Genomic DNA, 139467 nt, shown 5'->3' with positions numbered 1-139467 from the left:
AGTTTAAGGGCCCCCACCTCATTCTGTCTCTGTGACTCACCCCCCCCTTCTATCCAGCAGCTCCAATCCCAGCTTCAGGAAGGTTCAAGTGATATGGAGTTTAAGGGCCCCCTCCTCAGTCTCTTTGTCTCTGTGACTCACCCCCCTTCTATCCAGCAGCTCCAATCCCAGCTTCAGGAAGGTTCAAGTGATATGGAGTTTAAGGGGCCCCACCTCAGTCTCTTTGTCTCTGTGACTCACCCCCCTTCTATCCAGCAGCTCCAATCCCAGCTTCAGGAAGGTTCAAGTGATATGGAGGTGAAGGGCCCCCACCTCAGTCTCTTTGTCTCTGTGACTCACCCCCCTTCTATCCAGCAGCTCCAATCCCAGCTTCAGGAAGGTTCAAGTGATATGGAGTTTAAGGGCCCCCACCTCAGTCTCTTTGTCTCTGTGACTCACCCCCCTTCTATCCAGCAGCTCCAATCCCAGCTTCAGGAAGGTTCAAGTGATATGGAGTTTAAGGCCCCCACCTCAGTCTGTCTCTGTGACTCACCCCCCTTCTATCCAGCAGCTCCTATCCCAGCTTCAGGAAGGTTCAAGTGATATGGAATTTAAGGGCCCCCACCTCAGTCTCTTTGTCTCTGTGACTCACCCCCCTTCTATCCAGCAGCTCCAATCCCAGCTTCAGGAAGGTTCAAGTGATATGGAGTTTAAGGGCCCCCACCTCATTCTGTCTCTGTGACTCACCCCCCCTTCTATCCAGCAGCTCCAATCCCAGCTTCAGGAAGGTTCAAGTGATATGGAGTTTAAGGGCCCCCACCTCAGTCTGTCTCTGTGACTCACCCCCCTTCTATCCAGCAGCTCCAATCCCAGCTTCAGGAAGGTTCAAGTGATATGGAGTTTAAGGGCCCCCATCTCAGTCTCTTTGTCTCTGTGACTCACCCCCCTTCTATCCAGCAGCTCCAATCCCAGCTTCAGGAAGGTTCAAGTGATATGGAGTTTAAGGGCCCCTACCTCAGTCTGTTTGTCTCTGTGACTCACCCCCCTTCTATCCAGCAGCTCCAATCCCAGCTTCAGGAAGGTTCAAGTGATATGGAGTTTAAGGGCCCCCACCTCAGTCTGCCTCTGTGACTCACCCCCCCCTTCTATCCAGGAGCTCCAATCCCAGCTTCAGGAAGGTTCAAGTGATATGGAGTTTAAGGGCGCCCACCTCAGTCTGTCTCTGTGACTCACCCCCCTTCTATCCAGCAGCTCCAATCCCAGCTTCAGGAAGGTTCAAGTGATATGGAGTTTAAGGGCCCCCACCTCAGTCTCTTTGTCTCTGTGACTCACCCCCCTTCTATCCAGCAGCTCCAATCCCAGCTTCAGGAAGGTTCAAGTGATATGGAGTTTAAGGGCCCCCACCTCAGTCTGCCTCTGTGACTCACCCCCCCTTCTATCCAGCAGCTCCAATCCCAGCTTCAGGAAGGTTCAAGTGATATGGAGTTTAAGGGCCCCCACCTCAGTCTCTTTGTCTCTGTGACTCACCCCCCTACTATCCAGTAGCTCCAATCCCAGCTTCAGGAAGGTTCAAGTGATATGGAGTTTAAGGGCCCCCACCTCAGTCTGTCTCTGTGACTCACCCACCCCTTCTATCCAGCAGCTCCAATCCCAGCTTCAGGAAGGTTCAAGTGATATGGAGTTTAAGGTCCCCCACCTCAGTCTGTCTCTGTGACTCACCCCCCCTTCTATCCAGCAGCTCCAATCCCAGGTTCAGAAAGGTTAAAGTGATATGAAGTTTAAGGACCCCACCTCAGTCTCTTTGTCTCTGTGACTCACCCCCCTTCTATCCAGCAGCTCCAATCCCAGCTTCAGGAAGGTTCAAGTGATATGGAGATTAAGGGCCCCCACCTCAGTCTGTCTCTGTGACTCACCCCCCCTTCTATCCAGCAGTTCCAATCCCAGCTTCAGGAAGGTTCAAGTGATATGGAGTTTAAGGGCCCCCACCTCAGTCTGTCTCTGTGACTCACCCCCCCTTCTATCCAGCAGCTCCAATCCCAGCTTCAGGAAGGTTCAAGTGATGTGGAGTTTAAGGGCCCCCACCTCAGTCTCTTTGTCTCTGTGACTCACCCCCCTTCTATCCAGCAGCTCCAATCCCAGCTTCAGGAAGCTTCAAGTGATATGGAGGTGAAGGGCCCCCACCTCAGTCTCTTTGTCTCTGTGACTCACCCCCCTTCTATCCAGCAGCTCCAATCCCAGCTTCAGGAAGGTTCAAGTGATATGGAGTTTAAGGGCCCCCACCTCAGTCTGTCTCTGTGACTCACCCCCCCCTTCTATCCAGCAGCTCCAATCCCAGCTTCAGGAAGGTTCAAGTGATGTGGAGTTTAAGGGCCCCCACCTCAGTCTCTTTGTCTCTGTGACTCACCCCCCTTCTATCCAGCAGCTCCAATCCCAGCTTCAGGAAGCTTCAAGTGATATGGAGGTGAAGGGCCCCCACCTCAGTCTCTTTGTCTCTGTGACTCACCCCCCTTCTATCCAGCAGCTCCAATCCCAGCTTCAGGAAGGTTCAAGTGATATGGAGTTTAAGGGCCCCCACCTCAGTCTGTCTCTGTGACTCACCCCCCCCCCTTCTATCCAGCAGCTCCAATCCCAGCTTCAGGAAGGTTCAAGTGATATGGAGTTTAAGGGCCCCCTCCTCAGTCTCTTTGTCTCTGTGACTCACCCTCCTTCTATCCAGCAGCTCCAATCCCAGCTTCAGGAAGGTTAAAGTGATATAGAGTTTAAGGGCCCCCACCTCAGTCTCTTTGTCTCTGTGACTCACCCCCCCCCCTTCTATCCAGCAGCTCCAATCCCAGCTTCAGGAAGGTTCAAGTGATATGGAGTTTAAGGACCCCACCTCAGTCTCTTTGTCTCTGTGACTCACCCCCCTTCTATCCAGCAGCTCCAATCCCAGCTTCAGGAAGGTTCAAGTGATATGGAGTTTAAGGGCCCCCACCTCAGTCTCTTTGTCTCTGTGACTCACCCCCCTTCTATCCAGCAGCTCCAATCCCAGCTTCAGGAAGGTTCAAGTGATATGGAGTTTAAGGGCCCCCACCTCAGTCTCTTTGTCTCTGTGACTCACCCCCCCTTCTATCCAGCAGCTCCAATCCCAGCTTCAGGAAGGTTCAAGTGATATAGAGTTTAAGGGCCCCCACCTCAGTCTCTTTGTCTCTGTGACTCACCCCCCCCCCCCTTCTATCCAGCAGCTCCAATCCCAGCTTCAGGAAGGTTCAAGTGATATGGAGTTTAAGGGGCCCCACCTCAGTCTCTTTGTCTCTGTGACTCACCCCCCTTCTATCCAGCAGCTCCAATCCCAGCTTCAGGAAGGTTCAAGTGATATGGAGTTTAAGGGGCCCCACCTCAGTCTGTCTCTGTGACTCACCCACCCCTTCTATCCAGCAGCTCCAATCCCAGCTTCAGGAAGGTTCAAGTGATATGGAGTTTAAGGGCCCCTACCTCAGTCTGTTTGTCTCTGTGACTCACCCCCCTTCTATCCAGCAGCTCCAATCCCAGCTTCAGGAAGGTTCAAGTGATATGGAGTTTAAGGGCCCCCACCTCAGTCTGCCTCTGTGACTCACCCCCCCTTCTATCCAGGAGCTCCAATCCCAGCTTCAGGAAGGTTCAAGTGATATGGAGTTTAAGGGCGCCCACCTCAGTCTGTCTCTGTGACTCACCCCCCTTCTATCCAGCAGCTCCAATCCCAGCTTCAGGAAGGTTCAAGTGATATGGAGTTTAAGGGCCCCCACCTCAGTCTCTTTGTCTCTGTGACTCACCCCCCTTCTATCCAGCAGCTCCAATCCCAGCTTCAGGAAGGTTCAAGTGATATGGAGTTTAAGGGCCCCCACCTCAGTCTGCCTCTGTGACTCACCCCCCCTTCTATCCAGCAGCTCCAATCCCAGCTTCAGGAAGGTTCAAGTGATATGGAGTTTAAGGGCCCCCACCTCAGTCTCTTTGTCTCTGTGACTCACCCCCCTACTATCCAGTAGCTCCAATCCCAGCTTCAGGAAGGTTCAAGTGATATGGAGTTTAAGGGCCCCCACCTCAGTCTGTCTCTGTGACTCACCCACCCCTTCTATCCAGCAGCTCCAATCCCAGCTTCAGGAAGGTTCAAGTGATATGGAGTTTAAGGTCCCCCACCTCAGTCTGTCTCTGTGACTCACCCCCCCCCTTCTATCCAGCAGCTCCAATCCCAGGTTCAGAAAGGATAAAGTGATATGAAGTTTAAGGACCCCACCTCAGTCTCTTTGTCTCTGTGACTCACCCCCCTTCTATCCAGCAGCTCCAATCCCAGCTTCAGGAAGGTTCAAGTGATATGGAGATTAAGGGCCCCCACCTCAGTCTGTCTCTGTGACTCACCCCCCCTTCTATCCAGCAGTTCCAATCCCAGCTTCAGGAAGGTTCAAGTGATATGGAGTTTAAGGGCCCCCACCTCAGTCTGTCTCTGTGACTCACCCCCCCTTCTATCCAGCAGCTCCAATCCCAGCTTCAGGAAGGTTCAAGTGATGTGGAGTTTAAGGGCCCCCACCTCAGTCTCTTTGTCTCTGTGACTCACCCCCCTTCTATCCAGCAGCTCCAATCCCAGCTTCAGGAAGCTTCAAGTGATATGGAGGTGAAGGGCCCCCACCTCAGTCTCTTTGTCTCTGTGACTCACCCCCCTTCTATCCAGCAGCTCCAATCCCAGCTTCAGGAAGGTTCAAGTGATATGGAGTTTAAGGGCCCCCACCTCAGTCTGTCTCTGTGACTCACCCCCCCCCCCTTCTATCCAGCAGCTCCAATCCCAGCTTCAGGAAGGTTCAAGTGATATGGAGTTTAAGGGCCCCCTCCTCAGTCTCTTTGTCTCTGTGACTCACCCTCCTTCTATCCAGCAGCTCCAATCCCAGCTTCAGGAAGGTTAAAGTGATATAGAGTTTAAGGGCCCCCACCTCAGTCTCTTTGTCTCTGTGACTCACCCCCCCCCCTTCTATCCAGCAGCTCCAATCCCAGCTTCAGGAAGGTTCAAGTGATATGGAGTTTAAGGACCCCACCTCAGTCTCTTTGTCTCTGTGACTCACCCCCCTTCTATCCAGCAGCTCCAATCCCAGCTTCAGGAAGGTTCAAGTGATATGGAGTTTAAGGGCCCCCACCTCAGTCTCTTTGTCTCTGTGACTCACCCCCCCTTCTATCCAGCAGCTCCAATCCCAGCTTCAGGAAGGTTCAAGTGATATAGAGTTTAAGGGCCCCCACCTCAGTCTCTTTGTCTCTGTGACTCACCCCCCCCCCCTTCTATCCAGCAGCTCCAATCCCAGCTTCAGGAAGGTTCAAGTGATATGGAGTTTAAGGGGCCCCACCTCAGTCTCTTTGTCTCTGTGACTCACCCCCCTTCTATCCAGCAGCTCCAATCCCAGCTTCAGGAAGGTTCAAGTGATATGGAGTTTAAGGGGCCCCACCTCAGTCTCTTTGTCTCTGTGACTCACCCCCCTTCTATCCAGCAGCTCCAATCCCAGCTTCAGGAAGGTTCAAGTGATATGGAGGTGAAGGGCCCCTACTCAGTCTCTTTGACTCTGTGACTCACCCCCACTTCTATCCAGCAGCTCCAATCCCAGCTTCAGGAAGGTTCAAGTGATATGGAGGTGAAGGGCCCCCACCTCAGTCTCTTTGTCTCTGTGACTCACCCCCACTTCTATCCAGCAGCTCCAATCCCAGCTTCAGAAAGGTTCAAGTGATATGGAGTTTAAGGACCCCACCTCAGTCTCTTTGTCTCTGTGACTCACCCCCCTTCTATCCAGCAGCTCCAATCCCAGCCTCAGGAAGGTTCAAGTGATATGGAGTTTAAGGGCCCCCACCTCAGTCTGTCTCTGTGACTCACCCCCCCCCTTCTATCCAGCAGCTCCAATCCCAGCTTCAGGAAGGTTCAAGTGATATGGAGTTTAAGGGCCCCCACCTCAGTCTGTCTCTGTGACTCAAACCCCCCCCCCCCTTTCTATCCAGCAGCTCCAATCCCAGCTTCAGGAAGGTTCAAGTGATATGGAGTTTAAGGGCCCCCACCTCAGTCTCTTTGTCTCTGTGACTCACCCCCCTTCTATCCAGCAGCTCCAATCCCAGCTTCAGGAAGGTTCAAGTGATATGGAGGTGAAGGGCCCCCACCTCAGTATCTTTGTCTCTGTGACTCTCCCCCCTTCTATCCAGCAGCTCCAATCCCACCTTCAGGAAGGTTCAAGTGATATGGAGTTTAAGGACCCCCACCTCAGTCTCTTTGTCTCTGTGACTCACCCCCCTTCTATCCAGCAGCTCCAATCCCAGCTTCAGGAAGGTTCAAGTGATATGAAGTTTAAGGGCCCCCACCTCAGTCTCTTTGTCTCTGTGACTCACCCCCCTTCTATCCAGCAGCTCCAATCCCAGCTTCAGGAAGGTTCAAGTGATATGGTGGTGAAGCGCCCCCACCTCAGTCTGTCTCTGTGACTCACCCCCCCCCCTTCTATCCAGCAGCTCCAATCCCAGCTTCAGGAAGGTTCAAGTGATATGGAGTTTAAGGGCCGCCACCTCAGTCTCTTTGTCTCTATGACTCACCCCCCTTCTATCCAGCAGCTCCAATCCCAGCTTCAGGAAGGTTCAAGTGATATGGAGGTGAAGGGCCCCCACCTCAGTCTCTTTGTCTCTGTGACTCACCCCCCTTCTATCCAGCAGCTCCAATCCCAGCTTCAGGAAGGTTCAAGTGATATGGAGTTTAAGGGCCCCCACCTCAGTCTCTTTGTCTCTGTGACTCAACCCCCTTCTATCCAGCAGGTCCAATCCCAGCTTCACGAAGGTTCAAGTGATATGGAGTTTAAGGGCCCCCACCTCAGTCTCTTTGTCTCTGTGACTCACCCCCCTTCTATCCAGCACCTCCAATCCCAGCTTCAGGAAGGTTCAAGTGATATGGAGGTGAAGGGCCCCCACCTCAGTCTCTTTGTCTCTGTGACTCACCCCCCCTTCTATCCAGCAGCTCCAATCCGAGCTTCAGGAAGGTTCAAGTGATATGAAGTTTAAGGGCCCCCACCTCAGTCTCTTTGTCTCTGTGACTCACCCCCCTTCTATCCAGCAGCTCCAATCCCAGCTTCAGGAAGGTTCAAGTGATATGGAGGTGAAGCGCCCCCACCTCAGTCTGTCTTTGTGACTCACCCCCCCCTTCTATCCAGCAGCTCCAATCCCAGCTTCAGGAAGGTTCAAGTGATATGGAGTTTAAGGGCCCCCACCTCAGTCTCTTTGTCTCTATGACTCACCCCCCTTCTATCCAGCAGCTCCAATCCCAGCTTCAGGAAGGTTCAAGTGATATGGAGGTGAAGGGCCCCCACCTCAGTCTCTTTGTCTCTGTGACTCACCCCCCTTCTATCCAGCAGCTCCAATCCCAGCTTCAGGAAGGTTCAAGTGATATGGAGTTTAAGGGCCCCCACCTCAGTCTCTTTGTCTCTGTGACTCAACCCCCTTCTATCCAGCAGGTCCAATCCCAGCTTCAGGAAGGTTCAAGTGATATGGAGTTTAAGGGCCCCCACCTCAGTCTCTTTGTCTCTGTGACTCACCCCCCTTCTATCCAGCACCTCCAATCCCAGCTTCAGGAAGGTTCAAGTGATATGGAGGTGAAGGGCCCCCACCTCAGTCTCTTTGTCTCTGTGACTCACCCCCCCTTCTATCCAGCAGCTCCAATCCGAGCTTCAGGAAGGTTCAAGTCATATGGAGTTTAAGGGCCCCCACCTCAGTCTCTTTGTCTCTGTGACTCACCCCCCTTCTATCCAGCAGCTCCAATCCCAGCTTCAGGAAGGTTCAAGTCATATGGAGTTTAAGGGCCCCCACCTCAGTCTCTTTGTCTCTGTGACTCACCCCCACTTCTATCCAGCAGCTCCAATCCCAGCTTCAGGAAGGTTCAAGTGATATGGAGTTTAAGGGCCCCCACCTCAGTCTCTTTGTCTCTGTGACTCACCCCCCTTCTATCCAGCAGCTCCAATCCCAGCTTCAGGAAGGTTCAAGCGATATGGAGTTTAAGGCCCCCACCTCAGTCTGTCTCTGTGACTCACCCCCCTTCTATCCAGCAGCTCCTATCCCAGCTTCAGGAAGGTTCAAGTGATATGGAGTTTAAGGGCCCCCACCTGAGTCTCTTTGTCTCTGTGACTCACCCCCCTTCTATCCAGCAGCTCCAATCCCAGCTTCAGGAAGGTTCAAGTGATATGGAGTTTAAGGGCCCCCACCTCATTCTGTCTCTGTGACTCACCCCCCCCTTCTATCCAGCAGCTCCAATCCCAGCTTCAGGAAGGTTCAAGTGATATGGAGTTTAAGGGCCCCCACCTCAGTCTGTCTCTGTGACTCACCCCCCTTCTATCCAGCAGCTCCAATCCCAGCTTCAGGAAGGTTCAAGTGATATGGAGTTTAAGGGGCCCCACCTCAGTCTCTTTGTCTCTGTGACTCACCCCCCTTCTATCCAGCAGCTCCAATCCCAGCTTCAGGAAGGTTCAAGTGATATGGAGTTTAAGGACCCCACCTCAGTCTCTTTGTCTCTGTGACTCACCCCCCTTCTATCCAGCAGCTCCAATCCCAGCTTCAGGAAGGTTCAAGTGATATGGAGTTTAAGGGCCCCCACCTCAGTCTGTCTCTGTGACTCACCCCCCCTTCTATCCTGCAGCTCCAATCCCAGCTTCAGGAAGGTTCAAGTGATATGGAGTTTAAGGGGCCCCACCTCAGTCTGTCTCTGTGACTCACCCCCCTTCTATCCAGCAGCTCCAATCCCAGCTTCAGGAAGGTTCAAGTGATATGGAGTTTAAGGGCCACCACCTCAGTCTGTCTCTGTGACTCACCCCCCCTTCTATCCAGCAGCTCCAATCCCAGCTTCAGGAAGGTTCAAGTGATATGGAGTTTAAGGGCCCCCACCTCATTCTCTTTGTCTCTGTGACTCACCCCCCTTCTATCCAGCAGCTCCATTCCCAGCTTCCGGAAGGTTCAAGTGATATGGAGTTTAAGGGCCCCCACCTCAGTCTGTCTCTGTGACTCACCCCTCCCTTCTATCCAGCAGCTCCAATCCCAGCTTCAGGAAGGTTCAAGTGATGTGGAGTTTAAGGGCCCCCACCTCAGTCTCTTTGTCTCTGTGACTCACCCCCCTTCTATCCAGCAGCTCCAATCCCAGCTTCAGGAAGGTTCAAGTGATATGGAGGTGAAGGGCCCCCACCTCAGTCTCTTTGTCTCTGTGACTCACCCCCTTTCTATCCAGCAGCTCCAATCCCAGCTTCAGGAAGGTTCAAGTGATATGGAGTTTAAGGGCCCCCACCTCAGTCTGTCTCTGTGACTCACCCCCCCCTTCTATCCAGCAGCTCCAATCCCAGCTTCAGGAAGGTTCAAGTGATATGGAGTTTAAGGGCCCCCTCCTCAGTCTCTTTGTCTCTGTGACTCACCCCCCTTCTATCCAGCAGCTCCAATCCCAGCTTCAGGAAGGTTAAAGTGATATAGAGTTTAAGGGCCCCCACCTCAGTCTCTTTGTCTCTGTGACTCACCCCCCCTTCTATCCAGCAGCTCCAATCAGAGCTTCAGGAAGGTTCAAGTGATATGGAGTTTAAGGACCCCACCTCAGTCTCTTTGTCTCTGTGACTCACCCCCCTTCTATCCAGCAGCTCCAATCCCAGCTTCAGGAAGGTTCAAGTGATATGGAGTTTAAGGGCCCCCACCTCAGTCTCTTTGTCTCTGTGACTCACCCCCCCTTCTATCCAGCAGCTCCAATCCCAGCTTCAGGAAGGTTCAAGTGATATAGAGTTTAAGGGCCCCCACCTCAGTCTCTTTGTCTCTGTGACTCACCCCCCCCCCTTCTATCCAGCAGCTCCAATCCCAGCTTCAGGAAGGTTCAAGTGATATGGAGTTTAAGGGGCCCCACCTCAGTCTCTTTGTCTCTGTGACTCACCCCCCTTCTATCCAGCAGCTCCAATCCCAGCTTCAGGAAGGTTCAAGTGATATGGAGTTTAAGGGGCCCCACCTCAGTCTCTTTGTCTCTGTGACTCACCCCCCTTCTATCCAGCAGCTCCAATCCCAGCTTCAGGAAGGTTCAAGTGATATGGAGGTGAAGGGCCCCTACTCAGTCTCTTTGACTCTGTGACTCACCCCCACTTCTATCCAGCAGCTCCAATCCCAGCTTCAGGAAGGTTCAAGTGATATGGAGGTGAAGGGCCCCCACCTCAGTCTCTTTGTCTCTGTGACTCACCCCCACTTCTATCCAGCAGCTCCAATCCCAGCTTCAGAAAGGTTCAAGTGATATGGAGTTTAAGGACCCCACCTCAGTCTCTTTGTCTCTGTGACTCACCCCCCTTCTATCCAGCAGCTCCAATCCCAGCCTCAGGAAGGTTCAAGTGATATGGAGTTTAAGGGCCCCCACCTCAGTCTCTTTGTCTCTGTGACTCACCCCCCCCCCTTCTATCCAGCAGCTCCAATCCCAGCTTCAGGAAGGTTCAAGTGATATGGAGTTTAAGGGCCCCCACCTCAGTCTGTCTCTGTGACTCAAACCCCCCCCCTTTCTATCCAGCAGCTCCAATCCCAGCTTCAGGAAGGTTCAAGTGATATGGAGTTTAAGGGCCCCCACCTCAGTCTCTTTGTCTCTGTGACTCACCCCCCTTCTATCCAGCAGCTCCAATCCCAGCTTCAGGAAGGTTCAAGTGATATGGAGGTGAAGGGCCCCCACCTCAGTATCTTTGTCTCTGTGACTCTCCCCCCTTCTATCCAGCAGCTCCAATCCCAGCTTCAGGAAGGTTCAAGTGATATGGAGTTTAAGGGCCCCCACCTCAGTCTCTTTGTCTCTGTGACTCACCCCCCTTCTATCCAGCAGCTCCAATCCCAGCTTCAGGAAGGTTCAAGTGATATGAAGTTTAAGGGCCCCCACCTCAGTCTCTTTGTCTCTGTGACTCACCCCCCTTCTATCCAGCAGCTCCAATCCCAGCTTCAGGAAGGTTCAAGTGATATGGTGGTGAAGCGCCCCCACCTCAGTCTGTCTCTGTGACTCACCCCCCCCCCTTCTATCCAGCAGCTCCAATCCCAGCTTCAGGAAGGTTCAAGTGATATGGAGTTTAAGGGCCGCCACCTCAGTCTCTTTGTCTCTATGACTCACCCCCCTTCTATCCAGCAGCTCCAATCCCAGCTTCAGGAAGGTTCAAGTGATATGGAGTTTAAGGGCCCCCACCTCATTCTGTCTCTGTGACTCACCCCCCCTTCTATCCAGCAGCTCCAATCCCAGCTTCAGGAAGGTTCAAGTGATATGGAGTTTAAGGGCCCCCACCTCAGTCTGTCTCTGTGACTCACACCCCTTCTATCCAGCAGCTCCAATCCCAGCTTCAGGAAGGTTCAAGTGATATGGAGTTTAAGGGCCCCCACCTCAGTCTCTTTGTCTCTGTGACTCACCCCCCTTCTATCCAGCAGCTCCAATCCCAGGTTCAGGAAGGTTCAAGTGATATGGAGTTTAAGGACCCCACCTCAGTCTCTTTGTCTCTGTGACTCACCCCCCTTCTATCCAGCAGCTCCAATCCCAGCTTCAGGAAGGTTCAAGTGATATGGAGTTTAAGGGCCCCCACCTCAGTCTGTCTCTGTGACTCACCCCCCCTTCTATCCTGCAGCTCCAATCCCAGCTTCAGGAAGGTTCAAGTGATATGGAGTTTAAGGGGCCCCACCTCAGTCTGTCTCTGTGACTCACCCCCCTTCTATCCAGCAGCTCCAATCCCAGCTTCAGGAAGGTTCAAGTGATATGGAGTTTAAGGGGCCCCACCTCAGTCTGTCTCTGTGACTCACCCCCCTTCTATCCAGCAGCTCCAATCCCAGCTTCAGGAAGGTTCAAGTGATATGGAGTTTAAGGGCCCCCACCTCAGTCTCTTTGTCTCTGTGACTCACCCCCCTTCTATCCAGCAGCTCCAATCCCAGCTTCAGGAAGGTTCAAGTGATATGGAGTTTAAGGGCCCCCACCTCAGTCTGTCTCTGTGACTCACCCCCCCTTCTATCCTGCAGCTCCAATCCCAGCTTCAGGAAGGTTCAAGTGATATGGAGTTTAAGGGGCCCCACCTCAGTCTGTCTCTGTGACTCACCCCCCTTCTATCCAGCAGCTCCAATCCCAGCTTCAGGAAGGTTCAAGTGATATGGAGTTTAAGGGGCCCCACCTCAGTCTGTCTCTGTGACTCACCCCCCTTCTATCCAGCAGCTCCAATCCCAGCTTCAGGAAGGTTCAAGTGATATGGAGTTTAAGGGCCCCCACCTCAGTCTCTTTGTCTCTGTGACTCACCCCCCCTTCTATCCAGCAGCTCCAATCCCAGCTTCAGGAAGGTTCAAGTGATATGGAGTTTAAGGGCCCCCACCTCAGTCTCTTTGTCTCTGTGACTCACCCCCCTTCTATCCAGCAGCTCCAATCCCAGCTTCAGGAAGGTTCAAGTGATATGGAGGTTAAGGGCCCCCACCTCAGTCTCTTTGTCTCTGTGACTCACCCCCCTTCTATCCAGCAGCTCCAATCCCAGCTTCAGGAAGGTTCAAGTGATATGGAGTTTAAGGGCCCCCACCTCAGTCTCTTTGTCTCTGTGACTCACCCCCCTTCTATCCAGCAGCTCCAATCCCAGCTTCAGGAAGGTTCAAGTGATATGGAGTTTAAGGCCCCCACCTCAGTCTGTCTCTGTGACTCACCCCCCTTCTATCCAGCAGCTCCTATCCCAGCTTCAGGAAGGTTCAAGTGATATGGAGTTTAAGGGCCACCACCTCAGTCTGTCTCTGTGACTCACCCCCCCTTCTATCCAGCAGCTCCAATCCCAGCTTCAGGAAGGTTCAAGTGATATGGAGTTTAAGGGCCCCCACCTCATTCTCTTTGTCTCTGTGACTCACCCCCCTTCTATCCAGCAGCTCCATTCCCAGCTTCCGGAAGGTTCAAGTGATATGGAGTTTAAGGGCCCCCACCTCAGTCTGTCTCTGTGACTCACCCCTCCCTTCTATCCAGCAGCTCCAATCCCAGCTTCAGGAAGGTTCAAGTGATGTGGAGTTTAAGGGCCCCCACCTCAGTCTCTTTGTCTCTGTGACTCACCCCCCTTCTATCCAGCAGCTCCAATCCCAGCTTCAGGAAGGTTCAAGTGATATGGAGGTGAAGGGCCCCCACCTCAGTCTCTTTGTCTCTGTGACTCACCCCCTTTCTATCCAGCAGCTCCAATCCCAGCTTCAGGAAGGTTCAAGTGATATGGAGTTTAAGGGCCCCCACCTCAGTCTGTCTCTGTGACTCACCCCCCCCTTCTATCCAGCAGCTCCAATCCCAGCTTCAGGAAGGTTCAAGTGATATGGAGTTTAAGGGCCCCCTCCTCAGTCTCTTTGTCTCTGTGACTCACCCCCCTTCTATCCAGCAGCTCCAATCCCAGCTTCAGGAAGGTTAAAGTGATATAGAGTTTAAGGGCCCCCACCTCAGTCTCTTTGTCTCTGTGACTCACCCCCCCTTCTATCCAGCAGCTCCAATCAGAGCTTCAGGAAGGTTCAAGTGATATGGAGTTTAAGGACCCCACCTCAGTCTCTTTGTCTCTGTGACTCACCCCCCTTCTATCCAGCAGCTCCAATCCCAGCTTCAGGAAGGTTCAAGTGATATGGAGTTTAAGGGCCCCCACCTCAGTCTCTTTGTCTCTGTGACTCACCCCCCCTTCTATCCAGCAGCTCCAATCCCAGCTTCAGGAAGGTTCAAGTGATATGGAGTTTAAGGGCCCCCACCTCAGTCTCTTTGTCTCTGTGACTCACCCCCCCCCCTTCTATCCAGCAGCTCCAATCCCAGCTTCAGGAAGGTTCAAGTGATATGGAGTTTAAGGGGCCCCACCTCAGTCTCTTTGTCTCTGTGACTCACCCCCCTTCTATCCAGCAGCTCCAATCCCAGCTTCAGGAAGGTTCAAGTGATATGGAGGTGAAGGGCCCCCACCTCAGTCTCTTTGTCTCTGTGACTCATCCCCCTTCTATCCAGCAGCTCCAATCCCAGCTTCAGGAAGGTTCAAGTGATATGGAGTTTAAGGGCCCCCACCTCAGTCTCTTTGTCTCTGTGACTCACCCCCCTTCTATCCAGCAGCTCCAATCCCAGCTTCAGGAAGGTTCAAGTGATATGGAGTTTAAGGGCCCCCACCTCAGTCTCTTTGTCTCTGTGACTCACCCCCCTTCTATCCAGCAGCTCCAATCCCAGCTTCAGGAAGGTTCAAGTGATATGGAGTTTAAGGCCCCCACCTCAGTCTGTCTCTGTGACTCACCCCCCTTCTATCCAGCAGCTCCAATCCCAGCTTCAGGAAGGTTCAAGTGATATGGAGTTTAAGGGCCCCCACCTCAGTCTCTTTGTCTCTGTGACTCACCCCCCTTCTATCCAGCAGCTCCAATCCCAGCTTCAGGAAGGTTCAAGTGATATGGAGTTTAAGGACCCCACCTCAGTCTCTTTGTCTCTGTGACTCACCCCCCTTCTATCCAGCAGCTCCAATCCCAGCTTCAGGAAGGTTCAAGTGATATGGAGTTTAAGGGCCCCCACCTCAGTCTCTTTGTCTCTGTGACTCACCCCCCCTTCTATCCAGCAGCTCCAATCCCAGCTTCAGGAAGGTTCAAGTGATATGGAGTTTAAGGGCCCCCACCTCAGTCTCTTTGTCTCTGTGACTCACCCCCCTTCTATCCAGCAGCTCCAATCCCAGCTTCAGGAAGGTTCAAGTGATATGGAGGTTAAGGGCCCCCACCTCAGTCTCTTTGTCTCTGTGACTCACCCCCCTTCTATCCAGCAGCTCCAATCCCAGCTTCAGGAAGGTTCAAGTGATATGGAGTTTAAGGGCCCCCACCTCAGTCTCTTTGTCTCTGTGACTCACCCCCCTTCTATCCAGCAGCTCCAATCCCAGCTTCAGGAAGGTTCAAGTGATATGGAGTTTAAGGCCCCCACCTCAGTCTGTCTCTGTGACTCACCCCCCTTCTATCCAGCAGCTCCTATCCCAGCTTCAGGAAGGTTCAAGTGATATGGAGTTTAAGGGCCACCACCTCAGTCTGTCTCTGTGACTCACCCCCCCTTCTATCCAGCAGCTCCAATCCCAGCTTCAGGAAGGTTCAAGTGATATGGAGTTTAAGGGCCCCCACCTCATTCTCTTTGTCTCTGTGACTCACCCCCCTTCTATCCAGCAGCTCCATTCCCAGCTTCCGGAAGGTTCAAGTGATATGGAGTTTAAGGGCCCCCACCTCAGTCTGTCTCTGTGACTCACCCCTCCCTTCTATCCAGCAGCTCCAATCCCAGCTTCAGGAAGGTTCAAGTGATGTGGAGTTTAAGGGCCCCCACCTCAGTCTCTTTGTCTCTGTGACTCACCCCCCTTCTATCCAGCAGCTCCAATCCCAGCTTCAGGAAGGTTCAAGTGATATGGAGGTGAAGGGCCCCCACCTCAGTCTCTTTGTCTCTGTGACTCACCCCCTTTCTATCCAGCAGCTCCAATCCCAGCTTCAGGAAGGTTCAAGTGATATGGAGTTTAAGGGCCCCCACCTCAGTCTGTCTCTGTGACTCACCCCCCCCTTCTATCCAGCAGCTCCAATCCCAGCTTCAGGAAGGTTCAAGTGATATGGAGTTTAAGGGCCCCCTCCTCAGTCTCTTTGTCTCTGTGACTCACCCCCCTTCTATCCAGCAGCTCCAATCCCAGCTTCAGGAAGGTTAAAGTGATATAGAGTTTAAGGGCCCCCACCTCAGTCTCTTTGTCTCTGTGACTCACCCCCCCTTCTATCCAGCAGCTCCAATCAGAGCTTCAGGAAGGTTCAAGTGATATGGAGTTTAAGGACCCCACCTCAGTCTCTTTGTCTCTGTGACTCACCCCCCTTCTATCCAGCAGCTCCAATCCCAGCTTCAGGAAGGTTCAAGTGATATGGAGTTTAAGGGCCCCCACCTCAGTCTCTTTGTCTCTGTGACTCACCCCCCCTTCTATCCAGCAGCTCCAATCCCAGCTTCAGGAAGGTTCAAGTGATATGGAGTTTAAGGGCCCCCACCTCAGTCTCTTTGTCTCTGTGACTCACCCCCCCCTTCTATCCAGCAGCTCCAATCCCAGCTTCAGGAAGGTTCAAGTGATATGGAGTTTAAGGGGCCCCACCTCAGTCTCTTTGTCTCTGTGACTCACCCCCCTTCTATCCAGCAGCTCCAATCCCAGCTTCAGGAAGGTTCAAGTGATATGGAGGTGAAGGGCCCCCACCTCAGTCTCTTTGTCTCTGTGACTCATCCCCCTTCTATCCAGCAGCTCCAATCCCAGCTTCAGGAAGGTTCAAGTGATATGGAGTTTAAGGGCCCCCACCTCAGTCTCTTTGTCTCTGTGACTCACCCCCCTTCTATCCAGCAGCTCCAATCCCAGCTTCAGGAAGGTTCAAGTGATATGGAGTTTAAGGGCCCCCACCTCAGTCTCTTTGTCTCTGTGACTCACCCCCCTTCTATCCAGCAGCTCCAATCCCAGCTTCAGGAAGGTTCAAGTGATATGGAGTTTAAGGCCCCCACCTCAGTCTGTCTCTGTGACTCACCCCCCTTCTATCCAGCAGCTCCAATCCCAGCTTCAGGAAGGTTCAAGTGATATGGAGTTTAAGGGCCCCCACCTCAGTCTCTTTGTCTCTGTGACTCACCCCCCTTCTATCCAGCAGCTCCAATCCCAGCTTCAGGAAGGTTCAAGTGATATGGAGTTTAAGGACCCCACCTCAGTCTCTTTGTCTCTGTGACTCACCCCCCCTTCTATCCAGCAGCTCCAATCCCAGCTTCAGGAAGGTTCAAGTGATATGGAGTTTAAGGGCCCCCACCTCAGTCTGTCTCTGTGACTCACCCCCCCTTCTATCCTGCAGCTCCAATCCCAGCTTCAGGAAGGTTCAAGTGATATGGAGTTTAAGGGGCCCCACCTCAGTCTGTCTCTGTGACTCACCCCCCTTCTATCCAGCAGCTCCAATCCCAGCTTCAGGAAGGTTCAAGTGATATGGAGTTTAAGGGCCCCCACCTCAGTCTGTCTCTGTGACTCACCCCCCCTTCTATCCAGCAGCTCCAATCCCAGCTTCAGGAAGGTTCAAGTGATATGGAGTTTAAGGGCCCCCACCTCATTTTCTTTGTCTCTGTGACTCACCCCCCTTCTATCCAGCAGCTCCAATCCCAGCTTCAGGAAGGTTCAAGTGATATGGAGTTTAAGGGCCCCCACCTCAGTCTGTCTCTGTGACTCACCCCCCCCCTTCTATCCAGCAGCTCCAATCCCAGCTTCAGGAAGGTTCAAGTGATGTGGAGTTTAAGGGCCCCCACCTCAGTCTCTTTGTCTCTGTGACTCACCCCCCTTCTATCCAGCAGCTCCAATCCCAGCTTCAGGAAGGTTCAAGTGATATGGAGTTTAAGGGCCCCCACCTCATTCTGTCTCTGTGACTCACCCCCCCTTCTATCCAGCAGCTCCAATCCCAGCTTCAGGAAGGTTCAAGTGATATGGAGTTTAAGGGCCCCCACCTCAGTCTGTCTCTGTGACTCACACCCCTTCTATCCAGCAGCTCCAATCCCAGCTTCAGGAAGGTTCAAGTGATATGGAGTTTAAGGGCCCCCACCTCAGTCTCTTTGTCTCTGTGACTCACCCCCCTTCTATCCAGCAGCTCCAATCCCAGGTTCAGGAAGGTTCAAGTGATATGGAGTTTAAGGACCCCACCTCAGTCTCTTTGTCTCTGTGACTCACCCCCCTTCTATCCAGCAGCTCCAATCCCAGCTTCAGGAAGGTTCAAGTGATATGGAGTTTAAGGGCCCCCACCTCAGTCTGTCTCTGTGACTCACCCCCCCTTCTATCCTGCAGCTCCAATCCCAGCTTCAGGAAGGTTCAAGTGATATGGAGTTTAAGGGGCCCCACCTCAGTCTGTCTCTGTGACTCACCCCCCTTCTATCCAGCAGCTCCAATCCCAGCTTCAGGAAGGTTCAAGTGATATGGAGTTTAAGGGGCCCCACCTCAGTCTGTCTCTGTGACTCACCCCCCTTCTATCCAGCAGCTCCAATCCCAGCTTCAGGAAGGTTCAAGTGATATGGAGTTTAAGGGCCCCCACCTCAGTCTCTTTGTCTCTGTGACTCACCCCCCTTCTATCCAGCAGCTCCAATCCCAGCTTCAGGAAGGTTCAAGTGATATGGAGTTTAAGGGCCCCCACCTCAGTCTGTCTCTGTGACTCACCCCCCTTCTATCCTGCAGCTCCAATCCCAGCTTCAGGAAGGTTCAAGTGATATGGAGTTTAAGGGGCCCCACCTCAGTCTGTCTCTGTGACTCACCCCCCTTCTATCCAGCAGCTCCAATCCCAGCTTCAGGAAGGTTCAAGTGATATGGAGTTTAAGGGGCCCCACCTCAGTCTGTCTCTGTGACTCACCCCCCTTCTATCCAGCAGCTCCAATCCCAGCTTCAGGAAGGTTCAAGTGATATGGAGTTTAAGGGCCCCCACCTCAGTCTCTTTGTCTCTGTGACTCACCCCCCCTTCTATCCAGCAGCTCCAATCCCAGCTTCAGGAAGGTTCAAGTGATATGGAGTTTAAGGGCCCCCACCTCAGTCTCTTTGTCTCTGTGACTCACCCCCCTTCTATCCAGCAGCTCCAATCCCAGCTTCAGGAAGGTTCAAGTGATATGGAGGTTAAGGGCCCCCACCTCAGTCTCTTTGTCTCTGTGACTCACCCCCCTTCTATCCAGCAGCTCCAATCCCAGCTTCAGGAAGGTTCAAGTGATATGGAGTTTAAGGGCCCCCACCTCAGTCTCTTTGTCTCTGTGACTCACCCCCCTTCTATCCAGCAGCTCCAATCCCAGCTTCAGGAAGGTTCAAGTGATATGGAGTTTAAGGCCCCCACCTCAGTCTGTCTCTGTGACTCACCCCCCTTCTATCCAGCAGCTCCTATCCCAGCTTCAGGAAGGTTCAAGTGATATGGAGTTTAAGGGCCCCCACCTCAGTCTCTTTGTCTCTGTGACTCACCCCCCTTCTATCCAGCAGCTCCAATCCCAGCTTCAGGAAGGTTCAAGTGATATGGATTTTAAGGGCCCCCACCTCAGTCTGCCTCTGTGACTCACCCCCCCTTCTATCCAGGAGCTCCAATCCCAGCTTCAGGAAGGTTCAAGTGATATGGAGTTTAAGGGCGCCCACCTCAGTCTGTCTCTGTGACTCACCCCCCTTCTATCCAGCAGCTCCAATCCCAGCTTCAGGAAGGTTCAAGTGATATGGAGTTTAAGGGCCCCCACCTCAGTCTCTTTGTCTCTGTGACTCACCCCCCTTCTATCCAGCAGCTCCAATCCAAGCTTCAGGAAGGTTCAAGTGATATGGAGTTTAAGGGCCCCCACCTCAGTCTGCCTCTGTGACTCACCCCCCCTTCTATCCTGCAGCTCCAATCCCAGCTTCAGGAAGGTTCAAGTGATATGGAGTTTAAGGGCCCCCACCTCAGTCTGCCTCTGTGACTCACCCCCCCCTTCTATCCAGGAGCTCCAATCCCAGCTTCAGGAAGGTTCAAGTGATATGGAGTTTAAGGGCGCCCACCTCAGTCTGTCTCTGTGACTCACCCCCCTTCTATCCAGCAGCTCCAATCCCAGCTTCAGGAAGGTTCAAGTGATATGGAGTTTAAGGGCCCCCACCTCAGTCTGCCTCTGTGACTCACCCCCCCCTCTAACCTGCAGCTCCAATCCCAGCTTCAGGAAGGTTCAAGTGATATGGAGTTTAAGGGCCCCCACCTCAGTCTGCCTCTGTGACTCACCCCCCCCCCCCTTCTATCCAGGAGCTCCAATCCCAGCTTCAGGAAGGTTCAAGTGATATGGAGTTTAAGGGCGCCCACCTCAGTCTGTCTCTGTGACTCACCCCCCTTCTATCCAGCAGCTCCAATCCCAGCTTCAGGAAGGTTCAAGTGATATGGAGTTTAAGGGCCCCCACCTCAGTCTCTTTGTCTCTGTGACTCACCCCCCTTCTATCCAGCAGCTCCAATCCCAGCTTCAGGAAGGTTCAAGTGATATGGAGTTTAAGGGCCCCCACCTCAGTCTGCCTCTGTGACTCACCCCCCCTTCTATCCAGCAGCTCCAATCCCAGGTTCAGAAAGGTTAAAGTGATATGAAGTTTAAGGACCCCACCTCAGTCTCTTTGTCTCTGTGACTCACCCCCCTTCTATCCAGCAGCTCCAATCCCAGCTTCAGGAAGGTTCAAGTGATATGGAGTTTAAGGGCCCCCACCTCAGTCTGTCTCTGTGACTCACCCCCCCTTCTATCCAGCAGCTCCAATCCCAGCTTCAGGAAGGTTCAAGTGATGCGGAGTTTAAGGGCCCCCACCTCAGTCTCTTTGTCTCTGTGACTCACCCCCCTTCTATCCAGCAGCTCCAATCCCAGCTTCAGGAAGCTTCAAGTGATATTGAGGTGAAGGGCCCCCACCTCAGTCTCTTTGTCTCTGTGACTCACCCCCCTTCTATCCAGCAGCTCCAATCCCAGCTTCAGGAAGGTTCAAGTGATATGGAGTTTAAGGGCCCCCACCTCAGTCTGTCTCTGTGACTCACCCCCCCCTTCTATCCAGCAGCTCCAATCTCAGCTTCAGGAAGGTTCAAGTGATATGGAGTTTAAGGGCCCCCTCCTCAGTCTCTTTGTCTCTGTGACTCACCCCCCTTCTATCCAGCAGCTCCAATCCCAGCTTCAGGAAGGTTAAAGTGATATGGAGTTTAAGGGCCCCCACCTCAGTCTCTTTGTCTCTGTGACTCACCCCCCTTCTATCCAGCAGCTCCAATCCCAGCTTCAGGAAGGTTCAAGTGATATGGAGTTTAAGGGGCCCCACCTCAGTCTCTTTGTCTCTGTGACTCACCCCCCTTCTATCCAGCAGCTCCAATCCCAGCTTCAGGAAGGTTCAAGTGATATGGAGGTGAAGGGCCCCCACCTCAGTCTCTTTGTCTCTGTGACTCACCCCCCCTTCTATCCAGCAGCTCCAATCCCAGCTTCAGGAAGGTTCAAGTGATATGGAGTTTAAGGGCCCCCACCTCAGTCTCTTTGTCTCTGTGACTCACCCCCACTTCTATCCAGCAGCTCCAATCCCAGCTTCAGAAAGGTTCAAGTGATATGGAGTTTAAGGACCCCACCTCAGTCTCTTTGTCTCTGTGACTCACCCCCCTTCTATCCAGCAGCTCCAATCCCAGCCTCAGGAAGGTTCAAGTGATATGGAGTTTAAGGCCCCCACCTCAGTCTGTCTCTGTGACTCACCCCCCCTTCTATCCAGCAGCTCCAATCCCAGCTTCAGGAAGGTTCAAGTGATATGGAGTTTAAGGGCCCCCACCTCAGTCTGTCTCTGTGACTCACCCCCCCTTCTATCCAGCAGCTCCAATCCCAGCTTCAGGAAGGTTCAAGTGATATGGAGTTTAAGGGCCCCCACCTCAGTCTCTTTGTCTCTGTGACTCACCCCCCTTCTATCCAGCAGCTCCAATCCCAGCTTCAGGAAGGTTCAAGTGATATGGAGGTGAAGGGCCCCCACCTCAGTCTCTTTGTCTCTGTGACTCTCCCCCCTTCTATCCAGCAGCTCCAATCCCAGCTTCAGGAAGGTTCAAGTGATATGGAGTTTAAGGACCCCCACCTCAGTCTCTTTGTCTCTGTGACTCACCCCCCTTCTATCCAGCAGCTCCAATCCCAGCTTCAGGAAGGTTCAAGTGATATGAAGTTTAAGGGCCCCCACCTCAGTCTCTTTGTCTCTGTGACTCACCCCCCTTCTATCCAGCAGCTCCAATCCCAGCTTCAGGAAGTTTCAAGTGATATGGAGGTGAAGCGCCCCCACCTCAGTCTGTCTCTGTGACTCACCCCCCCTTCTATCCAGCAGCTCCAATCCCAGCTTCAGGAAGGTTCAAGTGATATGGAGTTTAAGGGCCCCCACCTCAGTCTCTTTGTCTCTATGACTCACCCCCCTTCTATCCAGCAGCTCCAATCCCAGCTTCAGGAAGGTTCAAGTGATATGGAGGTGAAGGGCCCCCACCTCAGTCTCTTTGTCTCTGTGACTCACCCCCCTTCTATCCAGCAGCTCCAATCCTAGCTTCAGGAAGGTTCAAGTGATATGGAGTTTAAGGGCCCCCACCTCAGTCTCTTTGTCTCTGTGATTCAACCCCCTTCTATCCAGCAGGTCCAATCCCAGCTTCAGGAAGGTTCAAGTGATATGGAGTTTAAGGACCCCCACCTCAGTCTCTTTGTCTCTGTGACTCACCCCCCTTCTATCCAGCAGCTCCAATCCCAGCTTCAGGAAGGTTCAAGTGATATGGAGTTTAAGGGCCCCCACCTCAGTCTCTTTGTCTCTGTGACTCACCCCCCTTCTATCCAGCAGCTCCAATCCCAGCTTCAGGAAGGTTCAAGTGATATGGAGGTGAAGGGCCCCCACCTCAGTCTCTTTGTCTCTGTGACTCACCCCCCCTTCTACCCAGCAGCTCCAATCCGAGCTTCAGGAAGGTTCAAGTCATATGGAGTTTAAGGGCCCCCACCTCAGTCTCTTTGTCTCTGTGACTCACCCCCCTTCTATCCAGCAGCTCCAATCCCAGCTTCAGGAAGGTTCAAGTGATATGGAGTTTAAGGGCCCCCACCTCAGTCTGTCTCTGTGACTCACCCCCCCTTCTATCCAGCAGCTCCAATCCCAGCTTCAGGAAGGTTCAAGTCATATGGAGTTTAAGGGCCCCCACCTCAGTCTCTTTGTCTCTGTGACTCACCCCCACTTCTATCCAGCAGCTCCAATCCCAGCTTCAGGAAGGTTCAAGTGATATGGAGTTTAAGGGCCCCCACCTCAGTCTCTTTGTCTCTGTGACTCACCCCCCCTTCTATCCAGCAGCTCCAATCCCAGCTTCAGGAAGGTTCAAGTGATATGGAGTTTAAGGCCCCCACCTCAGTCTGTCTCTGTGACTCACCCCCCTTCTATCCAGCAGCTCCTATCCCAGCTTCAGGAAGGTTCAAGTGATATGGAGTTTAAGGGCCCCCACCTCAGTCTCTTTGTCTCTGTGACTCACCCCCCTTCTATCCAGCAGCTCCAATCCCAGCTTCAGGAAGGTTCAAGTTATATGGAGTTTAAGGGCCCCCACCTCATTCTGTCTCTGTGACTCACCCCCCCCTTCTATCCAGCAGCTCCAATCCCAGCTTCAGGAAGGTTCAAGTGATATGGAGTTTAAGGGCCCCCACCTCAGTCTGTCTCTGTGACTCACCCCCCTTCTATCCAGCAGCTCCAATCCCAGCTTCAGGAAGGTTCAAGTGATATGGAGTTTAAGGGCCCCCACCTCAGTCTCTTTGTCTCTGTGACTCACCCCCCTTCTATCCAGCAGCTCCAATCCCAGCTTCAGGAAGCTTCAAGTGATATGGAGGTGAAGGGCCCCCACCTCAGTCTCTTTGTCTCTGTGACTCACCCCCCTTCTATCCAGCAGCTCCAATCCCAGCTTCAGGAAGGTTCAAGTGATATGGAGTTTAAGGGCCCCCACCTCAGTCTGTCTCTGTGACTCACCCCCCCCTTCTATCCAGCAGCTCCAATCCCAGCTTCAGGAAGGTTCAAGTGATATGGAGTTTAAGGGCCCCCTCCTCAGTCTCTTTGTCTCTGTGACTCACCCCCCTTCTATCCAGCAGCTCCAATCCCAGCTTCAGGAAGGTTAAAGTGATATGGAGTTTAAGGGCCCCCACCTCAGTCTCTTTGTCTCTGTGACTCACCCCGCTTCTATCCAGCAGCTCCAATCCCAGCTTCAGGAAGGTTCAAGTGATATGGAGTTTAAGGGGCCCCACCTCAGTCTCTTTGTCTCTGTGACTCACCCCCCTTCTATCCAGCAGCTCCAATCCCAGCTTCAGGAAGGTTCAAGTGATATGGAGGTGAAGGGCCCCCACCTCAGTCTCTTTGTCTCTGTGACTCACCCCCCTTCTATCCAGCAGCTCCAATCCCAGCTTCAGGAAGGTTCAAGTGATATGGAGGTGAAGGGCCCCCACCTCAGTCTCTTTGTCTCTGTGACTCACCCCCCCTTCTATCCAGCAGCTCCAATCCCAGCTTCAGGAAGGTTCAAGTGATATGGAGTTTAAGGGCCCCCACCTCAGTCTCTTTGTCTCTGTGACTCACCCCCACTTCTATCCAGCAGCTCCAATCCCAGCTTCAGAAAGGTTCAAGTGATATGGAGTTTAAGGACCCCACCTCAGTCTCTTTGTCTCTGTGACTCACCCCCCTTCTTTCCAGCAGCTCCAATCCCAGCCTCAGGAAGGTTCAAGTGATATGGAGTTTAAGGCCCCCACCTCAGTCTGTCTCTGTGACTCACCCCCCCTTCTATCCAGCAGCTCCAATCCCAGCTTCAGGAAGGTTCAAGTGATATGGAGTTTAAGGGCCCCCACCTCAGTCTGTCTCTGTGACTCACCCCCCCTTCTATCCAGCAGCTCCAATCCCAGCTTCAGGAAGGTTCAAGTGATATGGAGTTTAAGGGCCCCCACCTCAGTCTCTTTGTCTCTGTGACTCACCCCCCTTCTATCCAGCAGCTCCAATCCCAGCTTCAGGAAGGTTCAAGTGATATGGAGGTGAAGGGCCCCCACCTCAGTCTCTTTGTCTCTGTGACTCTCCCCCCTTCTATCCAGCAGCTCCAATCCCAGCTTCAGGAAGGTTCAAGTGATATGGAGTTTAAGGACCCCCACCTCAGTCTCTTTGTCTCTGTGACTCACCCCCCTTCTATCCAGCAGCTCCAATCCCAGCTTCAGGAAGGTTCAAGTGATATGAAGTTTAAGGGCCCCCACCTCAGTCTCTTTGTCTCTGTGACTCACCCCCCTTCTATCCAGCAGCTCCAATCCCAGCTTCAGGAAGTTTCAAGTGATATGGAGGTGAAGCGCCCCCACCTCAGTCTGTCTCTGTGACTCACCCCCCCTTCTATCCAGCAGCTCCAATCCCAGCTTCAGGAAGGTTCAAGTGATATGGAGTTTAAGGGCCCCCACCTCAGTCTCTTTGTCTCTATGACTCACCCCCCTTCTATCCAGCAGCTCCAATCCCAGCTTCAGGAAGGTTCAAGTGATATGGAGGTGAAGGGCCCCCACCTCAGTCTCTTTGTCTCTGTGACTCACCCCCCTTCTATCCAGCAGCTCCAATCCTAGCTTCAGGAAGGTTCAAGTGATATGGAGTTTAAGGGGCCCCACCTCAGTCTCTTTGTCTCTGTGATTCAACCCCCTTCTATCCAGCAGGTCCAATCCCAGCTTCAGGAAGGTTCAAGTGATATGGAGTTTAAGGACCCCCACCTCAGTCTCTTTGTCTCTGTGACTCACCCCCCTTCTATCCAGCAGCTCCAATCCCAGCTTCAGGAAGGTTCAAGTGATATGGAGTTTAAGGGCCCCCACCTCAGTCTCTTTGTCTCTGTGACTCACCCCCCTTCTATCCAGCAGCTCCAATCCCAGCTTCAGGAAGGTTCAAGTGATATGGAGGTGAAGGGCCCCCACCTCAGTCTCTTTGTCTCTGTGACTCACCCCCCCTTCTACCCAGCAGCTCCAATCCGAGCTTCAGGAAGGTTCAAGTCATATGGAGTTTAAGGGCCCCCACGTCAGTCTCTTTGTCTCTGTGACTCACCCCCCTTCTATCCAGCAGCTCCAATCCCAGCTTCAGGAAGGTTCAAGTGATATGGAGTTTAAGGGCCCCCACCTCAGTCTGTCTCTGTGACTCACCCCCCCTTCTATCCAGCAGCTCCAATCCCAGCTTCAGGAAGGTTCAAGTCATATGGAGTTTAAGGGCCCCCACCTCAGTCTCTTTGTCTCTGTGACTCACCCCCACTTCTATCCAGCAGCTCCAATCCCAGCTTCAGGAAGGTTCAAGTGATATGGAGTTTAAGGGCCCCCACCTCAGTCTCTTTGTCTCTGTGACTCACCCCCCTTCTATCCAGCAGCTCCAATCCCAGCTTCAGGAAGGTTCAAGTGATATGGAGTTTAAGGCCCCCACCTCAGTCTGTCTCTGTGACTCACCCCCCTTCTATCCAGCAGCTCCTATCCCAGCTTCAGGAAGGTTCAAGTGATATGGAGTTTAAGGGCCCCCACCTCAGTCTCTTTGTCTCTGTGACTCACCCCCCTTCTATCCAGCAGCTCCAATCCCAGCTTCATGAAGTTTCAAGTGATATGGAGTTTAAGGGCCCCCACCTCATTCTGTCTCTGTGACTCACCCCCCCCTTCTATCCAGCAGCTCCAATCCCAGCTTCAGGAAGGTTCAAGTGATATGGAGTTTAAGGGCCCCCACCTCAGTCTGTCTCTGTGACTCACCCCCCTTCTATCCAGCAGCTCCAATCCCAGCTTCAGGAAGGTTCAAGTGATATGGAGTTTAAGGGCCCCCACCTCAGTCTCTTTGTCTCTGTGACTCACCCCCCTTCTATCCAGCAGCTCCAATCCCAGCTTCAGGAAGGTTCAAGTGATATGGAGTTTAAGGACCCCACCTCAGTCTCTTTGTCTCTATGACTCACCCCCCTTCTATCCAGCAGCTCCAATCCCAGCTTCAGGAAGGTTCAAGTGATATGGAGGTGAAGGGCCCCCACCTCAGTCTCTTTGTCTCTGTGACTCACCCCCCTTCTATCCAGCAGCTCCAATCCTAGCTTCAGGAAGGTTCAAGTGATATGGAGTTTAAGGGCCCCCACCTCAGTCTCTTTGTCTCTGTGATTCAACCCCCTTCTATCCAGCAGGTCCAATCCCAGCTTCAGGAAGGTTCAAGTGATATGGAGTTTAAGGACCCCCACCTCAGTCTCTTTGTCTCTGTGACTCACCCCCCTTCTATCCAGCAGCTCCTATCCCAGCTTCAGGAAGGTTCAAGTGATATGGAGTTTAAGGGCCCCCACCTCATTCTGTCTCTGTGACTCACCCCCCCCTTCTATCCAGCAGCTCCAATCCCAGCTTCAGGAAGGTTCAAGTGATATGGAGTTTAAGGGCCCCCACCTCAGTCTGTCTCTGTGACTCACCCCCCTTCTATCCAGCAGCTCCAATCCCAGCTTCAGGAAGGTTCAAGTGATATGGAGTTTAAGGGCCCCCACCTCAGTCTCTTTGTCTCTGTGACTCACCCCCCTTCTATCCAGCAGCTCCAATCCCAGCTTCAGGAAGGTTCAAGTGATATGGAGTTTAAGGACCCCACCTCAGTCTCTTTGTCTCTATGACTCACCCCCCTTCTATCCAGCAGCTCCAATCCCAGCTTCAGGAAGGTTCAAGTGATATGGAGGTGAAGGGCCCCCACCTCAGTCTCTTTGTCTCTGTGACTCACCCCCCTTCTATCCAGCAGCTCCAATCCTAGCTTCAGGAAGGTTCAAGTGATATGGAGTTTAAGGGCCCCCACCTCAGTCTCTTTGTCTCTGTGATTCAACCCCCTTCTATCCAGCAGGTCCAATCCCAGCTTCAGGAAGGTTCAAGTGATATGGAGTTTAAGGACCCCCACCTCAGTCTCTTTGTCTCTGTGACTCACCCCCCTTCTATCCAGCAGCTCCTATCCCAGCTTCAGGAAGGTTCAAGTGATATGGAGTTTAAGGGCCCCCACCTCAGTCTCTTTGTCTCTGTGACTCACCCCCCTTCTATCCAGCAGCTCCAATCCCAGCTTCAGGAAGGTTCAAGTGATATGGAGTTTAAGGGCCCCCACCTCAGTCTCTTTGTCTCTGTGACTCACCCCCCTTCTATCCAGCAGCTCCAATCCCAGCTTCAGGAAGGTTCAAGTGATATGGAGTTTAAGGGCCCCCACCTCATTCTGTCTCTGTGACTCACCCCCCCTTCTATCCAGCAGCTCCAATCCCAGCTTCAGGAAGGTTCAAGTGATATGGAGTTTAAGGGCCCCCACCTCAGTCTGTCTCTGTGACTCACCCCCCTTCTATCCAGCATCTCCAATCCCAGCTTCAGGAAGGTTCAAGTGATATGGAGTTTAAGGGCCCCCACCTCAGTCTGTCTCTGTGACTCACCCCCCTTCTATCCAGCAGCTCCAATCCCAGCTTCAGGAAGGTTCAAGTGATATGGAGTTTAAGGGCCCCCACCTCAGTCTCTTTGTCTCTGTGACTCACCCCCCTTCTATCCAGCAGCTCCAATCCCAGCTTCAGGAAGGTTCAAGTGATATGGAGTTTAAGGGCCCCCACCTCAGTCTCTTTGTCTCTGTGATTCAACCCCCTTCTATCCAGCAGGTCCAATCCCAGCTTCAGGAAGGTTCAAGTGATATGGAGTTTAAGGACCCCCACCTCAGTCTCTTTGTCTCTGTGACTCACCCCCCTTCTATCCAGCAGCTCCAATCCCAGCTTCAGGAAGGTTCAAGTGATATGGAGTTTATGGGCCCCCACCTCAGTCTCTTTGTCTCTGTGACTCACCCCCCTTCTATCCAGCAGCTCCAATCCCAGCTTCAGGAAGGTTCAAGTGATATGGAGGTGAAGGGCCCCCACCTCAGTCTCTTTGTCTCTGTGACTCACCCCCCCTTCTACCCAGCAGCTCCCATCCGAGCTTCAGGAAGGTTCAAGTGATATGGAGTTTAAGGGCCCCCACCTCAGTCTCTTTCTCTCTGTGACTCACCCCCCTTCTATCCAGCAGCTCCAATCCCAGCTTCAGGAGGGTTCAAGTGATATGGAGTTTAAGGCCCCCACCTCAGTCTGTCTCTGTGACTCACCCCCCTTCTATCCAGCAGCTCCTATCCCAGCTTCAGGAAGGTTCAAGTGATATGGAGTTTAAGGGCCCCCACCTCAGTCTCTTTGTCTCTGTGACTCACCCCCCTTCTATCCAGCAGCTCCAATCCCAGCTTCAGGAAGGTTCAAGTGATATGGAGTTTAAGGGCCCCCACCTCATTCTGTCTCTGTGACTCACCCCCCCCTTCTATCCAGCAGCTCCAATCCCAGCTTCAGGAAGGTTCAAGTGATATGGAGTTTAAGGGCCCGCACCTCAGTCTGTCTCTGTGACTCACCCCCCTTCTATCCAGCAGCTCCAATCCCAGCTTCAGGAAGGTTCAAGTGATATGGAGTTTAAGGGCCCCCACCTCAGTCTCTTTATCTCTGTGACTCACCCCCCTTCTATCCAGCAGCTCCAATCCCAGCTTCAGGAAGGTTCAAGTGATATGGAGTTTAAGGACCCCACCTCAGTCTCTTTGTCTCTGTGACTCACCCCCCTTCTATCCAGCAGCTCCAATCCCAGCTTCAGGAAGGTTCAAGTGATATGGAGTTTAAGGGCCCCCACCTCAGTCTGTCTCTGTGACTCACCCCCCCTTCTATCCAGCAGCTCCAATCCCAGCTTCAGGAAGGTTCAAGTCATATGGAGTTTAAGGGCCCCCACCTCAGTCTCTTTGTCTCTGTGACTCACCCCCACTTCTATCCAGCAGCTCCAATCCCAGCTTCAGGAAGGTTCAAGTGATATGGAGTTTAAGGGCCCCCACCTCAGTCTCTTTGTCTCTGTGACTCACCCCCCTTCTATCCAGCAGCTCCAATCCCAGCTTCAGGAAGGTTCAAGTGATATGGAGTTTAAGGCCCCCACCTCAGTCTGTCTCTGTGACTCACCCCCCTTCTAACCAGCAGCTCCTATCCCAGCTTCAGGAAGGTTCAAGTGATATGGAGTTTAAGGGCCCCCACCTCAGTCTCTTTGTCTCTGTGACTCACCCCCCTTCTATCCAGCAGCTCCAATCCCAGCTTCAGGAAGGTTCAAGTGATATGGAGTTTAAGGGCCCCCACCTCATTCTGTCTCTGTGACTCACCCCCCCTTCTATCCAGCAGCTCCAATCCCAGCTTCAGGAAGGTTCAAGTGATATGTAGTTTAAGGGCCACCACCTCAGTCTGTCTCTGTGACTCACCCCCCTTCTATCCAGCAGCTCCAATCCCAGCTTCAGGAAGGTTCAAGTGATATGGAGTTTAAGGGCCCCCACCTCAGTCTCTTTGTCTCTGTGACTCACCCCCCTTCTATCCAGCAGCTCCAATCCCAGCTTCAGGAAGGTTCAAGTGATATGGAGTTTAAGGACCCCACCTCAGTCTCTTTGTCTCTGTGACTCACCCCCCTTCTATCCAGCAGCTCCAATCCCAGCTTCAGGAAGGTTCAAGTGATATGGAGTTTAAGGGCCCCCACCTCAGTCTGTCTCTGTGACTCACCCCCCCCTTCTATCCTGCAGCTCCAATCCCAGCTTCAGGAAGGTTCAAGTGATATGGAGTTTAAGGGGCCCCACCTCAGTCTGTCTCTGTGACTCACCCCCCTTCTATCCAGCAGCTCCAATCCCAGCTTCAGGAAGGTTCAAGTGATATGGAGTTTAAGGGCCCCCACCTCAGTCTGTCTCTGTGACTCACCCCCCCTTCTATCCAGCAGCTCCAATCCCAGCTTCAGGAAGGTTCAAGTGATATGGAGTTTAAGGGCCCCCACCTCATTCTCTTTGTCTCTGTGACTCACCCCCCTTCTATCCAGCAGCTCCAATCCCAGCTTCAGGAAGGTTCAAGTGATATGGAGTTTAAGGGCCCCCACCTCAGTCTGTCTCTGTGACTCACCCCCCCCTTCTATCCAGCAGCTCCAATCCCAGCTTCAGGAAGGTTCAAGTGATGTGGAGTTTAAGGGCCCCCACCTCAGTCTCTTTGTCTCTGTGACTCACCCCCCTTCTATCCAGCAGCTCCAATCCCAGCTTCACGAAGGTTCAAGTGATATGGAGGTGAAGGGCCCCCACCTCAGTCTCTTTGTCTCTGTGACTCACCCCCCTTCTATCCAGCAGCTCCAATCCCAGCTTCAGGAATGTTCAAGTGATATGGAGTTTAAGGGCCCCCACCTCAGTCTGTCTCTGTGACTCACCCCCCCCTTCTATCCAGCAGCTCCAATCCCAGCTTCAGGAAGGTTCAAGTGATATGGAGTTTAAGGGCCCCCTCCTCAGTCTCTTTGTCTCTGTGACTCACCCCCCTTCTATCCAGCAGCTCCAATCCCAGCTTCAGGAAGGTTAAAGTGATATAGAGTTTAAGGGCCCCCACCTCAGTCTCTTTGTCTCTGTGACTCACCCCCCCTTCTATCCAGCAGCTCCAATCCCAGCTTCAGGAAGGTTCAAGTGATATGGAGTTTAAGGACCCCACCTCAGTCTCTTTGTCTCTGTGATTCAACCCCCTTCTATCCAGCAGGTCCAATCCCAGCTTCAGGAAGGTTCAAGTGATATGGAGTTTAAGGGCCCCCACCTCAGTCTCTTTGTCTCTGTGACTCACCCCCCTTCTATCCAGCAGCTCCAATCCCAGCTTCAGGAAGGTTCAAGTGATATGGAGTTTAAGGGCCCCCACCTCAGTCTGCCTCTGTGACTCACCCCCCCTTCTATCCAGCAGCTCCAATCCCAGGTTCAGAAAGGTTAAAGTGATATGAAGTTTAAGGACCCCACCTCAGTCTCTTTGTCTCTGTGACTCACCCCCCTTCTATCCAGCAGCTCCAATCCCAGCTTCAGGAAGGTTCAAGTGATATGGAGTTTAAGGGCCCCCACCTCAGTCTGTCTCTGTGACTCACCCCCCCTTCTATCCAGCAGCTCCAATCCCAGCTTCAGGAAGGTTCAAGTGATGTGGAGTTTAAGGGCCCCCACCTCAGTCTCTTTGTCTCTGTGACTCACCCCCCTTCTATCCAGCAGCTCCAATCCCAGCTTCAGGAAGCTTCAAGTGATATTGAGGTGAAGGGCCCCCACCTCAGTCTCTTTGTCTCTGTGACTCACCCCCCTTCTATCCAGCAGCTCCAATCCCAGCTTCAGGAAGGTTCAAGTGATATGGAGTTTAAGGGCCCCCACCTCAGTCTGTCTCTGTGACTCACCCCCCCCTTCTATCCAGCAGCTCCAATCTCAGCTTCAGGAAGGTTCAAGTGATATGGAGTTTAAGGGCCCCCTCCTCAGTCTCTTTGTCTCTGTGACTCACCCCCCTTCTATCCAGCAGCTCCAATCCCAGCTTCAGGAAGGTTAAAGTGATATGGAGTTTAAGGGCCCCCACCTCAGTCTCTTTGTCTCTGTGACTCACCCCCCTTCTATCCAGCAGCTCCAATCCCAGCTTCAGGAAGGTTCAAGTGATATGGAGTTTAAGGGGCCCCACCTCAGTCTCTTTGTCTCTGTGACTCACCCCCCTTCTATCCAGCAGCTCCAATCCCAGCTTCAGGAAGGTTCAAGTGATATGGAGGTGAAGGGCCCCCACCTCAGTCTCTTTGTCTCTGTGACTCACCCCCCTTCTATCCAGCAGCTCCAATCCCAGCTTCAGGAAGGTTCAAGTGATATGGAGGTGAAGGGCCCCCACCACAGTCTCTTTGTCTCTGTGACTCACCCCCCCTTCTATCCAGCAGCTCCAATCCCAGCTTCAGGAAGGTTCAAGTGATATGGAGTTTAAGGGCCCCCACCTCAGTCTCTTTGTCTCTGTGACTCACCCCCACTTCTATCCAGCAGCTCCAATCCCAGCTTCAGAAAGGTTCAAGTGATATGGAGTTTAAGGACCCCACCTCAGTCTCTTTGTCTCTGTGACTCACCCCCCTTCTATCCAGCAGCTCCAATCCCAGCCTCAGGAAGGTTCAAGTGATATGGAGTTTAAGGCCCCCACCTCAGTCTGTCTCTGTGACTCACCCCCCCTTCTATCCAGCAGCTCCAATCCCAGCTTCAGGAAGGTTCAAGTGATATGGAGTTTAAGGGCCCCCACCTCAGTCTGTCTCTGTGACTCACCCCCCCTTCTATCCAGCAGCTCCAATCCCAGCTTCAGGAAGGTTCAAGTGATATGGAGTTTAAGGGCCCCCACCTCAGTCTCTTTGTCTCTGTGACTCACCCCCCTTCTATCCAGCAGCTCCAATCCCAGCTTCAGGAAGGTTCAAGTGATATGGAGGTGAAGGGCCCCCACCTCAGTCTCTTTGTCTCTGTGACTCTCCCCCCTTCTATCCAGCAGCTCCAATCCCAGCTTCAGGAAGGTTCAAGTGATATGGAGTTTAAGGACCCCCACCTCAGTCTCTTTGTCTCTGTGACTCACCCCCCTTCTATCCAGCAGCTCCAATCCCAGCTTCAGGAAGGTTCAAGTGATATGAAGTTTAAGGGCCCCCACCTCAGTCTCTTTGTCTCTGTGACTCACCCCCCTTCTATCCAGCAGCTCCAATCCCAGCTTCAGGAAGTTTCAAGTGATATGGAGGTGAAGCGCCCCCACCTCAGTCTGTCTCTGTGACTCACCCCCCCTTCTATCCAGCAGCTCCAATCCCAGCTTCAGGAAGGTTCAAGTGATATGGAGTTTAAGGGCCCCCACCTCAGTCTCTTTGTCTCTATGACTCACCCCCCTTCTATCCAGCAGCTCCAATCCCAGCTTCAGGAAGGTTCAAGTGATATGGAGGTGAAGGGCCCCCACCTCAGTCTCTTTGTCTCTGTGACTCACCCCCCTTCTATCCAGCAGCTCCAATCCTAGCTTCAGGAAGGTTCAAGTGATATGGAGTTTAAGGGCCCCCACCTCAGTCTCTTTGTCTCTGTGATTCAACCCCCTTCTATCCAGCAGGTCCAATCCCAGCTTCAGGAAGGTTCAAGTGATATGGAGTTTAAGGACCCCCACCTCAGTCTCTTTGTCTCTGTGACTCACCCCCCTTCTATCCAGCAGCTCCAATCCCAGCTTCAGGAAGGTTCAAGTGATATGGAGTTTAAGGGCCCCCACCTCAGTCTCTTTGTCTCTGTGACTCACCCCCCTTCTATCCAGCAGCTCCAATCCCAGCTTCAGGAAGGTTCAAGTGATATGGAGGTGAAGGGCCCCCACCTCAGTCTCTTTGTCTCTGTGACTCACCCCCCCTTCTACCCAGCAGCTCCAATCCGAGCTTCAGGAAGGTTCAAGTCATATGGAGTTTAAGGGCCCCCACCTCAGTCTCTTTGTCTCTGTGACTCACCCCCCTTCTATCCAGCAGCTCCAATCCCAGCTTCAGGAAGGTTCAAGTGATATGGAGTTTAAGGGCCCCCACCTCAGTCTGTCTCTGTGACTCACCCCCCCTTCTATCCAGCAGCTCCAATCCCAGCTTCAGGAAGGTTCAAGTCATATGGAGTTTAAGGGCCCCCACCTCAGTCTCTTTGTCTCTGTGACTCACCCCCACTTCTATCCAGCAGCTCCAATCCCAGCTTCAGGAAGGTTCAAGTGATATGGAGTTTAAGGGCCCCCACCTCAGTCTCTTTGTCTCTGTGACTCACCCCCCCTTCTATCCAGCAGCTCCAATCCCAGCTTCAGGAAGGTTCAAGTGATATGGAGTTTAAGGCCCCCACCTCAGTCTGTCTCTGTGACTCACCCCCCTTCTATCCAGCAGCTCCTATCCCAGCTTCAGGAAGGTTCAAGTGATATGGAGTTTAAGGGCCCCCACCTCAGTCTCTTTGTCTCTGTGACTCACCCCCCTTCTATCCAGCAGCTCCAATCCCAGCTTCAGGAAGGTTCAAGTGATATGGAGTTTAAGGGCCCCCACCTCATTCTGTCTCTGTGACTCACCCCCCCCTTCTATCCAGCAGCTCCAATCCCAGCTTCAGGAAGGTTCAAGTGATATGGAGTTTAAGGGCCCCCACCTCAGTCTGTCTCTGTGACTCACCCCCCTTCTATCCAGCAGCTCCAATCCCAGCTTCAGGAAGGTTCAAGTGATATGGAGTTTAAGGGCCCCCACCTCAGTCTCTTTGTCTCTGTGACTCACCCCCCTTCTATCCAGCAGCTCAAATCCCAGCTTCAGGAAGGTTCAAGTGATATGAAGTTTAAGGGCCCCCACCTCAGTCTCTTTGTCTCTGTGACTCACCCCCCTTCTATCCAGCAGCTCCAATCCCAGCTTCAGGAAGGTTCAAGTGATATGGAGTTTAAGGGCCCCCACCTCAGTCTGCCTCTGTGACTCACCCCCCCCCCCTTCTATCCAGGAGCTCCAATCCCAGCTTCAGGAAGGTTCAAGTGATATGGAGTTTAAGGGCGCCCACCTCAGTCTGTCTCTGTGACTCACCCCCCTTCTATCCAGCAGCTCCAATCCCAGCTTCAGGAAGGTTCAAGTGATATGGAGTTTAAGGACCCCACCTCAGTCTCTTTGTCTCTGTGACTCACCCCCCTTCTATCCAGCAGCTCCAATCCCAGCTTCAGGAAGGTTCAAGTGATATGGAGTTTAAGGGCCCCCACCTCAGTCTGTCTCTGTGACTCACCCCCCCTTCTATCCAGCAGCTCCAATCCCAGCTTCAGGAAGGTTCAAGTCATATGGAGTTTAAGGGCCCCCACCTCAGTCTCTTTGTCTCTGTGACTCACCCCCACTTCTATCCAGCAGCTCCAATCCCAGCTTCAGGAAGGTTCAAGTGATATGGAGTTTAAGGGCCCCCACCTCAGTCTCTTTGTCTCTGTGACTCACCCCCCTTCTATCCAGCAGCTCCAATCCCAGCTTCAGGAAGGTTCAAGTGATATGGAGTTTAAGGCCCCCACCTCAGTCTGTCTCTGTGACTCACCCCCCTTCTAACCAGCAGCTCCTATCCCAGCTTCAGGAAGGTTCAAGTGATATGGAGTTTAAGGGCCCCCACCTCAGTCTCTTTGTCTCTGTGACTCACCCCCCTTCTATCCAGCAGCTCCAATCCCAGCTTCAGGAAGGTTCAAGTGATATGGAGTTTAAGGGCCCCCACCTCATTCTGTCTCTGTGACTCACCCCCCCTTCTATCCAGCAGCTCCAATCCCAGCTTCAGGAAGGTTCAAGTGATATGTAGTTTAAGGGCCACCACCTCAGTCTGTCTCTGTGACTCACCCCCCTTCTATCCAGCAGCTCCAATCCCAGCTTCAGGAAGGTTCAAGTGATATGGAGTTTAAGGGCCCCCACCTCAGTCTCTTTGTCTCTGTGACTCACCCCCCTTCTATCCAGCAGCTCCAATCCCAGCTTCAGGAAGGTTCAAGTGATATGGAGTTTAAGGACCCCACCTCAGTCTCTTTGTCTCTGTGACTCACCCCCCTTCTATCCAGCAGCTCCAATCCCAGCTTCAGGAAGGTTCAAGTGATATGGAGTTTAAGGGCCCCCACCTCAGTCTGTCTCTGTGACTCACCCCCCCTTCTATCCTGCAGCTCCAATCCCAGCTTCAGGAAGGTTCAAGTGATATGGAGTTTAAGGGGCCCCACCTCAGTCTGTCTCTGTGACTCACCCCCCTTCTATCCAGCAGCTCCAATCCCAGCTTCAGGAAGGTTCAAGTGATATGGAGTTTAAGGGCCCCCACCTCAGTCTGTCTCTGTGACTCACCCCCCCTTCTATCCAGCAGCTCCAATCCCAGCTTCAGGAAGGTTCAAGTGATATGGAGTTTAAGGGCCCCCACCTCATTCTCTTTGTCTCTGTGACTCACCCCCCTTCTATCCAGCAGCTCCAATCCCAGCTTCAGGAAGGTTCAAGTGATATGGAGTTTAAGGGCCCCCACCTCAGTCTGTCTCTGTGACTCACCCCCCCCTTCTATCCAGCAGCTCCAATCCCAGCTTCAGGAAGGTTCAAGTGATGTGGAGTTTAAGGGCCCCCACCTCAGTCTCTTTGTCTCTGTGACTCACCCCCCTTCTATCCAGCAGCTCCAATCCCAGCTTCACGAAGGTTCAAGTGATATGGAGGTGAAGGGCCCCCACCTCAGTCTCTTTGTCTCTGTGACTCACCCCCCTTCTATCCAGCAGCTCCAATCCCAGCTTCAGGAATGTTCAAGTGATATGGAGTTTAAGGGCCCCCACCTCAGTCTGTCTCTGTGACTCACCCCCCCCTTCTATCCAGCAGCTCCAATCCCAGCTTCAGGAAGGTTCAAGTGATATGGAGTTTAAGGGCCCCCTCCTCAGTCTCTTTGTCTCTGTGACTCACCCCCCTTCTATCCAGCAGCTCCAATCCCAGCTTCAGGAAGGTTAAAGTGATATAGAGTTTAAGGGCCCCCACCTCAGTCTCTTTGTCTCTGTGACTCACCCCCCCTTCTATCCAGCAGCTCCAATCCCAGCTTCAGGAAGGTTCAAGTGATATGGAGTTTAAGGACCCCACCTCAGTCTCTTTGTCTCTGTGATTCAACCCCCTTCTATCCAGCAGGTCCAATCCCAGCTTCAGGAAGGTTCAAGTGATATGGAGTTTAAGGGCCCCCACCTCAGTCTCTTTGTCTCTGTGACTCACCCCCCTTCTATCCAGCAGCTCCAATCCCAGCTTCAGGAAGGTTCAAGTGATATGGAGTTTAAGGGCCCCCACCTCAGTCTGCCTCTGTGACTCACCCCCCCTTCTATCCAGCAGCTCCAATCCCAGGTTCAGAAAGGTTAAAGTGATATGAAGTTTAAGGACCCCACCTCAGTCTCTTTGTCTCTGTGACTCACCCCCCTTCTATCCAGCAGCTCCAATCCCAGCTTCAGGAAGGTTCAAGTGATATGGAGTTTAAGGGCCCCCACCTCAGTCTGTCTCTGTGACTCACCCCCCCTTCTATCCAGCAGCTCCAATCCCAGCTTCAGGAAGGTTCAAGTGATGTGGAGTTTAAGGGCCCCCACCTCAGTCTCTTTGTCTCTGTGACTCACCCCCCTTCTATCCAGCAGCTCCAATCCCAGCTTCAGGAAGCTTCAAGTGATATTGAGGTGAAGGGCCCCCACCTCAGTCTCTTTGTCTCTGTGACTCACCCCCCTTCTATCCAGCAGCTCCAATCCCAGCTTCAGGAAGGTTCAAGTGATATGGAGTTTAAGGGCCCCCACCTCAGTCTGTCTCTGTGACTCACCCCCCCCTTCTATCCAGCAGCTCCAATCTCAGCTTCAGGAAGGTTCAAGTGATATGGAGTTTAAGGGCCCCCTCCTCAGTCTCTTTGTCTCTGTGACTCACCCCCCTTCTATCCAGCAGCTCCAATCCCAGCTTCAGGAAGGTTAAAGTGATATGGAGTTTAAGGGCCCCCACCTCAGTCTCTTTGTCTCTGTGACTCACCCCCCTTCTATCCAGCAGCTCCAATCCCAGCTTCAGGAAGGTTCAAGTGATATGGAGTTTAAGGGGCCCCACCTCAGTCTCTTTGTCTCTGTGACTCACCCCCCTTCTATCCAGCAGCTCCAATCCCAGCTTCAGGAAGGTTCAAGTGATATGGAGGTGAAGGGCCCCCACCTCAGTCTCTTTGTCTCTGTGACTCACCCCCCTTCTATCCAGCAGCTCCAATCCCAGCTTCAGGAAGGTTCAAGTGATATGGAGGTGAAGGGCCCCCACCTCAGTCTCTTTGTCTCTGTGACTCACCCCCCCTTCTATCCAGCAGCTCCAATCCCAGCTTCAGGAAGGTTCAAGTGATATGGAGTTTAAGGGCCCCCACCTCAGTCTCTTTGTCTCTGTGACTCACCCCCACTTCTATCCAGCAGCTCCAATCCCAGCTTCAGAAAGGTTCAAGTGATATGGAGTTTAAGGACCCCACCTCAGTCTCTTTGTCTCTGTGACTCACCCCCCTTCTATCCAGCAGCTCCAATCCCAGCCTCAGGAAGGTTCAAGTGATATGGAGTTTAAGGCCCCCACCTCAGTCTGTCTCTGTGACTCACCCCCCCTTCTATCCAGCAGCTCCAATCCCAGCTTCAGGAAGGTTCAAGTGATATGGAGTTTAAGGGCCCCCACCTCAGTCTGTCTCTGTGACTCACCCCCCCTTCTATCCAGCAGCTCCAATCCCAGCTTCAGGAAGGTTCAAGTGATATGGAGTTTAAGGGCCCCCACCTCAGTCTCTTTGTCTCTGTGACTCACCCCCCTTCTATCCAGCAGCTCCAATCCCAGCTTCAGGAAGGTTCAAGTGATATGGAGGTGAAGGGCCCCCACCTCAGTCTCTTTGTCTCTGTGACTCTCCCCCCTTCTATCCAGCAGCTCCAATCCCAGCTTCAGGAAGGTTCAAGTGATATGGAGTTTAAGGACCCCCACCTCAGTCTCTTTGTCTCTGTGACTCACCCCCCTTCTATCCAGCAGCTCCAATCCCAGCTTCAGGAAGGTTCAAGTGATATGAAGTTTAAGGGCCCCCACCTCAGTCTCTTTGTCTCTGTGACTCACCCCCCTTCTATCCAGCAGCTCCAATCCCAGCTTCAGGAAGTTTCAAGTGATATGGAGGTGAAGCGCCCCCACCTCAGTCTGTCTCTGTGACTCACCCCCCCTTCTATCCAGCAGCTCCAATCCCAGCTTCAGGAAGGTTCAAGTGATATGGAGTTTAAGGGCCCCCACCTCAGTCTCTTTGTCTCTATGACTCACCCCCCTTCTATCCAGCAGCTCCAATCCCAGCTTCAGGAAGGTTCAAGTGATATGGAGGTGAAGGGCCCCCACCTCAGTCTCTTTGTCTCTGTGACTCACCCCCCTTCTATCCAGCAGCTCCAATCCTAGCTTCAGGAAGGTTCAAGTGATATGGAGTTTAAGGGCCCCCACCTCAGTCTCTTTGTCTCTGTGATTCAACCCCCTTCTATCCAGCAGGTCCAATCCCAGCTTCAGGAAGGTTCAAGTGATATGGAGTTTAAGGACCCCCACCTCAGTCTCTTTGTCTCTGTGACTCACCCCCCTTCTATCCAGCAGCTCCAATCCCAGCTTCAGGAAGGTTCAAGTGATATGGAGTTTAAGGGCCCCCACCTCAGTCTCTTTGTCTCTGTGACTCACCCCCCTTCTATCCAGCAGCTCCAATCCCAGCTTCAGGAAGGTTCAAGTGATATGGAGGTGAAGGGCCCCCACCTCAGTCTCTTTGTCTCTGTGACTCACCCCCCCTTCTACCCAGCAGCTCCAATCCGAGCTTCAGGAAGGTTCAAGTCATATGGAGTTTAAGGGCCCCCACCTCAGTCTCTTTGTCTCTGTGACTCACCCCCCTTCTATCCAGCAGCTCCAATCCCAGCTTCAGGAAGGTTCAAGTGATATGGAGTTTAAGGGCCCCCACCTCAGTCTGTCTCTGTGACTCACCCCCCCTTCTATCCAGCAGCTCCAATCCCAGCTTCAGGAAGGTTCAAGTCATATGGAGTTTAAGGGCCCCCACCTCAGTCTCTTTGTCTCTGTGACTCACCCCCACTTCTATCCAGCAGCTCCAATCCCAGCTTCAGGAAGGTTCAAGTGATATGGAGTTTAAGGGCCCCCACCTCAGTCTCTTTGTCTCTGTGACTCACCCCCCCTTCTATCCAGCAGCTCCAATCCCAGCTTCAGGAAGGTTCAAGTGATATGGAGTTTAAGGCCCCCACCTCAGTCTGTCTCTGTGACTCACCCCCCTTCTATCCAGCAGCTCCTATCCCAGCTTCAGGAAGGTTCAAGTGATATGGAGTTTAAGGGCCCCCACCTCAGTCTCTTTGTCTCTGTGACTCACCCCCCTTCTATCCAGCAGCTCCAATCCCAGCTTCAGGAAGGTTCAAGTGATATGGAGTTTAAGGGCCCCCACCTCATTCTGTCTCTGTGACTCACCCCCCCCTTCTATCCAGCAGCTCCAATCCCAGCTTCAGGAAGGTTCAAGTGATATGGAGTTTAAGGGCCCCCACCTCAGTCTGTCTCTGTGACTCACCCCCCTTCTATCCAGCAGCTCCAATCCCAGCTTCAGGAAGGTTCAAGTGATATGGAGTTTAAGGGCCCCCACCTCAGTCTCTTTGTCTCTGTGACTCACCCCCCTTCTATCCAGCAGCTCAAATCCCAGCTTCAGGAAGGTTCAAGTGATATGAAGTTTAAGGGCCCCCACCTCAGTCTCTTTGTCTCTGTGACTCACCCCCCTTCTATCCAGCAGCTCCAATCCCAGCTTCAGGAAGGTTCAAGTGATATGGAGTTTAAGGGCCCCCACCTCAGTCTGCCTCTGTGACTCACCCCCCCCCCTTCTATCCAGGAGCTCCAATCCCAGCTTCAGGAAGGTTCAAGTGATATGGAGTTTAAGGGCGCCCACCTCAGTCTGTCTCTGTGACTCACCCCCCTTCTATCCAGCAGCTCCAATCCCAGCTTCAGGAAGGTTCAAGTGATATGGAGTTTAAGGGCCCCCACCTCAGTCTCTTTGTCTCTGTGACTCACCCCCCTTCTATCCAGCAGCTCCAATCCCAGCTTCAGGAAGGTTCAAGTGATATGGAGTTTAAGGGCCCCCACCTCAGTCTGTCTCTGTGACTCACCCCCCCTTCTATCCAGCAGCTCCAATCCCAGCTTCAGGAAGGTTCAAGTGATGTGGAGTTTAAGGGCCCCCACCTCAGTCTCTTTGTCTCTGTGACTCACCCCCCTTCTATCCAGCAGCTCCAATCCCAGCTTCAGGAAGCTTCAAGTGATATGGAGGTGAAGGGCCCCCACCTCAGTCTCTTTGTCTCTGTGACTCACCCCCCTTCTATCCAGCAGCTCCAATCCCAGCTTCAGGAAGGTTCAAGTGATATGGAGTTTAAGGGCCCCCACCTCAGTCTGTCTCTGTGACTCACCCCCCCCTTCTATCCAGCAGCTCCAATCCCAGCTTCAGGAAGGTTCAAGTGATATGGAGTTTAAGGGCCCCCTCCTCAGTCTCTTTGTCTCTGTGACTCACCCCCCTTCTATCCAGCAGCTCCAATCCCAGCTTCAGGAAGGTTAAAGTGATATGGAGTTTAAGGGCCCCCACCTCAGTCTCTTTGTCTCTGTGACTCACCCCGCTTCTATCCAGCAGCTCCAATCCCAGCTTCAGGAAGGTTCAAGTGATATGGAGTTTAAGGGGCCCCACCTCAGTCTCTTTGTCTCTGTGACTCACCCCCCTTCTATCCAGCAGCTCCAATCCCAGCTTCAGGAAGGTTCAAGTGATATGGAGGTGAAGGGCCCCCACCTCAGTCTCTTTGTCTCTGTGACTCACCCCCCTTCTATCCAGCAGCTCCAATCCCAGCTTCAGGAAGGTTCAAGTGATATGGAGGTGAAGGGCCCCCACCTCAGTCTCTTTGTCTCTGTGACTCACCCCCCCTTCTATCCAGCAGCTCCAATCCCAGCTTCAGGAAGGTTCAAGTGATATGGAGTTTAAGGGCCCCCACCTCAGTCTCTTTGTCTCTGTGACTCACCCCCACTTCTATCCAGCAGCTCCAATCCCAGCTTCAGAAAGGTTCAAGTGATATGGAGTTTAAGGACCCCACCTCAGTCTCTTTGTCTCTGTGACTCACCCCCCTTCTTTCCAGCAGCTCCAATCCCAGCCTCAGGAAGGTTCAAGTGATATGGAGTTTAAGGCCCCCACCTCAGTCTGTCTCTGTGACTCACCCCCCCTTCTATCCAGCAGCTCCAATCCCAGCTTCAGGAAGGTTCAAGTGATATGGAGTTTAAGGGCCCCCACCTCAGTCTGTCTCTGTGACTCACCCCCCCTTCTATCCAGCAGCTCCAATCCCAGCTTCAGGAAGGTTCAAGTGATATGGAGTTTAAGGGCCCCCACCTCAGTCTCTTTGTCTCTGTGACTCACCCCCCTTCTATCCAGCAGCTCCAATCCCAGCTTCAGGAAGGTTCAAGTGATATGGAGGTGAAGGGCCCCCACCTCAGTCTCTTTGTCTCTGTGACTCTCCCCCCTTCTATCCAGCAGCTCCAATCCCAGCTTCAGGAAGGTTCAAGTGATATGGAGTTTAAGGACCCCCACCTCAGTCTCTTTGTCTCTGTGACTCACCCCCCTTCTATCCAGCAGCTCCAATCCCAGCTTCAGGAAGGTTCAAGTGATATGAAGTTTAAGGGCCCCCACCTCAGTCTCTTTGTCTCTGTGACTCACCCCCCTTCTATCCAGCAGCTCCAATCCCAGCTTCAGGAAGTTTCAAGTGATATGGAGGTGAAGCGCCCCCACCTCAGTCTGTCTCTGTGACTCACCCCCCCTTCTATCCAGCAGCTCCAATCCCAGCTTCAGGAAGGTTCAAGTGATATGGAGTTTAAGGGCCCCCACCTCAGTCTCTTTGTCTCTATGACTCACCCCCCTTCTATCCAGCAGCTCCAATCCCAGCTTCAGGAAGGTTCAAGTGATATGGAGGTGAAGGGCCCCCACCTCAGTCTCTTTGTCTCTGTGACTCACCCCCCTTCTATCCAGCAGCTCCAATCCTAGCTTCAGGAAGGTTCAAGTGATATGGAGTTTAAGGGGCCCCACCTCAGTCTCTTTGTCTCTGTGATTCAACCCCCTTCTATCCAGCAGGTCCAATCCCAGCTTCAGGAAGGTTCAAGTGATATGGAGTTTAAGGACCCCCACCTCAGTCTCTTTGTCTCTGTGACTCACCCCCCTTCTATCCAGCAGCTCCAATCCCAGCTTCAGGAAGGTTCAAGTGATATGGAGTTTAAGGGCCCCCACCTCAGTCTCTTTGTCTCTGTGACTCACCCCCCTTCTATCCAGCAGCTCCAATCCCAGCTTCAGGAAGGTTCAAGTGATATGGAGGTGAAGGGCCCCCACCTCAGTCTCTTTGTCTCTGTGACTCACCCCCCCTTCTACCCAGCAGCTCCAATCCGAGCTTCAGGAAGGTTCAAGTCATATGGAGTTTAAGGGCCCCCACGTCAGTCTCTTTGTCTCTGTGACTCACCCCCCTTCTATCCAGCAGCTCCAATCCCAGCTTCAGGAAGGTTCAAGTGATATGGAGTTTAAGGGCCCCCACCTCAGTCTGTCTCTGTGACTCACCCCCCCTTCTATCCAGCAGCTCCAATCCCAGCTTCAGGAAGGTTCAAGTCATATGGAGTTTAAGGGCCCCCACCTCAGTCTCTTTGTCTCTGTGACTCACCCCCACTTCTATCCAGCAGCTCCAATCCCAGCTTCAGGAAGGTTCAAGTGATATGGAGTTTAAGGGCCCCCACCTCAGTCTCTTTGTCTCTGTGACTCACCCCCCTTCTATCCAGCAGCTCCAATCCCAGCTTCAGGAAGGTTCAAGTGATATGGAGTTTAAGGCCCCCACCTCAGTCTGTCTCTGTGACTCACCCCCCTTCTATCCAGCAGCTCCTATCCCAGCTTCAGGAAGGTTCAAGTGATATGGAGTTTAAGGGCCCCCACCTCAGTCTCTTTGTCTCTGTGACTCACCCCCCTTCTATCCAGCAGCTCCAATCCCAGCTTCATGAAGTTTCAAGTGATATGGAGTTTAAGGGCCCCCACCTCATTCTGTCTCTGTGACTCACCCCCCCCTTCTATCCAGCAGCTCCAATCCCAGCTTCAGGAAGGTTCAAGTGATATGGAGTTTAAGGGCCCCCACCTCAGTCTGTCTCTGTGACTCACCCCCCTTCTATCCAGCAGCTCCAATCCCAGCTTCAGGAAGGTTCAAGTGATATGGAGTTTAAGGGCCCCCACCTCAGTCTCTTTGTCTCTGTGACTCACCCCCCTTCTATCCAGCAGCTCCAATCCCAGCTTCAGGAAGGTTCAAGTGATATGGAGTTTAAGGACCCCACCTCAGTCTCTTTGTCTCTATGACTCACCCCCCTTCTATCCAGCAGCTCCAATCCCAGCTTCAGGAAGGTTCAAGTGATATGGAGGTGAAGGGCCCCCACCTCAGTCTCTTTGTCTCTGTGACTCACCCCCCTTCTATCCAGCAGCTCCAATCCTAGCTTCAGGAAGGTTCAAGTGATATGGAGTTTAAGGGCCCCCACCTCAGTCTCTTTGTCTCTGTGATTCAACCCCCTTCTATCCAGCAGGTCCAATCCCAGCTTCAGGAAGGTTCAAGTGATATGGAGTTTAAGGACCCCCACCTCAGTCTCTTTGTCTCTGTGACTCACCCCCCTTCTATCCAGCAGCTCCTATCCCAGCTTCAGGAAGGTTCAAGTGATATGGAGTTTAAGGGCCCCCACCTCATTCTGTCTCTGTGACTCACCCCCCCCTTCTATCCAGCAGCTCCAATCCCAGCTTCAGGAAGGTTCAAGTGATATGGAGTTTAAGGGCCCCCACCTCAGTCTGTCTCTGTGACTCACCCCCCTTCTATCCAGCAGCTCCAATCCCAGCTTCAGGAAGGTTCAAGTGATATGGAGTTTAAGGGCCCCCACCTCAGTCTCTTTGTCTCTGTGACTCACCCCCCTTCTATCCAGCAGCTCCAATCCCAGCTTCAGGAAGGTTCAAGTGATATGGAGTTTAAGGACCCCACCTCAGTCTCTTTGTCTCTATGACTCACCCCCCTTCTATCCAGCAGCTCCAATCCCAGCTTCAGGAAGGTTCAAGTGATATGGAGGTGAAGGGCCCCCACCTCAGTCTCTTTGTCTCTGTGACTCACCCCCCTTCTATCCAGCAGCTCCAATCCTAGCTTCAGGAAGGTTCAAGTGATATGGAGTTTAAGGGCCCCCACCTCAGTCTCTTTGTCTCTGTGATTCAACCCCCTTCTATCCAGCAGGTCCAATCCCAGCTTCAGGAAGGTTCAAGTGATATGGAGTTTAAGGACCCCCACCTCAGTCTCTTTGTCTCTGTGACTCACCCCCCTTCTATCCAGCAGCTCCTATCCCAGCTTCAGGAAGGTTCAAGTGATATGGAGTTTAAGGGCCCCCACCTCAGTCTCTTTGTCTCTGTGACTCACCCCCCTTCTATCCAGCAGCTCCAATCCCAGCTTCAGGAAGGTTCAAGTGATATGGAGTTTAAGGGCCCCCACCTCAGTCTCTTTGTCTCTGTGACTCACCCCCCTTCTATCCAGCAGCTCCAATCCCAGCTTCAGGAAGGTTCAAGTGATATGGAGTTTAAGGGCCCCCACCTCATTCTGTCTCTGTGACTCACCCCCCCTTCTATCCAGCAGCTCCAATCCCAGCTTCAGGAAGGTTCAAGTGATATGGAGTTTAAGGGCCCCCACCTCAGTCTGTCTCTGTGACTCACCCCCCTTCTATCCAGCATCTCCAATCCCAGCTTCAGGAAGGTTCAAGTGATATGGAGTTTAAGGGCCCCCACCTCAGTCTGTCTCTGTGACTCACCCCCCTTCTATCCAGCAGCTCCAATCCCAGCTTCAGGAAGGTTCAAGTGATATGGAGTTTAAGGGCCCCCACCTCAGTCTCTTTGTCTCTGTGACTCACCCCCCTTCTATCCAGCAGCTCCAATCCCAGCTTCAGGAAGGTTCAAGTGATATGGAGTTTAAGGGCCCCCACCTCAGTCTCTTTGTCTCTGTGATTCAACCCCCTTCTATCCAGCAGGTCCAATCCCAGCTTCAGGAAGGTTCAAGTGATATGGAGTTTAAGGACCCCCACCTCAGTCTCTTTGTCTCTGTGACTCACCCCCCTTCTATCCAGCAGCTCCAATCCCAGCTTCAGGAAGGTTCAAGTGATATGGAGTTTATGGGCCCCCACCTCAGTCTCTTTGTCTCTGTGACTCACCCCCCTTCTATCCAGCAGCTCCAATCCCAGCTTCAGGAAGGTTCAAGTGATATGGAGGTGAAGGGCCCCCACCTCAGTCTCTTTGTCTCTGTGACTCACCCCCCCTTCTACCCAGCAGCTCCCATCCGAGCTTCAGGAAGGTTCAAGTGATATGGAGTTTAAGGGCCCCCACCTCAGTCTCTTTCTCTCTGTGACTCACCCCCCTTCTATCCAGCAGCTCCAATCCCAGCTTCAGGAGGGTTCAAGTGATATGGAGTTTAAGGCCCCCACCTCAGTCTGTCTCTGTGACTCACCCCCCTTCTATCCAGCAGCTCCTATCCCAGCTTCAGGAAGGTTCAAGTGATATGGAGTTTAAGGGCCCCCACCTCAGTCTCTTTGTCTCTGTGACTCACCCCCCTTCTATCCAGCAGCTCCAATCCCAGCTTCAGGAAGGTTCAAGTGATATGGAGTTTAAGGGCCCCCACCTCATTCTGTCTCTGTGACTCACCCCCCCCCTTCTATCCAGCAGCTCCAATCCCAGCTTCAGGAAGGTTCAAGTGATATGGAGTTTAAGGGCCCGCACCTCAGTCTGTCTCTGTGACTCACCCCCCTTCTATCCAGCAGCTCCAATCCCAGCTTCAGGAAGGTTCAAGTGATATGGAGTTTAAGGGCCCCCACCTCAGTCTCTTTATCTCTGTGACTCACCCCCCTTCTATCCAGCAGCTCCAATCCCAGCTTCAGGAAGGTTCAAGTGATATGGAGTTTAAGGACCCCACCTCAGTCTCTTTGTCTCTGTGACTCACCCCCCTTCTATCCAGCAGCTCCAATCCCAGCTTCAGGAAGGTTCAAGTGATATGGAGTTTAAGGGCCCCCACCTCAGTCTGTCTCTGTGACTCACCCCCCCTTCTATCCAGCAGCTCCAATCCCAGCTTCAGGAAGGTTCAAGTCATATGGAGTTTAAGGGCCCCCACCTCAGTCTCTTTGTCTCTGTGACTCACCCCCACTTCTATCCAGCAGCTCCAATCCCAGCTTCAGGAAGGTTCAAGTGATATGGAGTTTAAGGGCCCCCACCTCAGTCTCTTTGTCTCTGTGACTCACCCCCCTTCTATCCAGCAGCTCCAATCCCAGCTTCAGGAAGGTTCAAGTGATATGGAGTTTAAGGCCCCCACCTCAGTCTGTCTCTGTGACTCACCCCCCTTCTAACCAGCAGCTCCTATCCCAGCTTCAGGAAGGTTCAAGTGATATGGAGTTTAAGGGCCCCCACCTCAGTCTCTTTGTCTCTGTGACTCACCCCCCTTCTATCCAGCAGCTCCAATCCCAGCTTCAGGAAGGTTCAAGTGATATGGAGTTTAAGGGCCCCCACCTCATTCTGTCTCTGTGACTCACCCCCCCTTCTATCCAGCAGCTCCAATCCCAGCTTCAGGAAGGTTCAAGTGATATGTAGTTTAAGGGCCACCACCTCAGTCTGTCTCTGTGACTCACCCCCCTTCTATCCAGCAGCTCCAATCCCAGCTTCAGGAAGGTTCAAGTGATATGGAGTTTAAGGGCCCCCACCTCAGTCTCTTTGTCTCTGTGACTCACCCCCCTTCTATCCAGCAGCTCCAATCCCAGCTTCAGGAAGGTTCAAGTGATATGGAGTTTAAGGACCCCACCTCAGTCTCTTTGTCTCTGTGACTCACCCCCCTTCTATCCAGCAGCTCCAATCCCAGCTTCAGGAAGGTTCAAGTGATATGGAGTTTAAGGGCCCCCACCTCAGTCTGTCTCTGTGACTCACCCCCCCTTCTATCCTGCAGCTCCAATCCCAGCTTCAGGAAGGTTCAAGTGATATGGAGTTTAAGGGGCCCCACCTCAGTCTGTCTCTGTGACTCACCCCCCTTCTATCCAGCAGCTCCAATCCCAGCTTCAGGAAGGTTCAAGTGATATGGAGTTTAAGGGCCCCCACCTCAGTCTGTCTCTGTGACTCACCCCCCCTTCTATCCAGCAGCTCCAATCCCAGCTTCAGGAAGGTTCAAGTGATATGGAGTTTAAGGGCCCCCACCTCATTCTCTTTGTCTCTGTGACTCACCCCCCTTCTATCCAGCAGCTCCAATCCCAGCTTCAGGAAGGTTCAAGTGATATGGAGTTTAAGGGCCCCCACCTCAGTCTGTCTCTGTGACTCACCCCCCCCTTCTATCCAGCAGCTCCAATCCCAGCTTCAGGAAGGTTCAAGTGATGTGGAGTTTAAGGGCCCCCACCTCAGTCTCTTTGTCTCTGTGACTCACCCCCCTTCTATCCAGCAGCTCCAATCCCAGCTTCACGAAGGTTCAAGTGATATGGAGGTGAAGGGCCCCCACCTCAGTCTCTTTGTCTCTGTGACTCACCCCCCTTCTATCCAGCAGCTCCAATCCCAGCTTCAGGAATGTTCAAGTGATATGGAGTTTAAGGGCCCCCACCTCAGTCTGTCTCTGTGACTCACCCCCCCCTTCTATCCAGCAGCTCCAATCCCAGCTTCAGGAAGGTTCAAGTGATATGGAGTTTAAGGGCCCCCTCCTCAGTCTCTTTGTCTCTGTGACTCACCCCCCTTCTATCCAGCAGCTCCAATCCCAGCTTCAGGAAGGTTAAAGTGATATAGAGTTTAAGGGCCCCCACCTCAGTCTCTTTGTCTCTGTGACTCACCCCCCCTTCTATCCAGCAGCTCCAATCCCAGCTTCAGGAAGGTTCAAGTGATATGGAGTTTAAGGACCCCACCTCAGTCTCTTTGTCTCTGTGATTCAACCCCCTTCTATCCAGCAGGTCCAATCCCAGCTTCAGGAAGGTTCAAGTGATATGGAGTTTAAGGACCCCCACCTCAGTCTCTTTGTCTCTGTGACTCACCCCCCTTCTATCCAGCAGCTCCAATCCCAGCTTCAGGAAGGTTCAAGTGATATGGAGTTTAAGGGCCCCCACCTCAGTCTCTTTGTCTCTGTGACTCACCCCCCTTCTATCCAGCAGCTCCAATCCCAGCTTCAGGAAGGTTCAAGTGATATGGAGGTGAAGGGCCCCCACCTCAGTCTCTTTGTCTCTGTGACTCACCCCCCCTTCTACCCAGCAGCTCCAATCCGAGCTTCAGGAAGGTTCAAGTCATATGGAGTTTAAGGGCCCCCACCTCAGTCTCTTTGTCTCTGTGACTCACCCCCCTTCTATCCAGCAGCTCCAATCCCAGCTTCAGGAAGGTTCAAGTCATATGGAGTTTAAGGGCCCCCACCTCAGTCTGTCTCTGTGACTCACCCCCCCTTCTATCCAGCAGCTCCAATCCCAGCTTCAGGAAGGTTCAAGTCATATGGAGTTTAAGGGCCCCCACCTCAGTCTCTTTGTCTCTGTGACTCACCCCCACTTCTATCCAGCAGCTCCAATTCCAGCTTCAGGAAGGTTCAAGTGATATGGAGTTTAAGGGCCCCCACCTCAGTCTCTTTGTCTCTGTGACTCACCCCCCTTCTATCCAGCAGCTCCAATCCCAGCTTCAGGAAGGTTCAAGTGATATGGAGTTTAAGGCCCCCACCTCAGTCTGTCTCTGTGACTCACCCCCCTTCTATCCAGCAGCTCCTATCCCAGCTTCAGGAAGGTTCAAGTGATATGGAGTTTAAGGGCCCCCACCTCAGTCTCTTTGTCTCTGTGACTCACCCCCCTTCTATCCAGCAGCTCCAATCCCAGCTTCAGGAAGGTTCAAGTGATATGGAGTTTAAGGGCCCCCACCTCATTCTGTCTCTGTGACTCACCCCCCCCCTTCTATCCAGCAGCTCCAATCCCAGCTTCAGGAAGGTTCAAGTGATATGGAGTTTAAGGGCCCCCACCTCAGTCTGTCTCTGTGACTCACCCCCCTTCTATCCAGCAGCTCCAATCCCAGCTTCAGGAAGGTTCAAGTGATATGGAGTTTAAGGGCCCCCACCTCAGTCTCTTTGTCTCTGTGACTCACCCCCCTTCTATCCAGCAGCTCCAATCCCAGCTTCAGGAAGGTTCAAGTGATATGGAGTTTAAGGACCCCACCTCAGTCTCTTTGTCTCTGTGACTCACCCCCCTTCTATCCAGCAGCTCCAATCCCAGCTTCAGGAAGGTTCAAGTGATATGGAGTTTAAGGGCCCCCACCTCAGTCTGTCTCTGTGACTCACCCCCCTTCTATCCAGCAGCTCCAATCCCAGCTTCAGGAAGGTTCAAGTCATATGGAGTTTAAGGGCCCCCACCTCAGTCTCTTTGTCTCTGTGACTCACCCCCACTTCTATCCAGCAGCTCCAATCCCAGCTTCAGGAAGGTTCAAGTGATATGGAGTTTAAGGGCCCCCACCTCAGTCTCTTTGTCTCTGTGACTCACCCCCCTTCTATCCAGCAGCTCCAATCCCAGCTTCAGGAAGGTTCAAGTGATATGGAGTTTAAGGCCCCCACCTCAATCTGTCTCTGTGACTCACCCCCCCTTCTATCCAGCAGCTCCAATCCCAGCTTCAGGAAGGTTCAAGTCATATGGAGTTTAAGGGCCCCCACCTCAGTCTCTTTGTCTCTGTGACTCACCCCCACTTCTATCCAGCAGCTCCAATCCCAGCTTCAGGAAGGTTCAAGTGATATGGAGTTTAAGGGCCACCACCTCAGTCTGTCTCTGTGACTCACCCCCCTTCTATCCAGCAGCTCCAATCCCAGCTTCAGGAAGGTTCAAGTGATATGGAGTTTAAGGGCCCCCACCTCAGTCTCTTTGTCTCTGTGACTCACCCCCCTTCTATCCAGCAGCTCCAATCCCAGCTTCAGGAAGGTTCAAGTGATATGGAGTTTAAGGACCCCACCTCAGTCTCTTTGTCTCTGTGACTCACCCCCTTCTATCCAGCAGCTCCAATCCCAGCTTCAGGAAGGTTCAAGTGATATGGAGTTTAAGGGGCCCCACCTCAGTCTGTCTCTGTGACTCACCCCCCCTTCTATCCAGCAGCTCCAATCCCAGCTTCAGGAAGGTTCAAGTGATATGGAGTTTAAGGGCCCCCACCTCATTCTCTTTGTCTCTGTGACTCACCCCCCTTCTATCCAGCAGCTCCAATCCCAGCTTCAGGAAGGTTCAAGTGATATGGAGTTTAAGGGCCCCCACCTCAGTCTGTCTCTGTGACTCACCCCCCCTTCTATCCAGCAGCTCCAATCCCAGCTTCAGGAAGGTTCAAGTGATGTGGAGTTTAAGGGCCCCCACCTCAGTCTCTTTGTCTCTGTGACTCACCCCCCTTCTATCCAGCAGCTCCAATCCCAGCTTCAGGAAGGTTCAAGTGATATGGAGGTGAAGGGCCCCCACCTCAGTCTCTTTGTCTCTGTGACTCACTCCCCTTCTATCCAGCAGCTCCAATCCCAGCTTCAGGAAGGTTCAAGTGATATGGAGTTTAAGGGCCCCCACCTCAGTCTGTCTCTGTGACTCACCCCCCCCTTCTATCCTGCAGCTCCAATCCCAGCTTCAGGAAGGTTCAAGTGATATGGAGTTTAAGGGGCCCCACCTCAGTCTGTCTCTGTGACTCACCCCCCTTCTATCCAGCAGCTCCAATCCCAGCTTCAGGAAGGTTCAAGTGATATGGAGTTTAAGGGGCCCCACCTCAGTCTGTCTCTGTGACTCACCCCCCCTTCTATCCAGCAGCTCCAATCCCAGCTTCAGGAAGGTTCAAGTGATATGGAGTTTAAGGGCCCCCACCTCATTCTCTTTGTCTCTGTGACTCACCCCCCTTCTATCCAGCAGCTCCAATCCCAGCTTCAGGAAGGTTCAAGTGATATGGAGTTTAAGGGCCCCACCTCAGTCTCTTTGTCTCTATGACTCACCCCCCTTCTATCCAGCAGCTCCAATCCCAGCTTCAGGAAGGTTCAAGTGATATGGAGGTGAAGGGCCCCCACCTCAGTCTCTTTGTCTCTGTGACTCACCCCCCTTCTATCCAGCAGCTCCAATCCTAGCTTCAGGAAGGTTCAAGTGATATGGAGTTTAAGGGCCCCCACCTCAGTCTCTTTGTCTCTGTGATTCAACCCCCTTCTATCCAGCAGGTCCAATCCCAGCTTCAGGAAGGTTCAAGTGATATGGAGTTTAAGGACCCCCACCTCAGTCTCTTTGTCTCTGTGACTCACCCCCCTTCTATCCAGCAGCTCCTATCCCAGCTTCAGGAAGGTTCAAGTGATATGGAGTTTAAGGGCCCCCACCTCATTGTGTCTCTGTGACTCACCCCCCCTTCTATCCAGCAGCTCCAATCCCAGCTTCAGGAAGGTTCAAGTGATATGGAGTTTAAGGGCCCCCACCTCAGTCTGTCTCTGTGACTCACCCCCCTTCTATCCAGCAGCTCCAATCCCAGCTTCAGGAAGGTTCAAGTGATATGGAGTTTAAGGGCCCCCACCTCAGTCTCTTTGTCTCTGTGACTCACCCCCCTTCTATCCAGCAGCTCCAATCCCAGCTTCAGGAAGGTTCAAGTGATATGGAGTTTAAGGACCCCACCTCAGTCTCTTTGTCTCTATGACTCACCCCCCTTCTATCCAGCAGCTCCAATCCCAGCTTCAGGAAGGTTCAAGTGATATGGAGGTGAAGGGCCCCCACCTCAGTCTCTTTGTCTCTGTGACTCACCCCCCTTCTATCCAGCAGCTCCAATCCTAGCTTCAGGAAGGTTCAAGTGATATGGAGTTTAAGGGCCCCCACCTCAGTCTCTTTGTCTCTGTGATTCAACCCCCTTCTATCCAGCAGGTCCAATCCCAGCTTCAGGAAGGTTCAAGTGATATGGAGTTTAAGGACCCCCACCTCAGTCTCTTTGTCTCTGTGACTCACCCCCCTTCTATCCAGCAGCTCCTATCCCAGCTTCAGGAAGGTTCAAGTGATATGGAGTTTAAGGGCCCCCACCTCAGTCTCTTTGTCTCTGTGACTCACCCCCCTTCTATCCAGCAGCTCCAATCCCAGCTTCAGGAAGGTTCAAGTGATATGGAGTTTAAGGGCCCCCACCTCAGTCTCTTTGTCTCTGTGACTCACCCCCCTTCTATCCAGCAGCTCCAATCCCAGCTTCAGGAAGGTTCAAGTGATATGGAGTTTAAGGGCCCCCACCTCATTCTGTCTCTGTGACTCACCCCCCCTTCTATCCAGCAGCTCCAATCCCAGCTTCAGGAAGGTTCAAGTGATATGGAGTTTAAGGGCCCCCACCTCAGTCTGTCTCTGTGACTCACCCCCCTTCTATCCAGCATCTCCAATCCCAGCTTCAGGAAGGTTCAAGTGATATGGAGTTTAAGGGCCCCCACCTCAGTCTGTCTCTGTGACTCACCCCCCTTCTATCCAGCAGCTCCAATCCCAGCTTCAGGAAGGTTCAAGTGATATGGAGTTTAAGGGCCCCCACCTCAGTCTCTTTGTCTCTGTGACTCACCCCCCTTCTATCCAGCAGCTCCAATCCCAGCTTCAGGAAGGTTCAAGTGATATGGAGTTTAAGGGCCCCCACCTCAGTCTCTTTGTCTCTGTGATTCAACCCCCTTCTATCCAGCAGGTCCAATCCCAGCTTCAGGAAGGTTCAAGTGATATGGAGTTTAAGGACCCCCACCTCAGTCTCTTTGTCTCTGTGACTCACCCCCCTTCTATCCAGCAGCTCCAATCCCAGCTTCAGGAAGGTTCAAGTGATATGGAGTTTATGGGCCCCCACCTCAGTCTCTTTGTCTCTGTGACTCACCCCCCTTCTATCCAGCAGCTCCAATCCCAGCTTCAGGAAGGTTCAAGTGATATGGAGGTGAAGGGCCCCCACCTCAGTCTCTTTGTCTCTGTGACTCACCCCCCCTTCTACCCAGCAGCTCCCATCCGAGCTTCAGGAAGGTTCAAGTGATATGGAGTTTAAGGGCCCCCACCTCAGTCTCTTTCTCTCTGTGACTCACCCCCCTTCTATCCAGCAGCTCCAATCCCAGCTTCAGGAGGGTTCAAGTGATATGGAGTTTAAGGCCCCCACCTCAGTCTGTCTCTGTGACTCACCCCCCTTCTATCCAGCAGCTCCTATCCCAGCTTCAGGAAGGTTCAAGTGATATGGAGTTTAAGGGCCCCCACCTCAGTCTCTTTGTCTCTGTGACTCACCCCCCTTCTATCCAGCAGCTCCAATCCCAGCTTCAGGAAGGTTCAAGTGATATGGAGTTTAAGGGCCCCCACCTCATTCTGTCTCTGTGACTCACCCCCCCCTTCTATCCAGCAGCTCCAATCCCAGCTTCAGGAAGGTTCAAGTGATATGGAGTTTAAGGGCCCGCACCTCAGTCTGTCTCTGTGACTCACCCCCCTTCTATCCAGCAGCTCCAATCCCAGCTTCAGGAAGGTTCAAGTGATATGGAGTTTAAGGGCCCCCACCTCAGTCTCTTTATCTCTGTGACTCACCCCCCTTCTATCCAGCAGCTCCAATCCCAGCTTCAGGAAGGTTCAAGTGATATGGAGTTTAAGGACCCCACCTCAGTCTCTTTGTCTCTGTGACTCACCCCCCTTCTATCCAGCAGCTCCAATCCCAGCTTCAGGAAGGTTCAAGTGATATGGAGTTTAAGGGCCCCCACCTCAGTCTGTCTCTGTGACTCACCCCCCCTTCTATCCAGCAGCTCCAATCCCAGCTTCAGGAAGGTTCAAGTCATATGGAGTTTAAGGGCCCCCACCTCAGTCTCTTTGTCTCTGTGACTCACCCCCACTTCTATCCAGCAGCTCCAATCCCAGCTTCAGGAAGGTTCAAGTGATATGGAGTTTAAGGGCCCCCACCTCAGTCTCTTTGTCTCTGTGACTCACCCCCCTTCTATCCAGCAGCTCCAATCCCAGCTTCAGGAAGGTTCAAGTGATATGGAGTTTAAGGCCCCCACCTCAGTCTGTCTCTGTGACTCACCCCCCTTCTAACCAGCAGCTCCTATCCCAGCTTCAGGAAGGTTCAAGTGATATGGAGTTTAAGGGCCCCCACCTCAGTCTCTTTGTCTCTGTGACTCACCCCCCTTCTATCCAGCAGCTCCAATCCCAGCTTCAGGAAGGTTCAAGTGATATGGAGTTTAAGGGCCCCCACCTCATTCTGTCTCTGTGACTCACCCCCCCCTTCTATCCAGCAGCTCCAATCCCAGCTTCAGGAAGGTTCAAGTGATATGTAGTTTAAGGGCCACCACCTCAGTCTGTCTCTGTGACTCACCCCCCTTCTATCCAGCAGCTCCAATCCCAGCTTCAGGAAGGTTCAAGTGATATGGAGTTTAAGGGCCCCCACCTCAGTCTCTTTGTCTCTGTGACTCACCCCCCTTCTATCCAGCAGCTCCAATCCCAGCTTCAGGAAGGTTCAAGTGATATGGAGTTTAAGGACCCCACCTCAGTCTCTTTGTCTCTGTGACTCACCCCCCTTCTATCCAGCAGCTCCAATCCCAGCTTCAGGAAGGTTCAAGTGATATGGAGTTTAAGGGCCCCCACCTCAGTCTGTCTCTGTGACTCACCCCCCCTTCTATCCTGCAGCTCCAATCCCAGCTTCAGGAAGGTTCAAGTGATATGGAGTTTAAGGGGCCCCACCTCAGTCTGTCTCTGTGACTCACCCCCCTTCTATCCAGCAGCTCCAATCCCAGCTTCAGGAAGGTTCAAGTGATATGGAGTTTAAGGGCCCCCACCTCAGTCTGTCTCTGTGACTCACCCCCCCTTCTATCCAGCAGCTCCAATCCCAGCTTCAGGAAGGTTCAAGTCATATGGAGTTTAAGGGCCCCCACCTCAGTCTCTTTGTCTCTGTGACTCACCCCCACTTCTATCCAGCAGCTCCAATCCCAGCTTCAGGAAGGTTCAAGTGATATGGAGTTTAAGGGCCACCACCTCAGTCTGTCTCTGTGACTCACCCCCCTTCTATCCAGCAGCTCCAATCCCAGCTTCAGGAAGGTTCAAGTGATATGGAGTTTAAGGGCCCCCACCTCAGTCTCTTTGTCTCTGTGACTCACCCCCCTTCTATCCAGCAGCTCCAATCCCAGCTTCAGGAAGGTTCAAGTGATATGGAGTTTAAGGACCCCACCTCAGTCTCTTTGTCTCTGTGACTCACCCCCTTCTATCCAGCAGCTCCAATCCCAGCTTCAGGAAGGTTCAAGTGATATGGAGTTTAAGGGCCCCCACCTCAGTCTGTCTCTGTGACTCACCCCCCCTTCTATCCTGCAGCTCCAATCCCAGCTTCAGGAAGGTTCAAGTGATATGGAGTTTAAGGGGCCCCACCTCAGTCTGTCTCTGTGACTCACCCCCCTTCTATCCAGCAGCTCCAATCCCAGCTTCAGGAAGGTTCAAGTGATATGGAGTTTAAGGGCCCCCACCTCAGTCTGTCTCTGTGACTCACCCCCCCTTCTATCCAGCAGCTCCAATCCCAGCTTCAGGAAGGTTCAAGTGATATGGAGTTTAAGGGCCCCCACCTCATTCTCTTTGTCTCTGTGACTCACCCCCCTTCTATCCAGCAGCTCCAATCCCAGCTTCAGGAAGGTTCAAGTGATATGGAGTTTAAGGGCCCCCACCTCAGTCTGTCTCTGTGACTCACCCCCCCCCTTCTATCCAGCAGCTCCAATCCCAGCTTCAGGAAGGTTCAAGTGATGTGGAGTTTAAGGGCCCCCACCTCAGTCTCTTTGTCTCTGTGACTCACCCCCCTTCTATCCAGCAGCTCCAATCCCAGCTTCACGAAGGTTCAAGTGATATGGAGGTGAAGGGCCCCCACCTCAGTCTCTCTGTCTCTGTGACTCACCCCCCTTCTATCCAGCAGCTCCAATCCCAGCTTCAGGAATGTTCAAGTGATATGGAGTTTAAGGGCCCCCACCTCAGTCTGTCTCTGTGACTCACCCCCCCCCTTCTATCCAGCAGCTCCAATCCCAGCTTCAGGAAGGTTCAAGTGATATGGAGTTTAAGGGCCCCCTCCTCAGTCTCTTTGTCTCTGTGACTCACCCCCCTTCTATCCAGCAGCTCCAATCCCAGCTTCAGGAAGGTTAAAGTGATATAGAGTTTAAGGGCCCCCACCTCAGTCTCTTTGTCTCTGTGACTCACCCCCCCTTCTATCCAGCAGCTCCAATCCCAGCTTCAGGAAGGTTCAAGTGATATGGAGTTTAAGGACCCCACCTCAGTCTCTTTGTCTCTGTGATTCAACCCCCTTCTATCCAGCAGGTCCAATCCCAGCTTCAGGAAGGTTCAAGTGATATGGAGTTTAAGGACCCCCACCTCAGTCTCTTTGTCTCTGTGACTCACCCCCCTTCTATCCAGCAGCTCCAATCCCAGCTTCAGGAAGGTTCAAGTGATATGGAGTTTAAGGGCCCCCACCTCAGTCTCTTTGTCTCTGTGACTCACCCCCCTTCTATCCAGCAGCTCCAATCCCAGCTTCAGGAAGGTTCAAGTGATATGGAGGTGAAGGGCCCCCACCTCAGTCTCTTTGTCTCTGTGACTCACCCCCCCTTCTACCCAGCAGCTCCAATCCGAGCTTCAGGAAGGTTCAAGTCATATGGAGTTTAAGGGCCCCCACCTCAGTCTCTTTGTCTCTGTGACTCACCCCCCTTCTATCCAGCAGCTCCAATCCCAGCTTCAGGAAGGTTCAAGTCATATGGAGTTTAAGGGCCCCCACCTCAGTCTGTCTCTGTGACTCACCCCCCCTTCTATCCAGCAGCTCCAATCCCAGCTTCAGGAAGGTTCAAGTCATATGGAGTTTAAGGGCCCCCACCTCAGTCTCTTTGTCTCTGTGACTCACCCCCCTTCTATCCAGCAGCTCCAATCCCAGCTTCAGGAAGGTTCAAGTGATATGGAGTTTAAGGGCCCCCACCTCATTCTGTCTCTGTGACTCACCCCCCCCTTCTATCCAGCAGCTCCAATCCCAGCTTCAGGAAGGTTCAAGTGATATGGAGTTTAAGGGCCCCCACCTCAGTCTGTCTCTGTGACTCACCCCCCCTTCTATCCAGCAGCTCCAATCCCAGCTTCAGGAAGGTTCAAGTCATATGGAGTTTAAGGGCCCCCACCTCAGTCTCTTTGTCTCTGTGACTCACCCCCACTTCTATCCAGCAGCTCCAATCCCAGCTTCAGGAAGGTTCAAGTGATATGGAGTTTAAGGGCCCCCACCTCAGTCTCTTTGTCTCTGTGACTCACCCCCCTTCTATCCAGCAGCTCCAATCCCAGCTTCAGGAAGGTTCAAGTGATATGGAGTTTAAGGCCCCCACCTCAGTCTGTCTCTGTGACTCACCCCCCTTCTATCCAGCAGCTCCTATCCCAGCTTCAGGAAGGTTCAAGTGATATGGAGTTTAAGGGCCCCCACCTCAGTCTCTTTGTCTCTGTGACTCACCCCCCTTCTATCCAGCAGCTCCAATCCCAGCTTCAGGAAGGTTCAAGTGATATGGAGTTTAAGGGCCCCCACCTCATTCTGTCTCTGTGACTCACCCCCCCTTCTATCCAGCAGCTCCAATCCCAGCTTCAGGAAGGTTCAAGTGATATGGAGTTTAAGGGCCCCCACCTCAGTCTGTCTCTGTGACTCACCCCCCTTCTATCCAGCAGCTCCAATCCCAGCTTCAGGAAGGTTCAAGTGATATGGAGTTTAAGGGCCCCCACCTCAGTCTCTTTGTCTCTGTGACTCACCCCCCTTCTATCCAGCAGCTCCAATCCCAGCTTCAGGAAGGTTCAAGTGATATGGAGTTTAAGGACCCCACCTCAGTCTCTTTGTCTCTGTGACTCACCCCCCTTCTATCCAGCAGCTCCAATCCCAGCTTCAGGAAGGTTCAAGTGATATGGAGTTTAAGGGCCCCCACCTCAGTCTGTCTCTGTGACTCACCCCCCCTTCTATCCAGCAGCTCCAATCCCAGCTTCAGGAAGGTTCAAGTCATATGGAGTTTAAGGGCCCCCACCTCAGTCTCTTTGTCTCTGTGACTCACCCCCACTTCTATCCAGCAGCTCCAATCCCAGCTTCAGGAAGGTTCAAGTGATATGGAGTTTAAGGGCCCCCACCTCAGTCTCTTTGTCTCTGTGACTCACCCCCCTTCTATCCAGCAGCTCCAATCCCAGCTTCAGGAAGGTTCAAGTGATATGGAGTTTAAGGCCCCCACCTCAGTCTGTCTCTGTGACTCACCCCCCTTCTATCCAGCAGCTCCTATCCCAGCTTCAGGAAGGTTCAAGTGATATGGAGTTTAAGGGCCCCCACCTCAGTCTCTTTGTCTCTGTGACTCACCCCCCTTCTATCCAGCAGCTCCAATCCCAGCTTCAGGAAGGTTCAAGTGATATGGAGTTTAAGGGCCCCCACCTCATTCTGTCTCTGTGACTCACCCCCCCTTCTATCCAGCAGCTCCAATCCCAGCTTCAGGAAGGTTCAAGTGATATGGAGTTTAAGGGCCACCACCTCAGTCTGTCTCTGTGACTCACCCCCCTTCTATCCAGCAGCTCCAATCCCAGCTTCAGGAAGGTTCAAGTGATATGGAGTTTAAGGGCCCCCACCTCAGTCTCTTTGTCTCTGTGACTCACCCCCCTTCTATCCAGCAGCTCCAATCCCAGCTTCAGGAAGGTTCAAGTGATATGGAGTTTAAGGACCCCACCTCAGTCTCTTTGTCTCTGTGACTCACCCCCCTTCTATCCAGCAGCTCCAATCCCAGCTTCAGGAAGGTTCAAGTGATATGGAGTTTAAGGGCCCCCACCTCAGTCTGTCTCTGTGACTCACCCCCCCCTTCTATCCTGCAGCTCCAATCCCAGCTTCAGGAAGGTTCAAGTGATATGGAGTTTAAGGGGCCCCACCTCAGTCTGTCTCTGTGACTCACCCCCCTTCTATCCAGCAGCTCCAATCCCAGCTTCAGGAAGGTTCAAGTGATATGGAGTTTAAGGGGCCCCACCTCAGTCTGTCTCTGTGACTCACCCCCCCTTCTATCCAGCAGCTCCAATCCCAGCTTCAGGAAGGTTCAAGTGATATGGAGTTTAAGGGCCCCCACCTCATTCTCTTTGTCTCTGTGACTCACCCCCCTTCTATCCAGCAGCTCCAATCCCAGCTTCAGGAAGGTTCAAGTGATATGGAGTTTAAGGGCCCCCACCTCAGTCTGTCTCTGTGACTCACCCCCCCTTCTATCCAGCAGCTCCAATCCCAGCTTCAGGAAGGTTCAAGTGATGTGGAGTTTAAGGGCCCCCACCTCAGTCTCTTTGTCTCTGTGACTCACCCCCCTTCTATCCAGCAGCTCCAATCCCAGCTTCAGGAAGGTTCAAGTGATATGGAGGTGAAGGGCCCCCACCTCAGTCTCTTTGTCTCTGTGACTCACTCCCCTTCTATCCAGCAGCTCCAATCCCAGCTTCAGGAAGGTTCAAGTGATATGGAGTTTAAGGGCCCCCACCTCAGTCTGTCTCTGTGACTCACCCCCCCCTTCTATCCTGCAGCTCCAATCCCAGCTTCAGGAAGGTTCAAGTGATATGGAGTTTAAGGGGCCCCACCTCAGTCTGTCTCTGTGACTCACCCCCCTTCTATCCAGCAGCTCCAATCCCAGCTTCAGGAAGGTTCAAGTGATATGGAGTTTAAGGGGCCCCACCTCAGTCTGTCTCTGTGACTCACCCCCCCTTCTATCCAGCAGCTCCAATCCCAGCTTCAGGAAGGTTCAAGTGATATGGAGTTTAAGGGCCCCCACCTCATTCTCTTTGTCTCTGTGACTCACCCCCCTTCTATCCAGCAGCTCCAATCCCAGCTTCAGGAAGGTTCAAGTGATATGGAGTTTAAGGGCCCCACCTCAGTCTCTTTGTCTCTATGACTCACCCCCCTTCTATCCAGCAGCTCCAATCCCAGCTTCAGGAAGGTTCAAGTGATATGGAGGTGAAGGGCCCCCACCTCAGTCTCTTTGTCTCTGTGACTCACCCCCCTTCTATCCAGCAGCTCCAATCCTAGCTTCAGGAAGGTTCAAGTGATATGGAGTTTAAGGGCCCCCACCTCAGTCTCTTTGTCTCTGTGATTCAACCCCCTTCTATCCAGCAGGTCCAATCCCAGCTTCAGGAAGGTTCAAGTGATATGGAGTTTAAGGACCCCCACCTCAGTCTCTTTGTCTCTGTGACTCACCCCCCTTCTATCCAGCAGCTCCTATCCCAGCTTCAGGAAGGTTCAAGTGATATGGAGGTGAAGGGCCCCCACCTCAGTCTCTTTGTCTCTGTGACTCACTCCCCTTCTATCCAGCAGCTCCAATCCCAGCTTCAGGAAGGTTCAAGTGATATGGAGTTTAAGGGCCCCCACCTCAGTCTGTCTCTGTGACTCACCCCCCCCTTCTATCCTGCAGCTCCAATCCCAGCTTCAGGAAGGTTCAAGTGATATGGAGTTTAAGGGGCCCCACCTCAGTCTGTCTCTGTGACTCACCCCCCTTCTATCCAGCAGCTCCAATCCCAGCTTCAGGAAGGTTCAAGTGATATGGAGTTTAAGGGGCCCCACCTCAGTCTGTCTCTGTGACTCACCCCCCCTTCTATCCAGCAGCTCCAATCCCAGCTTCAGGAAGGTTCAAGTGATATGGAGTTTAAGGGCCCCCACCTCATTCTCTTTGTCTCTGTGACTCACCCCCCTTCTATCCAGCAGCTCCAATCCCAGCTTCAGGAAGGTTCAAGTGATATGGAGTTTAAGGGCCCCACCTCAGTCTCTTTGTCTCTATGACTCACCCCCCTTCTATCCAGCAGCTCCAATCCCAGCTTCAGGAAGGTTCAAGTGATATGGAGGTGAAGGGCCCCCACCTCAGTCTCTTTGTCTCTGTGACTCACCCCCCTTCTATCCAGCAGCTCCAATCCTAGCTTCAGGAAGGTTCAAGTGATATGGAGTTTAAGGGCCCCCACCTCAGTCTCTTTGTCTCTGTGATTCAACCCCCTTCTATCCAGCAGGTCCAATCCCAGCTTCAGGAAGGTTCAAGTGATATGGAGTTTAAGGACCCCCACCTCAGTCTCTTTGTCTCTGTGACTCACCCCCCTTCTATCCAGCAGCTCCTATCCCAGCTTCAGGAAGGTTCAAGTGATATGGAGTTTAAGGGCCCCCACCTCATTCTGTCTCTGTGACTCACCCCCCCTTCTATCCAGCAGCTCCAATCCCAGCTTCAGGAAGGTTCAAGTGATATGGAGTTTAAGGGCCCCCACCTCAGTCTGTCTCTGTGACTCACCCCCCTTCTATCCAGCAGCTCCAATCCCAGCTTCAGGAAGGTTCAAGTGATATGGAGTTTAAGGGCCCCCACCTCAGTCTCTTTGTCTCTGTGACTCACCCCCCTTCTATCCAGCAGCTCCAATCCCAGCTTCAGGAAGGTTCAAGTGATATGGAGTTTAAGGACCCCACCTCAGTCTCTTTGTCTCTATGACTCACCCCCCTTCTATCCAGCAGCTCCAATCCCAGCTTCAGGAAGGTTCAAGTGATATGGAGGTGAAGGGCCCCCACCTCAGTCTCTTTGTCTCTGTGACTCACCCCCCTTCTATCCAGCAGCTCCAATCCTAGCTTCAGGAAGGTTCAAGTGATATGGAGTTTAAGGGCCCCCACCTCAGTCTCTTTGTCTCTGTGATTCAAACCCCTTCTATCCAGCAGGTCCAATCCCAGCTTCAGGAAGGTTCAAGTGATATGGAGTTTAAGGACCCCCACCTCAGTCTCTTTGTCTCTGTGACTCACCCCCCTTCTATCCAGCAGCTCCTATCCCAGCTTCAGGAAGGTTCAAGTGATATGGAGTTTAAGGGCCCCCACCTCAGTCTCTTTGTCTCTGTGACTCACCCCCCTTCTATCCAGCAGCTCCAATCCCAGCTTCAGGAAGGTTCAAGTGATATGGAGTTTAAGGGCCCCCACCTCAGTCTCTTTGTCTCTGTGACTCACCCCCCTTCTATCCAGCAGCTCCAATCCCAGCTTCAGGAAGGTTCAAGTGATATGGAGTTTAAGGGCCCCCACCTCATTCTGTCTCTGTGACTCACCCCCCCTTCTATCCAGCAGCTCCAATCCCAGCTTCAGGAAGGTTCAAGTGATATGGAGTTTAAGGGCCCCCACCTCAGTCTGTCTCTGTGACTCACCCCCCTTCTATCCAGCATCTCCAATCCCAGCTTCAGGAAGGTTCAAGTGATATGGAGTTTAAGGGCCCCCACCTCAGTCTGTCTCTGTGACTCACCCCCCTTCTATCCAGCAGCTCCAATCCCAGCTTCAGGAAGGTTCAAGTGATATGGAGTTTAAGGGCCCCCACCTCAGTCTCTTTGTCTCTGTGACTCACCCCCCTTCTATCCAGCAGCTCCAATCCCAGCTTCAGGAAGGTTCAAGTGATATGGAGTTTAAGGGCCCCCACCTCAGTCTCTTTGTCTCTGTGATTCAACCCCCTTCTATCCAGCAGGTCCAATCCCAGCTTCAGGAAGGTTCAAGTGATATGGAGTTTAAGGACCCCCACCTCAGTCTCTTTGTCTCTGTGACTCACCCCCCTTCTATCCAGCAGCTCCAATCCCAGCTTCAGGAAGGTTCAAGTGATATGGAGTTTATGGGCCCCCACCTCAGTCTCTTTGTCTCTGTGACTCACCCCCCTTCTATCCAGCAGCTCCAATCCCAGCTTCAGGAAGGTTCAAGTGATATGGAGGTGAAGGGCCCCCACCTCAGTCTCTTTGTCTCTGTGACTCACCCCCCCTTCTACCCAGCAGCTCCCATCCGAGCTTCAGGAAGGTTCAAGTGATATGGAGTTTAAGGGCCCCCACCTCAGTCTCTTTCTCTCTGTGACTCACCCCCCTTCTATCCAGCAGCTCCAATCCCAGCTTCAGGAGGGTTCAAGTGATATGGAGTTTAAGGCCCCCACCTCAGTCTGTCTCTGTGACTCACCCCCCTTCTATCCAGCAGCTCCTATCCCAGCTTCAGGAAGGTTCAAGTGATATGGAGTTTAAGGGCCCCCACCTCAGTCTCTTTGTCTCTGTGACTCACCCCCCTTCTATCCAGCAGCTCCAATCCCAGCTTCAGGAAGGTTCAAGTGATATGGAGTTTAAGGGCCCCCACCTCATTCTGTCTCTGTGACTCACCCCCCCCTTCTATCCAGCAGCTCCAATCCCAGCTTCAGGAAGGTTCAAGTGATATGGAGTTTAAGGGCCCGCACCTCAGTCTGTCTCTGTGACTCACCCCCCTTCTATCCAGCAGCTCCAATCCCAGCTTCAGGAAGGTTCAAGTGATATGGAGTTTAAGGGCCCCCACCTCAGTCTCTTTATCTCTGTGACTCACCCCCCTTCTATCCAGCAGCTCCAATCCCAGCTTCAGGAAGGTTCAAGTGATATGGAGTTTAAGGACTCCACCTCAGTCTCTTTGTCTCTGTGACTCACCCCCCTTCTATCCAGCAGCTCCAATCCCAGCTTCAGGAAGGTTCAAGTGATATGGAGTTTAAGGGCCCCCACCTCAGTCTGTCTCTGTGACTCACCCCCCCTTCTATCCAGCAGCTCCAATCCCAGCTTCAGGAAGGTTCAAGTCATATGGAGTTTAAGGGCCCCCACCTCAGTCTCTTTGTCTCTGTGACTCACCCCCACTTCTATCCAGCAGCTCCAATCCCAGCTTCAGGAAGGTTCAAGTGATATGGAGTTTAAGGGCCCCCACCTCAGTCTCTTTGTCTCTGTGACTCACCCCCCTTCTATCCAGCAGCTCCAATCCCAGCTTCAGGAAGGTTCAAGTGATATGGAGTTTAAGGCCCCCACCTCAGTCTGTCTCTGTGACTCACCCCCCTTCTAACCAGCAGCTCCTATCCCAGCTTCAGGAAGGTTCAAGTGATATGGAGTTTAAGGGCCCCCACCTCAGTCTCTTTGTCTCTGTGACTCACCCCCCTTCTATCCAGCAGCTCCAATCCCAGCTTCAGGAAGGTTCAAGTGATATGGAGTTTAAGGGCCCCCACCTCATTCTGTCTCTGTGACTCACCCCCCCTTCTATCCAGCAGCTCCAATCCCAGCTTCAGGAAGGTTCAAGTGATATGTAGTTTAAGGGCCACCACCTCAGTCTGTCTCTGTGACTCACCCCCCTTCTATCCAGCAGCTCCAATCCCAGCTTCAGGAAGGTTCAAGTGATATGGAGTTTAAGGGCCCCCACCTCAGTCTCTTTGTCTCTGTGACTCACCCCCCTTCTATCCAGCAGCTCCAATCCCAGCTTCAGGAAGGTTCAAGTGATATGGAGTTTAAGGACCCCACCTCAGTCTCTTTGTCTCTGTGACTCACCCCCCTTCTATCCAGCAGCTCCAATCCCAGCTTCAGGAAGGTTCAAGTGATATGGAGTTTAAGGGCCCCCACCTCAGTCTGTCTCTGTGACTCACCCCCCCTTCTATCCTGCAGCTCCAATCCCAGCTTCAGGAAGGTTCAAGTGATATGGAGTTTAAGGGGCCCCACCTCAGTCTGTCTCTGTGACTCACCCCCCTTCTATCCAGCAGCTCCAATCCCAGCTTCAGGAAGGTTCAAGTGATATGGAGTTTAAGGGCCCCCACCTCAGTCTGTCTCTGTGACTCACCCCCCCTTCTATCCAGCAGCTCCAATCCCAGCTTCAGGAAGGTTCAAGTGATATGGAGTTTAAGGGCCCCCACCTCATTCTCTTTGTCTCTGTGACTCACCCCCCTTCTATCCAGCAGCTCCAATCCCAGCTTCAGGAAGGTTCAAGTGATATGGAGTTTAAGGGCCCCCACCTCAGTCTGTCTCTGTGACTCACCCCCCCCTTCTATCCAGCAGCTCCAATCCCAGCTTCAGGAAGGTTCAAGTGATGTGGAGTTTAAGGGCCCCCACCTCAGTCTCTTTGTCTCTGTGACTCACCCCCCTTCTATCCAGCAGCTCCAATCCCAGCTTCACGAAGGTTCAAGTGATATGGAGGTGAAGGGCCCCCACCTCAGTCTCTTTGTCTCTGTGACTCACCCCCCTTCTATCCAGCAGCTCCAATCCCAGCTTCAGGAATGTTCAAGTGATATGGAGTTTAAGGGCCCCCACCTCAGTCTGTCTCTGTGACTCACCCCCCCCTTCTATCCAGCAGCTCCAATCCCAGCTTCAGGAAGGTTCAAGTGATATGGAGTTTAAGGGCCCCCTCCTCAGTCTCTTTGTCTCTGTGACTCACCCCCCTTCTATCCAGCAGCTCCAATCCCAGCTTCAGGAAGGTTAAAGTGATATGGAGTTTAAGGACCCCACCTCAGTCTCTTTGTCTCTGTGATTCAACCCCCTTCTATCCAGCAGGTCCAATCCCAGCTTCAGGAAGGTTCAAGTGATATGGAGTTTAAGGACCCCCACCTCAGTCTCTTTGTCTCTGTGACTCACCCCCCTTCTATCCAGCAGCTCCAATCCCAGCTTCAGGAAGGTTCAAGTGATATGGAGTTTAAGGGCCCCCACCTCAGTCTCTTTGTCTCTGTGACTCACCCCCCTTCTATCCAGCAGCTCCAATCCCAGCTTCAGGAAGGTTCAAGTGATATGGAGGTGAAGGGCCCCCACCTCAGTCTCTTTGTCTCTGTGACTCACCCCCCCTTCTACCCAGCAGCTCCAATCCGAGCTTCAGGAAGGTTCAAGTCATATGGAGTTTAAGGGCCCCCACCTCAGTCTCTTTGTCTCTGTGACTCACCCCCCTTCTATCCAGCAGCTCCAATCCCAGCTTCAGGAAGGTTCAAGTCATATGGAGTTTAAGGGCCCCCACCTCAGTCTGTCTCTGTGACTCACCCCCCCTTCTATCCAGCAGCTCCAATCCCAGCTTCAGGAAGGTTCAAGTCATATGGAGTTTAAGGGCCCCCACCTCAGTCTCTTTGTCTCTGTGACTCACCCCCACTTCTATCCAGCAGCTCCAATTCCAGCTTCAGGAAGGTTCAAGTGATATGGAGTTTAAGGGCCCCCACCTCAGTCTCTTTGTCTCTGTGACTCACCCCCCTTCTATCCAGCAGCTCCAATCCCAGCTTCAGGAAGGTTCAAGTGATATGGAGTTTAAGGCCCCCACCTCAGTCTGTCTCTGTGACTCACCCCCCTTCTATCCAGCAGCTCCTATCCCAGCTTCAGGAAGGTTCAAGTGATATGGAGTTTAAGGGCCCCCACCTCAGTCTCTTTGTCTCTGTGACTCACCCCCCTTCTATCCAGCAGCTCCAATCCCAGCTTCAGGAAGGTTCAAGTGATATGGAGTTTAAGGGCCCCCACCTCATTCTGTCTCTGTGACTCACCCCCCCCTTCTATCCAGCAGCTCCAATCCCAGCTTCAGGAAGGTTCAAGTGATATGGAGTTTAAGGGCCCCCACCTCAGTCTGTCTCTGTGACTCACCCCCCTTCTATCCAGCAGCTCCAATCCCAGCTTCAGGAAGGTTCAAGTGATATGGAGTTTAAGGGCCCCCACCTCAGTCTCTTTGTCTCTGTGACTCACCCCCCTTCTATCCAGCAGCTCCAATCCCAGCTTCAGGAAGGTTCAAGTCATATGGAGTTTAAGGACCCCACCTCAGTCTCTTTGTCTCTGTGACTCACCCCCCTTCTATCCAGCAGCTCCAATCCCAGCTTCAGGAAGGTTCAAGTGATATGGAGTTTAAGGGCCCCCACCTCAGTCTGTCTCTGTGACTCACCCCCCTTCTATCCAGCAGCTCCAATCCCAGCTTCAGGAAGGTTCAAGTCATATGGAGTTTAAGGGCCCCCACCTCAGTCTCTTTGTCTCTGTGACTCACCCCCACTTCTATCCAGCAGCTCCAATCCCAGCTTCAGGAAGGTTCAAGTGATATGGAGTTTAAGGGCCCCCACCTCAGTCTCTTTGTCTCTGTGACTCACCCCCCTTCTATCCAGCAGCTCCAATCCCAGCTTCAGGAAGGTTCAAGTGATATGGAGTTTAAGGCCCCCACCTCAATCTGTCTCTGTGACTCACCCCCCCTTCTATCCAGCAGCTCCAATCCCAGCTTCAGGAAGGTTCAAGTCATATGGAGTTTAAGGGCCCCCACCTCAGTCTCTTTGTCTCTGTGACTCACCCCCACTTCTATCCAGCAGCTCCAATCCCAGCTTCAGGAAGGTTCAAGTGATATGGAGTTTAAGGGCCACCACCTCAGTCTGTCTCTGTGACTCACCCCCCTTCTATCCAGCAGCTCCAATCCCAGCTTCAGGAAGGTTCAAGTGATATGGAGTTTAAGGGCCCCCACCTCAGTCTCTTTGTCTCTGTGACTCACCCCCCTTCTATCCAGCAGCTCCAATCCCAGCTTCAGGAAGGTTCAAGTGATATGGAGTTTAAGGACCCCACCTCAGTCTCTTTGTCTCTGTGACTCACCCCCTTCTATCCAGCAGCTCCAATCCCAGCTTCAGGAAGGTTCAAGTGATATGGAGTTTAAGGGCCCCCACCTCAGTCTGTCTCTATGACTCACCCCCCCTTCTATCCTGCAGCTCCAATCCCAGCTTCAGGAAGGTTCAAGTGATATGGAGTTTAAGGGGCCCCACCTCAGTCTGTCTCTGTGACTCACCCCCCTTCTATCCAGCAGCTCCAATCCCAGCTTCAGGAAGGTTCAAGTGATATGGAGTTTAAGGGCCCCCACCTCAGTCTGTCTCTGTGACTCACCCCCCCTTCTATCCAGCAGCTCCAATCCCAGCTTCAGGAAGGTTCAAGTGATATGGAGTTTAAGGGCCCCCACCTCATTCTCTTTGTCTCTGTGACTCACCCCCCTTCTATCCAGCAGCTCCAATCCCAGCTTCAGGAAGGTTCAAGTGATATGGAGTTTAAGGGCCCCCACCTCAGTCTGTCTCTGTGACTCACCCCCCCTTCTATCCAGCAGCTCCAATCCCAGCTTCAGGAAGGTTCAAGTGATGTGGAGTTTAAGGGCCCCCACCTCAGTCTCTTTGTCTCTGTGACTCACCCCCCTTCTATCCAGCAGCTCCAATCCCAGCTTCACGAAGGTTCAAGTGATATGGAGGTGAAGGGCCCCCACCTCAGTCTCTTTGTCTCTGTGACTCACCCCCCTTCTATCCAGCAGCTCCAATCCCAGCTTCAGGAATGTTCAAGTGATATGGAGTTTAAGGGCCCCCACCTCAGTCTGTCTCTGTGACTCACCCCCCCCCTTCTATCCAGCAGCTCCAATCCCAGCTTCAGGAAGGTTCAAGTGATATGGAGTTTAAGGGCCCCCTCCTCAGTCTCTTTGTCTCTGTGACTCACCCCCCTTCTATCCAGCAGCTCCAATCCCAGCTTCAGGAAGGTTAAAGTGATATAGAGTTTAAGGGCCCCCACCTCAGTCTCTTTGTCTCTGTGACTCACCCCCCCTTCTATCCAGCAGCTCCAATCCCAGCTTCAGGAAGGTTCAAGTGATATGGAGTTTAAGGACCCCACCTCAGTCTCTTTGTCTCTGTGATTCAACCCCCTTCTATCCAGCAGGTCCAATCCCAGCTTCAGGAAGGTTCAAGTGATATGGAGTTTAAGGACCCCCACCTCAGTCTCTTTGTCTCTGTGACTCACCCCCCTTCTATCCAGCAGCTCCAATCCCAGCTTCAGGAAGGTTCAAGTGATATGGAGTTTAAGGGCCCCCACCTCAGTCTCTTTGTCTCTGTGACTCACCCCCCTTCTATCCAGCAGCTCCAATCCCAGCTTCAGGAAGGTTCAAGTGATATGGAGGTGAAGGGCCCCCACCTCAGTCTCTTTGTCTCTGTGACTCACCCCCCCTTCTACCCAGCAGCTCCAATCCGAGCTTCAGGAAGGTTCAAGTCATATGGAGTTTAAGGGCCCCCACCTCAGTCTCTTTGTCTCTGTGACTCACCCCCCTTCTATCCAGCAGCTCCAATCCCAGCTTCAGGAAGGTTCAAGTCATATGGAGTTTAAGGGCCCCCACCTCAGTCTGTCTCTGTGACTCACCCCCCCTTCTATCCAGCAGCTCCAATCCCAGCTTCAGGAAGGTTCAAGTCATATGGAGTTTAAGGGCCCCCACCTCAGTCTCTTTGTCTCTGTGACTCACCCCCCTTCTATCCAGCAGCTCCAATCCCAGCTTCAGGAAGGTTCAAGTGATATGGAGTTTAAGGGCCCCCACCTCATTCTGTCTCTGTGACTCACCCCCCCCTTCTATCCAGCAGCTCCAATCCCAGCTTCAGGAAGGTTCAAGTGATATGGAGTTTAAGGGCCCCCACCTCAGTCTGTCTCTGTGACTCACCCCCCCTTCTATCCAGCAGCTCCAATCCCAGCTTCAGGAAGGTTCAAGTCATATGGAGTTTAAGGGCCCCCACCTCAGTCTCTTTGTCTCTGTGACTCACCCCCACTTCTATCCAGCAGCTCCAATCCCAGCTTCAGGAAGGTTCAAGTGATATGGAGTTTAAGGGCCCCCACCTCAGTCTCTTTGTCTCTGTGACTCACCCCCCTTCTATCCAGCAGCTCCAATCCCAGCTTCAGGAAGGTTCAAGTGATATGGAGTTTAAGGCCCCCACCTCAGTCTGTCTCTGTGACTCACCCCCCTTCTATCCAGCAGCTCCTATCCCAGCTTCAGGAAGGTTCAAGTGATATGGAGTTTAAGGGCCCCCACCTCAGTCTCTTTGTCTCTGTGACTCACCCCCCTTCTATCCAGCAGCTCCAATCCCAGCTTCAGGAAGGTTCAAGTGATATGGAGTTTAAGGGCCCCCACCTCATTCTGTCTCTGTGACTCACCCCCCCTTCTATCCAGCAGCTCCAATCCCAGCTTCAGGAAGGTTCAAGTGATATGGAGTTTAAGGGCCCCCACCTCAGTCTGTCTCTGTGACTCACCCCCCTTCTATCCAGCAGCTCCAATCCCAGCTTCAGGAAGGTTCAAGTGATATGGAGTTTAAGGGCCCCCACCTCAGTCTCTTTGTCTCTGTGACTCACCCCCCTTCTATCCAGCAGCTCCAATCCCAGCTTCAGGAAGGTTCAAGTGATATGGAGTTTAAGGACCCCACCTCAGTCTCTTTGTCTCTGTGACTCACCCCCCTTCTATCCAGCAGCTCCAATCCCAGCTTCAGGAAGGTTCAAGTGATATGGAGTTTAAGGGCCCCCACCTCAGTCTGTCTCTGTGACTCACCCCCCCTTCTATCCAGCAGCTCCAATCCCAGCTTCAGGAAGGTTCAAGTCATATGGAGTTTAAGGGCCCCCACCTCAGTCTCTTTGTCTCTGTGACTCACCCCCACTTCTATCCAGCAGCTCCAATCCCAGCTTCAGGAAGGTTCAAGTGATATGGAGTTTAAGGGCCCCCACCTCAGTCTCTTTGTCTCTGTGACTCACCCCCCTTCTATCCAGCAGCTCCAATCCCAGCTTCAGGAAGGTTCAAGTGATATGGAGTTTAAGGCCCCCACCTCAGTCTGTCTCTGTGACTCACCCCCCTTCTATCCAGCAGCTCCTATCCCAGCTTCAGGAAGGTTCAAGTGATATGGAGTTTAAGGGCCCCCACCTCAGTCTCTTTGTCTCTGTGACTCACCCCCCTTCTATCCAGCAGCTCCAATCCCAGCTTCAGGAAGGTTCAAGTGATATGGAGTTTAAGGGCCCCCACCTCATTCTGTCTCTGTGACTCACCCCCCCTTCTATCCAGCAGCTCCAATCCCAGCTTCAGGAAGGTTCAAGTGATATGGAGTTTAAGGGCCACCACCTCAGTCTGTCTCTGTGACTCACCCCCCTTCTATCCAGCAGCTCCAATCCCAGCTTCAGGAAGGTTCAAGTGATATGGAGTTTAAGGGCCCCCACCTCAGTCTCTTTGTCTCTGTGACTCACCCCCCTTCTATCCAGCAGCTCCAATCCCAGCTTCAGGAAGGTTCAAGTGATATGGAGTTTAAGGACCCCACCTCAGTCTCTTTGTCTCTGTGACTCACCCCCCTTCTATCCAGCAGCTCCAATCCCAGCTTCAGGAAGGTTCAAGTGATATGGAGTTTAAGGGCCCCCACCTCAGTCTGTCTCTGTGACTCACCCCCCCCTTCTATCCTGCAGCTCCAATCCCAGCTTCAGGAAGGTTCAAGTGATATGGAGTTTAAGGGGCCCCACCTCAGTCTGTCTCTGTGACTCACCCCCCTTCTATCCAGCAGCTCCAATCCCAGCTTCAGGAAGGTTCAAGTGATATGGAGTTTAAGGGGCCCCACCTCAGTCTGTCTCTGTGACTCACCCCCCCTTCTATCCAGCAGCTCCAATCCCAGCTTCAGGAAGGTTCAAGTGATATGGAGTTTAAGGGCCCCCACCTCATTCTCTTTGTCTCTGTGACTCACCCCCCTTCTATCCAGCAGCTCCAATCCCAGCTTCAGGAAGGTTCAAGTGATATGGAGTTTAAGGGCCCCCACCTCAGTCTGTCTCTGTGACTCACCCCCCCTTCTATCCAGCAGCTCCAATCCCAGCTTCAGGAAGGTTCAAGTGATGTGGAGTTTAAGGGCCCCCACCTCAGTCTCTTTGTCTCTGTGACTCACCCCCCTTCTATCCAGCAGCTCCAATCCCAGCTTCAGGAAGGTTCAAGTGATATGGAGGTGAAGGGCCCCCACCTCAGTCTCTTTGTCTCTGTGACTCACTCCCCTTCTATCCAGCAGCTCCAATCCCAGCTTCAGGAAGGTTCAAGTGATATGGAGTTTAAGGGCCCCCACCTCAGTCTGTCTCTGTGACTCACCCCCCCCTTCTATCCTGCAGCTCCAATCCCAGCTTCAGGAAGGTTCAAGTGATATGGAGTTTAAGGGGCCCCACCTCAGTCTGTCTCTGTGACTCACCCCCCTTCTATCCAGCAGCTCCAATCCCAGCTTCAGGAAGGTTCAAGTGATATGGAGTTTAAGGGGCCCCACCTCAGTCTGTCTCTGTGACTCACCCCCCCTTCTATCCAGCAGCTCCAATCCCAGCTTCAGGAAGGTTCAAGTGATATGGAGTTTAAGGGCCCCCACCTCATTCTCTTTGTCTCTGTGACTCACCCCCCTTCTATCCAGCAGCTCCAATCCCAGCTTCAGGAAGGTTCAAGTGATATGGAGTTTAAGGGCCCCCACCTCAGTCTGTCTCTGTGACTCACCCCCCCTTCTATCCAGCAGCTCCAATCCCAGCTTCAGGAAGGTTCAAGTGATGTGGAGTTTAAGGGCCCCCACCTCAGTCTCTTTGTCTCTGTGACTCACCCCCCTTCTATCCAGCAGCTCCAATCCCAGCTTCAGGAAGGTTCAAGTGATATGGAGGTGAAGGGCCCCCACCTCAGTCTCTTTGTCTCTGTGACTCACTCCCCTTCTATCCAGCAGCTCCAATCCCAGCTTCAGGAAGGTTCAAGTGATATGGAGTTTAAGGGCCCCCACCTCAGTCTGTCTCTGTGACTCACCCCCCCCCTTCTATCCAGCAGCTCCAATCCCAGCTTCAGGAAGGTTCAAGTGATATGGAGTTTAAGGGCCCCCTCCTCAGTCTCTTTGTCTCTGTGACTCACCCCCCTTCTATCCAGCAGCTCCAATCCCAGCTTCAGGAAGGTTAAAGTGATATAGAGTTTAAGGGCCCCCACCTCAGTCTCTTTGTCTCTGTGACTCACCCCCCCTTCTATCCAGCAGCTCCAATCCCAGCTTCAGGAAGGTTCAAGTGATATGGAGTTTAAGGACCCCACCTCAGTCTCTTTGTCTCTGTGACTCACCCCCCTTCTATCCAGCAGCTCCAATCCCAGCTTCAGGAAGGTTCAAGTGATATGGAGTTTAAGGGCCCCCACCTCAGTCTCTTTGTCTCTGTGACTCACCCCCCCCTTCTATCCAGCAGCTCCAATCCCAGCTTCAGGAAGGTTCAAGTGATATGGAGTTTAAGGGCCCCCACCTCAGTCTCTTTGTCTCTGTGACTCACCCCCCCTTCTATCCAGCAGCTCCAATCCCAGCTTCAGGAAGGTTCAAGTGATATGGAGTTTAAGGGGCCAAACCTCAGTCTCTTTGTCTCTGTGACTCACCCCCCTTCTATCCAGCAGCTCCAATCCCAGCTTCAGGAAGGTTCAAGTGATATGGAGGTGAAGGGCCCCCACCTCAGTCTCTTTGTCTCTGTGACTCACCCCCCTTCTATCCAGCAGCTCCAATCCCAGCTTCAGGAAGGTTCAAGTGATATGGAGTTTAAGGGCCCCCACCTCAGTCTGTCTCTGTGACTCACCCCCCCTTCTATCCAGCAGCTCCAATCCCAGCTTCAGGAAGGTTCAAGTGATATGGAGTTTAAGGGCCCCCACCTCAGTCTGTCTCTGTGACTCACCCCCCCTTCTATCCAGCAGCTCCAATCCCAGCTTCAGGAAGGTTCAAGTGATATGGAGTTTAAGGGGCCAAACCTCAGTCTCTTTGTCTCTGTGACTCACCCCCCTTCTATCCAGCAGCTCCAATCCCAGCTTCAGGAAGGTTCAAGTGATATGGAGGTGAAGGGCCCCCACCTCAGTCTCTTTGTCTCTGTGACTCACCCCCCTTCTATCCAGCAGCTCCAATCCCAGCTTCAGGAAGGTTCAAGTGATATGGAGTTTAAGGGCCCCCACCTCAGTCTGTCTCTGTGACTCACCCCCCTTCTATCCAGCAGCTCCAATCCCAGCTTCAGGAAGGTTCAAGTGATGTGGAGTTTAAGGGCCCCCACCTCAGTCTCTTTGTCTCTGTCACTCACCCCCCTTCTATCCAGCAGCTCCAATCCCAGCTTCAGGAAGGTTCAAGTGATATGGAGGTGAAGGGCCCCCACCTCAGTCTCTTTGTCTCTGTGACTCACCCCCCTTCTATCCAGCAGCTCCAATCCCAGCTTCAGGAAGGTTAAAGTGATATGGAGTTTAAGGGCCCCCACCTCAGTCTGTCTCTGTGACTCACCCCCCCTTCTATCCAGCAGCTCCAATCCCAGCTTCAGGAAGGTTCAAGTGATATGGAGTTTAAGGGCCCCCACCTCATTCTCTTTGTCTCTGTGACTCACCCCCCTTCTATCCAGCAGCTCCAATCCCAGCTTCAGGAAGGTTCAAGTGATATGGAGTTTAAGGGCCCCCACCTCAGTCTGTCTCTGTGACTCACCCCCCCTTCTATCCAGCAGCTCCAATCCCAGCTTCAGGAAGGTTCAAGTGATGTGGAGTTTAAGGGCCCCCACCTCAGTCTCTTTGTCTCTGTGACTCACCCCCCTTCTATCCAGCAGCTCCAATCCCAGCTTCAGGAAGGTTCAAGTGATATGGAGGTGAAGGGCCCCCACCTCAGTCTCTTTGTCTCTGTGACTCACTCCCCTTCTATCCAGCAGCTCCAATCCCAGCTTCAGGAAGGTTCAAGTGATATGGAGTTTAAGGGCCCCCACCTCAGTCTGTCTCTGTGACTCACCCCCCCCCCTTCTATCCAGCAGCTCCAATCCCAGCTTCAGGAAGGTTCAAGTGATATGGAGTTTAAGGGCCCCCTCCTCAGTCTCTTTGTCTCTGTGACTCACCCCCCTTCTATCCAGCAGCTCCAATCCCAGCTTCAGGAAGGTTAAAGTGATATAGAGTTTAAGGGCCCCCACCTCAGTCTCTTTGTCTCTGTGACTCACCCCCCCTTCTATCCAGCAGCTCCAATCCCAGCTTCAGGAAGGTTCAAGTGATATGGAGTTTAAGGACCCCACCTCAGTCTCTTTGTCTCTGTGACTCACCCCCCTTCTATCCAGCAGCTCCAATCCCAGCTTCAGGAAGGTTCAAGTGATATGGAGTTTAAGGGCCCCCACCTCAGTCTCTTTGTCTCTGTGACTCACCCCCCCCCTTCTATCCAGCAGCTCCAATCCCAGCTTCAGGAAGGTTCAAGTGATATGGAGTTTAAGGGCCCCCACCTCAGTCTCTTTGTCTCTGTGACTCACCCCCCCCTTCTATCCAGCAGCTCCAATCCCAGCTTCAGGAAGGTTCAAGTGATATGGAGTTTAAGGGGCCAAACCTCAGTCTCTTTGTCTCTGTGACTCACCCCCCTTCTATCCAGCAGCTCCAATCCCAGCTTGAGGAAGGTTCAAGTGATATGGAGGTGAAGGGCCCCCACCTCAGTCTCTTTGTCTCTGTGACTCACCCCCCTTCTATCCAGCAGCTCCAATCCCAGCTTCAGGAAGGTTCAAGTGATATGGAGTTTAAGGGCCCCCACCTCAGTCTCTTTATCTCTGTGACTCACCCCCCTTCTATCCAGCAGCTCCAATCCCAGCTTCAGGAAGGTTCAAGTGATATGGAGTTTAAGGGCCCCCACCTCAGTCTGTCTCTGTGACTCACCCCCCTTCTATCCAGCAGCTCCAATCCCAGCTTCAGGAAGGTTCAAGTGATGTGGAGTTTAAGGGCCCCCACCTCAGTCTCTTTGTCTCTGTGACTCACCCCCCTTCTATCCAGCAGCTCCAATCCCAGCTTCAGGAAGGTTCAAGTGATATGGAGGTGAAGGGCCCCCACCTCAGTCTCTTTGTCTCTGTGACTCACCCCCCTTCTATCCAGCAGCTCCAATCCCAGCTTCAGGAAGGTTAAAGTGATATGGAGTTTAAGGGCCCCCACCTCAGTCTGTCTCTGTGACTCACCCCCCCCCCTCTATCCAGCAGCTCCAATCCCAGCTTCAGGAAGGTTCAAGTGATATGGAGTTTAAGGGCCCCCTCCTCAGTCTCTTTGTCTCTGTGACTCACCCCCCTTCTATCCAGCAGCTCCAATCCCAGCTTCAGGAAGGTTAAAGTGATATAGAGTTTAAGGGCCCCCACCTCAGTCTCTTTGTCTCTGTGACACACCCCCCCCCTTCTATCCAGCAGCTCCAATCCCAGCTTCAGGAAGGTTCAAGTGATATGGAGTTTAAGGACCCCACCTCAGTCTCTTTGTCTCTGTGACTCACCCCCCTTCTATCCAGCAGCTCCAATCCCAGCTTCAGGAATGTTCAAGTGATATGGAGTTTAAGGGCCCCCACCTCAGTCTCTTTGTCTCTGTGACTCACCCCCCCCTTCTATCCAGCAGCTCCAATCCCAGCTTCAGGAAGGTTCAAGTGATATGGAGTTTAAGGGGCCCCACCTCAGTCTCTTTGTCTCTGTGACTCACCCCCCTTCTATCCAGCAGCTCCAATCCCAGCTTCAGGAAGGTTCAAGTGATATGGAGTTTAAGGGGCCAAACCTCAGTCTCTTTGTCTCTGTGACTCACCCCCCTTCTATCCAGCAGCTCCAATCCCAGCTTCAGGAAGGTTCAAGTGATATGGAGGTGAAGGGCCCCCACCTCAGTCTCTTTGTCTCTGTGACTCACCCCCCTTCTATCCAGCAGCTCCAATCCCAGCTTCAGGAAGGTTCAAGTGATATGGAGTTTAAGGGCCCCCACCTCAGTCTCTTTTTCTCTGTGACTCACCCCCCTTCTATCCAGCAGCTCCAATCCCAGCTTCAGGAAGGTTCAAGTGATATGGAGTTTAAGGGCCCCCACCTCAGTCTGTCTCTGTGACTCACCCCCCTTCTATCCAGCAGCTCCAATCCCAGCTTCAGGAAGGTTCAAGTGATGTGGAGTTTAAGGGCCCCCACCTGAGTCTCTTTGTCTCTGTGACTCACCCCCCTTCTATCCAGCAGCTCCAATCCCAGCTTCAGGAAGGTTCAAGTGATATGGAGGTGAAGGGCCCCCACCTCAGTCTCTTTGTCTCTGTGACTCACCCCCCTTCTATCCAGCAGCTCCAATCCCAGCTTCAGGAAGGTTCAAGTGATATGGAGTTTAAGGGCCCCCACCTCAGTCTGTCTCTCTGACTCACCCCCCCCCTTCTATCCAGCAGCTCCAATCCCAGCTTCAGGAAGGTTCAAGTGATATGGAGTTTAAGGGCCCCCTCCTCAGTCTCTTTGTCTCTGTGACTCACCCCCCTTCTATCCAGCAGCTCCAATCCCAGCTTCAGGAAGGTTAAAGTGATATAGAGTTTAAGGGCCCCCACCTCAGTCTCTTTGTCTCTGTGACTCACCCCCCCTTCTATCCAGCAGCTCCAATCCCAGCTTCAGGAAGGTTCAAGTGATATGGAGTTTAAGGACCCCACCTCAGTCTCTTTGTCTCTGTGACTCACCCCCCTTCTATCCAGCAGCTCCAATCCCAGCTTCAGGAAGGTTCAAGTGATATGGAGTTTAAGGGCCCCCACCTCAGTCTCTTTGTCTCTGTGACTCACCCCCCCCTTCTATCCAGCAGCTCCAATCCCAGCTTCAGGAAGGTTCAAGTGATATGGAGTTTAAGGGCCCCCACCTCAGTCTCTTTGTCTCTGTGACTCACCCCCCCCCCCTTCTATCCAGCAGCTCCAATCCCAGCTTCAGGAAGGTTCAAGTGATATGGAGTTTAAGGGGCCCCACCTCAGTCTCTTTGTCTCTGTGACTCACCCCCCTTCTATCCAGCAGCTCCAATCCCAGCTTCAGGAAGGTTCAAGTGATATGGAGGTGAAGGGCCCCCACCTCAGTCTCTTTGTCTCTGTTACTCACCCCCCTTCTATCCAGCAGCTCCAATCCCAGCTTCAGGAAGGTTCAAGTGATATGGAGTTTAAGGGCCCCCACCTCAGTCTCTTTGTCTCTGTGACTCACCCCCCTTCTATCCAGCAGCTCCAATCCCAGCTTCAGGAAGGTTCAAGTGATATGGAGTTTAAGGCCCCCACCTCAGTCTGTCTCTGTGACTCACCCCCCTTCTATCCAGCAGCTCCTATCCCAGCTGCAGGAAGGTTCAAGTGATATGGAGTTTAAGGGCCCCCACCTCAGTCTCTTTGTCTCTGTGACTCACCCCCCTTCTATCCAGCAGCTCCAATCCCAGCTTCAGGAAGGTTCAAGTGATATGGAGTTTAAGGGCGCCCACCTCAGTCTGCCTCTGTGACTCACCCCCCCCCCCCTTCTATCCAGGAGCTCCAATCCCAGCTTCAGGAAGGTTCAAGTGATATGGAGTTTAAGGGCGCCCACCTCAGTCTGTCTCTGTGACTCACCCCCCTTCTATCCAGCAGCTCCAATCCCAGCTTCAGGAAGGTTCAAGTGATATGGAGTTTAAGGGCCCCCACCTCAGTCTCTTTGTCTCTGTGACTCACCCCCCTTCTATCCAGCAGCTCCAATCCCAGCTTCAGGAAGGTTCAAGTGATATGGAGTTTAAGGGCCCCCACCTCAGTCTGCCTCTGTGACTCACCCCCCCTTCTATCCTGCAGCTCCAATCCCAGCTTCAGGAAGGTTCAAGTGATATGGAGTTTAAGGGCCCCCACCTCAGTCTCTTTGTCTCTGTGACTCACCCCCCTACTATCCAGTAGCTCCAATCCCAGCTTCAGGAAGGTTCAAGTGATATGGAGTTTAAGGGCCCCCACCTCAGTCTGTCTCTGTGACTCACCCACCCCTTCTATCCAGCAGCTCCAATCCCAGCTTCAGGAAGGTTCAAGTGATATGGAGTTTAAGGTCCCCCACCTCAGTCTGTCTCTGTGACTCACCCCCCCTTCTATCCAGCAGCTCCAATCCCAGGTTCAGAAAGGTTAAAGTGATATGAAGTTTAAGGACCCCACCTCAGTCTCTTTGTCTCTGTGACTCACCCCCCTTCTATCCAGCAGCTCCAATCCCAGCTTCAGGAAGGTTCAAGTGATATGGAGTTTAAGGGCCCCCACCTCAGTCTCTTTGTCTCTGTGACTCACCCCCCCCCCTTCTATCCAGCAGCTCCAATCCCAGCTTCAGGAAGGTTCAAGTGATATGGAGTTTAAGGGGCCCCACCTCAGTCTCTTTGTCTCTGTGACTCACCCCCCTTCTATCCAGCAGCTCCAATCCCAGCTTCAGGAAGGTTCAAGTGATATGGAGGTGAAGGGCCCCCACCTCAGTCTCTTTGTCTCTGTGACTCACCCCCCTTCTATCCAGCAGCTCCAATCCCAGCTTCAGGAAGGTTCAAGTGATATGGAGTTTAAGGGCCCCCACCTCAGTCTCTTTGTCTCTGTGACTCACCCCCCTTCTATCCAGCAGCTCCAATCCCAGCTTCAGGAAGGTTCAAGTGATATGGAGTTTAAGGCCCCCACCTCAGTCTGTCTCTGTGACTCACCCCCCTTCTATCCAGCAGCTCCTATCCCAGCTTCAGGAAGGTTCAAGTGATATGGAGTTTAAGGGCCCCCACCTCAGTCTCTTTGTCTCTGTGACTCACCCCCCTTCTATCCAGCAGCTCCAATCCCAGCTTCAGGAAGGTTCAAGTGATATGGAGTTTAAGGGCGCCCACCTCAGTCTGCCTCTGTGACTCACCCCCCCCCCTTCTATCCAGGAGCTCCAATCCCAGCTTCAGGAAGGTTCAAGTGATATGGAGTTTAAGGGCGCCCACCTCAGTCTGTCTCTGTGACTCACCCCCCTTCTATCCAGCAGCTCCAATCCCAGCTTCAGGAAGGTTCAAGTGATATGGAGTTTAAGGGCCCCCACCTCAGTCTCTTTGTCTCTGTGACTCACCCCCCTTCTATCCAGCAGCTCCAATCCCAGCTTCAGGAAGGTTCAAGTGATATGGAGTTTAAGGGCCCCCACCTCAGTCTGCCTCTGTGACTCACCCCCCCTTCTATCCTGCAGCTCCAATCCCAGCTTCAGGAAGGTTCAAGTGATATGGAGTTTAAGGGCCCCCACCTCAGTCTCTTTGTCTCTGTGACTCACCCCCCTACTATCCAGTAGCTCCAATCCCAGCTTCAGGAAGGTTCAAGTGATATGGAGTTTAAGGGCCCCCACCTCAGTCTGTCTCTGTGACTCACCCACCCCTTCTATCCAGCAGCTCCAATCCCAGCTTCAGGAAGGTTCAAGTGATATGGAGTTTAAGGTCCCCCACCTCAGTCTGTCTCTGTGACTCACCCCCCCTTCTATCCAGCAGCTCCAATCCCAGGTTCAGAAAGGTTAAAGTGATATGAAGTTTAAGGACCCCACCTCAGTCTCTTTGTCTCTGTGACTCACCCCCCTTCTATCCAGCAGCTCCAATCCCAGCTTCAGGAAGGTTCAAGTGATATGGAGTTTAAGGGCCCCCACCTCATTCTGTCTCTGTGACTCACCCCCCCTTCTATCCAGCAGCTCCAATCCCAGCTTCAGGAAGGTTCAAGTGATATGGAGTTTAAGGGCCACCACCTCAGTCTGTCTCTGTGACTCACCCCCCTTCTATCCAGCAGCTCCAATCCCAGCTTCAGGAAGGTTCAAGTGATATGGAGTTTAAGGGCCCCCACCTCAGTCTCTTTGTCTCTGTGACTCACCCCCCTTCTATCCAGCAGCTCCAATCCCAGCTTCAGGAAGGTTCAAGTGATATGGAGTTTAAGGACCCCACCTCAGTCTCTTTGTCTCTGTGACTCACCCCCCTTCTATCCAGCAGCTCCAATCCCAGCTTCAGGAAGGTTCAAGTGATATGGAGTTTAAGGGCCCCCACCTCAGTCTGTCTCTGTGACTCACCCCCCCCCTTCTATCCTGCAGCTCCAATCCCAGCTTCAGGAAGGTTCAAGTGATATGGAGTTTAAGGGGCCCCACCTCAGTCTGTCTCTGTGACTCACCCCCCTTCTATCCAGCAGCTCCAATCCCAGCTTCAGGAAGGTTCAAGTGATATGGAGTTTAAGGGCCCCCACCTCAGTCTGTCTCTGTGACTCACCCCAACTTCTATCCAGCAGCTCCAATCCCAGCTTCAGGAAGGTTCAAGTGATATGGAGTTTAAGGGCCCCCACCTCATTCTCTTAGTCTCTGTGACTCACCCCCCTTCTATCCAGCAGCTCCAATCCCAGCTTCAGGAAGGTTCAAGTGATATGGAGTTTAAGGGCCCCCACCTCAGTCTGTCTCTGTGACTCACCCCCCCTTCTATCCAGCAGCTCCAATCCCAGCTTCAGGAAGGTTCAAGTGATGTGGAGTTTAAGGGCCCCCACCTCAGTCTCTTTGTCTCTGTGACTCACCCCCCTTCTATCCAGCAGCTCCAATCCCAGCTTCAGGAAGGTTCAAGTGATATGGAGGTGAAGGGCCCCCACCTCAGTCTCTTTGTCTCTGTGACTCACCCCCCTTCTATCCAGCAGCTCCAATCCCAGCTTCAGGAAGGTTCAAGTGATATGGAGTTTAAGGGGCCCCACCTCAGTCTGTCTCTGTGACTCACCCCCCCCCCTTCTATCCAGCAGCTCCAATCCCAGCTTCAGGAAGGTTCAAGTGATATGGAGTTTAAGGGCCCCCTCCTCAGTCTCTTTGTCTCTGTGACTCACCCCCCTTCTATCCAGCAGCTCCAATCCCAGCTTCAGGAAGGTTAAAGTGATATAGAGTTTAAGGGCCCCCACCTCAGTCTCTTTGTCTCTGTGACTCACCCCCCCTTCTATCCAGCAGCTCCAATCCCAGCTTCAGGAAGGTTCAAGTGATATGGAGTTTAAGGACCCCACCTCAGTCTCTTTGTCTCTGTGACTCACCCCCCTTCTATCCAGCAGCTCCAATCCCAGCTTCAGGAAGGTTCAAGTGATATGGAGTTTAAGGGCCCCCACCTCAGTCTCTTTGTCTCTGTGACTCACCCCCCCCCCTTCTATCCAGCAGCTCCAATCCCAGCTTCAGGAAGGTTCAAGTGATATGGAGTTTAAGGGCCCCCACCTCAGTCTCTTTGTCTCTGTGACTCACCCCCCCCTTCTATCCAGCAGCTCCAATCCCAGCTTCAGGAAGGTTCAAGTGATATGGAGTTTAAGGGGCCAAACCTCAGTCTCTTTGTCTCTGTGACTCACCCCCCTTCTATCCAGCAGCTCCAATCCCAGCTTCAGGAAGGTTCAAGTGATATGGAGGTGAAGGGCCCCCACCTCAGTCTCTTTGTCTCTGTGACTCACCCCCCTTCTATCCAGCAGCTCCAATCCCAGCTTCAGGAAGGTTCAAGTGATATGGAGTTTAAGGGCCCCCACCTCAGTCTCTTTGTCTCTGTGACTCACCCCCCTTCTATCCAGCAGCTCCAATCCCAGCTTCAGGAAGGTTCAAGTGATATGGAGTTTAAGGGCCCCCACCTCAGTCTGTCTCTGTGACTCACCCCCCCTTCTATCCAGCAGCTCCAATCCCAGCTTCAGGAAGGTTCAAGTGATGTGGAGTTTAAGGGCCCCCACCTCAGTCTCTTTGTCTCTGTGACTAACCCCCCTTCTATCCAACAGCTCCAATCCCAGCTTCAGGAAGGTTCAAGTGATATGGAGGTGAAGGGCCCCCACCTCAGTCTCTTTGTCTCTGTGACTCACCCCCCTTCTATCCAGCAGCTCCAATCCCAGCTTCAGGAAGGTTCAAGTGATATGGAGTTTAAGGGCCCCCGCCTCAGTCTGTCTCTGTGACTCACCCCCCCCCCTTCTATCCAGCAGCTCCAATCCCAGCTTCAGGAAGGTTCAAGTGATATGGAGTTTAAGGGCCCCCTCCTCAGTCTCTTTGTCTCTGTGACTCACCCCCCTTCTATCCAGCAGCTCCAATCCCAGCTTCAGGAAGGTTAAAGTGATATAGAGTTTAAGGGCCCCCACCTCAGTCTCTTTGTCTCTGTGACTCACCCCCCTTCTATCCAGCAGCTCCAATCCCAGCTTCAGGAAGGTTCAAGTGATATGGAGTTTAAGGGCCCCCACCTCAGTCTCTTTGTCTCTGTGACTCACCCCCCTTCTATCCAACAGCTCCAATCCCAGCTTCAGGAAGGTTCAAGTGATATGGAGGTGAAGGGCCCCCACCTCAGTCTCTTTGTCTCTGTGACTCACCCCCCTTCTATCCAGCAGCTCCAATCCCAGCTTCAGGAAGGTTCAAGTGATATGGAGTTTAAGGGCCCCCGCCTCAGTCTGTCTCTGTGACTCACCCCCCCCCCCCTTCTATCCAGCAGCTCCAATCCCAGCTTCAGGAAGGTTCAAGTGATATGGAGTTTAAGGGCCCCCTCCTCAGTCTCTTTGTCTCTGTGACTCACCCCCCTTCTATCCAGCAGCTCCAATCCCAGCTTCAGGAAGGTTAAAGTGATATAGAGTTTAAGGGCCCCCACCTCAGTCTCTTTGTCTCTGTGACTCACCCCCCTTCTATCCAGCAGCTCCAATCCCAGCTTCAGGAAGGTTCAAGTGATATGGAGTTTAAGGGCCCCCACCTCAGTCTCTTTGTCTCTGTGACTCACCCCCCTTCTATCCAGCAGCTCCAATCCCAGCTTCAGGAAGGTTCAAGTGATATGGAGTTTAAGGGCCCCCACCTCAGTCTGTCTCTGTGACTCACCCCCCCTTCTATCCAGCAGCTCCAATCCCAGCTTCAGGAAGGTTCAAGTGATGTGGAGTTTAAGGGCCCCCACCTCAGTCTCTTTGTCTCTGTGACTAACCCCCCTTCTATCCAACAGCTCCAATCCCAGCTTCAGGAAGGTTCAAGTGATATGGAGGTGAAGGGCCCCCACCTCAGTCTCTTTGTCTCTGTGACTCACCCCCCTTCTATCCAGCAGCTCCAATCCCAGCTTCAGGAAGGTTCAAGTGATATGGAGTTTAAGGGCCCCCGCCTCAGTCTGTCTCTGTGACTCACCCCCCCCCCCTTCTATCCAGCAGCTCCAATCCCAGCTTCAGGAAGGTTCAAGTGATATGGAGTTTAAGGGCCCCCTCCTCAGTCTCTTTGTCTCTGTGACTCACCCCCCTTCTATCCAGCAGCTCCAATCCCAGCTTCAGGAAGGTTAAAGTGATATAGAGTTTAAGGGCCCCCACCTCAGTCTCTTTGTCTCTGTGACTCACCCCCCCTTCTATCCAGCAGCTCCAATCCCAGCTTCAGGAAGGTTCAAGTGATATGGAGTTTAAGGACCCCACCTCAGTCTCTTTGTCTCTGTGACTCACCCCCCTTCTATCCAGCAGCTCCAATCCCAGCTTCAGGAAGGTTCAAGTGATATGGAGTTTAAGGGCCCCCACCTCAGTCTCTTTGTCTCTGTGACTCACCCCCCCCCCCTTCTATCCAGCAGCTCCAATCCCAGCTTCAGGAAGGTTCAAGTGATATGGAGTTTAAGGGCCTCCACCTCAGTCTCTTTGTCTCTGTGACTCACCCCCCCCCCTTCTATCCAGCAGCTCCAATCCCAGCTTCAGGAAGGTTCAAGTGATATGGAGTTTAAGGGGCCCCACCTCAGTCTCTTTGTCTCTGTGACTCACCCCCATTCTATCCAGCAGCTCCAATCCCAGCTTCAGGAAGGTTCAAGTGATATGGAGGTGAAGGGCCCCCACCTCAGTCTCTTTGTCTCTGTGACTCACCCCCCTTCTATCCAGCAGCTCCAATCCCAGCTTCAGGAAGGTTCAAGTGATATGGAGTTTAAGGGCGCCCACCTCAGTCTGCCTCTGTGACTCACCCCCCCCCTTCTATCCAGGAGCTCCAATCCCAGCTTCAGGAAGGTTCAAGTGATATGGAGTTTAAGGGCGCCCACCTCAGTCTGTCTCTGTGACTCACCCCCCTTCTATCCAGCAGCTCCAATCCCAGCTTCAGGAAGGTTCAAGTGATATGGAGTTTAAGGGCCCCCACCTCAGTCTCTTTGTCTCTGTGACTCACCCCCCTTCTATCCAGCAGCTCCAATCCCAGCTTCAGGAAGGTTCAAGTGATATGGAGTTTAAGGGCCCCCACCTCAGTCTGCCTCTGTGACTCACCCCCCCTTCTATCCTGCAGCTCCAATCCCAGCTTCAGGAAGGTTCAAGTGATATGGAGTTTAAGGGCCCCCACCTCAGTCTCTTTGTCTCTGTGACTCACCCCCATACTATCCAGTAGCTCCAATCCCAGCTTCAGGAAGGTTCAAGTGATATGGAGTTTAAGGTCCCCCACCTCAGTCTGTCTCTGTGACTCACCCCCCCTTCTATCCAGCAGCTCCAATCCCAGGTTCAGAAAGGTTAAAGTGATATGAAGTTTAAGGACCCCACCCCAGTCTCTTTGTCTCTGTGACTCACCCCCCTTCTATCCAGCAGCTCCAATCCCAGCTTCAGGAAGGTTCAAGTCATATGGAGTTTAAGGGCCCCCACCTCAGTCTCTTTGTCTCTGTGACTCACCCCCCCTTCTATCCAGCAGCTCCAATCCCAGCTTCAGGAAGGTTCAAGTGATATGGAGTTTAAGGGCCCCCACCTCAGTCTCTTTGTCTCTGTGACTCACCCCCCCTTCTATCCAGCAGCTCCAATCCCAGCTTCAGGAAGGTTCAAGTGATATGGAGTTTAAGGGGCCAAACCTCAGTCTCTTTGTCTCTGTGACTCACCCCCCTTCTATCCAGCAGCTCCAATCCCAGCTTCAGGAAGGTTCAAGTGATATGGAGGTGAAGGGCCCCCACCTCAGTCTCTTTGTCTCTGTGACTCACCCCCCTTCTATCCAGCAGCTCCAATCCCAGCTTCAGGAAGGTTCAAGTGATATGGAGTTTAAGGGCCCCCACCTCAGTCTCTTTGTCTCTGTGACTCACCCCCCTTCTATCCAGCAGCTCCAATCCCAGCTTCAGGAAGGTTCAAGTGATATGGAGTTTAAGGGCCCCCACCTCAGTCTGTCTCTGTGACTCACCCCCCCTTCTATCCAGCAGCTCCAATCCCAGCTTCAGGAAGGTTCAAGTGATGTGGAGTTTAAGGGCCCCCACCTCAGTCTCTTTGTCTCTGTGACTAACCCCCCTTCTATCTAGCAGCTCCAATCCCAGCTTCAGGAAGGTTCAAGTGATATGGAGGTGAAGGGCCCCCACCTCAGTCTCTTTGTCTCTGTGACTCACCCCCCTTCTATCCAGCAGCTCCAATCCCAGCTTCAGGAAGGTTCAAGTGATATGGAGTTTAAGGGCCCCCACCTCAGTCTGTCTCTGTGACTCAGCCCCCCCTTCTATCCAGCAGCTCCAATCCCAGCTTCAGGAAGGTTCAAGTGATATGGAGTTTAAGGGCCCCCTCCTCAGTCTCTTTGTCTCTGTGACTCACCCCCCTTCTATCCAGCAGCTCCAATCCCAGCTTCAGGAAGGTTAAAGTGATATAGAGTTTAAGGGCCCCCACCTCAGTCTCTTTGTCTCTGTGACTCACCCCCCCTTCTATCCAGCAGCTCCAATCCCAGCTTCAGGAAGGTTCAAGTGATATGGAGTTTAAGGACCCCACCTCAGTCTCTTTGTCTCTGTGACTCACCCCCCTTCTATCCAGCAGCTCCAATCCCAGCTTCAGGAAGGTTCAAGTGATATGGAGTTTAAGGGCCCCCACCTCATTCTGTCTCTGTGACTCACCCCCCCTTCTATCCAGCAGCTCCAATCCCAGCTTCAGGAAGGTTCAAGTGATATGGAGTTTAAGGGCCCCCACCTCAGTATGTCTCTGTGACTCACCCCCCTTCTATCCAGCAGCTCCAATCCCAGCTTCAGGAAGGTTCAAGTGATATGGAGTTTAAGGGCCCCTACCTCAGTCTGTCTCTGTGACTCACCCCCCTTCTATCCAGCAGCTCCAATCCCAGCTTCAGGAAGGTTCAAGTGATATGGAGTTTAAGGGCCCCCACCTCAGTCTCTTTGTCTCTGTGACTCACCCCCCTTCTATCCAGCAGCTCCAATCCCAGCTTCAGGAAGGTTCAAGTGATATGGAGTTTAAGGGCCCCCACCTCAGTCTCTTTGTCTCTGTGACTCACCCCCCTTCTATCCAGCAGCTCCAATCCCAGCTTCAGGAAGGTTCAAGTGATATGGAGTTTAAGGGCCCCCACCTCAGTCTCTTTGTCTCTGTGACTCACCCCCCTTCTATCCAGCAGCTCCAATCCCAGCTTCAGGAAGGTTCAAGTGATATGGAGTTTAAGGGCCCCCACCTCAGTCTGTCTCTGTGACTCACCCCCCCTTCTATCCAGCAGCTCCAATCCCAGCTTCAGGAAGGTTCAAGTGATGTGGAGTTTAAGGGCCCCCACCTCAGTCTCTTTGTCTCTGTGACTAACCCCCCTTCTATCTAGCAGCTCCAATCCCAGCTTCAGGAAGGTTCAAGTGATATGGAGGTGAAGGGCCCCCACCTCAGTCTCTTTGTCTCTGTGACTCACCCCCCTTCTATCCAGCAGCTCCAATCCCAGCTTCAGGAAGGTTCAAGTGATATGGAGTTTAAGGGCCCCCACCTCAGTCTGTCTCTGTGACTCAGCCCCCCCTTCTATCCAGCAGCTCCAATCCCAGCTTCAGGAAGGTTCAAGTGATATGGAGTTTAAGGGCCCCCTCCTCAGTCTCTTTGTCTCTGTGACTCACCCCCCTTCTATCCAGCAGCTCCAATCCCAGCTTCAGGAAGGTTAAAGTGATATAGAGTTTAAGGGCCCCCACCTCAGTCTCTTTGTCTCTGTGACTCACCCCCCCTTCTATCCAGCAGCTCCAATCCCAGCTTCAGGAAGGTTCAAGTGATATGGAGTTTAAGGACCCCACCTCAGTCTCTTTGTCTCTGTGACTCACCCCCCTTCTATCCAGCAGCTCCAATCCCAGCTTCAGGAAGGTTCAAGTGATATGGAGTTTAAGGGCCCCCACCTCATTCTGTCTCTGTGACTCACCCCCCCTTCTATCCAGCAGCTCCAATCCCAGCTTCAGGAAGGTTCAAGTGATATGGAGTTTAAGGGCCCCCACCTCAGTATGTCTCTGTGACTCACCCCCCTTCTATCCAGCAGCTCCAATCCCAGCTTCAGGAAGGTTCAAGTGATATGGAGTTTAAGGGCCCCCACCTCAGTCTGTCTCTGTGACTCACCCCCCTTCTATCCAGCAGCTCCAATCCCAGCTTCAGGAAGGTTCAAGTGATATGGAGTTTAAGGGCCCCCACCTCAGTCTCTTTGTCTCTGTGACTCACCCCCCTTCTATCCAGCAGCTCCAATCCCAGCTTCAGGAAGGTTCAAGTGATATGGAGTTTAAGGGCCCCCACCTCAGTCTATTTGTCTCTGTGATTCAACCCCCTTCTATCCAGCAGGTCCAATCCCAGCTTCAGGAAGGTTCAAGTGATATGGAGTTTAAGGACCCCCACCTCAGTCTCTTTGTCTCTGTGACTCACCCCCCTTCTATCCAGCAGCTCCAATCCCAGCTTCAGGAAGGTTCAAGTGATATGGAGTTTAAGGGCCCCCACCTCAGTCTCTTTGTCTCTGTGACTCACCCCCCTTCTATCCAGCAGCTCCAATCCCAGCTTCAGGAAGGTTCAAGTGATATGGAGGTGAAGGGCCCCCACCTCAGTCTCTTTGTCTCTGTGACTCACCCCCCTTCTATCCAGCAGCTCCAATCCCAGCTTCAGGAAGGTTCAAGTGATATGGAGTTTAAGGGCCCCCACCTCATTCTGTCTCTGTGACTCACCCCCCCCTTCTATCCAGCAGCTCCAATCCCAGCTTCAGGAAGGTTCAAGTGATATGGAGTTTAAGGGCCCCCACCTCAGTCTGTCTCTGTGACTCACCCCCCCTTCTATCCAGCAGCTCCAATCCCAGCTTCAGGAAGGTTCAAGTGATATGGAGTTTAAGGGCCCCCACCTCAGTCTGTCTCTGTGACTCACCCCCCTTCTATCCAGCAGCTCCAATCCCAGCTTCAGGAAGGTTCAAGTGATATGGAGTTTAAGGGCCCCCACCTCAGTCTCTTTGTCTCTGTGACTCACCCCCCTTCTATCCAGCAGCTCCAATCCCAGCTTCAGGAAGGTTCAAGTGATATGGAGTTTAAGGGCCCCCACCTCAGTCTCTTTGTCTCTGTGATTCAACCCCCTTCTATCCAGCAGGTCCAATCCCAGCTTCAGGAAGGTTCAAGTGATATGGAGTTTAAGGACCCCCACCTCAGTCTCTTTGTCTCTGTGACTCACCCCCCTTCTATCCAGCAGCTCCAATCCCAGCTTCAGGAAGGTTCAAGTGATATGGAGTTTAAGGGCCCCCACCTCAGTCTCTTTGTCTCTGTGACTCACCCCCCTTCTATCCAGCAGCTCCAATCCCAGCTTCAGGAAGGTTCAAGTGATATGGAGGTGAAGGGCCCCCACCTCAGTCTCTTTGTCTCTGTTACTCACCCCCCCTTCTACCCAGCAGCTCCCATCCGAGCTTCAGGAAGGTTCAAGTCATATGAAGTTTAAGGACCCCACCTCAGTCTCTTTGTCTCTGTGACTCACCCCCCTTCTATCCAGCAGCTCCAATCCCAGCTTCAGGAAGGTTCAAGTCATATGGAGTTTAAGGGCCCCCACCTCAGTCTCTTTGTCTCTGTGACTCACCCCCCCCCCTTCTATCCAGCAGCTCCAATCCCAGCTTCAGGAAGGTTCAAGTGATATGGAGTTTAAGGGCCCCCACCTCAGTCTCTTTGTCTCTGTGACTCACCCCCCCTTCTATCCAGCAGCTCCAATCCCAGCTTCAGGAAGGTTCAAGTGATATGGAGTTTAAGGGGCCAAACCTCAGTCTCTTTGTCTCTGTGACTCACCCCCCTTCTATCCAGCAGCTCCAATCCCAGCTTCAGGAAGGTTCAAGTGATATGGAGGTGAAGGGCCCCCACCTCAGTCTCTTTGTCTCTGTGACTCACCCCCCTTCTATCCAGCAGCTCCAATCCCAGCTTCAGGAAGGTTCAAGTGATATGGAGTTTAAGGGCCCCCACCTCAGTCTCTTTGTCTCTGTGACTCACCCCCCTTCTATCCAGCAGCTCCAATCCCAGCTTCAGGAAGGTTCAAGTGATATGGAGTTTAAGGGCCCCCACCTCAGTCTGTCTCTGTGACTCACCCCCCCTTCTATCCAGCAGCTCCAATCCCAGCTTCAGGAAGGTTCAAGTGATGTGGAGTTTAAGGGCCCCCACCTCAGTCTCTTTGTCTCTGTGACTAACCCCCCTTCTATCTAGCAGCTCCAATCCCAGCTTCAGGAAGGTTCAAGTGATATGGAGGTGAAGGGCCCCCACCTCAGTCTCTTTGTCTCTGTGACTCACCCCCCTTCTATCCAGCAGCTCCAATCCCAGCTTCAGGAAGGTTCAAGTGATATGGAGTTTAAGGGCCCCCACCTCAGTCTGTCTCTGTGACTCAGCCCCCCCTTCTATCCAGCAGCTCCAATCCCAGCTTCAGGAAGGTTCAAGTGATATGGAGTTTAAGGGCCCCCTCCTAAGGGCCCCCACCTCAGTCTGTCTCTGTGACTCACCCCCCCTTCTATCCAGCAGCTCCAATCCCAGCTTCAGGAAGGTTCAAGTGATGTGGAGTTTAAGGGCCCCCACCTCAGTCTCTTTGTCTCTGTGACTCACCCCCCTTCTATCCAGCAGCTCCAATCCCAGCTTCAGGAAGGTTCAAGTGATATGGAGGTGAAGGGCCCCCACCTCAGTCTCTTTGTCTCTGTGACTCACCCCCCTTCTATCCAGCAGCTCCAATCCCAGCTTCAGGAAGGTTCAAGTGATATGGAGTTTAAGGGGCCCCACCTCAGTCTGTCTCTGTGACTCACCCCCCCCCCCCCTTCTATCCAGCAGCTCCAATCCCAGCTTCAGGAAGGTTCAAGTGATATGGAGTTTAAGGGCCCCCTCCTCAGTCTCTTTGTCTCTGTGACTCACCCCCCTTCTATCCAGCAGCTCCAATCCCAGCTTCAGGAAGGTTAAAGTGATATAGAGTTTAAGGGCCCCCACCTCAGTCTCTTTGTCTCTGTGACTCACCCCCCCTTCTATCCAGCAGCTCCAATCCCAGCTTCAGGAAGGTTCAAGTGATATGGAGTTTAAGGACCCCACCTCAGTCTCTTTGTCTCTGTGACTCACCCCCCTTCTATCCAGCAGCTCCAATCCCAGCTTCAGGAAGGTTCAAGTGATATGGAGTTTAAGGGCCCCCACCTCAGTCTCTTTGTCTCTGTGACTCACCCCCCCCTTCTATCCAGCAGCTCCAATCCCAGCTTCAGGAAGGTTCAAGTGATATGGAGTTTAAGGGCCCCCACCTCAGTCTCTTTGTCTCTGTGACTCACCCCCCCCCCTTCTATCCAGCAGCTCCAATCCCAGCTTCAGGAAGGTTCAAGTGATATGGAGTTTAAGGGGCCAAACCTCAGTCTCTTTGTCTCTGTGACTCACCCCCCTTCTATCCAGCAGCTCCAATCCCAGCTTCAGGAAGGTTCAAGTGATATGGAGGTGAAGGGCCCCCACCTCAGTCTCTTTGTCTCTGTGACTCACCCCCCTTCTATCCAGCAGCTCCAATCCCAGCTTCAGGAAGGTTCAAGTGATATGGAGTTTAAGGGCCCCCACCTCAGTCTCTTTGTCTCTGTGACTCACCCCCCTTCTATCCAGCAGCTCCAATCCCAGCTTCAGGAAGGTTCAAGTGATATGGAGTTTAAGGGCCCCCACCTCAGTCTGTCTCTGTGACTCACCCCCCCTTCTATCCAGCAGCTCCAATCCCAGCTTCAGGAAGGTTCAAGTGATGTGGAGTTTAAGGGCCCCCACCTCAGTCTCTTTGTCTCTGTGACTAACCCCCCTTCTATCCAACAGCTCCAATCCCAGCTTCAGGAAGGTTCAAGTGATATGGAGGTGAAGGGCCCCCACCTCAGTCTCTTTGTCTCTGTGACTCACCCCCCTTCTATCCAGCAGCTCCAATCCCAGCTTCAGGAAGGTTCAAGTGATATGGAGTTTAAGGGCCCCCGCCTCAGTCTGTCTCTGTGACTCACCCCCCCCTTCTATCCAGCAGCTCCAATCCCAGCTTCAGGAAGGTTCAAGTGATATGGAGTTTAAGGGCCCCCTCCTCAGTCTCTTTGTCTCTGTGACTCACCCCCCTTCTATCCAGCAGCTCCAATCCCAGCTTCAGGAAGGTTAAAGTGATATAGAGTTTAAGGGCCCCCACCTCAGTCTCTTTGTCTCTGTGACTCACCCCCCCTTCTATCCAGCAGCTCCAATCCCAGCTTCAGGAAGGTTCAAGTGATATGGAGTTTAAGGACCCCACCTCAGTCTCTTTGTCTCTGTGACTCACTCCCCTTCTATCCAGCAGCTCCAATCCCAGCTTCAGGAAGGTTCAAGTGATATGGAGTTTAAGGGCCCCCACCTCATTCTGTCTCTGTGACTCACCCCCCCTTCTATCCAGCAGCTCCAATCCCAGCTTCAGGAAGGTTCAAGTGATATGGAGTTTAAGGGCCCCCACCTCAGTATGTCTCTGTGACTCACCCCCCTTCTATCCAGCAGCTCCAATCCCAGCTTCAGGAAGGTTCAAGTGATATGGAGTTTAAGGGCCCCCACCTCAGTCTGTCTCTGTGACTCACCCCCCTTCTATCCAGCAGCTCCAATCCCAGCTTCAGGAAGGTTCAAGTGATATGGAGTTTAAGGGCCCCCACCTCAGTCTCTTTGTCTCTGTGACTCACCCCCCTTCTATCCAGCAACTCCAATCCCAGCTTCAGGAAGGTTCAAGTGATATGGAGTTTAAGGGCCCCCACCTCAGTCTCTTTGTCTCTGTGATTCAACCCCCTTCTATCCAGCAGGTCCAATCCCAGCTTCAGGAAGGTTCAAGTGATATGGAGTTTAAGGACCCCCACCTCAGTCTCTTTGTCTCTGTGACTCACCCCCCTTCTATCCAGCAGCTCCAATCCCAGCTTCAGGAAGGTTCAAGTGATATGGAGTTTAAGGGCCCCCACCTCAGTCTCTTTCTCTCTGTGACTCACCCCCCTTCTATCCAGCAGCTCCAATCCCAGCTTCAGGAAGGTTCAAGTGATATGGAGGTGAAGGGCCCCCACCTCAGTCTCTTTGTCTCTGTGACTCACCCCCCTTCTATCCAGCAGCTCCAATCCCAGCTTCAGGAAGGTTCAAGTGATATGGAGTTTAAGGGCCCCCACCTCATTCTGTCTCTGTGACTCACCCCCCCCCTTCTATCCAGCAGCTCCAATCCCAGCTTCAGGAAGGTTCAAGTGATATGGAGTTTAAGGGCCCCCACCTCAGTCTGTCTCTGTGACTCACCCCCCCTTCTATCCAGCAGCTCCAATCCCAGCTTCAGGAAGGTTCAAGTGATATGGAGTTTAAGGGCCCCCACCTCAGTCTGTCTCTGTGACTCACCCCCCTTCTATCCAGCAGCTCCAATCCCAGCTTCAGGAAGGTTCAAGTGATATGGAGTTTAAGGGCCCCCACCTCAGTCTCTTTATCTCTGTGACTCACCCCCCTTCTATCCAGCAGCTCCAATCCCAGCTTCAGGAAGGTTCAAGTGATATGGAGTTTAAGGGCCCCCACCTCAGTCTCTTTGTCTCTGTGATTCAACCCCCTTCTATCCAGCAGGTCCAATCCCAGCTTCAGGAAGGTTCAAGTGATATGGAGTTTAAGGACCCCCACCTCAGTCTCTTTGTCTCTGTGACTCACCCCCCTTCTATCCAGCAGCTCCAATCCCAGCTTCAGGAAGGTTCAAGTGATATGGAGTTTAAGGGCCCCCACCTCAGTCTCTTTGTCTCTGTGACTCACCCCCCTTCTATCCAGCAGCTCCAATCCCAGCTTCAGGAAGGTTCAAGTGATATGGAGGTGAAGGGCCCCCACCTCAGTCTCTTTGTCTCTGTGACTCACCCCCCCTTCTACCCAGCAGCTCCCATCCGAGCTTCAGGAAGGTTCAAGTCATATGAAGTTTAAGGACCCCACCTCAGTCTCTTTGTCTCTGTGACTCACCCCCCTTCTATCCAGCAGCTCCAATCCCAGCTTCAGGAAGGTTCAAGTCATATGGAGTTTAAGGGCCCCCACCTCAGTCTCTTTGTCTCTGTGACTCACCCCCCCCCTTCTATCCAGCAGCTCCAATCCCAGCTTCAGGAAGGTTCAAGTGATATGGAGTTTAAGGGCCCCCACCTCAGTCTCTTTGTCTCTGTGACTCACCCCCCCTTCTATCCAGCAGCTCCAATCCCAGCTTCAGGAAGGTTCAAGTGATATGGAGTTTAAGGGGCCAAACCTCAGTCTCTTTGTCTCTGTGACTCACCCCCCTTCTATCCAGCAGCTCCAATCCCAGCTTCAGGAAGGTTCAAGTGATATGGAGGTGAAGGGCCCCCACCTCAGTCTCTTTGTCTCTGTGACTCACCCCCCTTCTATCCAGCAGCTCCAATCCCAGCTTCAGGAAGGTTCAAGTGATATGGAGTTTAAGGGCCCCCACCTCAGTCTCTTTGTCTCTGTGACTCACCCCCCTTCTATCCAGCAGCTCCAATCCCAGCTTCAGGAAGGTTCAAGTGATATGGAGTTTAAGGGCCCCCACCTCAGTCTGTCTCTGTGACTCACCCCCCCTTCTATCCAGCAGCTCCAATCCCAGCTTCAGGAAGGTTCAAGTGATGTGGAGTTTAAGGGCCCCCACCTCAGTCTCTTTGTCTCTGTGACTAACCCCCCTTCTATCTAGCAGCTCCAATCCCAGCTTCAGGAAGGTTCAAGTGATATGGAGGTGAAGGGCCCCCACCTCAGTCTCTTTGTCTCTGTGACTCACCCCCCTTCTATCCAGCAGCTCCAATCCCAGCTTCAGGAAGGTTCAAGTGATATGGAGTTTAAGGGCCCCCACCTCAGTCTGTCTCTGTGACTCAGCCCCCCCTTCTATCCAGCAGCTCCAATCCCAGCTTCAGGAAGGTTCAAGTGATATGGAGTTTAAGGGCCCCCTCCTCAGTCTCTTTGTCTCTGTGACTCACCCCCCTTCTATCCAGCAGCTCCAATCCCAGCTTCAGGAAGGTTCAAGTGATATGGAGTTTAAGGACCCCACCTCAGTCTCTTTGTCTCTGTGACTCACCCCCCTTCTATCCAGCAGCTCCAATCCCAGCTTCAGGAAGGTTCAAGTGATATGGAGTTTAAGGGCCCCCACCTCATTCTGTCTCTGTGACTCACCCCCCCTTCTATCCAGCAGCTCCAATCCCAGCTTCAGGAAGGTTCAAGTGATATGGAGTTTAAGGGCCCCCACCTCATTCTGTCTCTGTGACTCACCCCCCTTCTATCCAGCAGCTCCAATCCCAGCTTCAGGAAGGTTCAAGTGATATGGAGTTTAAGGGCCCCCACCTCAGTCTGTCTCTGTGACTCACCCCCCTTCTATCCAGCAGCTCCAATCCCAGCTTCAGGAAGGTTCAAGTGATATGGAGTTTAAGGGCCCCCACCTCAGTCTCTTTGTCTCTGTGACTCACCCCCCTTCTATCCAGCAGCTCCAATCCCAGCTTCAGGAAGGTTCAAGTGATATGGAGTTTAAGGGCCCCCACCTCAGTCTCTTTGTCTCTGTGATTCAACCCCCTTCTATCCAGCAGGTCCAATCCCAGCTTCAGGAAGGTTCAAGTGATATGGAGTTTAAGGACCCCCACCTCAGTCTCTTTGTCTCTGTGACTCACCCCCCTTCTATCCAGCAGCTCCAATCCCAGCTTCAGGAAGGTTCAAGTGATATGGAGTTTAAGGGCCCCCACCTCAGTCTCTTTGTCTCTGTGACTCACCCCCCTTCTATCCAGCAGCTCCAATCCCAGCTTCAGGAAGGTTCAAGTGATATGGAGGTGAAGGGCCCCCACCTCAGTCTCTTTGTCTCTGTGACTCACCCCCCCTTCTACCCAGCAGCTCCCATCCGAGCTTCAGGAAGGTTCAAGTCATATGAAGTTTAAGGACCCCACCTCAGTCTCTTTGTCTCTGTGACTCACCCCCCTTCTATCCAGCAGCTCCAATCCCAGCTTCAGGAAGGTTCAAGTCATATGGAGTTTAAGGGCCCCCACCTCAGTCTGTCTCTGTGACTCACCCCCCCTTCTATCCAGCAGCTCCAATCCCAGCTTCAGGAAGGTTCAAGTCATATGGAGTTTAAGGGCCCCCACCTCAGTCTCTTTGTCTCTGTGACTCACCCCCACTTCTATCCAGCAGCTCCAATCCCAGCTTCAGGAAGGTTCAAGTGATATGGAGTTTAAGGGCCCCCACCTCAGTCTCTTTGTCTCTGTGACTCACCCCCCTTCTATCCAGCAGCTCCAATCCCAGCTTCAGGAGGGTTCAAGTGATATGGAGTTTAAGGCCCCCACCTCAGTCTGTCTCTGTGACTCACCCCCCTTCTATCCAGCAGCTCCTATCCCAGCTTCAGGAAGGTTCAAGTGATATGGAGTTTAAGGGCCCCCACCTCAGTCTCTTTGTCTCTGTGACTCACCCCCCTTCTATCCAGCAGCTCCAATCCCAGCTTCAGGAAGGTTCAAGTGATATGGAGTTTAAGGGCCCCCACCTCATTCTGTCTCTGTGACTCACCCCCCCCTTCTATCCAGCAGCTCCAATCCCAGCTTCAGGAAGGTTCAAGTGATATGGAGTTTAAGGGCCCCCACCTCAGTCTGTCTCTGTGACTCACCCCCCTTCTATCCAGCAGCTCCAATCCCAGCTTCAGGAAGGTTCAAGTGATATGGAGTTTAAGGGCCCCCACCTCAGTCTCTTTATCTCTGTGACTCACCCCCCTTCTATCCAGCAGCTCCAATCCCAGCTTCAGGAAGGTTCAAGTGATATGGAGTTTAAGGACCCCACCTCAGTCTCTTTGTCTCTGTGACTCACCCCCCTTCTATCCAGCAGCTCCAATCCCAGCTTCAGGAAGGTTCAAGTGATATGGAGTTTAAGGGCCCCCACCTCAGTCTGTCTCTGTGACTCACCCCCCCTTCTATCCAGCAGCTCCAATCCCAGCTTCAGGAAGGTTCAAGTCATATGGAGTTTAAGGGCCCCCACCTCAGTCTCTTTGTCTCTGTGACTCACCCCCACTTCTATCCAGCAGCTCCAATCCCAGCTTCAGGAAGGTTCAAGTGATATGGAGTTTAAGGGCCCCCACCTCATTCTGTCTCTGTGACTCACCCCCCCCCCCTTCTATCCAGCAGCTCCAATCCCAGCTTCAGGAAGGTTCAAGTGATATGGAGTTTAAGGGCCCCCACCTCAGTCTGTCTCTGTGACTCACCCCCCTTCTATCCAGCAGCTCCAATCCCAGCTTCAGGAAGGTTCAAGTGATATGGAGTTTAAGGGCCCCCACCTCAGTCTCTTTATCTCTGTGACTCACCCCCCTTCTATCCAGCAGCTCCAATCCCAGCTTCAGGAAGGTTCAAGTGATATGGAGTTTAAGGACCCCACCTCAGTCTCTTTGTCTCTGTGACTCACCCCCCTTCTATCCAGCAGCTCCAATCCCAGCTTCAGGAAGGTTCAAGTGATATGGAGTTTAAGGGCCCCCACCTCAGTCTGTCTCTGTGACTCACCCCCCCTTCTATCCAGCAGCTCCAATCCCAGCTTCAGGAAGGTTCAAGTCATATGGAGTTAAAGGGCCCCCACCTCAGTCTCTTTGTCTCTGTGACTCACCCCCACTTCTATCCAGCAGCTCCAATCCCAGCTTCAGGAAGGTTCAAGTGATATGGAGTTTAAGGGCCCCCACCTCAGTCTCTTTGTCTCTGTGACTCACCCCCCTTCTATCCAGCAGCTCCAATCCCAGCTTCAGGAAGGTTCAAGTGATATGGAGTTTAAGGCCCCCACCTCAGTCTGTCTCTGTGACTCACCCCCCTTCTATCCAGCAGCTCCTATCCCAGCTTCAGGAAGGTTCAAGTGATATGGAGTTTAAGGGCCCCCACCTCAGTCTCTTTGTCTCTGTGACTCACCCCCCTTCTATCCAGCAGCTCCAATCCCAGCTTCAGGAAGGTTCAAGTGATATGGAGTTTAAGGGCCCCCACCTCATTCTGTCTCTGTGACTCACCCCCCCTTCTATCCAGCAGCTCCAATCCCAGCTTCAGGAAGGTTCAAGTGATATGGAGTTTAAGGGCCACCACCTCAGTCTGTCTCTGTGACTCACCCCCCTTCTATCCAGCAGCTCCAATCCCAGCTTCAGGAAGGTTCAAGTGATATGGAGTTTAAGGGCCCCCACCTCAGTCTCTTTGTCTCTGTGACTCACCCCCCTTCTATCCAGCAGCTCCAATCCCAGCTTCAGGAAGGTTCAAGTGATATGGAGTTTAAGGACCCCACCTCAGTCTCTTTGTCTCTGTGACTCACCCCCCTTCTATCCAGCAGCTCCAATCCCAGCTTCAGGAAGGTTCAAGTGATATGGAGTTTAAGGGCCCCCACCTCAGTCTGTCTCTGTGACTCACCCCCCCTTCTATCCTGCAGCTCCAATCCCAGCTTCAGGAAGGTTCAAGTGATATGGAGTTTAAGGGGCCCCACCTCAGTCTGTCTCTGTGACTCACCCCCCTTCTATCCAGCAGCTCCAATCCCAGCTTCAGGAAGGTTCAAGTGATATGGAGTTTAAGGGCCCCCACCTCAGTCTGTCTCTGTGACTCACCCCCCCTTCTATCCAGCAGCTCCAATCCCAGCTTCAGGAAGGTTCAAGTGATATGGAGTTTAAGGGCCCCCACCTCATTCTCTTTGTCTCTGTGACTCACCCCCCTTCTATCCAGCAGCTCCAATCCCAGCTTCAGGAAGGTTCAAGTGATATGGAGTTTAAGGGCCCCCACCTCAGTCTGTCTCTGTGACTCACCCCCCCTTCTATCCAGCAGCTCCAATCCCAGCTTCAGGAAGGTTCAAGTGATGTGGAGTTTAAGGGCCCCCACCTCAGTCTCTTTGTCTCTGTGACTCACCCCCCTTCTATCCAGCAGCTCCAATCCCAGCTTCACGAAGGTTCAAGTGATATGGAGGTGAAGGGCCCCCACCTCAGTCTCTTTGTCTCTGTGACTCACCCCCCTTCTATCCAGCAGCTCCAATCCCAGCTTCAGGAATGTTCAAGTGATATGGAGTTTAAGGGCCCCCACCTCAGTCTGTCTCTGTGACTCACCCCCCCCTTCTATCCAGCAGCTCCAATCCCAGCTTCAGGAAGGTTCAAGTGATATGGAGTTTAAGGGCCCCCTCCTCAGTCTCTTTGTCTCTGTGACTCACCCCCCTTCTATCCAGCAGCTCCAATCCCAGCTTCAGGAAGGTTAAAGTGATATAGAGTTTAAGGGCCCCCACCTCAGTCTCTTTGTCTCTGTGACTCACCCCCCCTTCTATCCAGCAGCTCCAATCCCAGCTTCAGGAAGGTTCAAGTGATATGGAGTTTAAGGACCCCACCTCAGTCTCTTTGTCTCTGTGATTCAACCCCCTTCTATCCAGCAGGTCCAATCCCAGCTTCAGGAAGGTTCAAGTGATATGGAGTTTAAGGACCCCCACCTCAGTCTCTTTGTCTCTGTGACTCACCCCCCTTCTATCCAGCAGCTCCAATCCCAGCTTCAGGAAGGTTCAAGTGATATGGAGTTTAAGGGCCCCCACCTCAGTCTCTTTGTCTCTGTGACTCACCCCCCTTCTATCCAGCAGCTCCAATCCCAGCTTCAGGAAGGTTCAACTGATATGGAGGTGAAGGGCCCCCACCTCAGTCTCTTTGTCTCTGTGACTCACCCCCCCTTCTACCCAGCAGCTCCAATCCGAGCTTCAGGAAGGTTCAAGTCATATGGAGTTTAAGGGCCCCCACCTCAGTCTCTTTGTCTCTGTGACTCACCCCCCTTCTATCCAGCAGCTCCAATCCCAGCTTCAGGAAGGTTCAAGTCATATGGAGTTTAAGGGCCCCCACCTCAGTCTGTCTCTGTGACTCACCCCCCCCCTTCTATCCAGCAGCTCCAATCCCAGCTTCAGGAAGGTTCAAGTCATATGGAGTTTAAGGGCCCCCACCTCAGTCTCTTTGTCTCTGTGACTCACCCCCACTTCTATCCAGCAGCTCCAATCCCAGCTTCAGGAAGGTTCAAGTGATATGGAGTTTAAGGGCCCCCACCTCAGTCTCTTTGTCTCTGTGACTCACCCCCCTTCTATCCAGCAGCTCCAATCCCAGCTTCAGGAAGGTTCAAGTGATATGGAGTTTAAGGGCCCCCACCTCATTCTGTCTCTGTGACTCACCCCCCCCCCTTCTATCCAGCAGCTCCAATCCCAGCTTCAGGAAGGTTCAAGTGATATGGAGTTTAAGGGCCCCCACCTCAGTCTGTCTCTGTGACTCACCCCCCTTCTATCCAGCAGCTCCAATCCCAGCTTCAGGAAGGTTCAAGTGATATGGAGTTTAAGGGCCCCCACCTCAGTCTCTTTGTCTCTGTGACTCACCCCCCTTCTATCCAGCAGCTCCAATCCCAGCTTCAGGAAGGTTCAAGTGATATGGAGTTTAAGGACCCCACCTCAGTCTCTTTGTCTCTGTGACTCACCCCCCTTCTATCCAGCAGCTCCAATCCCAGCTTCAGGAAGGTTCAAGTGATATGGAGTTTAAGGGCCCCCACCTCAGTCTGTCTCTGTGACTCACCCCCCCTTCTATCCAGCAGCTCCAATCCCAGCTTCAGGAAGGTACAAGTCATATGGAGTTTAAGGGCCCCCACCTCAGTCTCTTTGTCTCTGTGACTCACCCCCACTTCTATCCAGCAGCTCCAATCCCAGCTTCAGGAAGGTTCAAGTGATATGGAGTTTAAGGGCCCCCACCTCAGTCTCTTTGTCTCTGTGACTCACCCCCCTTCTATCCAGCAGCTCCAATCCCAGCTTCAGGAAGGTTCAAGTGATATGGAGTTTAAGGCCCCCACCTCAGTCTGTCTCTGTGACTCACCCCCCTTCTATCCAGCAGCTCCTATCCCAGCTTCAGGAAGGTTCAAGTGATATGGAGTTTAAGGGCCCCCACCTCAGTCTCTTTGTCTCTGTGACTCACCCCCCTTCTATCCAGCAGCTCCAATCCCAGCTTCAGGAAGGTTCAAGTGATATGGCGTTTAAGGGCCCCCACCTCATTCTGTCTCTGTGACTCACCCCCCCTTCTATCCAGCAGCTCCAATCCCAGCTTCAGGAAGGTTCAAGTGATATGGAGTTTAAGGGCCCCCACCTCAGTCTGTCTCTGTGACTCACCCCCCTTCTATCCAGCAGCTCCAATCCCAGCTTCAGGAAGGTTCAAGTGATATGGAGTTTAAGGGCCCCCACCTCAGTCTCTTTGTCTCTGTGACTCACCCCCCTTCTATCCAGCAGCTCCAATCCCAGCTTCAGGAAGGTTCAAGTGATATGGAGTTTAAGGACCCCACCTCAGTCTCTTTGTCTCTGTGACTCACCCCCCTTCTATCCAGCAGCTCCAATCCCAGCTTCAGGAAGGTTCAAGTCATATGGAGTTTAAGGGCCCCCACCTCAGTCTCTTTGTCTCTGTGACTCACCCCCACTTCTATCCAGCAGCTCCAATCCCAGCTTCAGGAAGGTTCAAGTGATATGGAGTTTAAGGGCCCCCACCTCAGTCTCTTTGTCTCTGTGACTCACCCCCCTTCTATCCAGCAGCTCCAATCCCAGCTTCAGGAAGGTTCAAGTGATATGGAGTTTAAGGCCCCCACCTCAGTCTGTCTCTGTGACTCACCCCCCTTCTATCCAGCAGCTCCAATCCCAGCTTCAGGAAGGTTCAAGTGATATGGAGTTTAAGGGCCCCCACCTCAGTCTCTTTGTCTCTGTGACTCACCCCCCTTCTATCCAGCAGCTCCAATCCCAGCTTCAGGAAGGTTCAAGTGATATGGAGTTTAAGGACCCCACCTCAGTCTCTTTGTCTCTGTGACTCACCCCCCTTCTATCCAGCAGCTCCAATCCCAGCTTCAGGAAGGTTCAAGTGATATGGAGTTTAAGGGCCCCCACCTCAGTCTGTCTCTGTGACTCACCCCCCCTTCTATCCAGCAGCTCCAATCCCAGCTTCAGGAAGGTACAAGTCATATGGAGTTTAAGGGCCCCCACCTCAGTCTCTTTGTCTCTGTGACTCACCCCCACTTCTATCCAGCAGCTCCAATCCCAGCTTCAGGAAGGTTCAAGTGATATGGAGTTTAAGGGCCCCCACCTCAGTCTCTTTGTCTCTGTGACTCACCCCCCTTCTATCCAGCAGCTCCAATCCCAGCTTCAGGAAGGTTCAAGTGATATGGAGTTTAAGGGCCCCCACCTCATTCTGTCTCTGTGACTCACCCCCCCTTCTATCCAGCAGCTCCAATCCCAGCTTCAGGAAGGTTCAAGTGATATGGAGTTTAAGGGCCCCCACCTCAGTCTGTCTCTGTGACTCACCCCCCTTCTATCCAGCAGCTCCAATCCCAGCTTCAGGAAGGTTCAAGTGATATGGAGTTTAAGGGCCCCCACCTCAGTCTCTTTGTCTCTGTGACTCACCCCCCTTCTATCCAGCAGCTCCAATCCCAGCTTCAGGAAGGTTCAAGTGATATGGAGTTTAAGGACCCCACCTCAGTCTCTTTGTCTCTGTGACTCACCCCCCTTCTATCCAGCAGCTCCAATCCCAGCTTCAGGAAGGTTCAAGTGATATGGAGTTTAAGGGCCCCCACCTCAGTCTGTCTCTGTGACTCACCCCCCCTTCTATCCAGCAGCTCCAATCCCAGCTTCAGGAAGGTTCAAGTCATATGGAGTTTAAGGGCCCCCACCTCAGTCTCTTTGTCTCTGTGACTCACCCCCACTTCTATCCAGCAGCTCCAATCCCAGCTTCAGGAAGGTTCAAGTGATATGGAGTTTAAGGGCCCCCACCTCAGTCTCTTTGTCTCTGTGACTCACCCCCCTTCTATCCAGCAGCTCCAATCCCAGCTTCAGGAAGGTTCAAGTGATATGGAGTTTAAGGCCCCCACCTCAGTCTGTCTCTGTGACTCACCCCCCTTCTATCCAGCAGCTCCTATCCCAGCTTCAGGAAGGTTCAAGTGATATGGAGTTTAAGGGCCCCCACCTCAGTCTCTTTGTCTCTGTGACTCACCCCCCTTCTATCCAGCAGCTCCAATCCCAGCTTCAGGAAGGTTCAAGTGATATGGAGTTTAAGGGCCACCACCTCAGTCTGTCTCTGTGACTCACCCCCCTTCTATCCAGCAGCTCCAATCCCAGCTTCAGGAAGGTTCAAGTGATATGGAGTTTAAGGGCCCCCACCTCAGTCTCTTTGTCTCTGTGACTCACCCCCCTTCTATCCAGCAGCTCCAATCCCAGCTTCAGGAAGGTTCAAGTGATATGGAGGTGAAGGGCCCCCACCTCAGTCTCTTTGTCTCTGTGACTCACCCCCCTTCTATCCAGCAGCTCCAATCCCAGCTTCAGGAAGGTTCAAGTGATATGGAGTTTAAGGGCCCCCACCTCAGTCTCTTTGTCTCTGTGACTCACCCCCCTTCTATCCAGCAGCTCCAATCCCAGCTTCAGGAAGGTTCAAGTGATATGGAGTTTAAGGGCCCCCACCTCAGTCTGTCTCTGTGACTCACCCCCCCTTCTATCCAGCAGCTCCAATCCCAGCTTCAGGAAGGTTCAAGTGATGTGGAGTTTAAGGGCCCCCACCTCAGTCTCTTTGTCTCTGTGACTAACCCCCCTTCTATCTAGCAGCTCCAATCCCAGCTTCAGGAAGGTTCAAGTGATATGGAGGTGAAGGGCCCCCACCTCAGTCTCTTTGTCTCTGTGACTCACCCCCCTTCTATCCAGCAGCTCCAATCCCAGCTTCAGGAAGGTTCAAGTGATATGGAGTTTAAGGGCCCCCACCTCAGTCTGTCTCTGTGACTCAGCCCCCCCTTCTATCCAGCAGCTCCAATCCCAGCTTCAGGAAGGTTCAAGTGATATGGAGTTTAAGGGGCCCCTCCTCAGTCTCTTTGTCTCTGTGACTCACCCCCCTTCTATCCAGCAGCTCCAATCCCAGCTTCAGGAAGGTTAAAGTGATATAGAGTTTAAGGGCCCCCACCTCAGTCTCTTTGTCTCTGTGACTCACCCCCCCTTCTATCCAGCAGCTCCAATCCCAGCTTCAGGAAGGTTCAAGTGATATGGAGTTTAAGGACCCCACCTCAGTCTCTTTGTCTCTGTGACTCACCCCCCTTCTATCCAGCAGCTCCAATCCCAGCTTCAGGAAGGTTCAAGTGATATGGAGTTTAAGGGCCCCCACCTCATTCTGTCTCTGTGACTCACCCCCCCTTCTATCCAGCAGCTCCAATCCCAGCTTCAGGAAGGTTCAAGTGATATGGAGTTTAAGGGCCCCCACCTCAGTCTGTCTCTGTGACTCACCCCCCTTCTATCCAGCAGCTCCAATCCCAGCTTCAGGAAGGTTCAAGTGATATGGAGTTTAAGGGCCCCCACCTCAGTCTGTCTCTGTGACTCACCCCCCTTCTATCCAGCAGCTCCAATCCCAGCTTCAGGAAGGTTCAAGTGATATGGAGTTTAAGGGCCCCCACCTCAGTCTCTTTGTCTCTGTGACTCACCCCCCTTCTATCCAGCAGCTCCAATCCCAGCTTCAGGAAGGTTCAAGTGATATGGAGTTTAAGGGCCCCCACCTCAGTCTCTTTGTCTCTGTGATTCAACCCCCTTCTATCCAGCAGGTCCAATCCCAGCTTCAGGAAGGTTCAAGTGATATGGAGTTTAAGGACCCCCACCTCAGTCTCTTTGTCTCTGTGACTCACCCCCCTTCTATCCAGCAGCTCCAATCCCAGCTTCAGGAAGGTTCAAGTGATATGGAGTTTAAGGGCCCCCACCTCAGTCTCTTTGTCTCTGTGACTCACCCCCCTTCTATCCAGCAGCTCCAATCCCAGCTTCAGGAAGGTTCAAGTGATATGGAGGTGAAGGGCCCCCACCTCAGTCTCTTTGTCTCTGTGACTCACCCCCCTTCTATCCAGCAGCTCCAATCCCAGCTTCAGGAAGGTTCAAGTGATATGGAGTTTAAGGGCCCCCACCTCATTCTGTCTCTGTGACTCACCCCCCCTTCTATCCAGCAGCTCCAATCCCAGCTTCAGGAAGGTTCAAGTGATATGGAGTTTAAGGGCCCCCACCTCAGTCTGTCTCTGTGACTCACCCCCCCTTCTATCCAGCAGCTCCAATCCCAGCTTCAGGAAGGTTCAAGTGATATGGAGTTTAAGGGCCCCCACCTCAGTCTGTCTCTGTGACTCACCCCCCTTCTATCCAGCAGCTCCAATCCCAGCTTCAGGAAGGTTCAAGTGATATGGAGTTTAAGGGCCCCCACCTCAGTCTCTTTGTCTCTGTGACTCACCCCCCTTCTATCCAGCAGCTCCAATCCCAGCTTCAGGAAGGTTCAAGTGATATGGAGTTTAAGGGCCCCCACCTCAGTCTCTTTGTCTCTGTGATTCAACCCCCTTCTATCCAGCAGGTCCAATCCCAGCTTCAGGAAGGTTCAAGTGATATGGAGTTTAAGGACCCCCACCTCAGTCTCTTTGTCTCTGTGACTCACCCCCCTTCTATCCAGCAGCTCCAATCCCAGCTTCAGGAAGGTTCAAGTGATATGGAGTTTAAGGGCCCCCACCTCAGTCTCTTTGTCTCTGTGACTCACCCCCCTTCTATCCAGCAGCTCCAATCCCAGCTTCAGGAAGGTTCAAGTGATATGGAGGTGAAGGGCCCCCACCTCAGTCTCTTTGTCTCTGTGACTCACCCCCCCTTCTACCCAGCAGCTCCCATCCGAGCTTCAGGAAGGTTCAAGTCATATGGAGTTTAAGGGCCCCCACCTCAGTCTCTTTGTCTCTGTGACTCACCCCCCTTCTATCCAACAGCTCCAATCCCAGCTTCAGGAAGGTTCAAGTCATATGGAGTTTAAGGGCCCCCACCTCAGTCTGTCTCTGTGACTCACCCCCCCTTCTATCCAGCAGCTCCAATCCCAGCTTCAGGAAGGTTCAAGTCATATGGAGTTTAAGGGCCCCCACCTCAGTCTCTTTGTCTCTGTGACTCACCCTCACTTCTATCCAGCACCTCCAATCCCAGCTTCAGGAAGGTTCAAGTGATATGGAGTTTAAGGGCCCCCACCTCAGTCTCTTTGTCTCTGTGACTCACCCCCCTTCTATCCAGCAGCTCCAATCCCAGCTTCAGGAGGGTTCAAGTGATATGTAGTTTAAGGCCCCCACCTCAGTCTGTCTCTGTGACTCACCCCCCTTCTATCCAGCAGCTCCTATCCCAGCTTCAGGAAGGTTCAAGTGATATGGAGTTTAAGGGCCCCCACCTCAGTCTCTTTGTCTCTGTGACTCACCCCCCTTCTATCCAGCAGCTCCAATCCCAGCTTCAGGAAGGTTCAAGTGATATGGAGTTTAAGGGCCCCCACCTCATTCTGTCTCTGTGACTCACCCCCCCCTTCTATCCAGCAGCTCCAATCCCAGCTTCAGGAAGGTTCAAGTGATATGGAGTTTAAGGGCCCCCACCTCAGTCTCTTTGTCTCTGTGACTCACCCCCCTTCTATCCAACAGCTCCAATCCCAGCTTCAGGAAGGTTCAAGTCATATGGAGTTTAAGGGCCCCCACCTCAGTCTGTCTCTGTGACTCACCCCCCCTTCTATCCAGCAGCTCCAATCCCAGCTTCAGGAAGGTTCAAGTCATATGGAGTTTAAGGGCCCCCACCTCAGTCTCTTTGTCTCTGTGACTCACCCCCACTTCTATCCAGCAGCTCCAATCCCAGCTTCAGGAAGGTTCAAGTGATATGGAGTTTAAGGGCCCCCACCTCAGTCTCTTTGTCTCTGTGACTCACCCCCCTTCTATCCAGCAGCTCCAATCCCAGCTTCAGGAGGGTTCAAGTGATATGGAGTTTAAGGCCCCCACCTCAGTCTGTCTCTGTGACTCACCCCCCTTCTATCCAGCAGCTCCTATCCCAGCTTCAGGAAGGTTCAAGTGATATGGAGTTTAAGGGCCCCCACCTCAGTCTCTTTGTCTCTGTGACTCACCCCCCTTCTATCCAGCAGCTCCAATCCCAGCTTCAGGAAGGTTCAAGTGATATGGAGTTTAAGGGCCCCCACCTCATTCTGTCTCTGTGACTCACCCCCCCCCTTCTATCCAGCAGCTCCAATCCCAGCTTCAGGAAGGTTCAAGTGATATGGAGTTTAAGGGCCCCCACCTCAGTCTGTCTCTGTGACTCACCCCCCTTCTATCCAGCAGCTCCAATCCCAGCTTCAGGAAGGTTCAAGTGATATGGAGTTTAAGGGCCCCCACCTCAGTCTCTTTATCTCTGTGACTCACCCCCCTTCTATCCAGCAGCTCCAATCCCAGCTTCAGGAAGGTTCAAGTGATATGGAGTTTAAGGACCCCACCTCAGTCTCTTTGTCTCTGTGACTCACCCCCCTTCTATCCAGCAGCTCCAATCCCAGCTTCAGGAAGGTTCAAGTGATATGGAGTTTAAGGGCCCCCACCTCAGTCTGTCTCTGTGACTCACCCCCCCTTCTATCCAGCAGCTCCAATCCCAGCTTCAGGAAGGTTCAAGTCATATGGAGTTTAAGGGCCCCCACCTCAGTCTCTTTGTCTCTGTGACTCACCCCCACTTCTATCCAGCAGCTCCAATCCCAGCTTCAGGAAGGTTCAAGTGATATGGAGTTTAAGGGCCCCCACCTCAGTCTCTTTGTCTCTGTGACTCACCCCCCTTCTATCCAGCAGCTCCAATCCCAGCTTCAGGAAGGTTCAAGTGATATGGAGTTTAAGGCCCCCACCTCAGTCTGTCTCTGTGACTCACCCCCCTTCTATCCAGCAGCTCCTATCCCAGCTTCAGGAAGGTTCAAGTGATATGGAGTTTAAGGGCCCCCACCTCAGTCTCTTTGTCTCTGTGACTCACCCCCCTTCTATCCAGCAGCTCCAATCCCAGCTTCAGGAAGGTTCAAGTGATATGGAGTTTAAGGGCCCCCACCTCATTCTGTCTCTGTGACTCACCCCCCCTTCTATCCAGCAGCTCCAATCCCAGCTTCAGGAAGGTTCAAGTGATATGGAGTTTAAGGGCCACCACCTCAGTCTGTCTCTGTGACTCACCCCCCTTCTATCCAGCAGCTCCAATCCCAGCTTCAGGAAGGTTCAAGTGATATGGAGTTTAAGGGCCCCCACCTCAGTCTCTTTGTCTCTGTGACTCACCCCCCTTCTATCCAGCAGCTCCAATCCCAGCTTCAGGAAGGTTCAAGTGATATGGAGTTTAAGGACCCCACCTCAGTCTCTTTGTCTCTGTGACTCACCCCCCTTCTATCCAGCAGCTCCAATCCCAGCTTCAGGAAGGTTCAAGTGATATGGAGTTTAAGGGCCCCCACCTCAGTCTGTCTCTGTGACTCACCCCCCCTTCTATCCTGCAGCTCCAATCCCAGCTTCAGGAAGGTTCAAGTGATATGGAGTTTAAGGGGCCCCACCTCAGTCTGTCTCTGTGACTCACCCCCCTTCTATCCAGCAGCTCCAATCCCAGCTTCAGGAAGGTTCAAGTGATATGGAGTTTAAGGGCCCCCACCTCAGTCTGTCTCTGTGACTCACCCCCCCTTCTATCCAGCAGCTCCAATCCCAGCTTCAGGAAGGTTCAAGTGATATGGAGTTTAAGGGCCCCCACCTCATTCTCTTTGTCTCTGTGACTCACCCCCCTTCTATCCAGCAGCTCCAATCCCAGCTTCAGGAAGGTTCAAGTGATATGGAGTTTAAGGGCCCCCACCTCAGTCTGTCTCTGTGACTCACCCCCCCTTCTATCCAGCAGCTCCAATCCCAGCTTCAGGAAGGTTCAAGTGATGTGGAGTTTAAGGGCCCCCACCTCAGTCTGTCTCTGTGACTCACCCCCCCTTCTATCCAGCAGCTCCAATCCCAGCTTCAGGAAGGTTCAAGTCATATGGAGTTTAAGGGCGCCCACCTCAGTCTCTTTGTCTCTGTGACTCACCCCCACTTCTATCCAGCAGCTCCAATCCCAGCTTCAGGAAGGTTCAAGTGATATGGAGTTTAAGGGCCCCCACCTCAGTCTCTTTGTCTCTGTGACTCACCCCCCTTCTATCCAGCAGCTCCAATCCCAGCTTCAGGAGGGTTCAAGTGATATGGAGTTTAAGGCCCCCACCTCAGTCTGTCTCTGTGACTCACCCCCCTTCTATCCAGCAGCTCCTATCCCAGCTTCAGGAAGGTTCAAGTGATATGGAGTTTAAGGGCCCCCACCTCAGTCTCTTTGTCTCTGTGACTCACCCCCCTTCTATCCAGCAGCTCCAATCCCAGCTTCAGGAAGGTTCAAGTGATATGGAGTTTAAGGGCCCCCACCTCATTCTGTCTCTGTGACTCACCCCCCCCTTCTATCCAGCAGCTCCAATCCCAGCTTCAGGAAGGTTCAAGTGATATGGAGTTTAAGGGCCCCCACCTCAGTCTGTCTCTGTGACTCACCCCCCTTCTATCCAGCAGCTCCAATCCCAGCTTCAGGAAGGTTCAAGTGATATGGAGTTTAAGGGCCCCCACCTCAGTCTCTTTATCTCTGTGACTCACCCCCCTTCTATCCAGCAGCTCCAATCCCAGCTTCAGGAAGGTTCAAGTGATATGGAGTTTAAGGACCCCACCTCAGTCTCTTTGTCTCTGTGACTCACCCCCCTTCTATCCAGCAGCTCCAATCCCAGCTTCAGGAAGGTTCAAGTGATATGGAGTTTAAGGGCCCCCACCTCACTCTGTCTCTGTGACTCACCCCCCCTTCTATCCAGCAGCTCCAATCCCAGCTTCAGGAAGGTTCAAGTCATATGGAGTTTAAGGGCCCCCACCTCAGTCTCTTTGTCTCTGTGACTCACCCCCACTTCTATCCAGCAGCTCCAATCCCAGCTTCAGGAAGGTTCAAGTGATATGGAGTTTAAGGGCCCCCACCTCATTCTGTCTCTGTGACTCACCCCCCCCCTTCTATCCAGCAGCTCCAATCCCAGCTTCAGGAAGGTTCAAGTGATATGGAGTTTAAGGGCCCCCACCTCAGTCTGTCTCTGTGACTCACCCCCCTTCTATCCAGCAGCTCCAATCCCAGCTTCAGGAAGGTTCAAGTGATATGGAGTTTAAGGGCCCCCACCTCAGTCTCTTTATCTCTGTGACTCACCCCCCTTCTATCCAGCAGCTCCAATCCCAGCTTCAGGAAGGTTCAAGTGATATGGAGTTTAAGGGCCCCCACCTCAGTCTCTTTGTCTCTGTGACTCACCCCCCTTCTATCCAGCAGCTCCAATCCCAGCTTCAGGAAGGTTCAAGTGATATGGAGTTTAAGGGCCCCCACCTCATTCTGTCTCTGTGACTCACCCCCCCTTCTATCCAGCAGCTCCAATCCCAGCTTCAGGAAGGTTCAAGTGATATGGAGTTTAAGGGCCACCACCTCAGTCTGTCTCTGTGACTCACCCCCCTTCTATCCAGCAGCTCCAATCCCAGCTTCAGGAAGGTTCAAGTCATATGGAGTTTAAGGGCCCCCACCTCAGTCTCTTTGTCTCTGTGACTCACCCCCCTTCTATCCAGCAGCTCCAATCCCAGCTTCAGGAAGGTTCAAGTGATATGGAGTTTAAGGACCCCACCTCAGTCTCTTTGTCTCTGTGACTCACCCCCCTTCTATCCAGCAGCTCCAATCCCAGCTTCAGGAAGGTTCAAGTGATATGGAGTTTAAGGGCCCCCACCTCAGTCTGTCTCTGTGACTCACCCCCCCTTCTATCCTGCAGCTCCAATCCCAGCTTCAGGAAGGTTCAAGTGATATGGAGTTTAAGGGGCCCCACCTCAGTCTGTCTCTGTGACTCACCCCCCTTCTATCCAGCAGCTCCAATCCCAGCTTCAGGAAGGTTCAAGTGATATGGAGTTTAAGGGCCCCCACCTCAGTCTGTCTCTGTGACTCACCCCCCCCTTCTATCCAGCAGCTCCAATCCCAGCTTCAGGAAGGTTCAAGTGATGTGGAGTTTAAGGGCCCCCACCTCAGTCTGTCTCTGTGACTCACCCCCCCTTCTATCCAGCAGCTCCAATCCCAGCTTCAGGAAGGTTCAAGTCATATGGAGTTTAAGGGCCCCCACCTCAGTCTCTTTGTCTCTGTGACTCACCCCCACTTCTATCCAGCAGCTCCAATCCCAGCTTCAGGAAGGTTCAAGTGATATGGAGTTTAAGGGCCCCCACCTCAGTCTCTTTGTCTCTGTGACTCACCCCCCTTCTATCCAGCAGCTCCAATCCCAGCTTCAGGAGGGTTCAAGTGATATGGAGTTTAAGGCCCCCACCTCAGTCTGTCTCTGTGACTCACCCCCCTTCTATCCAGCAGCTCCTATCCCAGCTTCAGGAAGGTTCAAGTGATATGGAGTTTAAGGGCCCCCACCTCAGTCTCTTTGTCTCTGTGACTCACCCCCCTTCTATCCAGCAGCTCCAATCCCAGCTTCAGGAAGGTTCAAGTGATATGGAGTTTAAGGGCCCCCACCTCATTCTGTCTCTGTGACTCACCCCCCCCTTCTATCCAGCAGCTCCAATCCCAGCTTCAGGAAGGTTCAAGTGATATGGAGTTTAAGGGCCCCCACCTCAGTCTGTCTCTGTGACTCACCCCCCTTCTATCCAGCAGCTCCAATCCCAGCTTCAGGAAGGTTCAAGTGATATGGAGTTTAAGGGCCCCCACCTCAGTCTCTTTATCTCTGTGACTCACCCCCCTTCTATCCAGCAGCTCCAATCCCAGCTTCAGGAAGGTTCAAGTGATATGGAGTTTAAGGACCCCACCTCAGTCTCTTTGTCTCTGTGACTCACCCCCCTTCTATCCAGCAGCTCCAATCCCAGCTTCAGGAAGGTTCAAGTGATATGGAGTTTAAGGGCCCCCACCTCAGTCTGTCTCTGTGACTCACCCCCCCTTCTATCCAGCAGCTCCAATCCCAGCTTCAGGAAGGTTCAAGTCATATGGAGTTAAAGGGCCCCCACCTCAGTCTCTTTGTCTCTGTGACTCACCCCCACTTCTATCCAGCAGCTCCAATCCCAGCTTCAGGAAGGTTCAAGTGATATGGAGTTTAAGGGCCCCCACCTCAGTCTCTTTGTCTCTGTGACTCACCCCCCTTCTATCCAGCAGCTCCAATCCCAGCTTCAGGAAGGTTCAAGTGATATGGAGTTTAAGGCCCCCACCTCAGTCTGTCTCTGTGACTCACCCCCCTTCTATCCAGCAGCTCCTATCCCAGCTTCAGGAAGGTTCAAGTGATATGGAGTTTAAGGGCCCCCACCTCAGTCTCTTTGTCTCTGTGACTCACCCCCACTTCTATCCAGCAGCTCCAATCCCAGCTTCAGGAAGGTTCAAGTGATATGGAGTTTAAGGGCCCCCACCTCAGTCTGTCTCTGTGACTCACCCCCCTTCTATCCAGCAGCTCCAATCCCAGCTTCAGGAAGGTTCAAGTGATATGGAGTTTAAGGGCCCCCACCTCAGTCTCTTTGTCTCTGTGACTCACCCCCCTTCTATCCAGCAGCTCCAATCCCAGCTTCAGGAAGGTTCAAGTGATATGGAGTTTAAGGACCCCACCTCAGTCTCTTTGTCTCTGTGACTCACCCCCCTTCTATCCAGCAGCTCCAATCCCAGCTTCAGGAAGGTTCAAGTGATATGGAGTTTAAGGGCCCCCACCTCAGTCTGTCTCTGTGACTCACCCCCCCTTCTATCCAGCAGCTCCAATCCCAGCTTCAGGAAGGTACAAGTCATATGGAGTTTAAGGGCCCCCACCTCAGTCTCTTTGTCTCTGTGACTCACCCCCACTTCTATCCAGCAGCTCCAATCCCAGCTTCAGGAAGGTTCAAGTGATATGGAGTTTAAGGGCCCCCACCTCAGTCTCTTTGTCTCTGTGACTCACCCCCCTTCTATCCAGCAGCTCCAATCCCAGCTTCAGGAAGGTTCAAGTGATATGGAGTTTAAGGCCCCCACCTCAGTCTGTCTCTGTGACTCACCCCCCTTCTATCCAGCAGCTCCTATCCCAGCTTCAGGAAGGTTCAAGTGATATGGAGTTTAAGGGCCCCCACCTCAGTCTCTTTGTCTCTGTGACTCACCCCCCTTCTATCCAGCAGCTCCAATCCCAGCTTCAGGAAGGTTCAAGTGATATGGCGTTTAAGGGCCCCCACCTCATTCTGTCTCTGTGACTCACCCCCCCTTCTATCCAGCAGCTCCAATCCCAGCTTCAGGAAGGTTCAAGTGATATGGAGTTTAAGGGCCCCCACCTCAGTCTGTCTCTGTGACTCACCCCCCCTTCTATCCAGCAGCTCCAATCCCAGCTTCAGGAAGGTTCAAGTGATATGGAGTTTAAGGACCCCACCTCAGTCTCTTTGTCTCTGTGACTCACCCCCCTTCTATCCAGCAGCTCCAATCCCAGCTTCAGGAAGGTTCAAGTGATATGGAGTTTAAGGGCCCCCACCTCAGTCTGTCTCTGTGACTCACCCCCCCTTCTATCCAGCAGCTCCAATCCCAGCTTCAGGAAGGTTCAAGTCATATGGAGTTTAAGGGCCCCCACCTCAGTCTCTTTGTCTCTGTGACTCACCCCCACTTCTATCCAGCAGCTCCAATCCCAGCTTCAGGAAGGTTCAAGTGATATGGAGTTTAAGGGCCCCCACCTCAGTCTCTTTGTCTCTGTGACTCACCCCCCTTCTATCCAGCAGCTCCAATCCCAGCTTCAGGAAGGTTCAAGTGATATGGAGTTTAAGGCCCCCACCTCAGTCTGTCTCTGTGACTCACCCCCCTTCTATCCAGCAGCTCCAATCCCAGCTTCAGGAAGGTTCAAGTGATATGGAGTTTAAGGGCCCCCACCTCATTCTGTCTCTGTGACTCACCCCCACTTCTATCCAGCAGCTCCAATCCCAGCTTCAAAAAGGTTCAAGTGATATGGAGTTTAAGGGCCACCACCTCAGTCTGTCTCTGTGACTCACCCCCCTTCTATCCAGCAGCTCCAATCCCAGCTTCAGGAAGGTTCAAGTGATATGGAGTTTAAGGGCCCCCACCTCAGTCTCTTTGTCTCTGTGACTCACCCCCCTTCTATCCAGCAGCTCCAATCCCAGCTTCAGGAAGGTTCAAGTCATATGGAGTTTAAGGACCCCACCTCAGTCTCTTTGTCTCTGTGACTCACCCCCTTCTATCCAGCAGCTCCAATCCCAGCTTCAGGAAGGTTCAAGTGATATGGAGTTTAAGGGCCCCCACCTCAGTCTGTCTCTGTGACTCACCCCCCCTTCTATCCTGCAGCTCCAAACCCAGCTTCAGGAAGGTTCAAGTGATATGGAGTTTAAGGGGCCCCACCTCAGTCTGTCTCTGTGACTCACCCCCCTTCTATCCAGCAGCTCCAATCCCAGCTTCAGGAAGGTTCAAGTGATATGGAGTTTAAGGGCCCCCACCTCAGTCTGTCTCTGTGACTCACCCCCCCTTCTATCCAGCAGCTCCAATCCCAGCTTCAGGAAGGTTCAAGTGATATGGAGTTTAAGGGCCCCCACCTCATTCTCTTTGTCTCTGTGACTCACCCCCCTTCTATCCAGCAGCTCCAATCCCAGCTTCAGGAAGGTTCAAGTGATATGGAGTTTAAGGGCCCCCACCTCAGTCTGTCTCTGTGACTCACCCCCCCCCTTCTATCCAGCAGCTCCAATCCCAGCTTCAGGAAGGTTCAAGTGATGTGGAGTTTAAGGGCCCCCACCTCAGTCTCTTTGTCTCTGTGACTCACCCCCCTTCTATCCAGCAGCTCCAATCCCAGCTTCACGAAGGTTCAAGTGATATGGAGGTGAAGGGCCCCCACCTCAGTCTCTTTGTCTCTGTGACTCACCCCCCTTCTATCCAGCAGCTCCAATCCCAGCTTCAGGAATGTTCAAGTGATATGGAGTTTAAGGGCCCCCACCTCAGTCTGTCTCTGTGACTCACCCCCCCCCCTTCTATCCAGCAGCTCCAATCCCAGCTTCAGGAAGGTTCAAGTGATATGGAGTTTAAGGGCCCCCTCCTCAGTCTCTTTGTCTCTGTGACTCACCCCCCCTTCTATCCAGCAGCTCCAATCCCAGCTTCAGGAAGGTTAAAGTGATATAGAGTTTAAGGGCCCCCACCTCAGTCTCTTTGTCTCTGTGACTCACCCCCCCTTCTATCCAGCAGCTCCAATCCCAGCTTCAGGAAGGTTCAAGTGATATGGAGTTTAAGGACCCCACCTCAGTCTCTTTGTCTCTGTGATTCAACCCCCTTCTATCCAGCAGGTCCAATCCCAGCTTCAGGAAGGTTCAAGTGATATGGAGTTTAAGGACCCCCACCTCAGTCTCTTTGTCTCTGTGACTCACCCCCCTTCTATCCAGCAGCTCCAATCCCAGCTTCAGGAAGGTTCAAGTGATATGGAGTTTAAGGGCCCCCACCTCAGTCTCTTTGTCTCTGTGACTCACCCCCCTTCTATCCAGCAGCTCCAATCCCAGCTTCAGGAAGGTTCAAGTGATATGGAGGTGAAGGGCCCCCACCTCAGTCTCTTTGTCTCTGTGACTCACCCCCCCTTCTACCCAGCAGCTCCAATCCGAGCTTCAGGAAGGTTCAAGTCATATGGAGTTTAAGGGCCCCCACCTCAGTCTCTTTGTCTCTGTGACTCACCCCCCTTCTATCCAGCAGCTCCAATCCCAGCTTCAGGAAGGTTCAAGTCATATGGAGTTTAAGGGCCCCCACCTCAGTCTGTCTCTGTGACTCACCCCCCCTTCTATCCAGCAGCTCCAATCCCAGCTTCAGGAAGGTTCAAGTGATATGGAGTTTAAGGGCCCCCACCTCAGTCTCTTTGTCTCTGTGACTCACCCCCCTTCTATCCAGCAGCTCCAATCCCAGCTTCAGGAAGGTTCAAGTGATATGGAGTTTAAGGACCCCACCTCAGTCTCTTTGTCTCTGTGACTCACCCCCTTCTATCCAGCAGCTCCAATCCCAGCTTCAGGAAGGTTCAAGTGATATGGAGTTTAAGGGCCCCCACCTCAGTCTGTCTCTGTGACTCACCCCCCCTTCTATCCTGCAGCTCCAATCCCAGCTTCAGGAAGGTTCAAGTGATATGGAGTTTAAGGGGCCCCACCTCAGTCTGTCTCTGTGACTCACCCCCCTTCTATCCAGCAGCTCCAATCCCAGCTTCAGGAAGGTTCAAGTGATATGGAGTTTAAGGGCCCCCACCTCAGTCTGTCTCTGTGACTCACCCCCCCTTCTATCCAGCAGCTCCAATCCCAGCTTCAGGAAGGTTCAAGTGATATGGAGTTTAAGGGCCCCCACCTCATTCTCTTTGTCTCTGTGACTCACCCCCCTTCTATCCAGCAGCTCCAATCCCAGCTTCAGGAAGGTTCAAGTGATATGGAGTTTAAGGGCCCCCACCTCAGTCTGTCTCTGTGACTCACCCCCCCCTTCTATCCAGCAGCTCCAATCCCAGCTTCAGGAAGGTTCAAGTGATGTGGAGTTTAAGGGCCCCCACCTCAGTCTCTTTGTCTCTGTGACTCACCCCCCTTCTATCCAGCAGCTCCAATCCCAGCTTCAGGAAGGTTCAAGTGATATGGAGGTGAAGGGCCCCCACCTCAGTCTCTTTGTCTCTGTGACTCACCCCCCCTTCTACCCAGCAGCTCCAATCCGAGCTTCAGGAAGGTTCAAGTCATATGGAGTTTAAGGGCCCCCACCTCAGTCTCTTTGTCTCTGTGACTCACCCCCCTTCTATCCAGCAGCTCCAATCCCAGCTTCAGGAAGGTTCAAGTCATATGGAGTTTAAGGGCCCCCACCTCAGTCTGTCTCTGTGACTCACCCCCCCTTCTATCCAGCAGCTCCAATCCCAGCTTCAGGAAGGTTCAAGTCATATGGAGTTTAAGGGCCCCCACCTCAGTCTCTTTGTCTCTGTGACTCACCCCCCTTCTATCCAGCAGCTCCAATCCCAGCTTCAGGAAGGTTCAAGTGATATGGAGGTGAAGGGCCCCCACCTCAGTCTCTTTGTCTCTGTGACTCACCCCCCTTCTATCCAGCAGCTCCAATCCCAGCTTCAGGAAGGTTCAAGTGATATGGAGTTTAAGGGCCCCCACCTCAGTCTGTCTCTGTGACTCACCCCCCCTTCTATCCAGCAGCTCCAATCCCAGCTTCAGGAAGGTTCAAGTCATATGGAGTTTAAGGGCCCCCACCTCAGTCTCTTTGTCTCTGTGACTCACCCCCACTTCTATCCAGCAGCTCCAATCCCAGCTTCAGGAAGGTTCAAGTGATATGGAGTTTAAGGGCCCCCACCTCAGTCTCTTTGTCTCTGTGACTCACCCCCCTTCTATCCAGCAGCTCCAATCCCAGCTTCAGGAAGGTTCAAGTGATATGGAGTTTAAGGCCCCCACCTCAGTCTGTCTCTGTGACTCACCCCCCTTCTATCCAGCAGCTCCTATCCCAGCTTCAGGAAGGTTCAAGTGATATGGAGTTTAAGGGCCCCCACCTCAGTCTCTTTGTCTCTGTGACTCACCCCCCTTCTATCCAGCAGCTCCAATCCCAGCTTCAGGAAGGTTCAAGTGATATGGAGTTTAAGGGCCCCCACCTCATTCTGTCTCTGTGACTCACCCCCCCTTCTATCCAGCAGCTCCAATCCCAGCTTCAGGAAGGTTCAAGTGATATGGAGTTTAAGGGCCCCCACCTCAGTCTGTCTCTGTGACTCACCCCCCTTCTATCCAGCAGCTCCAATCCCAGCTTCAGGAAGGTTCAAGTGATATGGAGTTTAAGGGCCCCCACCTCAGTCTCTTTGTCTCTGTGACTCACCCCCCTTCTATCCAGCAGCTCCAATCCCAGCTTCAGGAAGGTTCAAGTGATATGGAGTTTAAGGACCCCACCTCAGTCTCTTTGTCTCTGTGACTCACCCCCCTTCTATCCAGCAGCTCCAATCCCAGCTTCAGGAAGGTTCAAGTGATATGGAGTTTAAGGGCCCCCACCTCAGTCTGTCTCTGTGACTCACCCCCCCTTCTATCCAGCAGCTCCAATCCCAGCTTCAGGAAGGTTCAAGTCATATGGAGTTTAAGGGCCCCCACCTCAGTCTCTTTGTCTCTGTGACTCACCCCCACTTCTATCCAGCAGCTCCAATCCCAGCTTCAGGAAGGTTCAAGTGATATGGAGTTTAAGGGCCCCCACCTCAGTCTCTTTGTCTCTGTGACTCACCCCCCTTCTATCCAGCAGCTCCAATCCCAGCTTCAGGAAGGTTCAAGTGATATGGAGTTTAAGGCCCCCACCTCAGTCTGTCTCTGTGACTCACCCCCCTTCTATCCAGCAGCTCCAATCCCAGCTTCAGGAAGGTTCAAGTGATATGGAGTTTAAGGGCCCCCACCTCATTCTGTCTCTGTGACTCACCCCCCCTTCTATCCAGCAGCTCCAATCCCAGCTTCAGGAAGGTTCAAGTGATATGGAGTTTAAGGGCCACCACCTCAGTCTGTCTCTGTGACTCACCCCCCTTCTATCCAGCAGCTCCAATCCCAGCTTCAGGAAGGTTCAAGTGATATGGAGTTTAAGGGCCCCCACCTCAGTCTCTTTGTCTCTGTGACTCACCCCCCTTCTATCCAGCAGCTCCAATCCCAGCTTCAGGAAGGTTCAAGTGATATGGAGTTTAAGGACCCCACCTCAGTCTCTTTGTCTCTGTGACTCACCCCCCTTCTATCCAGCAGCTCCAATCCCAGCTTCAGGAAGGTTCAAGTGATATGGAGTTTAAGGGCCCCCACCTCAGTCTGTCTCTGTGACTCACCCCCCCCTTCTATCCTGCAGCTCCAATCCCAGCTTCAGGAAGGTTCAAGTGATATGGAGTTTAAGGGGCCCCACCTCAGTCTGTCTCTGTGACTCACCCCCCTTCTATCCAGCAGCTCCAATCCCAGCTTCAGGAAGGTTCAAGTGATATGGAGTTTAAGGGGCCCCACCTCAGTCTGTCTCTGTGACTCACCCCCCCCTTCTATCCTGCAGCTCCAATCCCAGCTTCAGGAAGGTTCAAGTGATATGGAGTTTAAGGGCCCCCACCTCATTCTCTTTGTCTCTGTGACTCACCCCCCTTCTATCCAGCAGCTCCAATCCCAGCTTCAGGAAGGTTCAAGTGATATGGAGTTTAAGGGCCCCCACCTCAGTCTGTCTCTGTGACTCACCCCCCCTTCTATCCAGCAGCTCCAATCCCAGCTTCAGGAAGGTTCAAGTGATATGGAGTTTAAGGGCCCCCACCTCAGTCTGTCTCTGTGACTCACCCCCCCTTCTATCCAGCAGCTCCAATCCCAGCTTCAGGAAGGTTCAAGTGATGTGGAGTTTAAGGGCCCCCACCTCAGTCTGTCTCTGTGACTCACCCCCCCTTCTATCCAGCAGCTCCAATCCCAGCTTCAGGAAGGTTCAAGTGATGTGGAGTTTAAGGGCCCCCACCTCAGTCTCTTTGTCTCTGTGACTCACCCCCCTTCTATCCAGCAGCTCCAATCCCAGCTTCAGGAAGGTTCAAGTGATATGGAGGTGAAGGGCCCCCACCTCAGTCTCTTTGTCTCTGTGACTCACTCCCCTTCTATCCAGCAGCTCCAATCCCAGCTTCAGGAAGGTTCAAGTGATATGGAGTTTAAGGGCCCCCACCTCAGTCTGTCTCTGTGACTCACCCCCCCCTTCTATCCTGCAGCTCCAATCCCAGCTTCAGGAAGGTTCAAGTGATATGGAGTTTAAGGGGCCCCACCTCAGTCTGTCTCTGTGACTCACCCCCCTTCTATCCAGCAGCTCCAATCCCAGCTTCAGGAAGGTTCAAGTGATATGGAGTTTAAGGGGCCCCACCTCAGTCTGTCTCTGTGACTCACCCCCCCTTCTATCCAGCAGCTCCAATCCCAGCTTCAGGAAGGTTCAAGTGATATGGAGTTTAAGGGCCCCCACCTCATTCTCTTTGTCTCTGTGACTCACCTCCCTTCTATCCAGCAGCTCCAATCCCAGCTTCAGGAAGGTTCAAGTGATATGGAGTTTAAGGGCCCCCACCTCAGTCTGTCTCTGTGACTCACCCCCCCTTCTATCCAGCAGCTCCAATCCCAGCTTCAGGAAGGTTCAAGTGATGTGGAGTTTAAGGGCCCCCACCTCAGTCTCTTTGTCTCTGTGACTCACCCCCCTTCTATCCAGCAGCTCCAATCCCAGCTTCAGGAAGGTTCAAGTGATATGGAGGTGAAGGGCCCCCACCTCAGTCTCTTTGTCTCTGTGACTCACTCCCCTTCTATCCAGCAGCTCCAATCCCAGCTTCAGGAAGGTTCAAGTGATATGGAGTTTAAGGGCCCCCACCTCAGTCTGTCTCTGTGACTCACCCCCCCCCCTTCTATCCAGCAGCTCCAATCCCAGCTTCAGGAAGGTTCAAGTGATATGGAGTTTAAGGGCCCCCTCCTCAGTCTCTTTGTCTCTGTGACTCACCCCCCTTCTATCCAGCAGCTCCAATCCCAGCTTCAGGAAGGTTAAAGTGATATAGAGTTTAAGGGCCCCCACCTCAGTCTCTTTGTCTCTGTGACTCACCCCCCCTTCTATCCAGCAGCTCCAATCCCAGCTTCAGGAAGGTTCAAGTGATATGGAGTTTAAGGACCCCACCTCAGTCTCTTTGTCTCTGTGACTCACCCCCCTTCTATCCAGCAGCTCCAATCCCAGCTTCAGGAAGGTTCAAGTGATATGGAGTTTAAGGGCCCCCACCTCAGTCTCTTTGTCTCTGTGACTCACCCCCCCCCTTCTATCCAGCAGCTCCAATCCCAGCTTCAGGAAGGTTCAAGTGATATGGAGTTTAAGGGCCCCCACCTCAGTCTCTTTGTCTCTGTGACTCACCCCCCCTTCTATCCAGCAGCTCCAATCCCAGCTTCAGGAAGGTTCAAGTGATATGGAGTTTAAGGGGCCAAACCTCAGTCTCTTTGTCTCTGTGACTCACCCCCCTTCTATCCAGCAGCTCCAATCCCAGCTTCAGGAAGGTTCAAGTGATATGGAGGTGAAGGGCCCCCACCTCAGTCTCTTTGTCTCTGTGACTCACCCCCCTTCTATCCAGCAGCTCCAATCCCAGCTTCAGGAAGGTTCAAGTGATATGGAGTTTAAGGGCCCCCACCTCAGTCTGTCTCTGTGACTCACCCCCCCTTCTATCCAGCAGCTCCAATCCCAGCTTCAGGAAGGTTCAAGTGATATGGAGTTTAAGGGCCCCCACCTCAGTCTGTCTCTGTGACTCACCCCCCCTTCTATCCAGCAGCTCCAATCCCAGCTTCAGGAAGGTTCAAGTGATATGGAGTTTAAGGGGCCAAACCTCAGTCTCTTTGTCTCTGTGACTCACCCCCCCTTCTATCCAGCAGCTCCAATCCCAGCTTCAGGAAGGTTCAAGTGATATGGAGGTGAAGGGCCCCCACCTCAGTCTCTTTGTCTCTGTGACTCACCCCCCTTCTATCCAGCAGCTCCAATCCCAGCTTCAGGAAGGTTCAAGTGATATGGAGTTTAAGGGCCCCCACCTCAGTCTGTCTCTGTGACTCACCCCCCTTCTATCCAGCAGCTCCAATCCCAGCTTCAGGAAGGTTCAAGTGATGTGGAGTTTAAGGGCCCCCACCTCAGTCTCTTTGTCTCTGTCACTCACCCCCCTTCTATCCAGCAGCTCCAATCCCAGCTTCAGGAAGGTTCAAGTGATATGGAGGTGAAGGGCCCCCACCTCAGTCTCTTTGTCTCTGTGACTCACCCCCCTTCTATCCAGCAGCTCCAATCCCAGCTTCAGGAAGGTTAAAGTGATATGGAGTTTAAGGGCCCCCACCTCAGTCTGTCTCTGTGACTCACCCCCCCTTCTATCCAGCAGCTCCAATCCCAGCTTCAGGAAGGTTCAAGTGATATGGAGTTTAAGGGCCCCCACCTCATTCTCTTTGTCTCTGTGACTCACCCCCCTTCTATCCAGCAGCTCCAATCCCAGCTTCAGGAAGGTTCAAGTGATATGGAGTTTAAGGGCCCCCACCTCAGTCTGTCTCTGTGACTCACCCCCCCTTCTATCCAGCAGCTCCAATCCCAGCTTCAGGAAGGTTCAAGTGATGTGGAGTTTAAGGGCCCCCACCTCAGTCTCTTTGTCTCTGTGACTCACCCCCCTTCTATCCAGCAGCTCCAATCCCAGCTTCAGGAAGGTTCAAGTGATATGGAGGTGAAGGGCCCCCACCTCAGTCTCTTTGTCTCTGTGACTCACTCCCCTTCTATCCAGCAGCTCCAATCCCAGCTTCAGGAAGGTTCAAGTGATATGGAGTTTAAGGGCCCCCACCTCAGTCTGTCTCTGTGACTCACCCCCCCCCTTCTATCCAGCAGCTCCAATCCCAGCTTCAGGAAGGTTCAAGTGATATGGAGTTTAAGGGCCCCCTCCTCAGTCTCTTTGTCTCTGTGACTCACCCCCCTTCTATCCAGCAGCTCCAATCCCAGCTTCAGGAAGGTTAAAGTGATATAGAGTTTAAGGGCCCCCACCTCAGTCTCTTTGTCTCTGTGACTCACCCCCCCTTCTATCCAGCAGCTCCAATCCCAGCTTCAGGAAGGTTCAAGTGATATGGAGTTTAAGGACCCCACCTCAGTCTCTTTGTCTCTGTGACTCACCCCCCTTCTATCCAGCAGCTCCAATCCCAGCTTCAGGAAGGTTCAAGTGATATGGAGTTTAAGGGCCCCCACCTCAGTCTCTTTGTCTCTGTGACTCACCCCCCCCTTCTATCCAGCAGCTCCAATCCCAGCTTCAGGAAGGTTCAAGTGATATGGAGTTTAAGGGCCCCCACCTCAGTCTCTTTGTCTCTGTGACTCACCCCCCCCTTCTATCCAGCAGCTCCAATCCCAGCTTCAGGAAGGTTCAAGTGATATGGAGTTTAAGGGGCCAAACCTCAGTCTCTTTGTCTGTGTGACTCACCCCCCTTCTATCCAGCAGCTCCAATCCCAGCTTGAGGAAGGTTCAAGTGATATGGAGGTGAAGGGCCCCCACCTCAGTCTCTTTGTCTCTGTGACTCACCCCCCTTCTATCCAGCAGCTCCAATCCCAGCTTCAGGAAGGTTCAAGTGATATGGAGTTTAAGGGCCCCCACCTCAGTCTCTTTATCTCTGTGACTCACCCCCCTTCTATCCAGCAGCTCCAATCCCAGCTTCAGGAAGGTTCAAGTGATATGGAGTTTAAGGGCCCCCACCTCAGTCTGTCTCTGTGACTCACCCCCCTTCTATCCAGCAGCTCCAATCCCAGCTTCAGGAAGGTTCAAGTGATGTGGAGTTTAAGGGCCCCCACCTCAGTCTCTTTGTCTCTGTGACTCACCCCCCTTCTATCCAGCAGCTCCAATCCCAGCTTCAGGAAGGTTCAAGTGATATGGAGGTGAAGGGCCCCCACCTCAGTCTCTTTGTCTCTGTGACTCACCCCCCTTCTATCCAGCAGCTCCAATCCCAGCTTCAGGAAGGTTAAAGTGATATGGAGTTTAAGGGCCCCCACCTCAGTCTGTCTCTGTGACTCACCCCCCCCCCTTCTATCCAGCAGCTCCAATCCCAGCTTCAGGAAGGTTCAAGTGATATGGAGTTTAAGGGCCCCCTCCTCAGTCTCTTTGTCTCTGTGACTCACCCCCCTTCTATCCAGCAGCTCCAATCCCAGCTTCAGGAAGGTTAAAGTGATATAGAGTTTAAGGGCCCCCACCTCAGTCTCTTTGTCTCTGTGACACACCCCCCCCTTCTATCCAGCAGCTCCAATCCCAGCTTCAGGAAGGTTCAAGTGATATGGAGTTTAAGGACCCCACCTCAGTCTCTTTGTCTCTGTGACTCACCCCCCTTCTATCCAGCAGCTCCAATCCCAGCTTCAGGAATGTTCAAGTGATATGGAGTTTAAGGGCCCCCACCTCAGTCTCTTTGTCTCTGTGACTCACCCCCCCCTTCTATCCAGCAGCTCCAATCCCAGCTTCAGGAAGGTTCAAGTGATATGGAGTTTAAGGGGCCCCACCTCAGTCTCTTTGTCTCTGTGACTCACCCCCCTTCTATCCAGCAGCTCCAATCCCAGCTTCAGGAAGGTTCAAGTGATATGGAGTTTAAGGGGCCAAACCTCAGTCTCTTTGTCTCTGTGACTCAGCCCCCTTCTATCCAGCAGCTCCAATCCCAGCTTCAGGAAGGTTCAAGTGATATGGAGGTGAAGGGCCCCCACCTCAGTCTCTTTGTCTCTGTGACTCACCCCCCTTCTATCCAGCAGCTCCAATCCCAGCTTCAGGAAGGTTCAAGTGATATGGAGTTTAAGGGCCCCCACCTCAGTCTCTTTTTCTCTGTGACTCACCCCCCTTCTATCCAGCAGCTCCAATCCCAGCTTCAGGAAGGTTCAAGTGATATGGAGTTTAAGGGCCCCCACCTCAGTCTGTCTCTGTGACTCACCCCCCTTCTATCCAGCAGCTCCAATCCCAGCTTCAGGAAGGTTCAAGTGATGTGGAGTTTAAGGGCCCCCACCTGAGTCTCTTTGTCTCTGTGACTCACCCCCCTTCTATCCAGCAGCTCCAATCCCAGCTTCAGGAAGGTTCAAGTGATATGGAGGTGAAGGGCCCCCACCTCAGTCTCTTTGTCTCTGTGACTCACCCCCCTTCTATCCAGCAGCTCCAATCCCAGCTTCAGGAAGGTTCAAGTGATATGGAGTTTAAGGGCCCCCACCTCAGTCTGTCTCTCTGACTCACCCCCCCCTTCTATCCAGCAGCTCCAATCCCAGCTTCAGGAAGGTTCAAGTGATATGGAGTTTAAGGGCCCCCTCCTCAGTCTCTTTGTCTCTGTGACTCACCCCCCTTCTATCCAGCAGCTCCAATCCCAGCTTCAGGAAGGTTAAAGTGATATAGAGTTTAAGGGCCCCCACCTCAGTCTCTTTGTCTCTGTGACTCACCCCCCCTTCTATCCAGCAGCTCCAATCCCAGCTTCAGGAAGGTTCAAGTGATATGGAGTTTAAGGACCCCACCTCAGTCTCTTTGTCTCTGTGACTCACCCCCCTTCTATCCAGCAGCTCCAATCCCAGCTTCAGGAAGGTTCAAGTGATATGGAGTTTAAGGGCCCCCACCTCAGTCTCTTTGTCTCTGTGACTCACCCCCCCCCTTCTATCCAGCAGCTCCAATCCCAGCTTCAGGAAGGTTCAAGTGATATGGAGTTTAAGGGCCCCCACCTCAGTCTCTTTGTCTCTGTGACTCACCCCCCCCCTTCTATCCAGCAGCTCCAATCCCAGCTTCAGGAAGGTTCAAGTGATATGGAGTTTAAGGGGCCCCACCTCAGTCTCTTTGTCTCTGTGACTCACCCCCCTTCTATCCAGCAGCTCCAATCCCAGCTTCAGGAAGGTTCAAGTGATATGGAGGTGAAGGGCCCCCACCTCAGTCTCTTTGTCTCTGTGACTCACCCCCCTTCTATCCAGCAGCTCCAATCCCAGCTTCAGGAAGGTTCAAGTGATATGGAGTTTAAGGGCCCCCACCTCAGTCTCTTTGTCTCTGTGACTCACCCCCCTTCTATCCAGCAGCTCCAATCCCAGCTTCAGGAAGGTTCAAGTGATATGGAGTTTAAGGCCCCCACCTCAGTCTGTCTCTGTGACTCACCCCCCTTCTATCCAGCAGCTCCTATCCCAGCTGCAGGAAGGTTCAAGTGATATGGAGTTTAAGGGCCCCCACCTCAGTCTCTTTGTCTCTGTGACTCACCCCCCTTCTATCCAGCAGCTCCAATCCCAGCTTCAGGAAGGTTCAAGTGATATGGAGTTTAAGGGCGCCCACCTCAGTCTGCCTCTGTGACTCACCCCCCCCCCTTCTATCCAGGAGCTCCAATCCCAGCTTCAGGAAGGTTCAAGTGATATGGAGTTTAAGGGCGCCCACCTCAGTCTCTTTGTCTCTGTGACTCACCCCCCTTCTATCCAGCAGCTCCAATCCCAGCTTCAGGAAGGTTCAAGTGATATGGAGTTTAAGGACCCCACCTCAGTCTCTTTGTCTCTGTGACTCACCCCCCTTCTATCCAGCAGCTCCAATCCCAGCTTCAGGAAGGTTCAAGTGATATGGAGTTTAAGGGCCCCCACCTCAGTCTGTCTCTGTGACTCACCCCCCCTTCTATCCTGCAGCTCCAATCCCAGCTTCAGGAAGGTTCAAGTGATATGGAGTTTAAGGGGCCCCACCTCAGTCTGTCTCTGTGACTCACCCCCCTTCTATCCAGCAGCTCCAATCCCAGCTTCAGGAAGGTTCAAGTGATATGGAGTTTAAGGGCCCCCACCTCAGTCTGTCTCTGTGACTCACCCCCCCTTCTATCCAGCAGCTCCAATCCCAGCTTCAGGAAGGTTCAAGTGATATGGAGTTTAAGGGCCCCCACCTCATTCTCTTAGTCTCTGTGACTCACCCCCCTTCTATCCAGCAGCTCCAATCCCAGCTTCAGGAAGGTTCAAGTGATATGGAGTTTAAGGGCCCCCACCTCAGTCTGTCTCTGTGACTCACCCCCCCTTCTATCCAGCAGCTCCAATCCCAGCTTCAGGAAGGTTCAAGTGATGTGGAGTTTAAGGGCCCCCACCTCAGTCTCTTTGTCTCTGTGACTCACCCCCCTTCTATCCAGCAGCTCCAATCCCAGCTTCAGGAAGGTTCAAGTGATATGGAGGTGAAGGGCCCCCACCTCAGTCTCTTTGTCTCTGTGACTCACCCCCCTTCTATCCAGCAGCTCCAATCCCAGCTTCAGGAAGGTTCAAGTGATATGGAGTTTAAGGGGCCCCACCTCAGTCTGTCTCTGTGACTCACCCCCCCCCTTCTATCCAGCAGCTCCAATCCCAGCTTCAGGAAGGTTCAAGTGATATGGAGTTTAAGGGCCCCCTCCTCAGTCTCTTTGTCTCTGTGACTCACCCCCCTTCTATCCAGCAGCTCCAATCCCAGCTTCAGGAAGGTTAAAGTGATATAGAGTTTAAGGGCCCCCACCTCAGTCTCTTTGTCTCTGTGACTCACCCCCCCTTCTATCCAGCAGCTCCAATCCCAGCTTCAGGAAGGTTCAAGTGATATGGAGTTTAAGGACCCCACCTCAGTCTCTTTGTCTCTGTGACTCACCCCCCTTCTATCCAGCAGCTCCAATCCCAGCTTCAGGAAGGTTCAAGTGATATGGAGTTTAAGGGCCCCCACCTCAGTCTCTTTGTCTCTGTGACTCACCCCCCCCCTTCTATCCAGCAGCTCCAATCCCAGCTTCAGGAAGGTTCAAGTGATATGGAGTTTAAGGGCCCCCACCTCAGTCTCTTTGTCTCTGTGACTCACCCCCCCCCCTTCTATCCAGTAGCTCCAATCCCAGCTTCAGGAAGGTTCAAGTGATATGGAGTTTAAGGGGCCAAACCTCAGTCTCTTTGTCTCTGTGACTCACCCCCCTTCTATCCAGCAGCTCCAATCCCAGCTTCAGGAAGGTTCAAGTGATATGGAGGTGAAGGGCCCCCACCTCAGTCTCTTTGTCTCTGTGACTCACCCCCCTTCTATCCAGCAGCTCCAATCCCAGCTTCAGGAAGGTTCAAGTGATATGGAGTTTAAGGGCCCCCACCTCAGTCTCTTTGTCTCTGTGACTCACCCCCCTTCTATCCAGCAGCTCCAATCCCAGCTTCAGGAAGGTTCAAGTGATATGGAGTTTAAGGGCCCCCACCTCAGTCTGTCTCTGTGACTCACCCCCCCTTCTATCCAGCAGCTCCAATCCCAGCTTCAGGAAGGTTCAAGTGATGTGGAGTTTAAGGGCCCCCACCTCAGTCTCTTTGTCTCTGTGACTAACCCCCCTTCTATCCAACAGCTCCAATCCCAGCTTCAGGAAGGTTCAAGTGATATGGAGGTGAAGGGCCCCCACCTCAGTCTCTTTGTCTCTGTGACTCACCCCCCTTCTATCCAGCAGCTCCAATCCCAGCTTCAGGAAGGTTCAAGTGATATGGAGTTTAAGGGCCCCCTCCTCAGTCTCTTTGTCTCTGTGACTCACCCCCCTTCTATCCAGCAGCTCCAATCCCAGCTTCAGGAAGGTTAAAGTGATATAGAGTTTAAGGGCCCCCACCTCAGTCTCTTTGTCTCTGTGACTCACCCCCCCTTCTATCCAGCAGCTCCAATCCCAGCTTCAGGAAGGTTCAAGTGATATGGAGTTTAAGGACCCCACCTCAGTCTCTTTGTCTCTGTGACTCACCCCCCTTCTATCCAGCAGCTCCAATCCCAGCTTCAGGAAGGTTCAAGTGATATGGAGTTTAAGGGCCCCCACCTCAGTCTCTTTGTCTCTGTGACTCACCCCCCCCCCTTCTATCCAGCAGCTCCAATCCCAGCTTCAGGAAGGTTCAAGTGATATGGAGTTTAAGGGCCTCCACCTCAGTCTCTTTGTCTCTGTGACTCACCCCCCCCTTCTATCCAGCAGCTCCAATCCCAGCTTCAGGAAGGTTCAAGTGATATGGAGTTTAAGGGGCCCCACCTCAGTCTCTTTGTCTCTGTGACTCACCCCCATTCTATCCAGCAGCTCCAATCCCAGCTTCAGGAAGGTTCAAGTGATATGGAGGTGAAGGGCCCCCACCTCAGTCTCTTTGTCTCTGTGACTCACCCCCCTTCTATCCAGCAGCTCCAATCCCAGCTTCAGGAAGGTTCAAGTGATATGGAGTTTAAGGGCGCCCACCTCAGTCTGCCTCTGTGACTCACCCCCCCCCCTTCTATCCAGGAGCTCCAATCCCAGCTTCAGGAAGGTTCAAGTGATATGGAGTTTAAGGGCGCCCACCTCAGTCTGTCTCTGTGACTCACCCCCCTTCTATCCAGCAGCTCCAATCCCAGCTTCAGGAAGGTTCAAGTGATATGGAGTTTAAGGGCCCCCACCTCAGTCTCTTTGTCTCTGTGACTCACCCCCCTTCTATCCAGCAGCTCCAATCCCAGCTTCAGGAAGGTTCAAGTGATATGGAGTTTAAGGGCCCCCACCTCAGTCTGCCTCTGTGACTCACCCCCCCTTCTATCCTGCAGCTCCAATCCCAGCTTCAGGAAGGTTCAAGTGATATGGAGTTTAAGGGCCCCCACCTCAGTCTCTTTGTCTCTGTGACTCACCCCCATACTATCCAGTAGCTCCAATCCCAGCTTCAGGAAGGTTCAAGTGATATGGAGTTTAAGGTCCCCCACCTCAGTCTGTCTCTGTGACTCACCCCCCCTTCTATCCAGCAGCTCCAATCCCAGGTTCAGAAAGGTTAAAGTGATATGAAGTTTAAGGACCCCACCCCAGTCTCTTTGTCTCTGTGACTCACCCCCCTTCTATCCAGCAGCTCCAATCCCAGCTTCAGGAAGGTTCAAGTCATATGGAGTTTAAGGGCCCCCACCTCAGTCTCTTTGTCTCTGTGACTCACCCCCCCCTTCTATCCAGCAGCTCCAATCCCAGCTTCAGGAAGGTTCAAGTGATATGGAGTTTAAGGGCCCCCACCTCAGTCTCTTTGTCTCTGTGACTCACCCCCCCTTCTATCCAGCAGCTCCAATCCCAGCTTCAGGAAGGTTCAAGTGATATGGAGTTTAAGGGGCCAAACCTCAGTCTCTTTGTCTCTGTGACTCACCCCCCTTCTATCCAGCAGCTCCAATCCCAGCTTCAGGAAGGTTCAAGTGATATGGAGGTGAAGGGCCCCCACCTCAGTCTCTTTGTCTCTGTGACTCACCCCCCTTCTATCCAGCAGCTCCAATCCCAGCTTCAGGAAGGTTCAAGTGATATGGAGTTTAAGGGCCCCCACCTCAGTCTCTTTGTCTCTGTGACTCACCCCCCTTCTATCCAGCAGCTCCAATCCCAGCTTCAGGAAGGTTCAAGTGATATGGAGTTTAAGGGCCCCCACCTCAGTCTGTCTCTGTGACTCACCCCCCCTTCTATCCAGCAGCTCCAATCCCAGCTTCAGGAAGGTTCAAGTGATGTGGAGTTTAAGGGCCCCCACCTCAGTCTCTTTGTCTCTGTGACTAACCCCCCTTCTATCTAGCAGCTCCAATCCCAGCTTCAGGAAGGTTCAAGTGATATGGAGGTGAAGGGCCCCCACCTCAGTCTCTTTGTCTCTGTGACTCACCCCCCTTCTATCCAGCAGCTCCAATCCCAGCTTCAGGAAGGTTCAAGTGATATGGAGTTTAAGGGCCCCCACCTCAGTCTGTCTCTGTGACTCAGCCCCCCCTTCTATCCAGCAGCTCCAATCCCAGCTTCAGGAAGGTTCAAGTGATATGGAGTTTAAGGGCCCCCTCCTCAGTCTCTTTGTCTCTGTGACTCACCCCCCTTCTATCCAGCAGCTCCAATCCCAGCTTCAGGAAGGTTAAAGTGATATAGAGTTTAAGGGCCCCCACCTCAGTCTCTTTGTCTCTGTGACTCACCCCCCCTTCTATCCAGCAGCTCCAATCCCAGCTTCAGGAAGGTTCAAGTGATATGGAGTTTAAGGACCCCACCTCAGTCTCTTTGTCTCTGTGACTCACCCCCCTTCTATCCAGCAGCTCCAATCCCAGCTTCAGGAAGGTTCAAGTGATATGGAGTTTAAGGGCCCCCACCTCATTCTGTCTCTGTGACTCACCCCCCCTTCTATCCAGCAGCTCCAATCCCAGCTTCAGGAAGGTTCAAGTGATATGGAGTTTAAGGGCCCCCACCTCAGTATGTCTCTGTGACTCACCCCCCTTCTATCCAGCAGCTCCAATCCCAGCTTCAGGAAGGTTCAAGTGATATGGAGTTTAAGGGCCCCCACCTCAGTCTGTCTCTGTGACTCACCCCCCTTCTATCCAGCAGCTCCAATCCCAGCTTCAGGAAGGTTCAAGTGATATGGAGTTTAAGGGCCCCCACCTCAGTCTCTTTGTCTCTGTGACTCACCCCCCTTCTATCCAGCAACTCCAATCCCAGCTTCAGGAAGGTTCAAGTGATATGGAGTTTAAGGGCCCCCACCTCAGTCTCTTTGTCTCTGTGATTCAACCCCCTTCTATCCAGCAGGTCCAATCCCAGCTTCAGGAAGGTTCAAGTGATATGGAGTTTAAGGACCCCCACCTCAGTCTCTTTGTCTCTGTGACTCACCCCCCTTCTATCCAGCAGCTCCAATCCCAGCTTCAGGAAGGTTCAAGTGATATGGAGTTTAAGGGCCCCCACCTCAGTCTCTTTGTCTCTGTGACTCACCCCCCTTCTATCCAGCAGCTCCAATCCCAGCTTCAGGAAGGTTCAAGTGATATGGAGGTGAAGGGCCCCCACCTCAGTCTCTTTGTCTCTGTGACTCACCCCCCTTCTATCCAGCAGCTCCAATCCCAGCTTCAGGAAGGTTCAAGTGATATGGAGTTTAAGGGCCCCCACCTCATTCTGTCTCTGTGACTCACCCCCCCTTCTATCCAGCAGCTCCAATCCCAGCTTCAGGAAGGTTCAAGTGATATGGAGTTTAAGGGCCCCCACCTCAGTCTGTCTCTGTGACTCACCCCCCCTTCTATCCAGCAGCTCCAATCCCAGCTTCAGGAAGGTTCAAGTGATATGGAGTTTAAGGGCCCCCACCTCAGTCTGTCTCTGTGACTCACCCCCCTTCTATCCAGCAGCTCCAATCCCAGCTTCAGGAAGGTTCAAGTGATATGGAGTTTAAGGGCCCCCACCTCAGTCTCTTTATCTCTGTGACTCACCCCCCTTCTATCCAGCAGCTCCAATCCCAGCTTCAGGAAGGTTCAAGTGATATGGAGTTTAAGGGCCCCCACCTCAGTCTCTTTGTCTCTGTGATTCAACCCCCTTCTATCCAGCAGGTCCAATCCCAGCTTCAGGAAGGTTCAAGTGATATGGAGTTTAAGGACCCCCACCTCAGTCTCTTTGTCTCTGTGACTCACCCCCCTTCTATCCAGCAGCTCCAATCCCAGCTTCAGGAAGGTTCAAGTGATATGGAGTTTAAGGGCCCCCACCTCAGTCTCTTTGTCTCTGTGACTCACCCCCCTTCTATCCAGCAGCTCCAATCCCAGCTTCAGGAAGGTTCAAGTGATATGGAGGTGAAGGGCCCCCACCTCAGTCTCTTTGTCTCTGTGACTCACCCCCCCTTCTACCCAGCAGCTCCCATCCGAGCTTCAGGAAGGTTCAAGTCATATGAAGTTTAAGGACCCCACCTCAGTCTCTTTGTCTCTGTGACTCACCCCCCTTCTATCCAGCAGCTCCAATCCCAGCTTCAGGAAGGTTCAAGTCATATGGAGTTTAAGGGCCCCCACCTCAGTCTCTTTGTCTCTGTGACTCACCCCCCCCTTCTATCCAGCAGCTGCAATCCCAGCTTCAGGAAGGTTCAAGTGATATGGAGTTTAAGGGCCCCCACCTCAGTCTCTTTGTCTCTGTGACTCACCCCCCCTTCTATCCAGCAGCTCCAATCCCAGCTTCAGGAAGGTTCAAGTGATATGGAGTTTAAGGGGCCAAACCTCAGTCTCTTTGTCTCTGTGACTCACCCCCCTTCTATCCAGCAGCTCCAATCCCAGCTTCAGGAAGGTTCAAGTGATATGGAGGTGAAGGGCCCCCACCTCAGTCTCTTTGTCTCTGTGACTCACCCCCCTTCTATCCAGCAGCTCCAATCCCAGCTTCAGGAAGGTTCAAGTGATATGGAGTTTAAGGGCCCCCACCTCAGTCTCTTTGTCTCTGTGACTCACCCCCCTTCTATCCAGCAGCTCCAATCCCAGCTTCAGGAAGGTTCAAGTGATATGGAGTTTAAGGGCCCCCACCTCAGTCTGTCTCTGTGACTCACCCCCCCTTCTATCCAGCAGCTCCAATCCCAGCTTCAGGAAGGTTCAAGTGATGTGGAGTTTAAGGGCCCCCACCTCAGTCTCTTTGTCTCTGTGACTAACCCCCCTTCTATCTAGCAGCTCCAATCCCAGCTTCAGGAAGGTTCAAGTGATATGGAGGTGAAGGGCCCCCACCTCAGTCTCTTTGTCTCTGTGACTCACCCCCCTTCTATCCAGCAGCTCCAATCCCAGCTTCAGGAAGGTTCAAGTGATATGGAGTTTAAGGGCCCCCACCTCAGTCTGTCTCTGTGACTCAGCCCCCCCCTTCTATCCAGCAGCTCCAATCCCAGCTTCAGGAAGGTTCAAGTGATATGGAGTTTAAGGGCCCCCTCCTCAGTCTCTTTGTCTCTGTGACTCACCCCCCTTCTATCCAGCAGCTCCAATCCCAGCTTCAGGAAGGTTCAAGTGATATGGAGTTTAAGGACCCCACCTCAGTCTCTTTGTCTCTGTGACTCACCCCCCTTCTATCCAGCAGCTCCAATCCCAGCTTCAGGAAGGTTCAAGTGATATGGAGTTTAAGGGCCCCCACCTCATTCTGTCTCTGTGACTCACCCCCCCTTCTATCCAGCAGCTCCAATCCCAGCTTCAGGAAGGTTCAAGTGATATGGAGTTTAAGGGCCCCCACCTCATTCTGTCTCTGTGACTCACCCCCCTTCTATCCAGCAGCTCCAATCCCAGCTTCAGGAAGGTTCAAGTGATATGGAGTTTAAGGGCCCCCACCTCAGTCTGTCTCTGTGACTCACCCCCCTTCTATCCAGCAGCTCCAATCCCAGCTTCAGGAAGGTTCAAGTGATATGGAGTTTAAGGGCCCCCACCTCAGTCTCTTTGTCTCTGTGACTCACCCCCCTTCTATCCAGCAGCTCCAATCCCAGCTTCAGGAAGGTTCAAGTGATATGGAGTTTAAGGGCCCCCACCTCAGTCTCTTTGTCTCTGTGATTCAACCCCCTTCTATCCAGCAGGTCCAATCCCAGCTTCAGGAAGGTTCAAGTGATATGGAGTTTAAGGACCCCCACCTCAGTCTCTTTGTCTCTGTGACTCACCCCCCTTCTATCCAGCAGCTCCAATCCCAGCTTCAGGAAGGTTCAAGTGATATGGAGTTTAAGGGCCCCCACCTCAGTCTCTTTGTCTCTGTGACTCACCCCCCTTCTATCCAGCAGCTCCAATCCCAGCTTCAGGAAGGTTCAAGTGATATGGAGGTGAAGGGCCCCCACCTCAGTCTCTTTGTCTCTGTGACTCACCCCCCGTTCTACCCAGCAGCTCCCATCCGAGCTTCAGGAAGGTTCAAGTCATATGAAGTTTAAGGACCCCACCTCAGTCTCTTTGTCTCTGTGACTCACCCCCCTTCTATCCAGCAGCTCCAATCCCAGCTTCAGGAAGGTTCAAGTCATATGGAGTTTAAGGGCCCCCACCTCAGTCTGTCTCTGTGACTCACCCCCCCTTCTATCCAGCAGCTCCAATCCCAGCTTCAGGAAGGTTCAAGTCATATGGAGTTTAAGGGCCCCCACCTCAGTCTCTTTGTCTCTGTGACTCACCCCCACTTCTATCCAGCAGCTCCAATCCCAGCTTCAGGAAGGTTCAAGTGATATGGAGTTTAAGGGCCCCCACCTCAGTCTCTTTGTCTCTGTGACTCACCCCCCTTCTATCCAGCAGCTCCAATCCCAGCTTCAGGAGGGTTCAAGTGATATGGAGTTTAAGGCCCCCACCTCAGTCTGTCTCTGTGACTCACCCCCCTTCTATCCAGCAGCTCCTATCCCAGCTTCAGGAAGGTTCAAGTGATATGGAGTTTAAGGGCCCCCACCTCAGTCTCTTTGTCTCTGTGACTCACCCCCCTTCTATCCAGCAGCTCCAATCCCAGCTTCAGGAAGGTTCAAGTGATATGGAGTTTAAGGGCCCCCACCTCATTCTGTCTCTGTGACTCACCCCCCCCTTCTATCCAGCAGCTCCAATCCCAGCTTCAGGAAGGTTCAAGTGATATGGAGTTTAAGGGCCCCCACCTCAGTCTGTCTCTGTGACTCACCCCCCTTCTATCCAGCAGCTCCAATCCCAGCTTCAGGAAGGTTCAAGTGATATGGAGTTTAAGGGCCCCCACCTCAGTCTCTTTATCTCTGTGACTCACCCCCCTTCTATCCAGCAGCTCCAATCCCAGCTTCAGGAAGGTTCAAGTGATATGGAGTTTAAGGACCCCACCTCAGTCTCTTTGTCTCTGTGACTCACCCCCCTTCTATCCAGCAGCTCCAATCCCAGCTTCAGGAAGGTTCAAGTGATATGGAGTTTAAGGGCCCCCACCTCAGTCTGTCTCTGTGACTCACCCCCCCTTCTATCCAGCAGCTCCAATCCCAGCTTCAGGAAGGTTCAAGTCATATGGAGTTTAAGGGCCCCCACCTCAGTCTCTTTATCTCTGTGACTCACCCCCCTTCTATCCAGCAGCTCCAATCCCAGCTTCAGGAAGGTTCAAGTGATATGGAGTTTAAGGACCCCACCTCAGTCTCTTTGTCTCTGTGACTCACCCCCCTTCTATCCAGCAGCTCCAATCCCAGCTTCAGGAAGGTTCAAGTGATATGGAGTTTAAGGGCCCCCACCTCAGTCTGTCTCTGTGACTCACCCCCCCTTCTATCCAGCAGCTCCAATCCCAGCTTCAGGAAGGTTCAAGTCATATGGAGTTTAAGGGCCCCCACCTCAGTCTCTTTGTCTCTGTGACTCACCCCCACTTCTATCCAGCAGCTCCAATCCCAGCTTCAGGAAGGTTCAAGTGATATGGAGTTTAAGGGCCCCCACCTCATTCTGTCTCTGTGACTCACCCCCCCCTTCTATCCAGCAGCTCCAATCCCAGCTTCAGGAAGGTTCAAGTGATATGGAGTTTAAGGGCCCCCACCTCAGTCTGTCTCTGTGACTCACCCCCCTTCTATCCAGCAGCTCCAATCCCAGCTTCAGGAAGGTTCAAGTGATATGGAGTTTAAGGGCCCCCACCTCAGTCTCTTTATCTCTGTGACTCACCCCCCTTCTATCCAGCAGCTCCAATCCCAGCTTCAGGAAGGTTCAAGTGATATGGAGTTTAAGGACCCCACCTCAGTCTCTTTGTCTCTGTGACTCACCCCCCTTCTATCCAGCAGCTCCAATCCCAGCTTCAGGAAGGTTCAAGTGATATGGAGTTTAAGGGCCCCCACCTCAGTCTGTCTCTGTGACTCACCCCCCCTTCTATCCAGCAGCTCCAATCCCAGCTTCAGGAAGGTTCAAGTCATATGGAGTTAAAGGGCCCCCACCTCAGTCTCTTTGTCTCTGTGACTCACCCCCACTTCTATCCAGCAGCTCCAATCCCAGCTTCAGGAAGGTTCAAGTGATATGGAGTTTAAGGGCCCCCACCTCAGTCTCTTTGTCTCTGTGACTCACCCCCCTTCTATCCAGCAGCTCCAATCCCAGCTTCAGGAAGGTTCAAGTGATATGGAGTTTAAGGCCCCCACCTCAGTCTGTCTCTGTGACTCACCCCCCTTCTATCCAGCAGCTCCTATCCCAGCTTCAGGAAGGTTCAAGTGATATGGAGTTTAAGGGCCCCCACCTCAGTCTCTTTGTCTCTGTGACTCACCCCCCTTCTATCCAGCAGCTCCAATCCCAGCTTCAGGAAGGTTCAAGTGATATGGAGTTTAAGGGCCCCCACCTCATTCTGTCTCTGTGACTCACCCCCCCTTCTATCCAGCAGCTCCAATCCCAGCTTCAGGAAGGTTCAAGTGATATGGAGTTTAAGGGCCACCACCTCAGTCTGTCTCTGTGACTCACCCCCCTTCTATCCAGCAGCTCCAATCCCAGCTTCAGGAAGGTTCAAGTGATATGGAGTTTAAGGGCCCCCACCTCAGTCTCTTTGTCTCTGTGACTCACCCCCCTTCTATCCAGCAGCTCCAATCCCAGCTTCAGGAAGGTTCAAGTGATATGGAGTTTAAGGACCCCACCTCAGTCTCTTTGTCTCTGTGACTCACCCCCCTTCTATCCAGCAGCTCCAATCCCAGCTTCAGGAAGGTTCAAGTGATATGGAGTTTAAGGGCCCCCACCTCAGTCTGTCTCTGTGACTCACCCCCCCTTCTATCCTGCAGCTCCAATCCCAGCTTCAGGAAGGTTCAAGTGATATGGAGTTTAAGGGGCCCCACCTCAGTCTGTCTCTGTGACTCACCCCCCTTCTATCCAGCAGCTCCAATCCCAGCTTCAGGAAGGTTCAAGTGATATGGAGTTTAAGGGCCCCCACCTCAGTCTGTCTCTGTGACTCACCCCCCCTTCTATCCAGCAGCTCCAATCCCAGCTTCAGGAAGGTTCAAGTGATATGGAGTTTAAGGGCCCCCACCTCATTCTCTTTGTCTCTGTGACTCACCCCCCTTCTATCCAGCAGCTCCAATCCCAGCTTCAGGAAGGTTCAAGTGATATGGAGTTTAAGGGCCCCCACCTCAGTCTGTCTCTGTGACTCACCCCCCCTTCTATCCAGCAGCTCCAATCCCAGCTTCAGGAAGGTTCAAGTGATGTGGAGTTTAAGGGCCCCCACCTCAGTCTCTTTGTCTCTGTGACTCACCCCCCTTCTATCCAGCAGCTCCAATCCCAGCTTCACGAAGGTTCAAGTGATATGGATGTGAAGGGCCCCCACCTCAGTCTCTTTGTCTCTGTGACTCACCCCCCTTCTATCCAGCAGCTCCAATCCCAGCTTCAGGAATGTTCAAGTGATATGGAGTTTAAGGGCCCCCACCTCAGTCTGTCTCTGTGACTCACCCCCCCCCTTCTATCCAGCAGCTCCAATCCCAGCTTCAGGAAGGTTCAAGTGATATGGAGTTTAAGGGCCCCCTCCTCAGTCTCTTTGTCTCTGTGACTCACCCCCCTTCTATCCAGCAGCTCCAATCCCAGCTTCAGGAAGGTTAAAGTGATATAGAGTTTAAGGGCCCCCACCTCAGTCTCTTTGTCTCTGTGACTCACCCCCCCTTCTATCCAGCAGCTCCAATCCCAGCTTCAGGAAGGTTCAAGTGATATGGAGTTTAAGGACCCCACCTCAGTCTCTTTGTCTCTGTGATTCAACCCCCTTCTATCCAGCAGGTCCAATCCCAGCTTCAGGAAGGTTCAAGTGATATGGAGTTTAAGGACCCCCACCTCAGTCTCTTTGTCTCTGTGACTCACCCCCCTTCTATCCAGCAGCTCCAATCCCAGCTTCAGGAAGGTTCAAGTGATATGGAGTTTAAGGGCCCCCACCTCAGTCTCTTTGTCTCTGTGACTCACCCCCCTTCTATCCAGCAGCTCCAATCCCAGCTTCAGGAAGGTTCAACTGATATGGAGGTGAAGGGCCCCCACCTCAGTCTCTTTGTCTCTGTGACTCACCCCCCCTTCTACCCAGCAGCTCCAATCCGAGCTTCAGGAAGGTTCAAGTCATATGGAGTTTAAGGGCCCCCACCTCAGTCTCTTTGTCTCTGTGACTCACCCCCCTTCTATCCAGCAGCTCCAATCCCAGCTTCAGGAAGGTTCAAGTCATATGGAGTTTAAGGGCCCCCACCTCAGTCTGTCTCTGTGACTCACCCCCCCCCCTTCTATCCAGCAGCTCCAATCCCAGCTTCAGGAAGGTTCAAGTCATATGGAGTTTAAGGGCCCCCACCTCAGTCTCTTTGTCTCTGTGACTCACCCCCACTTCTATCCAGCAGCTCCAATCCCAGCTTCAGGAAGGTTCAAGTGATATGGAGTTTAAGGGCCCCCACCTCAGTCTCTTTGTCTCTGTGACTCACCCCCCTTCTATCCAGCAGCTCCAATCCCAGCTTCAGGAAGGTTCAAGTGATATGGAGTTTAAGGGCCCCCACCTCATTCTGTCTCTGTGACTCACCCCCCCCTTCTATCCAGCAGCTCCAATCCCAGCTTCAGGAAGGTTCAAGTGATATGGAGTTTAAGGGCCCCCACCTCAGTCTGTCTCTGTGACTCACCCCCCTTCTATCCAGCAGCTCCAATCCCAGCTTCAGGAAGGTTCAAGTGATATGGAGTTTAAGGGCCCCCACCTCAGTCTCTTTGTCTCTGTGACTCACCCCCCTTCTATCCAGCAGCTCCAATCCCAGCTTCAGGAAGGTTCAAGTGATATGGAGTTTAAGGACCCCACCTCAGTCTCTTTGTCTCTGTGACTCACCCCCCTTCTATCCAGCAGCTCCAATCCCAGCTTCAGGAAGGTTCAAGTGATATGGAGTTTAAGGGCCCCCACCTCAGTCTGTCTCTGTGACTCACCCCCCCTTCTATCCAGCAGCTCCAATCCCAGCTTCAGGAAGGTACAAGTCATATGGAGTTTAAGGGCCCCCACCTCAGTCTCTTTGTCTCTGTGACTCACCCCCACTTCTATCCAGCAGCTCCAATCCCAGCTTCAGGAAGGTTCAAGTGATATGGAGTTTAAGGGCCCCCACCTCAGTCTCTTTGTCTCTGTGACTCACCCCCCTTCTATCCAGCAGCTCCAATCCCAGCTTCAGGAAGGTTCAAGTGATATGGAGTTTAAGGCCCCCACCTCAGTCTGTCTCTGTGACTCACCCCCCTTCTATCCAGCAGCTCCTATCCCAGCTTCAGGAAGGTTCAAGTGATATGGAGTTTAAGGGCCCCCACCTCAGTCTCTTTGTCTCTGTGACTCACCCCCCTTCTATCCAGCAGCTCCAATCCCAGCTTCAGGAAGGTTCAAGTGATATGGCGTTTAAGGGCCCCCACCTCATTCTGTCTCTGTGACTCACCCCCCCTTCTATCCAGCAGCTCCAATCCCAGCTTCAGGAAGGTTCAAGTGATATGGAGTTTAAGGGCCCCCACCTCAGTCTGTCTCTGTGACTCACCCCCCTTCTATCCAGCAGCTCCAATCCCAGCTTCAGGAAGGTTCAAGTGATATGGAGTTTAAGGGCCCCCACCTCAGTCTCTTTGTCTCTGTGACTCACCCCCCTTCTATCCAGCAGCTCCAATCCCAGCTTCAGGAAGGTT

The sequence above is a fragment of the Natrix helvetica genome (assembly GCF_964273705.1).
Source record: "Natrix helvetica genome assembly, chromosome: W".
Classification (NCBI taxonomy): domain Eukaryota; kingdom Metazoa; phylum Chordata; class Lepidosauria; order Squamata; family Natricidae; genus Natrix; species Natrix helvetica.
This window is presented reverse-complemented; position numbering follows the sequence as displayed.